The sequence below is a fragment of the Diabrotica virgifera genome, chromosome 3 (genome assembly GCF_917563875.1).
Source record: "Diabrotica virgifera virgifera chromosome 3, PGI_DIABVI_V3a".
Lineage (NCBI taxonomy): Eukaryota > Metazoa > Arthropoda > Insecta > Coleoptera > Chrysomelidae > Diabrotica > Diabrotica virgifera.
In genome coordinates this window covers 247,279,198-247,407,751 of record NC_065445.1, presented here as the reverse complement: position 1 = coordinate 247,407,751, position 128,554 = coordinate 247,279,198, and the positions used below count along the sequence as shown (strand labels likewise).

The 128,554-nt window shown below is 33.3% G+C and overlaps 3 protein-coding genes across 4 annotated transcripts; 1 reads left to right on the top strand and 2 right to left on the bottom strand.

Moving 5' to 3' along the window:
• Positions 1-16,526: 16,526 nt before the first annotated feature.
• LOC114335304 (uncharacterized) lies at positions 16,527-17,093 on the bottom strand. The gene is made up of 2 exons (XM_028285525.2): positions 16,810-17,093; positions 16,527-16,751 (listed from the first exon to the last, which is right to left on the bottom strand). Exons 1-2 carry the CDS (start codon positions 16,972-16,974, stop codon positions 16,584-16,586), a joined length of 333 nt encoding a protein of 110 aa, XP_028141326.2. The 5' UTR covers positions 16,975-17,093; the 3' UTR covers positions 16,527-16,583.
• Positions 17,094-27,413: 10,320 nt separating this feature from the next.
• Positions 27,414-89,368, top strand: LOC114335306 (GDP-L-fucose synthase). Its single transcript, XM_050646036.1, has 7 exons — positions 27,414-27,551; positions 27,638-27,777; positions 67,821-67,935; positions 70,225-70,353; positions 78,073-78,286; positions 86,975-87,103; positions 89,091-89,368. Exons 2-7 carry the CDS (start codon positions 27,644-27,646, stop codon positions 89,324-89,326), a joined length of 957 nt encoding a protein of 318 aa, XP_050501993.1. The 5' UTR covers positions 27,414-27,551; positions 27,638-27,643; the 3' UTR covers positions 89,327-89,368.
• On the bottom strand, positions 49,284-54,372 carry LOC126881657 (uncharacterized). Of its 2 annotated transcripts, none has more exons than XM_050646034.1 (2): positions 54,245-54,372; positions 49,284-53,347 (listed from the first exon to the last, which is right to left on the bottom strand). In XM_050646034.1, exon 2 carries the CDS (start codon positions 53,012-53,014, stop codon positions 49,295-49,297), a length of 3,720 nt encoding a protein of 1,239 aa, XP_050501991.1. In that variant the 5' UTR covers positions 53,015-53,347; positions 54,245-54,372; the 3' UTR covers positions 49,284-49,294. The 2 variants fall into 2 exon arrangements, with proteins under 2 accessions (XP_050501991.1, XP_050501992.1); XM_050646035.1 differs by having other exon boundaries at positions 49,284-53,310; positions 54,245-54,307.
• Positions 89,369-128,554: the final 39,186 nt, after the last annotated feature.

The following is a 128,554-nucleotide window of genomic DNA, read 5'->3' as shown; positions in this document are numbered from 1 at the left end:
GGGCTGGTACAGATATAGAAGAATTTCTACGGATGGAAATTCTGATATATCTATTCTGTCGATCACTGGTAACTCGGGGTCTACCAGATCGAGCTCTATTCCGTATCGAGTTTGTCTCCAGGAACCTATTCCATATCCGTGAGACATCACTCTGAGAAACACCCACTCTTTCCGCCACGAACCGCTGTGAATGGCCTTCTTCAACTAAATCGATAATTCTTATACGGTCCAACTCAGAAATTAAAGTACGATTCATTTTTAATCACGTTTTCAAAAATTTCACCAGAATAAATTTTTCAAATGTTTACACCTTGGCAAAACCAGGTCAATTAAATGGGTATTCAAATAAAATAAAAAACCAAAAAAGGTATATTTTTTATAAAAAAGGCCCATTAAATATGTGATAAAGATACGGATTTATAAAAGCGTAAATATCGTGAATACGAGGGGTGATGCATAACTTTTGAAACTATGTGTAATAGAAATTTGTTTTTCTAAGATTGGGTTTTATTGTAATTTAAAAATATTTCACATCACTTTATTTTCCATATTGTTATGATATATGATATATTATTAAGTTATAAAGTAGTTACAGTAGTTCAGAAATATATTAGAGAGACTCACGATCAAAAACGGAATCTGACACATTGAACTATTCAAGAAGTCCCCAATTCCAGCGACATCCTTATTTTATTTTTTATTTTTTTGATATTTCTGTAGTAGGTATTTTTGTCATTCAGTGCATTTCTTACTTACTTAATTTTGATGTTACCACCCCAAATACGGAAATCTTTTTCAAACAAATTTGTAAATTAATAATATGCATAAACTAATAAATACATGCATAAAAACTGTATGCGCCTATTTAAGCTGTAGTTATGTTTTTTTAAATGTATGTGCAGGGGATCAGCCCATTATATTATCAATTTATAAACTATACAGGGTGTCCAGAAACTCTACCGACAAACGAAGACAGGAGATTCCTCAGATAATTTTAAGACAAGTTAACCCAATTCACCTAGTCCGAAAATGCTTCCTAAGGGAGATGGCTCTTTGAAGATGGCGCCATGTAATTAGTTTTTCTTAAATACTCCAGAACGCTTCTATTTAGAAAAACGAAAATTTGTATACATGTTTACTTTTCAGTAATGAATTGATTCCATCCATTGCGAATTTCTAGTACCGGTCATAGGCGTCCGTTTTGGGTAGGGCAACGGTTATTTTATCGCATAACTTTTTTGTCTTCAACTTTTAAGCATTTTTGATACTGGATTATTCAATTGCGAGGTATTCTAGTACTAAAAGGTACTCTTACTTTAAGTCGGTAGGATACACCGTTTTCTAGAAAAATCTATTTGAAAGTTTTTAGTTTTGGGAATTTGAAAAAAAAAAATGAAAAAAAATTAAAAAAAAACAACGATGTATTTTACCAACTTAAAGCAAGAGTAACTTTTAGTACTCGAATATCTCATAATTGAATAATCTAGTGTCAAAAATACTTAAAAATTAAAGACAATAAATTTATGCTATAAAATAACTGTTGACCTACCCAAAACGGACGCCTATGACCGGTAGTAGAAATTCGCCACTAATGAAATCGATTAATCTCTGGAAAATAAATAAATGTACCAGTTTTCATCTTTCTAAATAGTTTTTTTTTAATCTTTTTTTTTTTGGCATTCAAAGAACGAAACATTTTGAAATCGATTTTTCTAGAAAACGGTGTATCCTATCGACTTAAAGTAAGAGTACCTTTTAGTACTAGAATACCTAACAATTTAATAATTCAGAGTCAAAAATGTTTAAAAATTAAAGACAAAAAAGTTAGGCGATAAAATAACCGTTGCCCTACCCAAAACAAACGCCTATGACCGGTACTAGAAATTCGCAATAGATGAAATCGATTCATTTCTGGAAAGTACATACGCATACCAATTTTCGTTCTTCTAAATAGAAGCGTTCTGGAGGTATTTAAGAAAAACTAATTACATGACGCCATCTTCAAAGAGCTCTAGCTCCCTTAGGAAGCATTTTCGGACTAGGTCAATTGGGTTAAATTGTCTTAAAATTATCTGAGCAATCTCCTGTCTTCGTTTGTCGGTAGAGTTTCTGGACACCCTGTATATTTCTAAAACTGTTTTAGATATATTACATGTATTATATTTACTGTAATTTATTTTTTTTTATGTTTTTATATTTACTATAATTGAAAAATAGTTGTACATATAAAAGTTAATGTATTTAACATTAAATAAGAATACAAAATTATAGCTGAATATTGTTGTTTTGTATATATTTATTCCAATTAAATGTACAGGGTTGCCAATAAAATTATTTCACAGTTATATCAAAGAATATAGACCTTATAGAAGGGTGCTGAAATTTTTATTTCAAACTGCCAGTTTATGTATTGCTCTAAGACCAGTTGAGCTATGAAAATAAAATTTGGTGAGTTTTAGAAGGTAGTTATTTCGAATTTTTTGACTACAATTAAAAATTTTGTATTAATCATTGGCGCGCCTACGGGTAATGGTCTGAATTTTTTTAAAGAAAAAAATAGTACGCCACTGAGATATTTCGAATTAAAAATTATTTTTAAATTCCACATCTAATTTGTGATAAAAAAACCTTTCTTGCCTTTTTCTCATATGGTGCACCGTTTTTATGCAGAAAATATATAACATTTTGACGCGTATTTTTTATTTTTTAATACATTATCAAGAAATATCCAATATATTAATACTAAACTGGAACATTAACAGAAAATATTACTAATAAGATAACTAGGTGCAGAGCTATATGACAGCCCTGGCATTAAGGCTATCTTCTCCCGGTGAGGGTGGTTATCCCTTATCCGAGGGGTGGAATAATTGATACGCTTTTACTTGTTGAGTTGTTTTATTTACACTCGCATGAGCATAAGCTGGTAGCACCGCACCCAAAGAACGTCTCGTGTAGAAAGAGACACTATCTTTAATGTGGAAATATTACGTCTGATCACCAAAATAGAATGACGAATGTCTCATATAATAATAAGAATTCCCTTGTTATAGTTTTGCTGTTTATATATTTAGAAATGCCTATTCAGCATCGACCATGAAAAGTGTTTATAATTTACTCTGCAATTATTAGTGAATCGTGATCTAGGATAACAATATTTATATAATCGAATGAAGGTTGTAATATTGTTATGATGACATAAATAACTGAAAGTAATTATCGTAGATAATTACAGGGTGTTTTTAAGATATATCTACTGAGTACAGATGAATTCTTGTACACCTTCCCTTTTTAGGAATTTTCCGACTACGGGGAGGGAAATTTGCAAGTCGTGCTACCAACCCATACTGTGTTGTAATCAATACAAAAAATTTATTTTATATACAAACTTCCTAAGCCTACGCAAATACATAAATTATATAAAATGTTCGTTTAACAACATTGTTTCGTAACACTTGTCACTCACTGTGTTTTCGGATTGTAAGCATATAATCTATTCTTATGTATTTCCTTGATTTTATTGTTTTCTATTCTGATTTTACAATTAACGTTATTTGCTTCTGTTATCGTGAAAGGACCTACATAAAGACTATCAAACTTACCATTCTCTTCCCTTTTTACAAGGACTAGGTCTCCTATTTTAAAGTGTTGTGGTGTTGCTTTGAGCTTATTCTTTTCTGGCCGCTCTTTTTTGTGTTTTAATAAGAAGGTTCTGGCTCTCTCGTGTGCGCTTTGTAGTTTGTATCGTAACTCATTGTAGTAGGCATCTATATTGTAACATGGTTGAATCTCATGTGTAAGGTCTTCCGGTAGGTTAACCTTCCTGCCGTATAACAGTTCGAACGGTGTGTATCCATGATACGCGTTAGGGGTTGTATTGTAGCAGTATGTGAACATTCTGCAACACACATCCCAATTTTCTCTGTCTTCGTCTATGAATGCTCTTACGTACTCGTTCAACGTTCTGTGTAGTTTTTCGCAACTTCCAATGGACTGTGGGTGGTATGCCGTTGAAAAGTTGTGTTATATTTTTAATAGCTTTGTTAATTACTGCATTACTTCGTTCTTATACTCTGTGCCTTGGTCTGTTCTTATTTGCTTCATGAGTCCGTATGTTGGTATGAAATGATCAAAGATTCCTCTTGCTATTGTCTCTGCTTCTTTATTGCACACTGGTATGCTGACCGCGTATTTTGTCAGTTCACACAACATTGTGATACAGTATTTATTACCTTCATTACTTCTCGTGAATGGACCTATTGTATCTATGTATACTATGTCCCATGGTTTGGAAGATGTGTCCGATATCACGAACTCTTCGACATGTGTTCTTTTCGGTTTGTTAATTTGACATTTGTGGCATTGTTTTACGTATTTTCTTACGTCTTTTTCCAAATTTTTCCATCGGAATCTTGCCTTTAGCTTCTTAATTAGTCTGTTATTCCCTACGTGTCCTCCGAACATCGGGTGATTATGGTATTCTCCTATTAATCTGTGTTTTTCTTTGTCATCTTTTATTGTTTCTGGTACTTCACATATGTATATTTCTATATTCTTCAATTTTTTATTTCCTTCTTTAATAAATTCATCAATTGTGCACATTTTAAAAATAATATCATTTACGTATATTTTTACTTTACGTACTGCATTCTCTACCGCCAGCTTATCAAGCTGTGCCAACGCTTGGTTTAAATCGAAACGATTCAATCCTGTGGCTATGCTTTTGCTGCATTTTATTTTGTTTTTGGCCCTAATGCTCAGTCTTTGTGAGATTAGTTCTGCTCCAAAGGACAAAATTGGTAGTCTATGCGCCTCTAAATTATTTAGTACCTTCCTTACTGTCTGTTTGGTGGCTTCTGGCTGTAGTGCGAGTTCACTTTCAGCCTTTGTTTGTCTTGCTTCTTTCTCCTTTTCTTTTGCTTGAGCTCTTGTTATAGCTAGTATATGGGCGTTGTCTATGTATAGGTTTTTTAGTTGATGCAATGTTATTCTTGAAAGGCTGTCTGCGTAGTTACTTTTCCCTGTTATATACTCTATTTCGAAGTCATATTCTTCTAGGTCTAATCTGATCCTCGTGAGTTTTGAGGTTGGTTCTTTCATTGCAAATAGGTGTGTCAAAGGTTTATGGTCGGTTTTTACTTTGAATGTTGGTGCTCCATATAGATAACATTTAAAATAATTAATTCCCCAATGAATCGCTAGTAATTCCTTAACGATTATAGGTTTATTACATTCTCCTTTACTAAAACTTCCTGATGTATATGCTATAGGTAGGTCAATTCCGTTATAATCTTGACTTAGGATTGCTGAACAACTCTCATTGGATGCGTCTGTTGTTAAGATAAACTGTTTGTTGAAATCAGGATATTTTAAAATTGGTGGTTTCGTCAGAGATGCTTTAAGCTTTTTGAATGCTTTTTCACACTCCTCGGTCCACGAAAATTCTACTCCTTTCCTCGATAATTTGTTGAGTGGTCTGCATATTTCCGCAAAATTTTTAATAAAACGTCTGTAATAGTTGCAAAATGCTACAAATCTCTTTGTTTCTTCCGCTGTCTTAAGTGTCGGATATTGTTCAATTGCTGCATACTTCGCTTTGTCTGGTGATACTCCCTCTTGAGAAAGATCATGTCCTAAATATGTTACTTCCCTTCTAAAGAATTGACATTTTCCTGGGTTAAGTTTCAAATTGAATTTTCGACATGTCTCGAATGTCTTTTTCAGGTTGTCTAAGTGATGTTTTTCGGATATTCCAATTACTACGATATCGTCAATGTAAAGAAATGCTTTGTCTGGTGTTAATCCATTTTCTGTGCTGAACGATGTGTATTTTCTCGATGATTTTTCTAATGGTATCTGGTGAAAGCCTGACATTAAGTCTATAACTGAAAACCATTTTGCTCTTCCTAGTTGATCTAATATCGAATCTATTCTTGGTAATGGAAATTTGTCTGTAACTATCTTCTTGTTCAGTTGTCTAAAATCTATGCATAATCTCCATGCTTTTCCTCCATCTATAGCTTTTTTCGGTACCAGTACTACTGGGCTGTTGTACTCGGATGTAGATGGTTCTATGATTCCTGCTTGGTCTCTTAGGTTTTGTACTTGTCGATTTAATTCCTCTGTTTGCGCATGAGGTGTCCTATAATTCTTGATATATACCGGAGTTTGGTCTTTAACTCTTAGTTTTTGTTCGTAGAAATTGTTACAGGTTAACATATCATGCCTTAGGGCGAATATGTCCGAATATTCCTCGCATAACGATACTAAGTTGTCTCGTATGTATTCTGGTATGTCTAATTTCAGTGATTCTCGTAATTCTTTTTTTCTGTCCTTGCTGTCGTTGACTAGCCTATATATATTGAATAGTTTAATATCCAACGTCCTGATTGTGCTTGCGTCTACATTTACTGTTTCGTACGTTGTGTTCAAAATTTTGATGTATGGATTATTACTTGAAATAATTGCTCTTGCTATGAATATTCCTGGTTGTATTTCTTGCTGTTCCACTATCCTGTCTTTCTTTAACGTTTGAAAAATTTTTACGATTCTGTAAATTTCACATCTAGGCGGTATTATTATGGTGTCATTGTCTATATTATCCAGAATTTTCGTACTAATGTAACAATCGTTGTCCTCTTTAATGTGCATTTTAAGGTTTGCGTAATCTAGTATACATTGAAAGTTAGAAATAAAGTCTCTCCCAATGATTCCGTCTGTTGGAATTGGAAAGTTAGGTTCTACCAATTGAAAGATGTGTTCGAATCGAGTTCCTTTTACTTCAAGTGTTGTCTCAACTTCTCCCATTGTTTGCAACTCTCCTTTAGTGACTCCTTTTATTTTCGCCTTTGTGTTTGGTTTCACCTGTTCCTTCATAAAATCTTGTGAACATTTTAGTATTGAAATGTCAGCTCCTGTGTCTATGATAAAAGTGCTTGTGTTTTCAAGAATTCCTGTTTTCATTCGTACAAAGTTCGTTAGGTTTAGGTCGAAGTTGTAAATGTTATATTTTATTTCTGCCTGTGTGCTTCCAACTTCTTGTTCATTCAAAACCCCAACTGCTGGTTTTCTTGCTCTTCTTGACTGTCCTCTATTTCTAGTAACCTTACGTTCCTGTTACGTCCGCCTCTCTGGTTTCCTCTGTATGTTTGATTGTTAAATTGTCTGTATCCTCTGTTCGAATAATTTCGTTGATTGTCCGTTGCTTCTCCTTCGTTCCGTTGTCCGAAGTTATTTCTTCTTCCTCTGTCATATTTGTTATGGTATCCTCTTCTGTATTGCTGCTGTCCTCTCCTATTCTCGTAGTTTGTCCTATAATTTAAGACTCTTCCTTGTGCATTTTCTTCAGTCGTATCGATCGACAAAAATTTAGATACTACTTCCTGCGGTGATGTAAAGTTACCTGCTTCCAGTATTAGCTTAGCTTTCTCTGCATTAGCGTTTCGTTTCATTGTTGTTACTACTGCTTCCGTCGTATATTTCTTTGCTAAGTCAAGTGGCATTCCTTCCGCTATGTATGCTACTTTTAATTGTTCTGCTAACTCTTCCACTTCAGATGCGTACACTGCTGCATCTCTATGCCCTTGCCTTTTTTTGGCTAATTTGGCTATTAAATTCTTCGGATTATCACCTTTTAATTCTTTCTTTAGTGCTTCAGCTATCCGTGGAATCGTATCTTCTGTGGTTATTAGGTTCCTAGCCTTATTGGTGAGTCGCGTTTTTATTAGCGTTACAGCTGTGTCTTCATGACCTTCTGCCAATTTTCCAAGTAGTTCTAATGCGTCTAAAAATGGTTGTAATTTCCCTGCGCTTCCATCGAACTCGTTGGGCAATATCTTGCTTGCGATATTCAAAAATTCATTGATTGTCAAAGCCATGTTTAATATTGTTATATCTTGTTTTATGTCACCTTTTTCCTCTTTTATTCCGTCGTTAATTATTTCTTCTTCTCCTTCCTCGTCGCTTTTTCCTTCTTCTATTTCCTCATCGCTTTGTTCCTCTTCAACTTCCTTGTCGATTGGTTGATGTATTGAACTTGGAACCACTGTTCTCACATTTACTGCTTGAAATGATCGTATAACTTTGTCTCTGATTTTTCCAAAATATTTGTTGCACGATTCCCTTTGTTTGTCCGAAAGTGCTTCCCAGTTTTTCCTAGTCAATTGCGTGAACTTGTTATAAGCTTTAATTAGCTGTGTCGTCACTTCTTCCTTTATGTCCTTAGATTTCGGAACTTTTTTCTTTAAGACTCTTCTGCTTTGCCTGTCTATTTCTTGTGCAATTTCCTCAACTATTTTGACAAAATCTTCCCAAGTAACTTTGTTGCTACTCATTTATACATAATTTTTTTTCTTTTTTTCCAGCTTCTGCACTTCTTAGCGAAAATATAAATTCGATAGTCTTACGGTGTATATAGATATGTAGTATATAGATATATAGTAAAAAAATATGGAGATAAAATAATACGTCAATATATGGTAAAAATATGTAAAAATTGCAGTGGTAATAAAAAATTCAAAAATAAATAACGTTATATTAACCCTTGTAAATAAGTAGTTAGAATAATAATTTAAATGTATTATATTAAATGTATTATATTAAATGTATTTAAATGTATTATGCATATAGCGTATATTTGTTATATATCGTATATTTATTTTGATAGGTATATTTACGATAGCAAATATTAAAATCATAAAAAATTGCAAAAATGTACTAAAAATCAGTAGTCAAATAATAAATGAATAAAAGTCAGCAAGGATAAAGTATACGTTGATAAATATGTAAAAAAAATCATATAAAATTGTATCATTGCGTCCTATAATAACTTAATATGAGGGTAAAAAAATCTTTGTATATTGATAAATATTGGTAATAGAATAGAATAATTAAGTAAAAATAGGTAAACTTGAAACATATATTAATGTAATTAAGGTAGCACATAATGTTTATACTTTATACTTTATATTAATCAGGAAATACCATAAAAATAGCTAATATGGACTTACCACTTTTACACGTCAATGTTCGCTGTTGATCTCGCCAGTCCACGATGAATGTTCCTTTTGAGGTTCCTCCTGTGGGCCTTCCATAACGACCACGCCAATCTAAGAATCAGAACAGCCGTAATTACGTAAAGCAGCACCTTCAGCTCCGTATCGGGTTTGACGTCCTTATTCTTGACGATAAAGTTGCTGTTCACCACTCCGTTCTCCTGGAGTTCATCCTTGGATGACTTTCCTCCCATCCTTGATCCATCAGGTCACGTCTGTTCTGGATCGCCATATGACAGCCCTGGCATTAAGGCTATCTTCTCCCGGTGAGGGTGGTTATCCCTTATCCGAGGGGTGGAATAATTGATACGCTTTTACTTGTTGAGTTGTTTTATTTACACTCGCATGAGCATAAGCTGGTAGCACCGCACCCAAAGAACGTCTCGTGTAGAAAGAGACACTATCTTTAATGTGGAAATATTACGTCTGATCACCAAAATAGAATGACGAATGTCTCATATAATAATAAGAATTCCCTTGTTATAGTTTTGCTGTTTATATATTTAGAAATGCCTATTCAGCATCGACCATGAAAAGTGTTTATAATTTACTCTGCAATTATTAGTGAATCGTGATCTAGGATAACAATATTTATATAATCGAATGAAGGTTGTAATATTGTTATGATGACATAAATAACTGAAAGTAATTATCGTAGATAATTACAGGGTGTTTTTAAGATATATCTACTGAGTACAGATGAATTCTTGTACAGCTACAACAAATGTTAAAAATGACCTCTTTTAGAGGTTACAAAAGAATTTTATATTCATCATTGGCGCGCATACCGGTAATGGTCTGAATTTTTTTAAGAGAGAAATAGTACGCCACTGGGATATGTCAAATTAAAAACCATTTTTGAATTGCTGATTCAATTTACGACAAAAAATATTTCTTGCCTTTTTTCATATACATCATCATTTTATGCAAAACAAGCTGAAAATGCGAGCATTATCATAACGAAAACTTTGTTTATTTGCGTATTTTAATTCATAATAAGGAAAATTGCTAATGGGCCATTCCACGAACATACGCCTGTTTTGGATTACTTCGACAACGAATATTTTACTGTGCAACATAACAAGTACGAAAGTAAATGGCGCTAATACTTATTCCAATAAACAACAATGTAATTTGCAATTTACTTTCGTTCTTCTTATTTTGCACAGTAAAATATTCGTTGTCGAAGTAATCCAAAACAGGCGTATGTTCGTGAAATAGGGATTATTATAAAAAGTTGTTTAGAATTAAAAATTATGTTTTAATGTGCAATTAAATCATTCTAATTTAAATATTTTGAACTATAAAGGTACTTTATTCTTGATCGAAATTAATATTTTTTATATACCTCGTATAAAATTAATAAAATTTGATATATTTATGATGGTTGCATCATAAATCTTAGACCATGAAGAGCTTTTTATGAAGAATACCTTTTCTTCGTCAAATTAAAAATAAAAGAGTTATAAATGAAAATGTTGTTGGTATCCATAATTTGAGAAACATTTTCAAATATTTTTTTCCATTAGAAGGATGACATATCAGACCATAATTTTTTATTCCAAACAACATTTCATATAGTCGGCTTGCTAACCTCGGACACAACTGGCTAGTGATTTTAGTCAGTAATTTTGCCAATTTGTCAAAAAAAATAATTACTAAAAAATAGTTAATTAGTAATTTTGCCAATTTTGGCAAAATTGACAAAAAACTAAAAAATTACCTACTAAAATCACTAGCCAGTTGTGTCTGAGTTTAGCGAACCGACTATAATAACAATTTTCATTTCAATATAACAAATGGAACAGTCCATTTATCATTAGGTACTCCCAAGGGGAGGCCGTATACTCGTATAAACCTTTTTAAAGTTTTTAATAAATTATTGCTTTTAAAATATACTCAAATTGTATTTTTGAACATCTTATTTATTTTATACAATAATTAAATTCACTATCAAATGTCGTTGATATTTTATTAATACTTCATTTAAAATTTAGTTTGACATTCACGAAGTGTCAAACTCAGATGTAAATAACCTATGCTTTGCTTGACAAATTCAGATTCAAAAACTAGCCTACTTACTAGCAATGATTTCAGCTGACGGTTAGTGTGTCGGCAGAAAATAAAATGATTACCTATGACGTCACATTTTAGACTTTGAGGTCGATTATCTCGAAGGCGGTTAGAGATATCGAAATGACGTTTTCAGATTTGAATTCAGAAGATAAAACTACATAAGAAACCATCGATAAATCTGCTCTATGTATTGCAGGAGCGGCAACGCAATAACACATAGACTATAGACTTTCCGAATTTATAAACGAAAAGTTTTCGTTGAAAATAAAACATCTTGACGTTTACAAAGTATTTGAACTAAGTTTCTATGCATATGGGAACTAATACTTTGTAAGCGTTAAGATGTTTTATTTTTTGTATAAAAACGGCGCCTCGTACGAAAAAAGGAGAAAAAGATATTTTGTCGTAAATTGAACGAGGAATTCAATAATGATTTTTAGTTTGACATATCTCAGTGGCGTACTATTTTTTTCTTAAAAAAATTCAGACCATTACCCGTACGCGTGCCAATGATGATTATAAAATTCTTCTGTTACCTGTAAAAGAGATCATTTTAAACATTTCTTGCAGCTTTGCACCTAGTTGAAATTTTATTAGTAATATTTTCTGTTATTGTTCTAGTTTAGTATTATTATATTGGATAGTTCTTGATAATGTATTAAGAGCACACAGTAGCGATCAACAGGTAGCAACAAACGCGGTCCAAGATTGCGAAAGTTCTGCGAACTTTCAAAAGTGAGGCAACAGTGGGTCGGTAATTCGACACTGGCAGTGACGTTTATACTATCAAAAACAATAATTTTTATACACATAGGCGCGAAATGTTGCCAAGTCAGTGACGTTCGATTTCTTGTTATAAAAAAATCTATTTTTAGTAGTTCCAATGTGACACAAAATCTAGGCACGGGATAAAAAAGTTTATTTGAAGAAAGTGTATTTTTTTGTCTTTCTTAATGGCGGTACAGGCCCCTTGTTTCAATATTTTATTTAGTTATAGAGTAATATCCACATACTAACATATTTCTGAAATTGGGCTCTGTACCGCCATTCTTTATTATATTACGAATGTGTGCCAAATATCTCGACAAAATATTCAAAATTAGTGCCGCAATCTTGGAACGCGTTTGTTGCTACCTGTTGATCGCTACTGTTTGCTCTTAAGAAATGAAAAATACGCGCCAAGATGTTTTATTTTTCTGCATAAAAATAGTGCACCATTTGAAAAAAGGCAAGAAAGGTTTTTAAGTAAAAATTAAACGTGGAATTTAAAAATAATTTTTATTTACCAGTATGATTACCCGTATGAGCGCCAATGATGAATACAAAATTCTTAATTGTATGTCAAAAAATGCGCAATAACTACCTCCTAAAACTCACCAAATTTCATTTTCATAGCTCAATTGGTCTTAGAGCAATAAATAAATTGGCAGTTTAAAATAAAAATTTCAACACCCCGTATCTCGGAAACAAAGCATTTGCGGACATATATTTATAGAGCAAACCGGCATTATTTTTTCATGTATAATTAGCCCTTAAAATGGTTCATACTTATTTACTAACACCCTGTATTTACCAATATAAAGCCGTCTAGGGGCCAGGACTGTTTCGTGGCTGATCAAAGTCCACAGAGTTTCAGTGTGTATGCCTATGTATTTTGACCACCAAATTCGAAATTTCAAACTAATTTGTTATAAAAATTAATAAAATAATAATGCATAAAATTACAAATATGTATTATCATTTTTACAACATGAAATTTGTTCCTGTAAAAAAATGAAATATTTGGTAAACCTTGATCCAATAAAATTAGAAGTGGAGATATTGCAAAATTAATTCAAAACATTGCAAGGGCCTAGCCGGGTAAGATGATAAAACTGCCCCCAACTCGATTCTAATTCCATACAGGGTGTCCCGGAAAATAGTGCGTTCCTTTAAGGTATGGATAGAATACACAATTTAGAACAAAAAAGTCCTATACCATTTTTTTCTAAAGTTAACCATTTCCAAAAAAAAGATTACATTGGTTTCCATATACCTGAATTTTAATCTTCAGAAAATTAAATAATCCGGCAACATGTTACGCACTGGTGAATAAGAACTCGTTTGTGTCTTACAGTATTTAAAATAATCCAACCTAATACTTACTATTTTTGTTTACTATAATTTTTTTAAAATGTAGTTGAAATATGGCATAATTTTAAACGAATGATACTTACATATTTTAAGATGAAAACACATGTTTTAACTGAACCACCACTTTTGCGAACACATGAATTCATAGAGTAACATGCACTCATACGACGAGAAATTCCAGCAAAACATTTTGAAAGAATTTTAGTAGGTATTATGCCTCTCCATTTATTGATCTACCATAAATAAACAACATAATATCATAATATTACTCATGAACACACGATTCAAAAACATTTTCGGCGTTGACACTAAACAGGATTCTTCCAAATTATCTGTTTACTAAACATGGGACTATTTACGTTTAGATTTTTGTACTTCACAGAGTTGCCAGATTTGAATTTGCGTTCCAAAATGTTTTATAGTTTTTTGGTCAAACGGTTGAATTTAGAAAAAAATGTTATAAGAGTTTTTTGTTCTACATGGTGCCTTCTACCTATACCTTTAAGGAACGCACTATTTTCCGGGACACCCTGTATAGGTCACCGTTTAGCATATGTAGTGAAATTCACTTTCTGAAATTTTTAGCCCCCTAGGTGGTCATGTGACCCACCTAGGGCCTAATTAGGGTTTTTATTTTTTATCTCAGCCGCATCGAGAACTAGCGAAAAACTTTAAATAAAAAAAGTTGTAATCTTTAAAAGTTCTGTCCGAATTTTTTTTTTTTAATTTTTGGCGGGAAATTTAAATAGAACGATTTTAAAATTTTAAATGAGTATTAAAAAATAACTAAGACATTCGTTTTCACGAAAAAAATATATAACCTGTATTTTTGCATAATGTTTCACCCTGAATTTTTTCATACTTTTAAAATTGGTGAAACGCACCTTTAAAAATAAAAAACCGCATTTTTTCGTTTTTTTTTTTGTTTTTTGATACAATTTTATACATATTTTTCAAAAAAGCTAACTCCGTCACTGGAATAGGTAAAAAACTGGAAAATAATTGGAGTTTGCCAAAATAATTGGAGTTTAAAAATTTTTTGTAACGGCATCCATTTTCAAGATACAGGGCGTTGAAGAAAACAAAATTTTACACATTTTTTACGATTTTGCGGAAACTACTGGCAACATTGTAATAAAACTTGGCGGGTTTTATCTAACTAAGAAGTAGTTATTGTGCATGTTTTGACATACAATTAAGGATTTGATATTCATTATTGGCGCGCATAGGGGTAATGGTCTGAACCTTTCAAAGAAAAAAAGATAGTACGCCACTGACATATTTCAAATTAACAATCATTTTTGAATTCCTCGTTCAATTTGCGATAAAAAAACTATCTTCTCATTTTTTTCATACGACGCGCCGTTTTGCTGCAAAAAATAAAATATCTTAACGCTTCCAAAGTATTCGAATTAGTTTTTTTATAATGGATGTACGAGTTTATGTAGATGTAGATGTAGAAACTACTAGTCCGTCCCACCTTGACTTTACAGTATAGGAAACATAGGCAATGCAGTTTATGATAGTTTTAGCGCTGTGATGCCGATTTTATCAACAAGAATTTGTAATCGAACATCAGAGAGATTAAATTAAAACTGTTTCAGAAAGGCAATCTACAATTTTAGGATTCATATGCGTAATAACTATAGTATATAAAATAAACTTAAACGCATACGAATCCTAAAACAGTTTTAATTTAATCTCTCTAATGTTCGATTACAAATTCTTTTTGATAAAATCGGCATCACCGGGCTAAAAACTCTCATAAGGACTGCATTGCCCATGTTTCCTATACTATAAAGTCAAGTTTTTTTATTTTTAAAGGTGCGTTTCACCAGTTTTAAAAATTTGAAAAAATTCAGGGTAAAATATTATGCAAAAATACACGTTATAAATTTTTTCGTGAAAACGAATGTCTTAGTTATTTTTTTATACTCATTTAAAATTTTAAAATCGTTCTAAAATTTAAATTTCCCGCCAAAAATAAAAAAAAAATTTCGGACAGAATTTTTTAAATCTTACAACTTTTTTATTTAAAGTTTATCGCTAGTTCTCGATACGGCTGAGATAAAAAATAAAAACCCTAATTAGGCTCTAGGTGGGTCACATATGACCCCCTAGGGGGCTAAAAATTTCAGAAAGTTAGTTTCACTCAGTGATCCCTCCCACATCACTGGTTTCACTATATATGCTAAACAGTGACCTCTATGGGATTCGAATCGAGTTGGGGGCAGTTTTCATCGTCTTATCTGGCTAGGCCCTTTACAGCATATAGGTTATTTTTCACTTGTAACTCGGCTGTATTTTGAGGAAAATATTTTTTTCATAGCTCAAATTAAAGGAAAAACTACTAGCTTTAAAACTACACAGAAGTTATAACAATAATAATTTTAAAGTGATATTTCTTATTAAAAAAAAGGCATATAATTTGTTTATAAGGTTTTTAAATACTTAAAATTATATTATAGCAAACCAAGTTACCTAGTCATATTGTATGATTCAACAAAGAATTTGATGTATTATAAGTATATCTATTTAAATATATATTTTTTAATACCAAATGGCAAAACGATGTACCACATATTATGAGATATTTGCTTGCAATTAAAGGTTTGGGGTACTGAAAAAGACAGATGATATTGTGGTAACGAAAACATTTTTTAAACTACATCCAAGAAGGCTTTATAAATGGAAAGCACCTATATACAAAATAATAGATACAAAACTACTGAAAGAAAACAACATCCAGGAATTAGTAAAAATGGCTTTGCAGATGATGGAAGAGCGGAAGAAATTAAAAGGTAAAAATGTCAATGAATACAAGTTGCATAGGAATATAAGTACTATGGAAAATAAAAAAGCTTGCCTGACGGAAAATAGTACGGAAATTGAAATATTACAATGAAACATGATGATTTTGAAATACTGATTAATAGTAGGTCTGCTCTAGTGAACTATTTATCACAGTTAATTCTATTAATCAAGTTCTTTTGAGTCTTTCATTATCTGAAAAAGGTTTATGAGTTTTTAATGGTAGGAGGATGGAGGTGATGAAAATCAGACAGAAATCAAAACCTTACGACAATCATAATAGTAATGATGAAAATTTTACCATGCTCCCCCTTAGCATCGACAGCATATGGTGATCTCCAAAATCTAGCATGGACACAGAAAAGTTTGATGTTAATACTGTGGGAAAAATCAATTCAACTTTGTGTTGTAATAAATAAAGATACCTATCATGTAGGTAGACAAAAGGATTGCTTCTCAATAAATTTGTTTATTTACTATTCTAAAACATAAACTTTAACTAAATTTAATCTATTTGGAGGTAGGATAGTATGGTACATGCACAGATGGTTGGGGGCAACGATGTTCTAGCATTTCTACTTCAGCTTCGAAGTAACTGTTTTTATCATAACAGAAGTATTCTGGATTCTTATACTCAGTATTTTTTGCAGCTCCAGGACCTACAGGTGAGCTGGGTACCTAAAAGAATAATAGTAGTGGTAAAAATTATCCGAAAATAATGAATTAACAGACTTACTTTTACACAATTGTCAGAAAGGCCAGGTACATTAGGAATAGAACCACCAGAAGATTGTGATTTATTGTAAATTATCTTGCCTGATGATAAAGCTCTGTTTATACTTGAAAAGTTACAAAACTTGCTATAATTATTTAAATTCCTTAAAAGCCCTTTACTTGCCATTTTCCCTTATTTGGAAGGTTAGAATTTTTACGTAATAATTTTTAATTTCTGTAACGCTACTCCTGTCAATTGATTATGATAATGTGGCTGGATTAAACAACAATACTGGCCAGCGGCCAGAGTGAATTAGATCATTTGACTTGTATCTCGGAACAACAATTTAGGGTCCTCATCACAAGTATGTATAGCAGATACCAGTTAGGAGCGATATCGTTTGTCCTGCTTATGCGGATAAAATATCTATACAGGGTGATTCATTAAGAATGTCCAATCTCGGAGTTGTAGATTCTAGACGTCAAAATATTAGGATTTAATCCAAATCGCTTAACTAAAATGTGGCTCGTTATTGAGTTACAGACTGTTTTATTTAAAATTTATTTGTACCCAGTACTTTAAAACTATTTGACATATCCTTGTCATACTTGTCAGAAAGTGTAAGTAGGGCTTTTCATTCACAGTCATTTGTTTCGAGCTTCTGTCATATGTCGTATAATTAGTGTATAGGGCTTTTCATCGATTGTCATTTGTTTCGAGCTTCTGTCATGTGTCACATAATATTAATATATCTATGCCATACGTCTTTGGTTTGTATCATTGGTATATAGCGATAACGTATGACGTAAATATATTAAAATTATGTGACACATGACAAGTTCGAAACAAATGACTGTGAATAAAAAGCCCTATTCGCGGTGTGCAAGTATTCGGAAGGGATACGCGAAACGATCGTGCGCGAATAGCGGAGAAATACTGCAACTTTCTTAAATAATTCATATTGTCAATTTAAATTATCAAATTGACGTACATTTCATACCTATTGTCATTTAAGAAGAAAAATTATACATTGCTTCACAATATTGATATGATATGCAATTATTATATAAAGGTAAATTTAATTAATTGTATTTTGCATGCAGTACTCCATTTTAATAACTAATCTTATTTACTACATACAATTGTTTACGTTTTAATAACATAACCTAAATCTTATTTTTTCTTCTTATTTTTTTTGGACTATGGCCTTGACAATTATCCAGTAACCAGGACCATATAATTGGCCAATATAATTAAAAGTGCGAATAAAAGTGCAGAGCGAAGAAACCAGGTGTCGCTTTTCTGAACTTGCACGGTCCCAATATTAATATTAGTTATATACAGATTATACAACGTATGACAGAAGCTCGAAACAAATGACAATCGATGAAAAGCCCTATTGTACACCCTACTAAATTATGTTAAATAAACGTTACTACTGGCAACTACCAGAAACGTACGACAGGGGAAAGTGGTTAACCCTTCCCACATTCTACGCCACTGGCAGAATTACTATTTTAGTGCAATTTTTCGATTCTCCAACAGTTTCTATCTATGAAAATAATATACCCTTATAAGCGGCTAATAAGCTAATATAAGCGGCACAATACATTAATCAAAATGACTGTGCCGTTTTCTTTTAACTCCGGTAAAGAGCCACATTTTATGTAAGTGATTTGGGTTAAATCTTAGTATTTTGAGGTCTAGAATCTACAACTCAGAGATTGGACATTCTTAATTAATCACCCTATATACAGGACGAGTTACCACTAACGGGACGAAAGATTACAGCTAAAGGGTAAGTAAAAGATTTAAAAAAATACATTAATAGTTTGTTTGATAAAGTATAGAAGCTACATACATTTTAAAATTATTTTGAAATGTACAGGGTGTCACAATAAATTGCGGCGAATCAAAGTTATGTTTTTTCTTATGGGACACTCTGTACGCACGCGTATTTTATTACATTTTCTAATTTACCCCAAAAAATATGGTATAGTTTCATAAGTACAGAGTGCTCTGACTTATATCGACTTTTCTTAAAATCTAATGTTTTAAAAGAAAATCCATTCTCAACTTATTCAAGCCCTTATTAGTCCAAGTAATGAAGCTTAAAATAGGACAAAACCTTGCAATTTTTACAGAATGGATCGATTTGCTTGAAAATTTGAGAATAAGCAGTGGATAGTCCAAGGATCAAAATCTATATCATGCAGAAAGGCGCTTTTACCATGGAGGTGGTTGCCACCCCATCTCGGGGTGGGAATTTTTTATTATATTTTAATCGTAAAAGTTGGTAAAAACGTTCATTCTAAGCAAAACACGTTCTATACATTTTTTTGATAAAATGGATAGTTTTCGATTTATTCTCTATCGAAAGTATTAGTTTTATATTGAAAAAATCAATGTTTTTAATAAGTTTTCTGCTAATAACTCAAAAAGTTTTCGTTTTATCAATACAACTGTACTTAACAAAAATGTACCTTTTGAAAAAATAAACAAAACCGTTTTTTAAATTTTCTTTACGGCTAATAGTAATCGAGCTATACTTTATTATATGTTGGCTCTTCTTCGTCAAATGCTAAATATTGTAGTTTCAAAGTTAAAAGACGGAAAGACTATGCATTTTTCGAGGAAAACTTGTTTAAACTAATTTAAAGTACTTAAAAATATCTATCTCCAGAGATAAAAAAGTCTCTAGCTCAAAAATTAAGTGACATAATGAAAAGAATGTCAGCTCCTATTTTTTCCAGCGAAAAAGTAAACGCATGCAACCCCCTAATCGCCACCCTAATTCAAATAAATCATTGATCTTATTTGGTCTTTTTTATTTATGTATTATTAATAGGTTCTATAAGTTTGACCCGCTTAGAATGATTAGTTAAAAAAATGGATTTAAAAGCGAATAACGAATTTTTGTAGTTTGAAAAAAAAATGGCCATTTCTTCAGAATAGCAAGATTAGCATCAGAAATACGAAAAAATGTTTAAACATGAAATTGTAGCTTATTTAATTCCCAAGAACCTGGTTTGCAAAAAATTTTTCTACAGCAAAAATTGAAGTGAGATATTGACAATTAAAACTTGTAATAACATGCAAAAACCACCTTTACCAACCCTTTCAAAGTCACCTCTTTTTGCGACTGAGGATTTTAAAAAGATTTAATATTAATAGACTTATAGATCTTGTAAAATCCTACAAAATTGTTCTTTACCAAGCTTTCTAAGATAAAAAATAAAAAAGTTACGGTTAAAAAATCAATATATTTTTTTGAAAAAAAAAAGGAGAAATCCAATTGGAAGCATAATAAAGTAAGTTAGCGGTGTTTTTAGTCATTGGCCTTATTCATTCTTATTTATTTATGTATAATTAATAGATTCTAGAAGTTTGACTGACTTAGAATGATTAGTTTTTAAAAAAAATGGAGTTGAAAGCGAATAACGAATTTTTGTAGTTTGGTAGAATATGCCATTTTCTTCGGAATAGAAAGATTAGCATCAGAGATACAAGAAAATATTTCAATATAAAATTGTAGGTTATTTAATTCCCAAGAACATGGTTTAAAAAATTTTTTCTACGGCAAAAAATGAGTGAATCGTAAATGAGTATATCGAAAAATATTGATTTATTCTATACAAAACTAACACTTTCAATAGCGAATAAATCGAAAACTATTAATTTTATCAAAAAAATGTATAAAACATTTTTTGCTTACAATTAATGTTTTTATCAACTTTTGCGGTCAAAATATAATAAAAAATTTCCACCCCCGAGATGGGGTGGCAACCACCCCCATAGTAAAAGCGCCTTTCGGAATCATATAGATTTTGATCCTTGGACTATTTACTAGTTATTCTCAAATTTTCAAGCAAATCGATCCATTCTGTAAAAATTGCGAGGTGAAAAGCTTCATTGGTTCCTGGCCTATATAACAAATTTACTCTTACATCAATACTGTTGGATATTGGTTGAATATATTCCATGATTGATTATTGAAGATTTATTTACGGGGTGTTCAAAATTTAAAAATTCATTATTGGATTATTCAATGTGTAATATGAGTCTTATTTTAAATAGAACACCATGTATACTAATTAATCGTAATATTAAACAAAGTTTCCTCTTTTGAATGGGTATCCTTTTATACAGGGTGTCCCGAAAAGATTGGTCATAAATTATACCACACATTCTGGGGTCAAAAATAGTTCGATTCAACCTAACTTACCTTTGTACAAATGTGTTCATAAAAAAAGTTACAACCCTTTGAAGTTACAAAATAAAAATCGATTTTTTCCAATATATCGAAAACTATTAGAGATTTTTTATTGAAAATGGACACGTATCATTCTTATGACAGGAACATCTTAAAACAAAATTATACTGAAATTTGTTCACCCCATAAAAATTTTAGGGGGGTTTTGTTCCCTTAAACCCCCCCAAACTTTTGTGTACGTGCCAAGTAATTCATTATTATAGTACCGTCAGTTAAACACAACGTTTTTAAAACTTTTTGCCTCTCAGTATTTTTTCGATAAGCCAGTTTTTATCGAGATGTGGCTAATTTTTTAATATATTTACATAAACATTTTATGGGGGTTTTGTTCCTTTAAACCCCCCCAATGTTTGTGTACGTTCCAATTAAACTATTATTGTGATACCAATAGTTAAACACAGTGTTTTTAAAGCTTTTTTGCCTCTTAGTCTTTTTTTGATAAGTCACCTTTTATCGAGATGTGGCTTCTTATTTAAAATAAACCTGAAAATGTAAATTACAAATAAATTTTCAGATTATTAACAGGTCTCTATAATCGTACATAACCATATTTATACAAATATGTGGTGGATTCGACAAATATTCAAAATATCTCGATAAAAACTGGCTTATCGAAAAAGTACTAGGAGGCAAAAAAGTTTTAAAACAATGTATTTAACTAATGGGGCCACAATAATAATTTAATTGGAACGTACACAAAAGTTTGGGGGGGTTTAAGTGAACAAAACCCCCATACAATTTTTATGGACAATTTTTGAAAGGTTTCATTGTACATTTAAACTATTGTTTAATTGTTTGTTATTAGTGTAGAGGTATTCAAACTATTGAATATAGACCCTAATATTAGTTTTAAAAATTATAAATGCAAATAAAAATAAATTCGTTTTAGATAGAGAAATAATTCTTGCAAAATGCATAGGGGAGTGCAATTAGAACGAAAAGATACAATGTTTCGGAAAAAATCAAACAAGGTTATATTTTTCTAAAACTTTTTTTGTTAGTTTATAAATATGTTAAAGTAAAAAGTTCTACTCACAAATTTCGCCGCTAATTGTTTATTAATTGTTTAAACAATAACAATTGTTTTGTATAAATAATGTTAAGAATTTGGGTGAATTCAACATTTTATTTTGATAAAAAATGTTTTTATTTTAGTTTTGATTATGCTGAACCCGAATCTGACATTACAATTTGCAAATTCAAAATGGCGGATTCAAAATGGCGGATTTTTTCCTAAAAATCCTTAAAAAGTAGTTGTAAAATCCGAATTTTTTTATAAAACGTGTTTGTTTGCATATATGTGGATATTTTTGAGAGGTTGCTGAACCTGAATCAAAGTTTGATAATTTAAATTATAAATGGCAGATCCAAAATGGCAAATAACTTAAAAAATAGTTGTAAAATCATAATTTCTTTACAAAATATATTTATTTCTACATATATTTATTTTTGAGTGCTTTGATAAACCTAACTTAAATGTTAACATTATAAACTATAAAATGGCGGATCCAAAATACGGATTTTCTAAAAAGAACATAAAAAAGAACATTTTTCTAAAACATTTATTGTCTTTATTTTTAACAGGTTGTTGAATTTGAATTAAAGATTAAAAATTTAAATTTCAAAATGCCGGATCGAAAATGGCGGATATTTAAATGAAAAACAAGTAGGATCCAATCAAACAAATATGGAATTTCATTCTTAAAAAAAAGATAAACAAAAATTTTCACAATAATATTAAAAATTAAAATGTATTAGAAAGAATATTAAAAAAAAAACAAATTTTCGATTAGAAGGATATAATTACATATTGGAACATAGTTTTTAATTTCAAACAACTTTTCTTTATAAAAATTTTCGATATTGTGAAATATAAAGGTACTTTACTCTTGAGTAAAATTCATATTTTTTGACATACCTCGTACAAATCTAACAAAATTTGATATTAGATGGTTGCATCTTATGTTATATACGATGCAGAGTATTTTATAAAGAATAACTTTTTTTCGTAAAACTGATATTAAAAAAGTTACCAATAGGTTCCAAGTTACGCAGACATACTGTATAAGAGCTAAAAAAATTTTTTTTGTTGAACATTTATTATTGCTAAAGCTTATTGTTAAATGTAGTTTGGGTAAGTTTTACAGAAAAAAGTTTTTATCACTCTGTATATACATTTTTTCAGCTGGTAATTTTCGATTTTTGTATTACATTTTTGTTATCTTTCTTAGTTTTCTCAAGAATAAATTGTTTATTTCATTTTTAAACTAAAATAATTCAGTGTTTTTTAAAGATTACATCGCAGGCTTTAAAAAAATAGCAAAAAAATTGTATTAGATTTATTCAAACTTGAGTAATACCGTCTTAGAATGGTGGGAATTCTGTAGAACTACGAAGTTTTTAAAAATTACATTTTTTGAGACATCGTATTATTTTAATTAAATTTTTGAGATTTTTTTTGAATAAAACATCGTTTAGTAAGATGATTCAGAGTTAAGTTGTGCAAATTTGAGAGTTTTATAAGTAAAATTGTATTAGTTACACACTTTTAAATCATTTTTAAACAAAATTCATGTAAGGCTCACTTTCCGCCCACACCGTACTTATGTCCATACATTTTATTTCTTTTTATTACAACCATAAGATAGCTTATTTCATGTCCAATTTGTAAAATTTCTTTTGAACCATTAGTTAAAAAATTACATTAAAAAAACTCAACCGTGCACTTCTTCCAACCATAGGCGTAGCGTGACCTAATAATTTGGGGGGGCACGGGGTCTACGGGGGGGGGGGAGTGGTGGTCCCGTGGAAACTTTTTTGAAAACTACCACTTAAGAACTAAATTAAAGTATATGTGTATTTTTGTTAAACATTGGTTTTAATCAATTTTTACTATATTGATGGATTGTAAAAAGACTCAATTTCAAAATATACAAGTTTATTCTATTCTAGATATAACTGCATGGACATTTATAACACAAAAACAAATTTGTGTACAAGACAAAGTTTTAAGGTGAACAGAACTACAGTAATGGTTTTCAACGAACCAATTTTCGTTAGTTCTAATGAAGCATTAGCCTCCTATCGGCTAGATTTGAAAATCTGTCAACTAACAGATCTAGTTTTTTATCTTTCATGTATTCAGACGTCAATTCTTGCTCAATAGACATCAGGGCAAGCCCACTTAAGCGGTCTTCTGTCATGGTGCTTCGAAGAAATGTCTTTAGCCTTCGTAGTGTAGAAAACGATCTTTCTGCGCTTGCTGTTGTGATAGGCCACGAAAGTGATATTTCTAGTAGCTGCCAAACATCTGGTGCACTGGCTTGAAGATCATTCTCAATAAAAAAATCAGCCAACTCTTGGAACGTTACTCTTGTGGTTGCTTTGTCTGTTTTGACAAAATTGTTCTTTGCATAACAGTGAAAAAACTTAAGATGTGCAGAGAAACTTAAAGACAAGTTATAAAACTTTTGGATTGCCATAACAGCGTTGTTGTCAATTTCGGTCCAATTAAATAGTAACTGGGCAATGCAGTTGATTTTATCATAATCGTTCTTGGAAAAACGAGATTGCAAGTTTACAATTACTGTGTCTAAAGCAGCAAAGTAAATGTCAGTCTTGAACATCTGTTCAGGTGATTGATGAAATGCAGCATCTGAAGAGCTACTACTAGCTTCAAGTTTTTTCGGAATCTTCCGTTTGCGTGGTAGTGAAGGCCTTTCAACTGACAAACCTTTCATACCATATTTGTTACACTGTTCTTCTGACTCATTCCACATCTGAATAAAGCCATCATCATTTCTGTCCAGTTTTAAACAGTCAATGACTGATTCAACTTTTGCAAAAACCTTAGAAATGTCAAGAGATTCACTCTGCAGTTCTTTGGAGAGTATATCAGTCTGACTCAAAACGCTGTGCAATAGTTTTAAACTGAATACAAATTCAAATGTGCTGATTTGTTTGGCTAGACCATCAGCTTCGGCTGCAATTTTACGATTTGATACATCGTTTGCAATAACTTCCAAAGTTTCGTACACTTCAGGGAGCTGCTCTAGAATTACATGGATTGCTTTGTGTCGAACTGTCCATCTAGTTCGAGACAAGCTCACTAGTCTTTTCATTTTTGTTTCTCCGCTTTGCTTACATATTGATTCAAATATTGAAAACCTGTTAGCTGATGCATTAATTAAGTTATACAGGTTATTTACTATGGATAAGCAATTCCGAAGCTGTCTTATTTCTTCACAAAATCTCTGAACAGCTAGATCAAGCAAGTGGGCATGGCAGTGTGTGTACAAAGCTTTAGGCTCTTCTTCTTGGAACCTTGAGGCAACACCTTTGAATTTGCCGCTCATGTTACTAGCTCCATCATATGCCTGGCCGTGCATTTTATTTAAGCTTATACCCAACTGCTGCAGATACTGTTTAATAGTGTGATGTAAATTTTCACCAGTAGTGTCTGACACATCAACGAAGCCCAAAAACCTTTCATTGATTTTAATGTGTCCATCTATTTTAGTAATGTATCGAATGCAAATGCTAAGCTGTTCACGGGTTGAAATATCCGTAGTTTCATCACAAATAATTGAGTAGGCCAAAGCCTCACTCACCTCTTGGACAATTTGTTGAAGCATTTCACTTTTTATGCAATCTATTATCTCATTTTGTACCTGGGCACTTTTGTATGAATGGACTGGGGATTTCATTAATGTTTGGATTCCTTCCTTCATTTCAGTAGATCTCAGTTCTAGCAGTTCTATAAAGTTCCCAATGTTAAATGAAGCAGTACTCTCATCATGTCCTCTTAAGGCAAGATTCTGTTTTCCAAGGAATAGGATGTTTTCAATTATGAATTTTAAATACCTCCTATTCATCTCAACCATTTTAGTATGTGCCGAGGACAACGAATCTGCTACCGTGCTTCCTGCTTTTCTATACTCATTGAGAAACTGTTTAGATTTTTGATGCATTTCACTCTTCTCATGTTTCCTGAATTTTTCCAAAGCTTTCTTCCAATTGTTCATGCCCAGTTTAGTGAATGACTCCTCCCCGCGACCAGACTTATGTTGACAAAATAGTCGGCATGGGTAACAAAATGCAGCGTCTGTAATGGGGCTATATTCGACCCAATTAAATTCACTGTACCAGGATTCTTTGAACTGCCTCGATTTGGATTGAATCTTGCTTACCTTAAAACAATCAACAGGCTGAAATGCTCCTTTTGCAATATCTGCACTTTGTACTCCCAATGAAGGATCTCTACTTTCGCCCTGGAATGTAGCATCACGATCTGGGCGTAAACAAGATGGCGATTCATCACCAACGCTACCTCCAGTGCTACTTCCCGCTAAATGTCTATCTTCATTTACACTTTCACTTGAATTTCCAAGTTTTTTAAAGAATGTTAGTACAGAGGACTGTTTCTTAGACATGATAACAAACGAACATCCGCAAAAATTACACAAACAATAGCAGCTCAGCTAGTAACAATAAGCTTATTGAACGAATAAAACGTGGCGACCACCTACACAACACAACACACGCGCACTGAGCCTGGTATGATATCCCTCCGCCAGGCGTCGGCTGGGCTCGGGTGCATTCGATCGGCTGCTCCAGCTCGGGCGCAACCGGCCAGAGTCGGCTCACCGGCACTTGTAAATTTAGTTGTAACACGCGCATACTTTACACACACAGAATCAAATTAGATGCATACAGAAAAATAGACTAACGGGGGATCTATATTAGTTATTCATTCGTAACTTTTAGTGTATACATATACGTAATTTAAAGATAATTTATATTATTTTTTTCTTTTTTTGCATAATGTTGGGGGGCACGTGCCCCCCCGTGCCCCCCCGGCCCGACGCCACTGCTTCCAACGCTAGTTTACAGTGCGCCAATGTGTGTGAGAAGGGTGAGTTTAGCGTTATAAATAAAAAATTACAGAAGCTAGAGATTTAATTTTACAAAAATCTTTATATAAGGTTTTTTTTGTAAAATTTTCTGAATTTTTCAATGGTCAAATCAGTTTTTTTCTAAAAATTATATTTTCGGAGTTATTTAAAAAAACATCTAACTTCGCTGTTCATTTGTTTAATAAAAAATGAAGCACCCACTTCTCGAGTAGAACTTTTTGATATGTTGTTTATTAAACATTTCTTAATGAAATTACAAAAAGTTTTATCTTGTTTGATTTTTCCGAAGTGAAAATCTAAATGCACTCCCCTAGCACTTAAAATTTCATATTCCAAACTAGCGTGTAATAATTGATTTCGGCTGGTATTCGCTATAAACTATAAACGCCTGTGATGAGGACCCTAAATTGCTGTCCCGAGATGGACGTGATCATTTGAACTACTTTATTTCCACATCCACAATCTAAAACACTATAAAAGAGGTTAACAGCTGATTTTTAAATTGTGTTGTTGGAAGTTTTTAGTGGTTTTCAAGAATTTGTAATTAGTTTATCAAATATAAAAATTGTAACAGGGTAAGATCATTAAATAAATATTTTTCAGACATATTTAATATGCTGATTTCGTTACGGTTACTTGAGTTTAATGCTTTACTTTCCAGGTAAATATGGCAAAAAATAAAGTGATTTTAGTAACAGGAGGGACGGGATTAGTTGGCAGTGCTATAAAAGAAATAATTCAATTAGAAAAACGGACAGATGAAACCTGGGTATTTTTAAGCAGTAAAGATGGAGATTTATGGTAAATATTTGAAATATTGATATCTATAGGTACTAAATACCAATTGAAAAAGGTTGGAAAGGAATTTGCAAAACTGTGTCAAATCAAGATCTTTATTTTTTTCAAACATATCATCATCTTGGTGATGACTTTTCATTCCGGATGGAATGTTTGCCGCTCTTACTTTCTTTTGCCCTTTAATTCGTCCAATTTTGAACATAGGCTTCCCCCAGTTTCCTCCATTCGCTTCTGTTTAGTGTTTTCTGTTTCCAGTGCGTTCCTCCTATCTTTTTAATGTCGTTTCCCCATCTCATCTGGGGTCGTCCTCTTGCTCTCTTTCCTGTCCATGGTCTCTATTGTTGTATCGTGCTATTCCACCTATTGTCCGTTTGTCTAGCGTTATGACCTGCGAAGCTCCATTTTAGTCTGGCTATATGTTGTCCTGCGTCTTTGACTTTTGTTTTATTTCTTACCCAGTTGTTTTGCTTTTTGTCTGTCAATTTTACTCCTAACATTGCTCTCTCGATGGCTCTTTGTGTCTTCATTATTTTATCCATGTTTGCCTTGGTCAAGGTCCATGTTTGGCATGCGTATGTAAGAATAGGGAACTTAAGAGAACTTAGAGAATATTAAAATGATATTAAAAAACATAAGGTAACAAGATCTTAAAACGCTTGCATGAGAAAAAATCAAATATTTTTAACCCGTACGCTAATTATGACGCTTTGAAAATGCTATAAAATTCAAATATCTTAAAAGGCTCTTGAACGGCTATTGGTCCGATGTCACGGGCCACAGGCTAGCAGTCGGAAACAACACGATTAGGGTAGGTATCACGGGTATATTACATTTTAATCGTCTTTAACCCTTAACTACAGACATCCCAATATTATCACGTAACTACAGACTCCCGGTATTTTTTACCGGTCATTATAAAATAGAGTCAAAATATAAAGTTAATAATAAAAAACAAAAACGTTTTACATTATGTGTTTTTATGGAGTCTCTAGATATGGGAAAAATGGTAAAATGGGTGATTTTAATAATATAATACAAGATTTTTGAAGAATAATCTAATAAACCAGAATTTTGGTAACATTTTTGGTCTATTGAAACAAACGGCCATAAATGCTATGGACAAAAATTTAAACTTTTTTTTAACAAATAAACGTAACATAGAATCACAAAGGAAATATAAAATAGCATCCACGAAAATTTTTACATCCATGAAAAAAAATCTGCAAGGGGTAAAATTGTAATAAAATTAAATGGCAATTCCATTTTTGCAAAGTGGCCTCAAAATTGTTATCTTCAAATTTAACCTTCATTGAAGGTCCAGGATGTCTTCCACAGTCCATTTCTTTACTTTTTCCCCAAAAACACAAAAAAATAATGTAAACATTTCAGATTTACAAATATAGTACTCATATAAAAATACTCCCTTAACACAGACATCCGGTAATTTTTACCGGTTAAGATTTTTGATGTGTACCAGAAAAGAAAATATTGACCATACACAATACACGCTTTGACTAGCATTGTTATACAAACTGCCCGAGAGGTACAGAGACACATGAACTTGTAAGTTGTGAGGTTACCACGAAATCCACATTTTGGGAATGCCCGCCGGTAAAAAATACCGGATGTCTGTAGTTAAGGGTTAATGGAAAATTCCTAGGTATTATTTATGTTCATCTTATATATTGTAATAAGTAGTTCCCCAATCAGCTTAGTTTTAAACTGAAATTGATAAAGTTGAGTGCTACTTTGTAAAGAGTTTAAAACACATAATATGACGGACGAGGGTAAGTCTGACAACTTACCTACCGTTGATGTCTTCATGGTGGCAACTTTTATAAAAAGTAGTGAAAGCTATTCTATTGGAGAAATGCGAGGTGTCAAGGCAAATAAGTAAGAGTTATTAATAAGCATGTTTAAACCTTATAGCAATAGTTTGGTACCATTATATTATAATATACGGTTTACCCCGTCGGTTTGATCTACCTACCTCTAATCGAAGGATTTCGTATATCCTGGAAAAGATTATGGTGTAATTTGCATTATAATAAAGATTATATTTTATTGTAATGTTTATTAGTACCTACTGGAGCCTTTCATTATTGTGTTCAAAGCCTTCTGAGAAAAGATTATGGTGATTAGCAGATGTACCGATAAAAAGTGTACATAGCCAACAAAATCCTTCTTTACAAAGTTAATAATACGCATAAATAAGAAGAATCATTATTGTAATTTTACAAGTTAATATCTTTATCGTCTCAGCTTATACTTACACCGCATCCCTCGGTAGACCGCAAGCTATAGTAGAAACCCGACTGTAGACCGCATACTATAGTAGCACCAATACTTTTTAGTTACTCTTACTTACTTTTATTACTAAAAGTTTTGTTTATTTTTAAGTTACTTGTTTCTTCTTTGTTCTTCAACACAAGAAACGACAAAAGTAATTTCATAAAAAAAACTTTTTGATACATGTCAACAGAGATAAAATGTTAATATTTTGCCTGTCACAGAAAAAATCATTTTTTCCACAGAGTAAAACAAGATATTTCAACTATATTATTTATCTATGGGCAAACTGCATTAAATGCAATAGCCCACCGAATGAGCAAACGATACGAGTGGCCTATGACGTCAGACCCCAGCTCTCGCTTTTGAAGTTGTTTGAAACGGAAATTTTAGGCGCGGAACTTTGATCAGATGTTGTACGGACACTATTCATTGTTAAGACGTAATATTTTGGATATAACATTTTAAAACATAAATTAACAATTTTATGCAAAAAAATTTTTTAGTGCAAGTTCCCTATTGGGAGTATGCACTGGTCAAACACTCTTGCTTTTAAGTATTGTTGTATTTTTTTTATTTTTTAGGACCCATTTTGATTCTCCAAATCCTGCCCAGGCTAATCTGACCCTTCTTTTTACCTCCGCTGTTTGGTTTTGCTTATTTATTTTTATCATCTGTCCCAAATATATATATAATCATTAACCGCTTCTATTGTGGTGTCGTTTAGTATTACGTTTCTATTATCTTGTGTGTTTGTCTTTGTTTTTGTTTTGGCAAAATTAATTTTTAGACCTATTTGTTTGGATTCATTTGCTAGTTCGGTTAGCATGGTTTGTAGTTCTTCAAAACTTGATGCTATGACTACTACATCGTCTGCATATCTTAGGTGGTTTAGTTTCTTTCCATTTATGTTTATTCCCATGTTTGTCCATTCCATTGTTTTGAAAACATCTTCCAGTGCTAATGTAAATAGTTTAGGAGAAATAACATCTCCCTGTCGCACTCCTCTGTTAATTGGTATGGGTTTTGTGGTTTCTTCCAATTGTACTGTCATTGTTGCTTTCTTATATATATTATGTATGAGCATTCTGTATCTGGAATCTATTCTACAGTTGTTTATAGCTTTTTCTATTGCCCACATTTCCACGGTCAAATGCTTTTTCGTAGTCAACGAACGCTAAGTGCAGATCTATATGGTATTCGTTAGCTTTTTCTATTAGTGTCCTAATTGTTAGAAGATGGTCAGTGGTGCTATATCCCTTTCGGAATCCTGCCTGCTCTACTGGTTGATATGAGTCCAATTTGTGTGTTAGCCTGTTGTTGATAATCCTCATGAATAGTTTATACGTTTGCGACAGCAGTGAGATGGGTCTGTAATTTTTTATATCCTTTCTGTCGCCTTTCTTAAATAGCAGGATTGTAAGACTTTTGTTCCATTCGCCGGGTATTTCTCCTTTATGTAGGCACTGATTAAATAGATTTCCTAATGTTTGTAAGATTTCTTCTTTCCCTTCTTTCAACATTTCAGCAAGGATTCCATCTGGTCCTGGTGCTTTGTTGTTCTTTAATTGTGATAGTGCTGCTTCTATTTCATAATTTTCTATTTTTGGTAATGTTTCTGAGTTTACATTCGTGATTGTTTTCTTGATATATTCCTGAGTGTTGAAGTTTGCGTCTTTCTTTGAGGTGTATAGTTCTTTATAAAACCTTTCTACTTCTTCTGATATCTTATCTTTTCTCCTCTCTTCCCGTCCCGTTTCATCCTTTATTGAAATGAGTAGTGGTTTCCCTAAATTTGGTCGTAAGCATTTTAGGCCCTTATTTCTCTCAATTACTTTCAATTACTCTCTTTCAATTACATTAATACCCCGCACTTACGCGATGGGTGGGACCGAGCGATAACCACGTAAGTCAAATTCGCGTAAGTCGGGGTGTAATTTCACATATGTATGTATCTTAATTATTTTTAATTGGGACCGGAAGCTAAGAAAAATAGCATATACAAATATAAAATTGTCAATTTAATTTATTTTGATGTAAAAAGCTGAATAAAATCTAACAAAGTGACAACTCAAAGATTTGTTTTCTCCCGCAAAATATCTTCATAGCAGGCTAATAATTTTTTTATCCCCTGTTTGGTAGAAGAAATGCGATCTTTGTTATAGTTTATATTTTCTAAAATTTGTAAGCCCTTTTCAATTAAACTGAGACCTTCAGTCAATTTTCTAACCGTTATTTGATCTTCAGTTTAAACTGGATCCAAACAATCAAGCTCTTCAGTGTCTTGTTCTTCCTCATGCATTTCTATGAGGTCATCAATAGTTAGCTCCCGATTGTGGGAATTCAACAGTTCTTCAACGTCATCACTATCAACGACTTCTTTAATCGCATTACTAATTTCATAAAAATAACAAACACCCACTCGCAGACAAAACTGTAGATAAGAAATACCTAATATCTTCAAAATAAATTCTAGTGGTGTGCTGATTTCATGCGAAACGTCCAAATATCTACATTGTATGAGCAATAATATGTGGGCGGTACTTCTATTTCATCGATAATCGAGCGATTGTATGGCGCTGAAATGACTAATTGACAAGATTTGAAAATCGCGTAACTCTGGGTTCGCGTAAGTCGGGGTAGCGTAAGTCGAGGTATTACTGTACTCAATTACTCTCTCTTACTTAGATCTCTCTAATTCACTTATTGCAGTGAATCACTGCATTCTTCTTGTGTGTTGTTAAAGTTTATTGTATGGCTTGGCTTTCGTTACAATTTTCTTCCACTCATTTCGATGTGTGCATAGTTCCCTCCAGTTTCTCACTTTCAGGATTTTGATGACCCTAATGACCTAGTTCTCCAATCTCTCTCCGACTTCCATCCAGTGACTTTCTTAATCAGTAAGTTGTTTTTCCTTCTCTCTGTGTCCTAGCCATCTCAGTCTCTGTACTTTAATAAATCTAACTACACACACCAGCAAAATTAGCTGAACACCTTAAAAATGGGACATGTTTGATGTCTCGAATTTCCTAAACCAGTAATCTGATTTGAGTGATTCTTTTAGTACAGACAACCTGCCATATCCGGACCTGTCATATCCGGACCTCCCCATATCCGGATGGTTCTGTGCCGTCCGGATCTACCGAAATCTTCCGAGAAAGGCAGTCCTGCTGTTGGACAACGCACTAAAAGAAGAACTAAAAGATGGCGAAATAATGTATTATAGAATCTATAAAACGTGTCTATCGACGAAAGTTATTGACGGCGTTGATTACTGGAATGTATGAAGGAGAAAACGTTTCAGAGACTGTAAAAGAAGTAGTGGTCTTGATATCCGGATATGGCAGGTTTGACTGTATGTTATAGCCTTATTATTTAAAAATACCGTTGTAATAATATTGTTGCGAGACAGGTAAATATCATTCTATACCGGGTGTACCAATCATACTGTGGTTTTTTCTTAAAGTTTGGAACAGACTGTGGAATATTCTAGCATATATGTAAAATATTTGCGCTGTCCCGGCCAGACAGCAATCTTACACTGTTGGCCAAGAAACGCATAAGCGCCCAATACTCCACAAGGAGGGATGGAACGAGAGAGATATGTAAAATATTAAAATTATAACTCTATTGTAAACTTAGGCTTTCTTAACATTTTCCTTTTTGATTCATTTAAGTAATGTGGGATAATAAAAAAGTTATGTGCGTTAACAACTATCCATGTTTTTCATCAATAAATCCTCATAGTAGGGGAGGAAAGTATGCTAAATTTGCAGTCACTCGAGCGTTATGGGAACCTATTGGATAGTGAAGAGTATGTGCTAAAACCAGTAACATGTTAAGTTAAGTTTTCCATAAAGTGGGGGACTTTTAATTTTTTAATTTAATTTTCCATTTGAAATAATCGTTTTTTTCCAATTATAGCGCTACCTATCCATAATTCGAAAAAATGTGTCGAATTAAAGTTGCTTATTTTTACGTAAAGAATCCAAATATGCAATAAAAATTGGGGGCTCCCTATTTAAGATTTTAAATTAAATCTCCCACCCCACCTCCGTGGGGGCTCGTGTTTGGTGCCATTCGATAGACTTTTCCAAAAATATTGAATACATGTATTTTGGAGTTCTTCGATCTGATGTTCATTTCGCGAAATATCGCGGGGTTTGTATTTAAAATTTTTAATTTACCCCTCACCCCTTTCCGTGGGGGTTCGTTTTTGGTATAATTCGATAGACTTTTGAAAAATATTGAACACATATTATTGAGTTTTTCGATCTGACTTTCATTTCGCGAAATATTCGCTTTTTTTTTTGTGAAACTTTGTGACTCACCCATTTTCTTAGGCCCCGTATAAATTGTTAGATTTTTCAAATATACACTATTTTGCATCTAGTTAACTTACCTTATCTTAATCTGACGATTTCGAATTTTTCTAAGGTTAGATTTTTTTCGGATCCCCTTAACGAACTCCCCTGTATAAAGAACCAATACTATGGTAGAGGTACATTTACAGGGTACAAGGTTTCTCACTATTTGCTTATGTTGGATAATAAAAAAGTTATGTGCGTTAACAACTTTAGCCATCTTTTCCATCAATAACTCCTCATTTTCTGCTTAGTTTAATAAGCAATCCTAAACTAGGCTATGAGAAAGTTTCATAAAAAAAGCGAATATTTCGCGAAATGAACATCGGATCGTAAAACTGAAAAATACACGTATTCAATATTTTTCAAAAATCTATCGAATGGCACCAAACACGACCCCCCACAAAGGTGGGGTGGGGGCTACTTTAAAATCTTAAATAGGAGCCTTCAATTTTTATTGCAGATTTGGATACTTGACATAAAAATAAGCAACTTTTATTCACAACATTTTTCCAATTATGGATAGATAGAGTTATAATATATAAAATATAATATAAAAAACAATTGTTGGAAATGGAAAATTAAATTAAAAAATGGAGAGTCCCACACTTTATGGAAAACTTAACTTAACTGTTTTAGGTGTTAGCACCCACTCTTCATAATCCAATAGGTAAACGCTCGAGTAACTGCAAATTTAGCAAACTTTCCTCCCCTACTATGAGGATTTATTGATGAAAAACATGACTAGTTGTTAAAGCACATAACTTTTTTATTTTCCAACATAGGCAAATGAATCAAAAAAATAAAATGTTAAGAAAGCCTAGGCTATAATTGAGTTTTAATTTCAATATTTTATATATGCTAGAATATTCCACAGGGTGTTCCGAACTTTAAGAAAAAAACACAATATGATTGTTACACCCGGTATAAAATGAAATTTACCTGTCTAGCAACAATATTATTACACCGATATTCTTAAATAATAAGGCTATAACATACTAAAAGAATCACTCAAATCGGACAACAGGTTTAGGAAATTCGAGACATCAAACATGTCCCATTTTTAAGGTGTTCGGTAATTTTGCTGGTGTGTGTATATCTTCTCATTTCTGGGCCTGTCATTTTTGTTGGTAACAAAATATTAATTTGTCTCAACTAAAGTATGGTTCTGTTGATATCCTAAAGTAGAAGCCACAGTTAGAATGCAGTGTTGGTCTTGATCACGCAGCGATGCCGCTCATGTCGGCACAGTGGTAGGTGCGTTGTAGTTTGGCTATAGACTGAAAAATCACCGGTCCTGATGCACCGGTCGGGGCAAACCGGCAACGTGGTCGGCCGTTCTCCTGTAAAAAATACATTGCTCTATGCTACCTGCACTGCATTCTAACTGTGGCTTTTAGTATAGAAGACTTGGATTTCACACAATGTTGCCAAACTGAATTTTGTTATATTCTATTTACATTTTGTTACATTCACTTTATATTTTCTAGCAGATTTCTGAGCGTACTATACCACTTACTGGACAAACTGCCCTTTTTTTCGAGCAGGGAAATTATGTTCGCTTAATGTGAATCCTTTAACATCGAACTAGTGTCATATTAATTTTACAATCTATTATTATCAACATGTATCTTAAAGGTTTTATTGACTGATATTTTCTGATTGTAGTCTGATTGAACCAAAAATATCTGAAGGAATTATAATCCAATTGGATGAATCTAAATTTTTTTAAATATATTATACCCTCATACATTCAAAGTTTTTTACCTCTTTGTAAGTTTAAATTTAATTTTGATTATTCACATCAAGTCTATATGTACACTGTGTCCGTAAAGTATGGAACCAGGGCCGGACTGGGTCATCAAAAAGGCGCCAACCTAATCTCAGAAAAGAGGCGCCAGACACCCCACCCCCCACCCTTCAATTTTACCCTTTTACATCACCCTTTTACATCAACCTTTTTTGAGATCCTAATGCATGTACAGTAAATCAATATTGCTTGTGAATTTTTTAAGTTATATTAACTTTACTTTGGAATAAACTTATTATGTTGCCACAAAAATAAAATATAGCTTCAGTTTCCCAGTAGGTACCTATCCCTTTTAATCCGTTACATTCTTTGGTACTATCTGGACGCTCCAAACAAATTTTTGAAAACTTTGAGTAATTTTCAACTACTGCTACAGAACAATATAAGTACTACTAATTGTACTAATATCAGTTTACAGAGTTCTCCGACGCCTTTCGACTCTTAACCGCCATTCTTCTCTATTTAACCATAGACTTGGGGGGATTTCTCTTTCCTCTAGTTCTTTTTCATTTCCCTTCCTCCAGCTTCTTCTCGGCCTTCCTCTTTTCCTTCTCCCTTAATCTATCCACGCCAAAATCTGTTTAGGGATCCTATCATCTGGCATTATCTATACATGGCCGTACCAAATTAGTTATGTTTTTATGTATCAACTATTGTATGTCTGACTTCCATCATTTCTCGTATTCTCTCATTTGGTATCCGATCTCTTCTTGATTTTCCTGCTGCTCTTCTCCAGAAGTCCACTTCTGTTACTAGTAACATTTTCTTTGTTCTTTGTTTCAGTGACTTCACTGCCATATGTGATTACAATTTTAAGTATTGTATTGTATATGAGCTGTTTGTTCGCTTTAGATATTGTTTGGTCCCACAGAATGCCGTTCATCATGGTTAATATGGCTTTTCTATCCTGTATGTTTCTGTCTTTTATAGCAGCATTGAGCGTTCCGTCTTGAGTGATCTTCATCACAGTGTTTAATTTCTACCCCATCGTCTAATGTAATAAACTGCTTTACCCCTCCAATAAACATGGCTTCAGTTTTCTTAATGTTGACTGCGAGGTCCCATTTGTTATATTCTTCCAAGTCATGTAACTCAAGTCGTCATGATCCTGATCCATCAGAATTTGGCCATCAGTGAGACATAAAGTGTATAATGTTGTCTCGTCATTGAGAGCGATTCCCATGCCATTACAATTTCTTTTCCACAGCTTGGGTGCTTGTTCCAGATAAATTTTGAAAAGGGTAGGCCAAATACAGCAACCCTGCTTCAATCCCTTCAATTAAAAATATAATATTAAACATAGCAAAAATCATTATATATGTTACAGTTCAAGTTGATTCTCAGTTAGAGTCGACTCCAACTAGTTGGAGTCAACTCCAACTGAAACGAGCAGTAAAAGTTGATTTTAAAAATTTAAATCAACTTGTACTAGTTGGAGTTGACTCCTCCTGGATCGATTCAGTAAATGTTGATTATACGAGAATCTCAAGTGCATTTTTGATGAGTGTGCGTTTCTTTGTCTTGACCGTTTTAACTACTTATTAGTAGAGTCTGTAACGTCGTCCCCGTTAGGTTAATTATTCTGATTCGATTTTTTGCACAAACTTACTCAAAGAAATACATCCTTATAACAAATACACAGGGTGTCACGCGGTACCGCGGTCGAAAAATTGTTTAACCAATTTTTGTTAAATTCACAAAAATAATTTTTATCTACTTTATCTCATATTATGTAAGTAAAGGTTTTATTGTGTGAAAATTGTAAATATAGATAGCAGTACATGAAGGGCTTAAAGTGTGTCTGAAGTAACAATGTATTTTAAATGGCTTTTAATTTTTCGCACTGTTTTTTAGCACACTTTCATATAATTAAACATCCTTAACTTTCGCCTTCGGGAGGAAATCAGACTCGCCCTTGCAACGGCAACTGAAATGCTCACAAAACAGCGACCACGAAAGCAAAAATGGATGACAGAGGAAATATTGGATTTAATGGATAAAAGAAGAAAATTCAAACAGCACAAAGCAATGTACAAAGCATTAAATAGAACCATTAAACAAAAAATAAAAATTGCAAAAGAAAAATGGATAACAGAACAATGTGAAGTAGATGATCTAAACGGGTGTCACTACAGATATAGGGAATTCTGTGTGTTAGAGAGAGAGGTATGTGATGTCACAGCTGATATAGGAAAGTATGTGTGTTAGAGAGAGAAACATGGTATCTCTGCTGCTATTGGTCCGATTTAAACGTACGACGGCTCGTTGGAATGGGCGGGAGATAACGAATACAAAAAAACATGGCAGCATAGTGTCAAAAGGGCGCTTTCCGATGTGACGACGTCCGATGGGGCGCGTTCCGATGTGACGGCGTTCTAGCGCTGATCGATCGGTGCGCGATACCAGATGTGCGATCGGTACCTTAATTTTTCGCGGAACGCGAAGCAGATGCGCGGTCGGTACCTTGAGGTTTTCGCGGATCTCGTAGATACGAAGCGCGCGGTAATTTTGGAATTTAAATAAAACAACAACATAATGCAATTTTTTTATTAAAAGAACTTAAAAGGAACACAGCGGCGCAGCGGTGCGCGATACCAGATGTGCGATCGGTACCTTAATTTTTCGCGGAACGCGAAGCAGATGCGCGGTCGGTACCTTAAGTTTTTCGCGGATCTCGTAGATACGAAGCGCGCGGCTGGTAATTTTGGAATTTAAATAAAACAACAACATAATGCAATTTTTTTATTAAAAGAACTAAAAAGGAACACAGCACGTCAACGCGTCACGTAAAAACGTCACATCAAAACGTCACGTAGGCTTGTGAAATGTCACGTGAAAACGTCACGTCAAAGCACGTCACGTAAAACGTCACGTCAAAGCACGTGAAAACGTCACGTCAAAGCACGTCACGTAAAACGTCACGTCAAAGCACGTCACGTAAAACGTCACGTCAAAGCACGTAAAAACGTCACGTCAAAACGTCACGTGGGCTCGTGAAATGTCGCGTAGGCCTTATTGTCATGGTTGAATCATCATGTAATATAAGACTTGATCAATAAATAAGGCGTTTAAATAAAAAACCCATAACTTTAAAAAATATTTATTTTGTACACAGAAAAATTACATTGGCATTATTTTATTGACAAACCAGTCACGCAGGCGATTCACATTTGTTTCTGCACATGAAAATAATCCAGCGGCATGACATGGGGGGTTTGCAGTAAAACCAAGATTTCCAGCAGCACGAGGCGTACCATCGAACTTGCAAACATCAATAATATGAGGAAAAATTCCAAAAACGTGGCGTTTCTTATCCAAATATTCTGCTTTTTGTTTCCCTCGAACGTAGATACAGTCAGCTGTATATAACAACTCGGTTTGCAGTATCTTATTTATTTCAGATAGTTCAACTTCTCCATCAGAGTACCGGATGCCTAGCAGATTCTTCTCCACGTATGATGCGGTCTTCTTATCCACATTACTTAGCGCATTGAATGGTTTCGGAGGCAAAAAGATGTAATGACTTCGTTTATAACCTATTTCAATGGAAAGTTCTTTAGGAACAAACCACCCATCCACAACGAATCCCTGAATATCTACGAATGCTATTCTCATGATGATTGCTCGTGTACTACTGACACCTCATGCATCTAATTTAGACTTTTTACAATTTCGGTGAGAGGGAAGTACTCCATTACACAGTCGTGAATAATAATACAATAGGCCTTGGTATTGTCGGGAAAACCGTTATTCGCTTCAATATCGAGTTTTACGTCAACGGTGGATGCTTTCATGCTTTCTTCTTGTTTCGAACAATCGATAACGAACAATGCACGATTCTTAAAAGCTGAGAAATCGAGTAGAGGTCGTTTTTGTTGGGAATGTATGTAGCTAGGATAAAATTCGGTATAGTTAAAATAGGCTTCATTGTAATCGGTTTTGCTAAAATCCAATTGCATTCTCTCGTTTGGCCAGTATTCTCCATTTAACGATAATCTAATACTTTGGATGTTGACATTGTCAAATAAAGTAGGATCAGCTGTAATCTTGTCGCGTTTGTTGGTTTGAAAGAAAACAATAACATAACGAGGTCTTTCAACTGATGTGCTAGTTTTAACAGCCCAAACTTCACGCCTGGCACCTCTCGTAATAGCAGGTAATTCATGTAATTCCCACTTTCTAAACGGAATAACTATAGGTTGATCTTGTTGAATAGATTTCATGAGTTCCAATTTAATATCATCATTGGGGAATATGTGCTTCACTCTAAGCTCAATATTGGTAATGTTAATCTTAGCGGTTGTAACAGTTGTAGTTTTGTCAGCGTTTTGTTTTTCTGTAATAACTATGCAATCGTTATCATTTCGAGCTCGAACTAGTCTTATTGTTTGACGACCACACGTAATCAATGGATAATCATTAAAAATGTTGAAAACATGCTTAAGAGGCATCTGTATGCTGAATGAATGATCTGCAGCGTTTAGAATTGGATCCTTAGGGTAATTCCATCCAGCCATAACCATATAATTAGAATCTTCTTGCGTATAACATGTCATGGCACGTACAGCACTTACGATGCCAGGATCCCGCACTGTTTCCATCTCCCTTGCGCTTTCGCTGTACGTACACGAATCGAAAAGGAAGGCACCCACATTATTTGCTAGTTTGACGCCACCATTTCCAGTTATTTCGAGTGATCCTTTAATGCATAACAAGGTTTCGCTCATTGCAAAAAACGAGTCAACTTGATTAATGCTAAATTCGACAATATCATTGCAGTTGAATGATTTGATGAATGGTGCATAAGTTCGGTATTCAGCCTTTCGAATCGATTCATCAAATATTGGCTTACGATAAATATCAAATATTGGAGGCATTGTGATGTTGTTTGAACGCGCTCTCTTTCCATACATTGTAGTCATTTTTTCAGTTTAAAACCCAACGTTTGTAAAAACAATTTGTTTGCGGACGTAAGATGTTGCTGCTTAGATGGTTGCACAACTAATGGTGTTCTGTAGGTAGATTGTTTAAGATATTGCTGCTGAGATGGTTGCACAACTAATGGCGTTCTCTGGGTAGATTGTTCTATTACTAATCCCATCTGCTTTTTGATCTAAGTTCCAGCACCAATGTGCTCTCTTCTCCTCTAAAGTTCACAGGTCGTCCTTCTTGATCGACAGCCAACACAGTGATATTGGTAATTTCACGCTGTGGCACAACAGGTAAATACAACAAATTGTGAGGGGTTTCGTCAATTGCGTACCCAGGATTTGATTGTATGACAAATTCGTAGAGCGTGTGAGCAGGTCTGTTACCGTCAAAGGCTCCGGTACTAATGTTGCATTCAAAGCGTATGCTAGATACTTTAATAATCCTAACAGGTAGATCTGAAGAATGTGTCTGTCTAGGATTTAGTATTACGGGAGAAAACCCTAATATTGTACCAAGACTGTCATTTGGTTGAAATGAAATTTTAAATTGACTGAAGATTTCGCATTGCAACGTATTGTGGTTAGGTTTTAGACTAAATATCATGTCAGGTTTAGATGTATTGGCAGCCCCCAATTTCTTTTGTATGTATTCCTCAATATCGATAATTTCATAACATCCATCGGGGAAATCAAAATGTTGCACTCGGTTATTGACATCGTAGTAATAAAACTTGCAATTTTCGATGTTTGGTATACTGTTGTAAGAATGGAAAAATCGAAGAGCTATTTCGTAATCTTTTTTCGGATCTAATACGATCGGTGTGGGAGGTTGAAACGAGAATATGTTATTCGTGCTGTTTACTCTCAACAACTGCGACATGATGACTGATTCAGGTCAAGAGATTAATAGGTTTATATACAGTAAAAAAACAAATTTATTCACATTTTTTTTATTTGTTCTAAAGCAAGTTTACATAAATGACAAGATGCTTGAGAACCGGGTGGGCCATCACAATGAGTCCTCCAATCAGGTCTGTTGTAATGCACGAAGCAGGGAAGTAGTATCTGCAGGTTAAATTCTTGTCGATATTCCCCAGGCAATTTATGCCATATATATAACAATTCTATAGGTTCTACAGTTCGTATAATATAATCTAGCGGTATTAATTTTAGTTCTTCTTCACTGAATCCTTCAAAACGTTTTTTGTGAAACATATGGTCCAGAAGCAGTTCCATACCTTTAATATGCTCCATTATATAAAAACTTTAGGCATAAATGTCCACAAATGATTTGATTGTAGGTTTGATACTGATGGTTATTATAGAAAATTTTTGTATGTGTACCTAGATATTTAACAAGTTCTTTGGTCGGCTTCAAATTACCAAATGAATCGAAATACTCTACGTCGTTGTTTATCTTTCTATATGCTACCCAATGTGTTCCGCTGTGTGATGATGCATCTAGATTAACTATTGCGCATTCACGTTTTCGAGGACCGTGTCTAGGCAGAGTGTCATTCATGAAAACACCTCGAAAATGTGGGATTTTAAGTGTTTTCGCGTAATGCGCAATCTCTATGTCGTACAGCGGACGATTGGGTAGCTTTATTGGAAGTTTTTTTTCAGATACAAACCGAATCCGCCTCTTGGTTTCTTACGCAAGTACAGACCTGAGCCGATGTGTTCCATCGCCTTATTATGGCGCATATCCTCTTCCAATTTCTTTTGGGCGTTCTTTGCGTCAACCACAGTCTTCGCCACCCCTGCTGCACCACCGGCTAAAGCCCCCAATGCAGAAAGACCTGCAAATAGGGGTATGAGGGGTAGGAAACCTCCAGATTTTAGTGGCAACACTCGTGGAAGATCAACTGTTTTTCGTCCACCAAGTTTTTTAATTACCGATTTTGCTATTCGTACAGCTGTCAAAGCAGTATCTCTTAACGATGCTCCTCTCTTCATGGACTTTGCAATTTTAGGTACCACATCCCGATTGAAAGAATAACGTCCCTTTCTTCCACGACGACGAGGACATCCCATTCCCAACTTTCTTTTCGTTTTCATTCCACCGGTTACAAGTAAAGCAGCACTTTTTTCGCCAAAGCTAGCGTCCTTAGACTTGAATCGCTCCCAAGCCCTATCTTCCAATTCTTTATCGGCCTTGTGACGTTCTTCGAGAGATGTATGATGCGAATAAGCGATATCGTGTTGTTTACAAGCTGCGTCTAAAGGATTAATTCCTGGATCTCCGCGTGCAAGACGTTTTTTTAGTTTTGTTCCAGGTCCACAATACTGATAACCAGGAATATGAAGCTCAACTGGAAGTTTATTAATTAGAGAGTTCAAAAGACCTTCCCCTTTGAACACCAACATTGGACTGATGGTCATGCATTTGGTGACATTGGTAATATATTGTTCATATTTTTACTATGTTTAACACACGATGAGAGTCATTCAACAAGAGCAGACGTTACCAATTGATAATCTAGATATTGTACAGAAAGCAACCAACAGTAAACATGGAAAATTATTACCAAACTCATTCAGAGCCATTATTTGTGGTCCAAGTGGATGTGGAAAAACTAACGCCATGCTATCACTTTTATTTAGTCTAAATGGCGTCAAGTTTAAAAATGTCTATGTTTATTCAAAATCCCTCTTTCAACCGAAATACCAACTATTGCGAGATGCATTAGCGCAAGTCAAAGGTGTAGGGTATTTTCCATTTAAAGACAATGAAGAAATTATTGATCCCAACAAAGCTCAACCAAACTCTGTGTTTTTATTTGACGATGTCGCATGTGATGGCCAACACAAGATTCGTGAGTATTATTCCATGTGCAGACATAAAGATATCGATGCGGCTTACTTATGCCAAACATATTCAAAAATACCTAAGCAGCTAATAAGAGACAATTGTAACATGATTGTGCTGTTCAAGCAAGACGAGATAAATTTGAAACATATATTTGATGAACACGTATCGCCAGACATGTCATTTGATGAATTTAAAAAAATGTGTTCAGAATGTTGGAGAGATAGGTATGGTACTGTGGTAATTATGAAAGATTTTGCTCTCAACAATGGACGATATCGCAAAGGATTTGATAAATATATAAAATTGTAAGGTGTTTGTTTAGTCGCCAGCAAAATGCCAGATGATACGGTCGCCATTGCCCTTCGCAAGAAGAAAGTTACCGAATTGGCTAGATCAATTCGCAAAAAATATTTGGCATTGAAGTTAGGTAGAACAGAGCAAGATGAGTCACTAAATAAACTTTTTAAACCAATCTCGAAGCCTCTCAAGGATATTGCTCAATCATCAAAAACGTTACATCATACTATCACTAACAAGTTTGGACATGTTAAAAAAGAAGAGGTGAAAAAGGAGGAGGATGAGGATGTATTTCTTGATGCACCCGAGGCACCTGATGAAAACATTCAAGAGCCAATCTCCGGTTCTAACGAGATTCCGATGGACGCCACAGACGAATATATCGACCACTATCCTCCAATAAGTCACAAGTACATAAAAGAATATTTGATAAAAGACGATAAAATCGATAAAAACTATGGTCCATTTTACGATAGTATTAGTGGCTGGATATTGGGAAAACGTCGAATAAACTTTGACAAAGACAATGGAGACATAGTAATAATTCGAGAACGGGATTTTGAAGAACGTAGGTTAAGTGGTACGCCAGGCCTATATCACCTTTTATTTTATGCCAACCCAAACCCAGAACAGTATAATGATGAGGATTTACAAAAGTATAAAACACTGCTGATTAACACAGAGATTCATCTGGATACCTTAGGACGCCTTAAAGGTTCCAGCGGAGAAAAATATCATTCTATTATTAAACCTCTATTCAAACCATCTGATGCAACAATGAAAAAGCATGCAACTCGATCACAAAAAGAACTCGACCACAGAACGAAAACAGCTCGGTCAGCATCTTCATCTACGGTCAAAGGAACGGGGTTGGATGACTCTCGTTTAACATACAACGCTGCACCCTTAGAGTATATTTATTGGGATGACGTCAATGAGTTAGTTGATCGTCTTAAACTCTTGGTGGCTTCGAAAGACGCCGGCAACACATCTCACGACAACGAAATCGTGGCTATCATCAATGAACTAAAAGAAGCCAATATAATAGAGTAACTGAGAATGATGGCATCATTTCCATTATGAGTGTCGACAAATTCGGTCATCACTCTCGTAACAGTATCACCCAAAAGGCAGTACGAGTTACATTTCCACATACTCCTGCCGGAAACATTAATGCCGAAAATGTGAAAATTTGTAATGTTAAGGACCCATCAGAATATAGTGATGCTGCAACGAAAAAATACGTTGATAATCTAATAAATGAGATGCGTAGCGTATACTTTCCAATAATTAAAGCCCATGATGCGATATTAGATCAAAAATCTATTAATATAAAAGATTTAACAATCGGACTAAACGAAGTAAGAAAAGAAGTTCCACTGCTCGAGCAAAAGCTACAAAAAATAATCGCAGATGCTATGAATACACTAAAAAAGGATACGGAGAACAATATAAATAAGTTGTTGCAACAAAAAACTAATGATATACAGGATTTAGCCGTCGGACTAAACGAAGTACAAAAAGAAATTCATAAAACCACAGTTCCACATTTAGCGATCGAACTAAATCAAGTAAGAGAAGAGCTTCATAAAACCACAGTTCCACTTCTCGAGCAAAAATTGAAAAAAATAATCAAAGATGATGTGAATACACTAAAAAAGGATACGGATAAAAGCATAAAAGAAGCTGCAGAAACACTTGCAAACCATACGATGCACGATATGAAGATGGAACAGAGGTTAAAACAAGTGGAGCAAACATTACAGGATATAGTACGTAATATTGATCTATTGCGCACACATGTTGTAGATGTAGATGCTGGTCGTTAATAAGAAAATGTCTACAGAAAAGGAACAGGTGGTGAACGAATTGCATAAACCAGCACGAAAAATCTATCCTCGTCGACGAACAATAATCAAAGGAATCGATGACTTGTGGCAAATGGATTTGGCCGAAATGCGTCCTTACGCACACCAAAATAAAAATTTTAAACTAATACTAGTCGTAATTGATTGTTTTTCAAAATATGTGTGGACACGCCCTCTAAAGACCAAGACTGGCGAGGAAATTACTCAAGCATTTTCGGATATTCTCGCCCATACTCGACGACTTCCGAAGAACCTCCAATCCGATCAGGGAACAGAATTTTATAACAGAAAATTTCAAAATTTAATGAAAAAACACGAAATTAATCATTACAGCACCTACACGATTAAAAAAGCCGCCATTTGTGAAAGAGTCATTAGAACGTTAAAAGCAAAGTTGTACAAGTATTTCAGTTTACATGGATCATACAAATGGTTAGAAGCTCTACCTGTAATTACCGAGGAATACAACAATACAAGGCACAGTAAAACGGGATACACACCATCTCAGGTCAACAAATCCAACGAAAAAGCTATTTTAAACAAGAGTTATAGTCATTTAAAAATTGCTGGTCCAAGAAAATATAAAATTGGTGACATTGTACGTGTCTCAAAGACAAAACATTTATTTGAAAAGGCCTACACGCCCAATTGGACGACGGAATTATTTAAAATTGTAAAAGTTAAGATAACAAATCCTATAACGTATTTGCTTGAAGACATGCACGGTATACCGATTAGCGGGGGGTTTTACGAAGAAGAATTACAGAAAACATTAAACCCTGACATTTACTTGGTTGAAAAAGTACTTAGACGAAAAGGCAATAAGATGTATGTGAAATGGCTCGGTATGGACAGCAAACATAACAGCTGGATTAACGTTAATGACGTAGTTTAGGAGGATCTATCTTTTAATCCGCCGCGTAGCAATACATTTTTTGCAAAGAGGTTGTTTTTACCACAAGGAGTAGGGGAATATAAAAGAACTCATGCTTCAGTATCAATGTCAGTACAAGTGAACATGAGCTCTCAAGATAGTGGGTATTCTTCAGGTGGCTCTCAAGATAGTGGGTATTCCTCAGGTGGTTGTGAATTTAGCATCGATATGCCTAGCAACGAAGACTATAATCAAGAATTAGATAGAGCTTTGGAAAATTATGAGGCTGCCGCCAAATCAGAAGTTTTCTACCTGCTTGCAACAAAATACACGTTATCGGGCTATGAAGTACAATGTGGTATAAGCCCTGCAAGATCATTTTCGCCTGCAGTGATTTTATCTCAGCAATATAAACCAACCAGAATATCACTCAGCGCATACGAATGGTATTCCTTTATTTCAATCATTACACAACAACTAATTGATTTTTTCCAATCAACTGATGACCTCATGCACCCAACTTTTCCATGCGAAGAATACTGCACTGTTACCCCGATAGTTTACGATGATTGTAAATTCATTATTGTTAAGAAGCATGGTGTGGAGTACTATATGGATGAAGAAGAAGTGAAGCAAATTGTTGAACTTAACACTAGTGTGCTATCGCCTCGTATGCAGTTGTTAGAAAATTTGAACTTTTGTGAATATTATTATAATGTTTTAGATTTTTGTAAAAATGCTGCAGATAGTTTAAACCCCTTGCAAATATTGTATGCTTTTTGTTCTATAATGTCAGATGATATGACAAACAATGCTCTTAGGGAGTTCATTTATTTTTATAAAATTAGGGTAATTAATGATTTGAATAAATAAAAAAAAATACCAATTTAGAGTTTTTATTTTACCATAATATATATTACACACTATTTTACAATATATATACAAGAAAGAGAGAGATAGCAAGTGGATATTGTTATGCGTTTAGTACAAAAGAGAGATAGTAGCTTATGAACATAATTCGTCTCAAAAATCAATTTTTAAATATTTGCAATTTGTAGTTTTAATTCTCTTAGACAATTTACTTAGGATTGTATTCGCTATTTTTTGTAAATTGGGGGGAATCCATAGGGAGCCCCGCATCTTCGACACCCGCATGACATCACTTTTTCACAGTTCTTCACAATTTGTAGTTTTAATTCTCTTATACAATTTACGTTTAAACTGAATCGTATTTGCTTGGGAATCTTAAAATTCGCGGTACATCCTTGCTTGCTGTACCATCGTTCAATACCAATCACATCTTGAGGGAGAGGATGTTGCTCTCCACTTGGAAGCGTAAATGTCTTTGTATTAGCATCAACTACATCCCAATAAATTTTATTGGCTGCTATTTGTTGCAGATTAGCGGGAGTCCATAGGTCTGGTGTAACACATCTGTGAGACATTTCAACGTTCTTCTGCAATAAAAATCTATTCTAAAATACTGTAATGTCCCAATGGTAGGGTTCTAAAACTATTTGGAATTAAATATCTTTTATCGTCATAAGGACTTAGCGCAATTTTTGTTTGTTCTATACTATAGACGTTATGGCTATATGACCGAATGGAGTGTTGAGTAGCAGTTTGTTCCTTAAAAAAGAATCAATATTACTGCCTACTTCAGACTTCTGGTTCAGAATCATCAAACCTGTTATTTCTAGGCATTTCATGTAATGCATTAACGCAAGACTCGTAATCTTTTAAATCGAATAAAACTTGAGTAAAGCAACTATTGCACCAATAATATGGTTGCTGATATACGCATTCAACGATATCATCAGCATCATAAACTTCGTGAGTATGGTCGTAACGCACCAGTAAAAATTTATTTAAGGTCTCATGAGCATTTTTGAATGCAAAAAAACATGATTTACATACGTTTAGGCGATGCTGCTTAAGATAATATCCATTAGCCCATACACAATAACTGGAGTGTTCATCTTCAAATATACTCCCCCAATCTGACTTTCCTAATACGACATTTCTTAAATGTGACGGTATGTGTTTAGAGCAAGCAATAAATTCTATTCCTTTATATGAAGGAATAGGATCATTTTTAGCACTGCTTATCATCGTTTCCCATTTATATAAAGGAAATTTTTTTAATATTATTTTTGTTAATGTCCACGGCAAGGGGGACTGCTCGATGAAATATGATGCTGATACTGTTGTTTCACAGATTTTTTTGATAGACAGGTCGGTCAATGATGGAACATTCATCTACAAAAAAAATCTATTCTAAAATACTGTAATGTCCCAATGGTAGGGTTCTAAAACTATTTGGAATTAAATATCTTTTATCGTCATAAGGACTTAGCGCAATTTTTGTTTGTTCTATACTATAGACGTTATGGCTATATGACCGAATGGAGTGTTGAGTAGCAGTTTGTTCCTTAAAATCATTTAAACAGTTTACATAATCATCGAATTTTATAACATTTTTTACTATATTATATTTAGTCCCTTTTGCTTTTTTAGTGATTCGACCAGATTGAACTTTAAAAGTATACATTTTTGATCGTAATCCCACAAATTTTGTCATAATTTCTCCTTTATTTTCATCTTTCATTACTCCTAAAACTTTTTTATTTACGCGAGGAATATTATAGATATTATCTACAGCGTAATCGGATGTATCAAATTTTGATAGATCTTGTTTTATTACTTCCTCATATGCATCATGACAGTACAGTTCATAAATAAAGCTATCGGTATCCATATACATTAAATTACATTTATCTGCGCCCAATTTTGGAAGCATATAGTCGTAATGAAATTGGTACATACATAATTTTGATATATCTAAAACAGTCATGCCAATGTATAAGGGTTTATTAAAAACTAGATCTGATTTAATCAGTTCTATAGCTACTAAATTTTCATTAAATATCTTTCTGCTATGAAACCTGGCACTAGAAATTAAATTTTTAGCACCATATCGCCCATTCCATGATCTGACTAGTTTTACTATTCTATGTTTCCTTATATTCTCCATAGTCTTTCCAAATACACTATTATTGGCCAATTTGTATAAATTTCTTCCAAAATCGTTCGTAGCTGCAGCTCTAAGTCGAGTATTTAATTCTATGTAGGGTCGCAGCCACGCAGACTGCTTAAATTTCAAAATTTTATGAATCTTTTTTAAAACTAACCCATTAGCCAGCATTTGTTTTAAATTTCTATAATGAACGATATATTCTTTTTTATTATAAAGTGTTGTCATTAGTTTAGTATGATTTGAACCCAAAGCTTTGCGGTGTTCGGCAGCGAATGGAAAATCTGAGTGCAGATCATGTAATTGGCGAGGATAGTCCAAGTCAACTTGTAACATGTACCCTACGGGAGAGTCATCAGGTACAGACATAACATCAATGTCTTTGGCATCCATCCATTCGAACCCTCCGTAGGGTAAGGGTTCTCCCATAGCCCACCCATATAAATTATTGACATCAAAATACATTAAGTATTTTGAGGGCTGTGCGGGGTCATAATTAGACATGTACTTATTATTGGCCTCCGACATTCTACCGCTACATACTGAAATTCCTCCACGAATTGCTTTCTCCATAAATAGTATCATGTCAACGTCACGCAATAACTCGAGGTTACACCCCACGTATTTCAACATACAATCCCAAGAATAACCGGGCATTGTGTAGTACCAGGCTGGATCTAACCCATAAGTTATAAAACATTTTTTGCGGAAAGTTTCAAAAACATCTGCTAAAAGCACAATATCGGTTTTTAAGTACAAATCTGAATATTGACCTAAATTTTCAATGTTAAAGGTATCCCAAACTATTTTAGCATGAGCATACTTCTCATCTGTAAGATTCGTATCGTTTAGCTTATTATAAAATGCCTCTATTGGAGGTAAATCGGTAATGTCTAATTTTTCCCAAGAATCAATAAAATCATAGCAAAATACCCCTTTTTTAGTTATTAATTTAAATTCATCGTCACTTAACCTGCTAAATTCTCGCTTGCAAATTTTAAAGTCATTTTTATTTAATGTTGAGACCAATTCATCTAAAGAGGCTCCTAAAAATCTTAATGAATCAATAAATCGAAATTTTATATTAGTAACAGCATCGTTAAGTGTAAATGAAATGTATTTTTCTTTATTGACTGGAAGTAGACTAATATCTCCTTTTTTGCTTAACTCTGAAATTATAAAATGGCTGTCGTAGCCACTCATATTGTGAAAAATAACTGGGACGACAAACAATTTTTTGAAATTTAAATTACAGGCTTGGTGGGCGAAATTTCTGAACTCCCCCGTAAAATGGTCGTGGTCTTTAACAATGATATCTGTAGGAGAAAAACATTTTTCGCATATGTGACACCTTGTGGCTTTACTGGTACTCGGGTTTTCCTGCATTGGTATAATTTTCTTAATTTTCGAATGAATACTTTGAGCTAAATTTGGTAATTCATTAGCAAACCACTCCATGCAGTCAATGCCTCTATAACTCTTAAAAAAAGACAACTTTTCATCATAGCTACATTTTACATAGTATCCAGCACTATACGGAATATGTTTTTGATATTTTTTAGTACAACAGGATGTTTGGAGGTCTGTAACTTTTTCTAACATGCACTCAAAATCTGCATATATGACAAATGGCGTTGTTTGTTTATAAGTATAATTTTTAAAACTAACAGCATCATATTTAGGAAAAGACATTTTACAATTATTCATATCTGCACACATTTTTTCATGTTCCGACAATTTCCCTTCAGTTGAAAAATAATTTAAGCATCTATTGCAAAGAAATAATTTGGCCTTTCTTTTATTTAATTGACCAGCAACTAATTTAGACATATCCGTAATGTGGCAGTAGTGGTACTTAATTTCTGAATTATCATTATCCACTGGAGGTGCTTCATAATCGTTTAATTTAGGAAAATAGTGATTCTGAATTAAAAGAAGATTTACATGTTTGGCAACGACTGTTTTAGTTAATCTAGCTGGATATACTGTGAAAAATGACTTTTCATTATTTTCTATTAATTCTAAAGCAAATACATTGACTGATATATTATTTAATTTTTCAAATTTTGAAATTTGATGTAACGGCATTGGTGCCTCTAGGTCTTCTGTTTTTAGTACTGTACTGTACCATGGGTATGAGGATGGGAGTTCTTTATGTGCTTTAGCTGGATAGAGGGCACTAACTATTGCCCAATAAAAACATGCTTGATCAGAATTTTTTACATTAATACAAGCACGCTTTTTTTGAATACTCTCAGGAAGTTTAATATACGAGGAACCATTTCCAATTTCATATCGATTAATATTTACTTCTAAAGATACAATTCTATTTAATGCAAAACCGGAGTCCCTTTCCTGAAACTCGGATAATTTAAGATTTATTTTATCTTTAACATTCTCAAAAAACCACCGCTCTGTATCGGTAGATACGTCTAGTACAGCATTTTTTGTATTAAAATATTTAAAATTTACAATTTCCTCCTCCCCCGATTTTTTAATAAATTCTCCACAAAAACAAACATTAACTTTAACAACTTTATCTGCTTTTAAAATTTTTCTGATTTTATTTTTAAAAATAATATAACAATCATTTAGGAAATGTGCTAAGTCCTTATGCCATAAATTAACTATAACTCCAGTTTTAATTCGACTTTTAAACGCGGAAACTACATTTTCCCATTTAACTCTATGTTTTAGTTTGTTGTCTAGCCCCATACCGACATGTCTATTGAAAATAATCTGTTTAAAATGTTTAAAATGTCCTACATGCGTTTGCAGTTTTCTAATTGTACCTATAGGCAAAGTGCGTTTTTTTATTACTTTATTACAAGTTTTGATTTGTTTCGTTAAGCGTTTCACCCAAATTTCTTTGTCTTTAGCTGTGAATTTATCAAAAACTATCTTTCTGATTCTTTTGATGAATAACAGTAAATTTTTACATTGTTTAACAATATCCATATTGCTTACCTCTCTTTCTCTCAGTATTTTCGCTTAGATAATTTTAAATGATGTCATGGGCTGGTACTGTTGGCCGCAGTCCACCAGGCCGTGATAAACTATCGAATACTTCCCGCTCGAAAACTCCTCAATGACGGGGCTGTAGGTATCTGTGACTCTAGGCGGTAGAAACACCACCTCTTCCCCCAAATCTAACAGAACAGCTTGCCCAAACTTTGTCTTCACAATTTTGGCTCCCGTAATGGGTACTGGAATGTCGATCGGTAATTCTTTGAGTTTCTTCACGGGTTTCCTCGCTACGACAGATGAGGCATTAATTTTTGATAAATCCATCTGAAATGAAGGAGTGATATAAATAACCAAGCAAAAAACATTGAGTTGTATTCAAAATCAAAACCCGAAAAGATTTAACAAAGAATAATTACGAAGAATGACGAATAATTGACATTCAGCATGCTAACAGTAAGTCTTTTTTGTTTGTAGACAATCAGATGTCGAAATAATAACTCTCATCTGGAATAAAGGGATAAATAGCAGAGCAGAAAACATTAATTAAAAAAATCAAAGAAAAACAGAACAGATTTAACAAAGAATAATTACGAGAAAATAAAAAAGAATAATTGTCATGCTGGCATGAGGTCTTGTAGACAATCAGGTGCTAAAATAATAAATCTCATCTGGAATAAAGGAATTTTATAAATAGCTGACCAAAAAACCGAACAGATTTAACAACGAATAATTACGAGAAAATAAAAAAATAATTGTTATGCTAGCATGTCTTTTTTGTAAACAATCAGGTGCTAAAATAATAAATCTCATCTGAAATGAAGGAATTTTATAAATAGCTGACCAAAAACTTGAAAAAACCGAACAGATTTAACAAATAATAATTACGAGAAAATAAAAAATAATTGTCATGCTGACATGAGGTCTTGTAGACAATCAGGTGCTAAAATAATAAATCTCATCTGGAATGAAGGAATTTTATAAATAGCTAACCAAAAACTTGAAAAACCGAAAAGATTTTAACAACGAATAATTACGAGAAAATAAAAAATAAATGTCATTCAAAATGTCGACAATTAGATAATTATTTAATGTCGAAATAATAAATCTCAGCTGGAATGAAGAGATTTTATAAATAGCAGAGCAGAAAACATTAAGTTTTATTCAAAATCAAACAAGAAAAATAAAAAATATTTAACAAAAAATAATTAAGAGAACACTTACCTTGCAAAACTAGGTGAACCACAACAGTACACTAACAGTAAGGAATAGACTATGGAATAGACCGTCCTGAGGTGGATTTTGAAATTTATACGGTTGCGTGCCCCACCCTATGACGTGTTGTAGAAAGTGTGCGTGTGCAAAATTATATTCAGTTTTATCATTGTCATTGGTTTTAAAAATTCCAACATTTTCTATGCACATGATAAGAAATATAACTCAATAACAAAATGTGGGTATGATAACGAAAATTGCATAGTAATGCGATTAGACCCTCAACCGCTATTTCCTATGCGATATGTAAATTATCTGCTAACATTTATTTTCATTATTTTCAACTAAATATTTTTTAGAGTTATGGGTTTTTTATTTAAACGCCTTATTTATTGTTCAAGTCTTATATTACATGATGATTCAAATTTTCTCTTAACAATTTTAAATATAATCTTTATAATTAAAATAAACACTGAAGCTAATATTACACAAGTCATTGCAAAAACATTATCTATTTCACTTTTCATGCTTTCTTTGTTCATCGTTGTTGGCGCCGGCGTCGATAACATCATTAATAGTAATTGGATGAATTCGCCTTGTTGGAGTTTCCCTAAATAAGTAATCCGCAGCACTTGAATATTCTTGTCGCAGCTGCTGGCTAAATTCCTTAGGTGTCCAGTCTATGCTGCTTCCCAGTGTTAGGTTCTCTATTTGTTTTATAACCTTATTTTTATCCTCATAAAATAAAACCTGACTTCTTAACTGTGTCAGTTTTTCTCTAAATTCTGCTAATTTACGTCTATACTCATTCAAAGACATGATGTTACTACCTCACGTCGCGCTGTGACAATAAGTTCTTGCGACTGAGCTCCCCATGACAATAAGGCCTACGCGACATTTCACGAGCCCACGTGACGGTTTGATGTAACGTTTTACCTGACGCTTTCACGTGACAATAAGACCTACGCGACATTTCACAAGCCCACGTGACGTTTTGATGTGACGTTTTACGTGACGCGTTGACGTGTTTTGACGTGATGATTTTACGTGACAATAAGGCCTACGCGACATTTCACAAGCCTACGTGACGTTTTGATGTGACGTTTTTACGTGACGCGTTGACGTGCTGTGTTCCTTTTTAGTTCTTTTAATAAAAAAATTGCATTATGTTGTTGTTTTATTTAAATTCCAAAATTACCAGCCGCGCGCTTCGTATCTACGAGATCCGCGAAAAACTTAAGGTACCGACCGCGCATCTGCTTCGCGTTCCGCGAAAAATTAAGGTACCGATCGCACATCTGGTATCGCGCACCGCTGCGCCGCTGTGTTCCTTTTAAGTTCTTTTAATAAAAAAATTGCATTATGTTGTTGTTTTATTTAAATTCCAAAATTACCGCGCGCTTCGTATCTACGAGATCCGCGAAAACCTCAAGGTACCGACCGCGCATCTGCTTCGCGTTCCGCGAAAAATTAAGGTACCGATCGCACATCTGGTATCGCGCACCGATCGATCAGCGCTAGAACGCCGTCACATCGGAACGCGCCCCATCGGACGTCGTCACATCGGAAAGCGCCCTTTTGACACTATGCTGCCATGTTTTTTTGTATTCGTTATCTCCCGCCCATTCCAACGAGCCGTCGTACGTTTAAATCGGACCAATAGCAGCAGAGATACCATGTTTCTCTCTCTAACACACATACTTTCCTATATCAGCTGTGACATCACATACCTCTCTCTCTAACACACAGAATTCCCTATATCTGTAGTGACACCCGTTTAGATCATCTACTATGTGAAGAAATCGAAAACTTATATAAAAAAACATGATGACTTCCATCTGTATAAGAAACTCAGGAATTCACAAGCACGACATATTCACAAGGACTAAATAATCTAATCAACGCAGAAGGCAAACTGATTTCAAGCCCTGAAGAACAAATAAACATGTGGGAAGACTAACGACGAAGGTCTTCCAATACTGAAGTCCGAACTGGAATATGCTCTACGTCAACTAAAAAACAACAAATCTGTAGGAAAAGATGAAAAACCAGCTGAGCTGTTGAAGTTAATTAACGAGAAAACTTAGACCTTCTTCTTGGACTATTTAATAATGTTTACAATACAGGGACTATCCCTAAAATATGGCTTGAATCAGTCTTCATACCACTACCTAAAAAGAAGAATGCCAGATTATGCCAGGACTTCCGCCTTACAAGTCTATTAAATAACATTGTAAAGCTTTTTTTGCGTATCATACAGAACAGAATATACAGTAGAGTCTCGGTTATCCGCCCTTCATTTATCCGCCGTTCCGTTTTATCCGCCGCTCCATTTAAGTAATATAAAAACGAGATACATCAGCAAGGCAGATGAAAATCGCTAGTTTTTTTCGTTCATCCTAAATCATTCTATCTATTGTCCAATGTCAGTCAAAATTAAACTGATTCTCTTCTTCTTATTCTTGTGCCACTCCTATCGGAGACTGGAAATCATCAAGGGCTCAACTTGTGTTTCATTTAACGCTCCCTATTATCCGCCATTTTTGCTTATTCGCCCTTCTATCGGCCTGTTTATGGCGGATAACCGAGATTCTACTGTATTATAAAAAATATGATGAGGTCACCGGTCAAGAACAATTTGGCTTCAGGAAAGGTATGGGGACACGAGAAGCAATATTCTGTCTTCAAACTCTGGCACAAAGATAAGCAAGCAGACCTTTTTATCTGTTTCATAGATTTTGAAAAAGCGTTCGATAGGGTGACGCACAAGACCTTGATAGAAAGATTGAACAACATCGGAGTCGACAAAAGAGATTCTAAAATTATAGAGGCTATTTATTGGAATCAGGCAGCAATCGTAAAGACCAATGGTAATACTTCAAGGCCAATTGAAATACAACGAGGTGTTAGACAGGGTTGTGTGCTATCACCCATACTTTTAACGTCTACTCTTAGGTAATATTTGCGAACTCTTTATCGCACTCTTCAGAAGGAATCAGGATAAACGGTCAGAGAGTAAATAACATCCGCTATGCAGATGACACAGTATTAATGGCTGATTCGAACTATAGTCTGCAGATACTGTTGGATAGGGATACTGAGAGTTGTGAAAAAATGGGGATGAAGATCAGTTCTGCGAAAACCAAAGTTATAAAAATATCAAGGAACAAAAATTTACCTCTTTCAATAAATATGTGAAACACCAACAGCTTGAATACGTAAGCCAGTACAAATATCTTGGTTGCTGGTTCAACAATAAACTTGATTATAAACAAGAAGTCAAGAGCGAAAATACAGGTAGCCCGACAGGGGTTTATCAAAATGAAAAGCTTATTTTTGTAACAGTAGCATTAATATCAGCCTTAGATGTCGTTTTCTGCATTACTATGTGTGGTCAATACTTTTGTATGGAACGGAGGCCTGGACACAACACAATACTGATGAACAAGTTGGACGCCTTTGAACCCTGGCTTTATAGAAGTGACTTGAAAATACCTTGGACAACCAACACCACCAACGAATATGTTCTGAGGAGAATAGGTACAGGTAGGGAACTGCTAAAAATCATTAAAGTCAGAAAAGTTAGCTACCTGGGACACATAATGAGAAACGAAAAGTACCGCCTCACGCAACTGATCATCCAGGGTAAGATTGTAAGAAAACGGGGTCCCGGTAGGCGCCAGATTTCATGGCTTAGAAATATCAGAGACTGGACCGGCCTTGATTCAACACCTTTGTTTAGAGCCGCATTGGACAGAGACAGATTTGCCAGTGTAGTCGCTAACCTCCACTAAAGGAGAAAGCACCACAAGAAGAAGAACTTTCGCCTTGTCATTGACATGTGAGCAATAAATTACAAAAAAAGTGTTTTTGTGGTTTGACAGAAGTTTGAATTTTCAAATGTCAAAATGGTGCAATGGTGCATTTCACTCGCACTCACATTGATAGCTGCGTCAATACGTTCCTAGCGCTCATTGTTAATAATTAAAAATAACCGCTTAGTAATAAAATAATAACAAAAATTTCTTCAGTATCTTGTAGGGGGGTCGTTAAAATTTTATTTGGTGACTTTCGGACTTTCTCGTGACTTTCGGTGACTTTCTCGTCACTTTCGGTGACTAATATAATTTTTAACTGAGTTATTAAGCCTTGAAAATGGTCATTTTCGTATTTTGAAATAAATATAACAATAAACAAGTATGAACAATAAATTTTACAGAAAAATCACAATAGACCTCTTTTGACCTTGCTCCGAATGACCCAAATGATGTAAAGAAAATTGTTCTAAATGAATTTTTTTTGTGAGTTTGTTTAAAAAAGTTGTTTAAACAATTTTTCGACCACAGTACCATCTGACACCCTGTGGATTCGTTATAAGGACCTCTTTTTGAGTAAGTTTGTGCAAAAAAATCGAACTGGAATAATTTACCTATCGGAGGCGACGATACAGCCTAGAATATAAGTATCACAATTTGAACATAATTATTTCCAGTAACATCTAGGGCCGGTTGTTCGAACGCTAATCAACAATGATCATTATCAAATAATTAATTACTGTCAATGTCAATTGTTAAAACATAATTAATTACAATTCTGAGACTATAATCAATTAATATAACAATAATTATTAACATAATTAATAATAAATCTCATAATTGTAATTAATTATGTTTTCAGCAACCCAAACAAAGTTGACATTGACAGTTTTGGTGACAGTAATTAAATATTTAATAATGATCATTGTTGATTAGCGTTCGAACAACCGGCCCTTAATTTCTAGAATGATGACGTCATCTACGTTTTTTTAAATGAGAATAGGGGTCATGTGATAGCTCATTTGAAAGGTAATTCAATTTTCTATTCAGTAATATAAACATTAACATTATTATTTATACAGGGTGTCCAAAAAAATTTTTTTTTGAATTAAATTTTTTGACAAAAAGAAGAATGTGTGTAATTTATTTAACTCATAATACATTTTACTCCTATCAGAAAACAGGAAATAATGTGTATTTGACAAATAAAAATATTGTTTTTTGCTTCAATTCAGTATTAAAGCAGCCACCCACCTTCCTCTTGACAGTTTGAACATTTAATTTAAGCGAAAAGCAATGATTATTTTTCAAATAAACATTTTATTCTGTTTTATGAGAGCAGTAAAATGTATTTTGAATTAAATAAATTACTTGCATTCGTCTTTTTGTCAGTAAATTTAATCAAAAAAATTTGGGCACCCTGTATAAAAAATTATGTTATTAGTTATATTATTGAATATAGAATTGAATTACCTTTCAAATGAGCTATCACAAGACCCCTATTCCCATTTAAAAAAATCATCGATGACGTCATCACGCCCAGATGGGTGACGTCACTACTATGGTATATATGCCAAGAAGTCGTAATTTAAAAATAAAAATTGACCTGTTTCGGGATTTCTTTCTAAAATCGTCCATTCTCGAGAAAATGAATTTATTCCAACCTTTACGTGCTCACTGTATATTATGAAAGTCAGAAACTAAAAAAAATCAAAGATTAAAGCTACCTCTATAAGATCCTGAAGACATTTTTGTCATTATTTCATTAATAAGATATTATTTCTAATTATCAACAATGAGCGCTAAGCGCGTATTGAGGCGGCCGTCAATGTGAGTGCGAGTGAGATTCACCATTGGACGGCCCAAATGGTGCATCTCTTGAGCACTCACCATTGACGGCCGCCTAATACGCACTTAGCCCTCATTGTTAATAATTAAAGATAAAGCTTAGTAATAAAATAGTGACAAAAATTTCTGCTGGATCTTGTACAGGGGGCTATAAACTTTGATTTGGTCACTTTCTGACTTTCATAATAATGGATTTTAACCGAGTTATTAAGCCTTGAAAATGGCTATTTTGCATTTTTCAAATTTTAAATCGCGTATAACTCGACAACAATCAATTTTAGAGAAAAATCACAAAATACCTTTTTTTGCTCAGAATAACTCAAATGATCTAAAAAAAATTGTTCGAAGTGAAAAAATTATTTTTGTGAATTTGTCTAAAAAAAATTGTTTAAACAATTTATTGATCAAGGTACTGCCTGGCACCCAGTAGATTTGTTATAAGGACCTCTTTTTGAGTAAGTTTGTGCAAAAAATTCGAATCGGAGTAATTTCACTAACGGGGACGACGATACAGCCTAGACTAATTTGAACATATTCAGTAACATTAATTTAATTTTTAGAATCGGCTGTTTGTGTGAATCAGAATCAACTTTTACTAAATGGCATTGGGAAGAGTATACTTTTCCTAGTTGGAGTCTACTTTTACTAGTAAATGTTGAATATAAATCTTCATTTTATATTTATAATCAACTTTTACTGAAACCAGCCGTTAGAGTCGACTCCAACTAGTTGGAGTCAACTCCAACTGGATAATCAACTTGAACTGTAACATATATATACACAAGGTCTTAAACTAGCAAATTTAATTAAAATAAAGGATTGCAAATTTAATTAAAATTTAGTTAAAATGTTTAGTTAATCCATTATGATTTAAACATGTTGAAAATAGAGACCGCACAAAAATATTAATTCACATCAATTAATAATAAAAATGAAAGGTGTACGATTTATAAAATGAGTTTAAAGATTATATTCTGTAATACAATTAAATTTAATCTCTTATATTGTTAAATAAACTTGCTTAAGGAGTAGGCGCAAAAACTTGGTCTAATGATATTCGAATGCATTCATTTTTTTCGAATCCTGAGAAAATTAGTAAGTACATATTTTTTAAAAATTTAAACGCAGAATGAAAAATTACATTATTGCCGAGGGCCGAAAGTCCCTGAAAACTTTTATAATGTTTATTTTAATAAATTACAGAGGTGAAAAACAAGAGAAAATTTAGTGTGATATTTAATTTTAAATATTTCATTCAAAAGAAAGTTTTTGTTTATTACTTTCATTTTTTTGGAATTTAAAAATCATAAGTGGCCAAAATAATATTCGATAATATATTTCTGCTAAATTTAGGGGTCCAAAAATAATAAGTATTAAATTATATTCATATATCCAATTGCGGCAAAAAAATCGAGAATAGTAACTTAAAACCATATACACAACGGCTTTGAATTTAGTGGCCCAAAACTATACCTTTTAAATTAAACTCAAGTGTTAAACTAGAAAACTGGAATATTTGGGTCACATTACCAGAGGAGAAAAATATGAGTTGCTGAGAATTATTATGCAAGGAAAGATCCAAGGAAGAAGAAGCATAGGAAGAAGACGCATCCCCTGGCTTAGGAACCTTAGAGAATGGTTTAACTGTAGTTCATTACAACTGTTCAGACCAGCAGCCAACAAAGTGACCATAGCCATTATGATATCCAACCTCCGATAGGAGAGGGAACTTTAAGAAGAGAAGTTAAACTGTAAAATTCGCAGCTATTGGGTATATTTTATTGGGCGCAAAAAACAGCATGCAAGAAAGACATTGTTAGGATTTAGGTGCCATTTACTGAGACTACAGTTTTGGTTATATAGTAATTGGCGGTTACTATTTTATCGCAAAACCCTAAGTGTAAGGGCGCTGTTTGTTGTATCCACTGACTTCGGTATGTAGGACTCTGGAGTGCGAAAAGTTTAATGCAGTTAAGGAGCGCAGAAAACTACATCTGTATATGTTAGGCCAACTGTAGGGTGTACAATTCTTATATTATAACATAAACAGCGGATATTGATACCTACAAAAGGTTCCCGAAGATCGAGTACGTCGCGCGTCGTATCTAAGCTATTAACATAAAACTCTGGGTGCCATTTTCGAGCTATGTATGGTGGTCTTTGATTATCTGATATCTGATACCTGATACGAGTTGTATTTTATTGCATCCACTGGCTTCGTTTTGTATGATTCTGGGGCGCAACAATCCTGTATATATAATGTAGTTAGGGAGCACAGAAAACTACACCTGTATATTTTAAGCCAATTATGGGATAGAACACTCTTATATTATAACAGAAATGGCGGATATTGATACCTATGAAAGGCGCCTAGACCGTAAAAATGGTCTTCTAGGGCGCCAAGCGTCACATCTAAGCTCTGTGATTACCTGATACCTGATAAAAGTAGTATTTTGTTGTACTCACTGGCTTCGATATGTATGATTCCGGGGCGCAGCAATCCTGTATGTATAATGTAGTCAGGCAAAAGGCGCCCGAAGATCTTCGAGGGCGCCGCGTGTCGCATCTAAGCTATTAACACAAAACCCTGGATGCCATTTTCGAGCTATGTATGCAGAAAACTGTACCTGTATATTTTAAGCCAATTGTGGGATGTAACACTCTTATATTGTAATGATATGATGCTCACAGCTGGCGATCGGCGGATATCGGTACCTACAAAAGGCGCCCGAAGGTCTTCGAGGGCGCCCCGCGTCGCATCTAAGCTAATAACTTAATCAACTATTTTCAATGGAAAATAAGCCACAATTTTAACAAAAAAAATATTTTATTAACGTTTATTAATTGTGGCTTATTTCCCATTAAAAATAGTTGATTATAAAAATGTCCCAAGGAAATATAGCTTCAGAAAAACATTAATAACTTAATACACAGGGTGCCATTTTCGAGCTATGTGTGCTGGCCTTTGATTGTCTGATACTTGATACGATCAGTTGTATTTTATGGTATCCACTGGCTTTGTTATTATATGATTCTGGAGCGCAATATCCTGTATGTATAATGTAGTCAGGCAAAAGGCGCCCGAAGGTTTTCGAGGGCGCTGCGCGTTGCATCTAAGCTATTAACACAAAACCCTGGATGCCATTTTCGAGCTATGTGTGCTAGACTTTGATTATAATTATCTGATACCTCATAAGAGTTCTCTTTTGCAACCACATTATGATCAATTGATCTTTGCTTCAACGAATCTTTGTGCAAAGTTTTAAAAAAAAATTTAGCTTTTAATTTTTTAATGGCATATGAACGAAAGCTAAAGGCGCACCGGCCCGCGGGCCGGTATGGAACAAATTCTTTTTGAGCTAAACAGAGGATTTTAAGAAATAATCCTGAAACACGTCGATTTTTGATTTTAATTTACTGTATTTTAAAATAATTCTCTAATATACAGGGTGAATTACTTTCGAGTAATGACGTCACCGTCATTTTTTTTAATGGAACACCCCCATTTTGTCTCAATTTTCGGATTACTCTAGCTGAGCTGATTCCAAAAATGTATCACATGTTAATTCAAATTGGTACAGGGTGGACAAAAATACAATAGTTTTGTGTGTGCTCATAATATTAAATTTTAAATAATTTTTGACATTAAATTAAAATATTAAATTAAACAATATCAAAAATTAATTAAAATAAAAAATTAATTAAAATATCAAAAATACAATAAGTATTTTTGATAATATTGTTAATTTAACTAACGCGTTACTTTATGAACACACACAAAGCTATTGTATTTTTGTCCACCCTGTACCAATTTGAATCAACATGTGATACATTTTTGGAATCAGCTCAGCTAGAGTAATCCGAAAATTGAGACAAAATGGGGGTATAATGGGATTTATCGCATTAGTTAGATATTTTAGAAATCCTTAAATTACCTTAAAGTATTCGTTAGATATTTATTTATAAAACAATAAACATCACTTACATCACGCATATTTGTTATAATAATTGCAAAGTAGAACACCTTAGTTAAAGTCCACGTTTTGCTTACTCAACAAGGTTGTGACTATTCATTTGACACACTAACGAGAATCTATACAAACATATTTACATAACGAAGTATTTGATAAATATGGGAACACGATCAGATTTGAGTCATTAGGGGGTCAGTAGAGTTAGTTAGTTAGGTTTGGGAGGTTGCTGCCGTTAGAGCAGAATAATGTAATCACCTATCAACTGAATACATTTATATGGTATTACTTCAATCAAATAAAGTAGTTATGAGAATATAGGGTATTCCTGATAGTCAACCCCAGTCCAGTATAGTAAATATCCGCTTACCACCATAGGGGTGTTCCATTAAAAAAAATGACGGTGACGTCATTACTCGAAAGTAATTCACCCTGTATAGTAGAATCTTCTTCTTTATGTGCCGTCTTCTACCGAAGGTTGGCGACCATCAAACGATAGGTTTCTCTGTTTTGTGCCGCATGTATTATGTTCGCAGCTTCTGGTATTTGAAACCATTCTCTCAAGTTTCTCAGCCAGGATTTCTTCTTCCTGCCCAAACCTCTTCTACCTTCAATCTTGCCTTCGACGATAAGCTGTAGCAGACTGTACTTATCATTACGGAACACATGGCCCAGGTATGACGCTTTCCTCCTTTTAACAGTTGTTAACAATTCCAACTCTTTACCCATTCGTCTCAATACCTCTGTGTTGGTCACTCTGTCTGTCCAAGGAATTCTCAGTATGCGTCGATACAGCCACATTTCTAGAGCCGCTAACTTCTTTATAGTTGCTGCTGTTAACGTCCACCCTTCTACTCCGTAAAGTAGCGTAGAGAGTACATAGCATTTTGTGGCGCGCCATCGGAGGTTAACGCTTAGGTTGCGGTTGCTTAAGAGCTTTCTCATTTTTATGAATTTGGATCTTGCTATTTCAATTCGGATCCTAATCTCTACGTCTGGGTCCCACTTATCATTTACTGTATATCCCAGATATTTAAATCGGTGTACTCTTTCAATACGTTCGGCTTCAATATTCAGGTCGATATGTTGAATGTTCTTTTTACTGATCACCATAAATTTAGTTTTCTTTCTATTGATCTTCAGTCCAAATTGGTTGCCAGTTGTATTTACTCTATTTAGCATCATCTGTAAATCTTCGATGTTATCGGCTAGTATAACAGTATCATCTGCATATCGAAAATTACTTATTGGTACGCCATTAATCTTGATGCCCTCATTGTACTCTTCTAGTGCCTCTAGAAATATTTGTTCCGTGTACACGTTGAAAAGCAGTGGCGAAAGAATACAGCCTTGTCTAACCCCTCTAGAAATGGTTATGTTTTCACTCACCATATGTCCATTCTTTATGTGGGCTGTTTGATTCCAATATAGATTTTTTATAATCTGGATGTCCTTAGTGTCAAGTCCTGAAAGATGTAATAGTTCTATGAGTTTGTCATGTTTGATAGTATCAAATGCTTTCTCATAGTCGATAAAACAGGCGTAAACATCTTTCTGTTGATCCAGGCATTTTTGAATCAAGACTTGTATTGCAAATAGGGGCTCTCGAGTTCCAAAACCGCATCTAAAACCGAACTGTGTTTTACTTATGCTGTGTTCTAATTTTGCTCGTATTCTGGAATGGATAATACGCAAGAATACTTTAAGGGTATGACTCATTAAACTTATAAGGCGATATTCGCTACACGTCTTAGAATTGGATTTCTTGGGAAGGGGCACAAATGTAGATTTCAGCCAGTCCGATGGAATTTGACCAGTATCGTATATCTTATTGAACAGTTTCAATACTACATTCATGTTGTTCTCGTTAAAAACTTTTAAAAATTCGACTGGTATTTCATCGCATCCTGTTGCTTTCCCATCTTTCGTTTGATCTATAGCTTTTATCACCTCACTTTTCAATATTTTTGGTCCATTCAGATCAAGAGAGTTCGTAGAAATATGACGATAATCCGTAAACAAATCTTTTATGTAAATTGCCCAAGTCTGTAACTGTTCTTCTTTATCTACAATAAGTTTGTTGTTCTCGTCTATTAACTTACCAAACTGTTTTTTCTTGTAAGTATAAGAAAACTCCTTAATTTTTTTATGCATGTTAAAACTATCGTGTCTTCGTTCTAGCTCTTCTATCTCTTGACATTTTTCTTGTAACCATTTCTCTTTGGATTCTTTTATCTTTCTGCTGACAGTTCTATCCAGTTCTTTATATTGTTCGGGATTATTCTTATTTTCCCTCCTTCTGTCCATGAGGTGTAATATTTCATCTGTCATCCATTCGTTCTTCTTCTTTCGCTCGTAGTCACCAATTACTTCTTTCGCACCGTTGCATATAGCGTCCCTTAAGTTGATCCTTAAGTATAGTAGAATATTATTTTAAAATACGGTAAATTAAAATCAAAAATCGACGTGTTTCAGGACTATTTCTTAAAATGCTCTGTTTAGATAAAAAAGAATTTGTTCCATACTTTACGGACACAGTGTACAATGTTCATTTGACTGTTTCTTCCAGCAAACATTGCTTTATGTTGACAACATGTTTCTCGTGTCTTCACTTCCTACTTCTTCCAGCAAACATTTATTTATGTTGACAACGTATGTTTCTCGCATCTTCACTTCCTGTTTGTGTTTTTGTCATATATTTAGATATTTTCTACATGTTTGTTATTTTGTCAGAAATGATTTGTTATGCCACTTGGTGTCCAATCAGTTATGATTAATTAAAATTGATAGTCAATTAATGAACACAATAATTTTCTAATTTGCATGCAAAAACTTTTTACAATTTTTAGTTTGTAAAGTATTAAGTATTTGATGAGCTAATAAGGCGCAAGGAAATATTTTGCTAATATCTAATCTTATTCATGTTTCAGTCCCCTTTTTTCTAGATTCTGCCTTTTGTTTATTAATTTAAGTACTTTGGCACCATATTAAATTATTAAAACAACTTGATTTTTTCTTTTCTACAATCTAACAAGGTTTACTTTTTATAGAAAACCCCCTCTGTGGCGCAGTGGTAAGAGCGCCTACCTTTGGATTGAAAAGTCCGAATGGTCGCGAGTTCGAATCTCACCAGGGTCAGGAATTTTTGTTTATTATAAATTAATAAATGATGATAGTTTCTGTCCTTGTGGGATCGGTACTCACCGGAGGGACCGCAGACGTTCGTATACAATTAGCGTCTCTTTGCAAAGACAATAGAGAGATTTTGCACCTCTTATTTTGCAATTCCGTTATGGTTATCGTTATACTACGTCTGCGCAGTAGCGAATATATGATCCGTTATCGTTATTAAACATAAGGGATTCCGTAATTTACGGAGGTTTAAAGTAGTGCTTATCGTTATCGTTATAGTAATGGTTAAATTGCTTTGTTGCCAGAATGTAAAAAAATCAGTAAAATTACATTTACATAGATTCTAATTTTGATGACCTATAAATTAAAATATCAAAAACTGTTCAAGTATATGCTTAAAATTACAATAACGTTGTGAAGTGAGGTTATGTTTAAATAACGATAACGATGACACGAAAAACCTACTTGACAGGCTGCAAAAACTCTGCTTTTTAACGTTGCCGTAATCGTTATACTTAATAAAGTTAACCATAACCATAGCGGAGCCAAAATCAGCGGTTATTTTAAGAGGTGCAAAATCTCTCTAATGACGTCGACTTCGCAAAGTAACAAGACACTTACTCAACACACACACACTACACATGACACTAAGTATCTCATGTTGTGACTGGCTGAATGACATAAAGTCTATGCCATTAAAAAAAAATCTTTTTATAGAACTCTAGTTTATAACAAAACTTTTTCAACTTTTTTCATTGTTTGATTTTGGTGGACATCTGTCTTATTTCAGTGCAATACTTATCTGGTTATTAATTTTAGTGATTATAATGAGACTAAAAAAATATTTGAAAAACACCAGCCAACACATGTCATTCACTTAGCTGCTATGGTTGGAGGACTCTTTCATAATATGTCACATAATTTGGATTTTTTAGTAAGTGCTGAAACTTATTTTATCTATAAATGATAGTAACTAGAAAAAAAGTAGTAAATTTAATTTTAAAACAGACAATTAATAAAAATGGACCCTACAACAAATGGAAAGAAGATTGACTCTCAGAAGAAAAGGAAAAATCGAGTGACGAGTATGTTCTTTGTACAAGTTTTTACTAATTTTTACAAAGTATCCAAAAATATAGTTTTGCCACCTCGTTACATGATATTGATTATTTGAAAATAACAATTAAGGACACTTCCAGGCTGCCCACACGAAACTTGAATTTTTTGAAAAAGTCTGCATTATCATAAATTCGTAGTATCATTTCTGCATTGAGGAAGATGATTTACAGTTTATGTACAAAATGTAATGACCATTTGTCAAATAAAATGTTATATGGCTATTCACTTATTTTTATATTTCTTGCAGGCTTTAATTTCTTATTTGTTCAGATGTTTGCGATTTAAAGCAACTTATCTTATTTATATAAAACACAAATATTTAATTTTTGGATGTGTTAGTCAAATATTATTTGTTATTATCATTTCATTATTTACAAAAAATATTAATCATAGTTACATTATGTTATTTCCATTGAGGATATTACAAAGTAAAAGAAAAGGTGCAATCAGGCTATTTATTTTTATGTGTGTTCACTGTAACAGTGACCACAAAAATTAAATGGAAAAATAAGTATCAGAGAATACATGTTTATCTATTAGATCTTGGGCCCATACTTAAAAAAATGATACGTTCCTCATGGGTCTTAGTCCATTTTTGTAATAGAAGGGTGTTGAGAAATCGTTTTGGATTTTTACCATGCTCTCTATGTTATTCCGTTATTTAAAAACAAACTAAATAAAAATGAATAAACATTTTCAATTTCGTTGCAAGGAAAAGAAAAAATATCAGAAAATTACACGATGTATTACTCCGGGGTAGACAAAGAACTTAGAGCGAAAGAAGGAGTAGGCATAGTAGTCACAGAGACAATAGAAAAAAGAGTATCGGATTTCAAACCTATATCGTCCCATCGTCGAGAATAATGTATATAAAAATAGAAATGGAAGAGGAATCACTTAAAAACAATAATAGGCTACACGCACCTAACACCAGTTATGATAGAAGGATTATTGTATGCGGACGACGTCGTTTTCTTAGCAGACAACCCGAGAAAAATGCAGCGACTAACTGATATATGGACTGAGGAAATAGAGAAAATGAAATTAGAAATAAACATCAGCAAATGCAAGACGATGAAAATAGGTCAGCAGGAGCAGGAGATTGAAGGCGAAACACGAGTGTTCTGTAAAGGACAAGAATTGGAGAGGGTGACGGCCTACGAGTACCTGGGCACGATAATATCGAATGACGGAAAGCTAGACCTAGAAATTGCAAATAGGACAAAGAAAGCTACGAAAATATATTATGCGATTAATAATACGATACTGGGAAAACGGGAAATCAGCCAGGAAACAAAAATGCATATATATAATACAATCACAGTACCAACTCTTCTATATGCAAGCGAGACATGGGTCACAAATAAAAGACATAGAAAGTGCCATAAATGCAGCAGAAATGAAGCAGCTGAGAAAAATAGGTGGAAAGACGAAGATGGACAGGGAAAGGAACGAAAACATCAGAAACGTGCTAAGTCAGGAACCAATAGAGAAAAAAATTGAAAAAAGAAAACTGAATTGGTTTGGACATATAACTAGGATGGACGAAAACCGACTAGTAAAGAAGGTGACAGATGCCAAAAGACAGGGGAAAAGAAGAAGGGGCAGACCTAGAAAGGGGTGGATGGAGCAGATCGAGGAAATCGGGACAAAGAGAGGGAAAACAGTGCAACAGATGAAGGAAATGGCAGGAGACCGGAAGACGTGGAAGAAATGGGTAAAAGATGGATAGGTGATACCAAAGTCCGACGCTCTTATAGGGCATAAGGACAACGAGAAGAAGAATTTCGTTGCAACGCGAAACTGCAGGCGTATTATATTCTAGTGCAATAAGAGAGTACAGCAAGTATCTCTACCGGATTCGGGCCTTCTTGGCCCTTCATCAGGAGATACATATGCTCTTCTCTCTGATGGAACCAGGATAATAGTCCGCGTGCAGTCACGGATGGCAACGAACGAAATGGCAGGGATACCCTAGCGACATCTCCTAGAAAAAAGTTTAAGTTTCTAATCTAATAACACATAAAATGATATTTAAAGTACCATTTTATAACCTAATTGTTTTCTAATTTAATGGTTCCTTTATTCTTTGTTACTGTTTTAGAGAAAGAATTTAAAAATGAATGACAACGTACTGCAAATTAGTTTTGAAAGTGGCGTTCAAAAGGTGGTGTCATGCCTTTCTACCTGTATATTTCCGGATAAAACAGAGTATCCTATTGATGAAACTATGGTAAGTATATTTTACGTAATACTACTATGACGGTCACTATAAGTACTTAGCCTTCAAAAGGAGCAGGGCGCAACAGAGACCCCCGCAGCATTAAGCTTGCGGGGGGGCCAATATGTCAGGGGCACCATCTTGTCATCTAATATATGTAAAAATGTGTTATATGTATATTATTTTAAGCATACATACGCAACGTTTTTTAAGCAATGCTGTATTGAAAATAAAGTTGCCAATCAGATAGACATGTATCATATTAATAAAATTGTACAGCTGGTTCCAAAAAAAACTGATACGACTCTTAGTAAGATTTGATTATTTTGAGCAGTGTATGATTGGTTTGACATTATATTATATTTATTATGACAGACAAATAATAAAATAAACAAACAAACATCCATTTTTTGAGGTTGAACAGAATAGGCCGTTTCAAGACTTTGACGTTTATGACACTAATATGAAAGCTGGGAGGCAAACTTTGAAATTATTTATATTTGTACCGCATTGAGTTTCTTGAGTTTTTTACGTTTAATAGTTTTTTTTTTATAAAATAGTTATTGTTGTTATAAAATAGTGGTTTATATAATAGTTTTTATATAATAGTTTAATCGTTGTATAATAGTTTTTTATAGTTGTATTTTACGAACATTTTGCTGTTGACTTCGTGTAGCTTTTAGCTGTAGAAGTACTTTAACGACTGGATTTAATTTTAAGCAGTGAATAAATAAACATAAGTGAATATTTTCAAAAGCTGTTGGTATATAGATCCATTTTCCCTCAAGGGGTATGAGTTAACCTACAGTAGAAAAAGTTTTTCAAGGGTAACTAACAACATGGACATAGTTACTTACATGGACATAGTTTTTTTTATTTAGAGCTTAGTTATAGTTTTTACACAGGTCAACAAATGAAGGCATTCAAGAGTTTAAATCCTTACAAATATTTTCAGGCAGGATTTGTATATAATTTTGGAGCTATAAAAATAAATAATTTCATCATAGTGGTTGGTAATGTAGGTTTAAATTTTATTAGCTCTAATAATGCATGGTTCACCTCAGATATCTTCAAAAATTGCCTTTTTAAAGAATTTGTACTTGCAGTGAAAAAATTTCAAGAGAAGAAACTGGGAATACTGCCGGAAGAGGTGAAATAATTTTTGATTTTAGACAACGCTCCTGCTCATCCCTCTGAAAATATTCTATGATCAAAACATGGCAACTTTAGTTGTATGTTTTTGCCAAAAAATACAACATTGCTTATTTAACGCATGGATCAGGAAATAATTTTAGCAACAAAACAAATATATCACAGAAAGTTTTTAGATGAAGTAATTGTACGATAAAGATAACGCAGAAGATACAAGAGGGCAGCATACTTTGCAAAAGTTAACTGTTACAATTTGAAATCAACAATTTGTTAAGTTTGCTACAGCATGGAAAGGCAAACATTAAGGGGTTACATAGGTCTTGCGGGTAAAAAAGTGACTTTTTTAAAAAAATTATATCTTGGAAACTAAAAATTATTTTTATTTATAGTTGGAACATGTAAAAGTATAGTACTTAAGGTACTCTCAAAAAAATTTCAGCCAAAAATATTCATTTTTGTAGAGTTGACTGCAATTTTTCGACAACAGCCCTTTTTTTGCGGTGGGCAGCATAACAAGTCCAGTCTCATCTGTAATCAAAAAGTTTCTTGTAGTTTATACTTCTGGCTAGTGAATTAACGAAGGATTTTTATTAGGTGAGGTCGTTTTTGTTTTATAAAAAAAAAACTACTTTAAAAACGGTCATTTTTGAAAAAATGAGAAAAATTGGGGTCGAAAATGTGTTTAAACTTATGTAAAATCTTCAAATTTATTTTTTTTTAATTCCTTCGTTCATTCACTAGCCAGAGGTATAAACTACAAGACACTTTTTGATTTCAGATGAGAATGGACTTAGTTATGCTGCCCACCGCAAAAAAAGGGCTGTTGTCGAAAAATTACAGTCAACTCTACAAAAATGAATATTTTGGCTGAAACTTTTTTTGAGAGTACCTTAAGTACTATACTTTTACATGTTCCAATTATAAATAAAAATAGATTTTAGTTTTCGAGATAGAATTTTTTTAAAAAGTCACTTTTTTACCCGCAAGACCTATGTAACTCCTTAAAAAAATGTTTGGGAGAATTCGTTTGATGGCCAAGAGGCATATATATATTTAGAAGGAAAGTTCCTGATTTCTGTATAGTGGAGTCACTGAAGGCAAATATGAGCTATTACCTCCGATTTCGTTGAACCTCCATCGATTTGCATGAAAATTCGTGAGCGGTTAGAGGATATCTCAAGGAACAAAGGTGACATGGTGCCAACTTGCGCTTTTACCCTGGGGGTGGATGCCACCCCTTCTCGGGGGTGAAAACTATTTTATTAAAAATAACCCCATAATTCGATAGAGGGACAAATTTCAAGCAAAATTTGTTGTATTAAGTTATTAAAATAAATCAAAACTTTTTGAGTTATTAAAGATCAAAAATTTTAATTTTTCTTGAGAAAAATGCATGTTTTTAACCAATTTTTCATCAATAACTCAAAAAGTGTAAGTTTTTACAAAAAAGTTATTATTATCAAAATTGAAGCTAATAAAAAATGAAATAAACCCCTTACTACAAAAACCTTTTAATGTTAACTAAAAGCGACTTATTCGCGGTGTGCAAGTACTTGGAAGGGAAACGAGAAACGACCGTGCGCGAGTCGCGGAGAAATATTGCAACTATCTTAAATAATTCATATTGTCAATTGAAATTGTCAAATTGACGTATATTTCATACCTTCTGTCATTGAAGCAGAAAAATTATATATTGCTCCACAATATTGATATGATATGCAATTATTATATAAAGGTAAATTTAATTAATTGTATTTTGCTTGCAGTACTGCATTTTAATAACTAATTTTATTTACTACATACAATTCTTTACGTTTGCAAAACATAACCTGCATCTTATTTTTTCTTCTTATTATTTTTTTGGACTATGGCCTTGACAATTATCCAGCAACCAGGACTAATATAATTGGCCAATATAATTAAAAGTGCGAATAAAAGTACAGAGCGTAGAAATAGAGGTCGCTTTGCCGAACTTGCACGGTCCCAATAGGTAATTGAATGTATATTTTTTTCGGCGAGTAAAAAACTCTAAGTATTCAAGCTAAAATAACGGAATCTGGTGCATTTTATAACATAAACTTATTAAACATTTGTCAAAGTACTTAAAAATATCTATTAAATGAGCCCCCGAACATGTTGATAGCGTTAAAACTTATGCTCCAAAATTTTTTCAAAATTTATCTTTTAAAAATTTTTCCAAAAAATGTTATTGTTTTTTTAATAACTCTGTTCGTGTTTACGATATCAGGTTCATCTAAAAACTGTTTGAAAGTTGATTTCAAGTGATATTTAAGCACGTTGAACCTAATCTTTTAAACCCCTTACTTTTTTAAAAATAAAAGGTTAAATGACCCCGGTTGCATGGTTCCCACAGCAAAATTTAAGATTTAAACGTTTCTATCTCGGTTATTTTTTATCCTATAGAAAGAGTAAAACAGGTAAAATATTTGGCACAGAGAAAACTAAAATTGAGTTATATATAATTTTTTACGTATATTGAGTATTTTTGGAGTTATTATCAAAAGAATATGAGAATTACAATAATTTTAAAAATTATGATTTTTTTAAATCATACCTTTTTTTCAATAATATGCATTTAAAACCAGTCAAAATTATCGAAAACATTACTTATGCTAATATAAAGAAGTTTTTGTGGATTACTATAAATTTTAATTTTTGTGGAAATTGCGTATGTTTTATTTTCCACGTTATCCTAAAAAATTCGAAACGGTTCTTTTATTTTCATTATAACTTGACTAATTTTGACGCTATTACCTTGTTCTGAAGCTCATTTGAGAGGTATTCCGAAGTACTTTGGCAAATGTTTAGCAGGAATATTTTATACATTGCATCGTTTTCCCGTTATTTAAGCTAGAATACTTAGATTTGAGTACTGGTCGAAAAAATACACATTCAATTGCCGATAACTCACTTTGAACTAACATTAGTTTAGTTCTTTATATGAGGAATATATTCAATTTTTTATTATCTTCAATTTTAGTAATAATAACTTTTTTGTAAAAGCTTATAGTTTTTGATTAAAACGTGAAAAACCGATTTAAAACATGCATTTTTTTAAGAAAAAATAAAATCTTTGGTCTTTAATAACTCAAAAAGTGTTGATTTATTTTAATAACTTTATATAACAAATTTTGCTTATAATTGGTCCCTCTATGGACTTGGGACCAGACCTCTGGTATTATTTTTAATAAAATAATTTTCACCCCCGAGAAGGGGTGGCATTCACCCCCAGGGTAAAAGCGCAAGTTGGCATCATGTCACCTTTGTTCCTTGAGGTATCCTCTAATTACTCACCAATTTTCATGAAAATCGATGGACGTTCAACGAAATCGGAGGTGAAAACCTTCAGTGACTGCACTAGTAGTATAATACATAATAATACCGAAGAGGAAGTAACCCTAAGCGCCGGACTCCACTTGTGATTTGTAGTCGCGAAGATTGAACACATTCTTTCAAATATAAGTCAATCCATGATCATTTAGTCGAAAATGGATTGACTTGTATTTGAAACAATGTATTCAATCTTCGTGACTACAAATCGCAAGTGGAGTCCGGCGCTAATAATACCAAAATATTCCATGTATGTTCCTAGAAGGTACACACAGGACATTGAAAAAATTCCTGGAATTTGCCCAAAAACACACGTTCTCTGAACATCCCAGGAAAATCCTGTGTCAGCATTTTAAACATTCCCTGGATATACCAGAAATATATCCTTGCTGATGTGACAATACCTCCTATCTGCTTTTTCATGAGTTTTGTGGGAGAGATGGAAAAACATGTTTTAAGGTCACCTCCTGTTTTCATATGTAAGTTTTGACTTGTTTTGTAGTACATAGATAGTTTAATTTACTACAAAACAAGCCAAAAAATATCATGAAAACAGGAGGTGACCCTAAGACTAGTTTTTAGTCTCTCTTTAAAAAACTCATGAAAAAACAGATGTATTGTTACATCACTAACGATATGTGGCCATACCAAATAATACATCCTTGATAAATATAAACATTTTTATTGCACAAAATCTTTTCATACATTTTTTTAATGTAATTTACTGATATTCCTAAATATTTTTAAAAAAATGTGTGACATTTGCTTTATAAACTTTAAATTAAATTAAATTTTGATAATAATAACTTTTTTGTAAAAACTTATAGTTTTTGAGTTATTTATGAAAAATCGGTTAAAAACATGCATTTTTCTCACGAAAAATTAAAATCTTTGATCTTTAATAACTCAAAAAGTTTTGATTTATTTTAATAACTTTATATAACAAATTTTGCTTATAATTTATACCTCTATCGAATTGTGAGGTTATTTTTAATAAAATAATTTTCACCCCCGAGGAGGGGTGGCATCCACCCCCAGGGTAAAAGCGCAAGTTGGCACCATGTCACCTTTGTTCCTTAAGATATCCTCTAACCACTCACCAATTTTCATGCAAATCGATAAAGGTTCAACGAAATCGGAGGTAATAGCTCATATCCACCTTCAGTGACTGCACTAATTGGCCTTGGTGAGTGTCCACGTCTGTGAACCATATGTGAGTATAGGAAGGATACGATCGTACACTCTGGTTTTCAAATATTGTTCTATTTTTGTGTTTTTAAAGATCCAACTCAGTTTTCCAAATCCTGCCCACGCTAACTTTATTCTTCTAGTATTTTCGGCAGTTTAATTTTCTTTGTTAATTTTCTTTGTTAATTTTCATTGTCTCTCCCAGGTAGATGTATTCGCTTACTGTTTCTAAATTTATGTCGTTCAACGTTATTTATCTAATGTTCGGTGTATTCGTCATTTTTTTTTCAAGTTCATCTTAAGACCTACTTTTTCCGAAGCATGATATAGTTGCGTCATCATGGTCTGTAATTCTTCGAAACTTGTAGCGAATATTACAATGTCGTCAGTAGTGATGTAAGAAGTGAATATTCTCGAGAATATACTCGGCCAGAAAATTCTCGGGGAGAATTTTCTATATTTACAAAAACCGAAATAAAAATAAAAACTAGATATGGGTAAAATTATTATACTTTAAAAAATATGTATATTGTTTTTACCAATTCAGCTTATATTTTTACATCCTAAACATTATTATTCTTGAAGCCCAAATACCTACTTGCCACTCCGCTCATGAAATGCTTTTTCGCTTTGACTGGCCAAGAAATCACGAGATTTTAGATAAAATTCCCAAAAATCGAAGTAGTCGGTGCTGGAGAATCCCTTGAACCACTAGATAGGGTGTTTATGTTTACAGTATCAGTATTTATTGTTTTGGTGCTATATTGTACAAGTATTTAGAATGGTGTTCATTTAAGTACAGAAGAACAAGTTGAGGGAACTGAGTTTATAGATGATTTAGCATCTTATTGAAAAATTGACCCAATCATATGGTGGACAGGTACATGTTTCGGAACAAAATTAACTAAAACAGCAGTTGATATATTAAGCATGCCTTCATCCACTGCAGCGACTGAAAGAAGTTTCAGTTGAAACTCTGTATGACTCTGTAGTGAACTCTGTATGACTGAGCTGGCGACTCGTGAAAAACAAAATCCCACAACTTATCATCAATACATTAAAATGCAGAATGTAGATGACAAGGATGAGCTAGTGATAGAAATATATGCTGAATCTAATGCCTCATCTTTTTCAGATTAGATCACCACATCCATTATTTCTGTTAAGAAGAAAATTTCATTTTTTCATCAAATAAATTTCGTGCCTTCTGTTGTTTTTGTATTTTTTTATACATATATAAAGAACACTGTTGTTTCATCTCATAATTTTTTATATAATTTCATGATTTTTAATGCCCTATTTCATCTTTAACAACATCCCTAAGCGCATCATAGGGTTCATTCTCAGAAAATTCTCCATATCGAGAATATTCTCCGATTTTTCATTCTCGAGAGTATTCCAACACTAGTCGTCAGCATATCTCAAATGCCTCAGTTTTCTTCCATTAACATTTATTCCTTTATCTACCCAGTTAATGCCTTTGAACACGTCTTCCAGACCCAGTGTGAATAGCTTTGGTGAAATAACGTCTCCCTGGCGAACTCCTCTGTTGATTGGTATAGCTTTGGTTTTCTCATGTATTTGTAGTTTCATTGTAGCTTTCTTGTAAATATTATGTATGAGCATTCTGTATCGGGAATCTATCCTGCGGTTGTTCACAGCTCTCTCTGTTGCCCAAAGTCTATGAAGTCGAATGCCTTTTTATAATCAACGAAGCCAATGCATAAGTTCAAGTGATATTCATTGGCTTTCTCTATTAGCGTTCTGACTGTAAGAAGATAATCCTCTGTACTGTAACCTTTTCGGAATCCTGCCTGCTCTACCGGTTGACAGCTGTCCAGTTTTGACGTTAACCTATTAGTTATTACTCATAAACAGTTTGTACATTTGGGACAGCAGGGATATTGGCTAATGAAATAGCATTCAAAAATATCTGAGGAAAATACAACTGCGTTTGCACTTTGATTTGAAAGTTAACTTTTGTTTAACCATAAATTTCATTTTATTCTTCATTTATTTTCTGACATAACATTGTTTTAGGTGCACAATGGACCACCACACCCCTCCAATTTCGGATACAGTTATGCCAAACGCTTAATCGATATTCAAAATAAAGCTTACCACCAACAACATGGCTGTATGTTCACGTCTGTCATTCCTTGCAATGTGTTTGGACCTCATGATAATTATAATTTAGAATCTAGCCATGTTATACCTGGATTAATAAGAAAATTGAATGACATCATTCAGCAAGGTATATGTATGAGCTGGTATACTCCTTCTCAGAGGCATCTTTCAGTACGTCACAGGTTTTCGGTTTCTTTTTAACGCATTAAGTTGGAAGTGACAGAAAACAGGTACGTCCGTGATTAAAGTCATTTATATAATTTATTCTAGTTGTTGATAGATGGCGCTATAATCAACAAAAAATGATTTATGTATTATCTATACGACTATAATCTGTACAATTTATAAGACTATACAAATCAAAGAACATACCTTTTTTATAAATTAAATAAATACATTTGATTTGTTTTTATACCAAATTGCGATTCTGACAACTAGGGGAGTGCATATAGATTTTCACTTCGGAAAAAATCAAACAAGATAGAACTTTTTGTAATTTCATTAAGAAATGTTTAATAAACAACATATCAAAAAGTTCTTCTCGAGAAGTGGGTGCTTCATTTTTTATTAAACAAATGAACTGCGAAATTAGATGTTTTTTTTAAATAACTCTGAAAATATAAACTTTAGACAAAAACTGACTTAACCATTGAAAAATTCAGAAAATTTTACAAAAAAAAACCTTAATAAAGATTTTTCTAAAATTAAATCTGTTGCTTCTATAATTTTTTATTTATATCGCTAAAGTCACCCTTCTCACAAACATTGGCGCACTGTAAACTAGTTTTCGGAGAAGTGCACAATTGAGTTATTTTAATGTAATTCTTCAACTAATGGATCAAATGAAATTTTACAAATTAGACATGAAAAAAGAATAATTAAGCTATCTTATGGTTATAATAAAAAGAAATACAATTTATGGGCATAAGTACGATGTGGATGGAAAGTAAGACTTATATGAATTTTGTTTAAAAATGATTTAAAAATGTGTAACTAATACAATTTTTCTTACAAAACTCTCAATTTTGCACAACTTACATTTCAAACATGTTACTAAACGATGTTTCATTCAAAAAAAATCTCAAACATTTAATTCAAATGATACGACGCGACGTCTCAAAAAATGTAATTTTTGAAAACTTCGTAGTTTTACAGAATTACCACCACTTTAAGATGGTATTACTCAAGTTTGAACAGATTTATTACAGTTTTATAGATGCTTTTTTAAAGCTTAGGCTGTAATCTTTAAAATGCACTAAATTATTTTACTTTAGAAATGAAATAAACTATTTCTTTTTGAGAAAATTAAGAACGATAACAAAAATGCAATACAAAAACCGAAAATTACCAGCTAAAAAAATGTTTATACAAAGGTATCAAAGCTTTTTTCTGTAAAACTTACCTAAAATACATTTAATAATAAACTTCAACAATAATAAATGTTTAACAAAAAATTTTTTTTAGCTCTTATACAGTATGTCTGCGTAACTTGGAACCTATTGATAACTTTTTTTATTTTCAGTTTTACGAAAAAAAGTATTCTTTATAAAATACTCTGCATCGTATATAATCCGAGATGCAACCATCAAATATCAAATTTTATTAATTTTATACGAGGTATGTCAAAAAATATGAATTTCACTCAAGAGTAATGTACCTTTATATTTCACAATATCGAAAATTGTTATTAAGAAAAGTTATTTCTAATTAAAAATATGTTTCAGTGTTCAATTACCTACTTCTATTTAAAATATTGTGAATAATAAAGGGACTTAACTCTTAAGAAAAATTCATATTTTTTATACCTCGTATAAAATTGAAAAAGTTTGATATCTCATGGTTGCATCGTAGATTTTAGACCAGGTAGAGCATTTTATGAAGAATAACTTTTTTTTATAAAATTGATAATACAATAGTTATCATACCTAATTGTAGTAAAATGATGGTGGGTATCCGTAATTTGAGAAAAAATTGATTTTTTTTTATTAGAATGATGTAATTGTATATTAAAACATCGTTTTTAATTTCAAACAACTTTTTCTAATAGCATTTTTTGATATTCTGGAATATAAAGGTACTTTACTCTTTAACGGAATTCATATTTTTGACATAATAACTCGTATAAAATTGATAAAATTTAATGTATGATGGTTGAGTTTTAAATTTTTGTCTATCCAGAGCATTTTATGAAGAATAACTTTTTTTTGTAAAATTGATAATAAAAAAGTTTTCCATGTGGTTCCTAGCTACGCAGACATACTGTATAAGAGCTTCTGTATAAGAATTTTCAAATTGTAATGCCATATTTGGATTCAGCATAAGCTAAAACAAAATAGGAACATATTTGATCAAAGTAAAATGATGAATTCAACTATATTTTTAAAATTATTTATACAAAACAATTGTTATTGTTTAAACAATTAATAAACAATTAGCGGCCAAATCTGCGAGTAGAACTTTTTACTCTAACATGTATATAAACTAATAAAAAAAGTTTTAGAAAAATATAAGCTTGTTTGAATTTTTCCGAAACAATGCATGTTTTCGTTCTAATTGAAATTAACTAACAACTGGAATAAATGTTATAAATGTGTATGTATCACGGACGTACCTTTTTTTCTGTCACTTGTGTCACACTGAAAAAAGCCTCTGAGAAGCACCATATAAAGTTTTTTTGTGTTAGTGATTAATGATAAGTGTGTATCTGCAGCAATGTGTTTTGAAAATTGTTGTTTCTGGAACAGTTGTTCTCCATCTGTCTAAACTAAAGTAACTATTGATATTTTCGTTTATTTATTTTGCTGAATTTAAATAATACACTACTCCAAGAAATTAACGCACCACCTTAAAAATGGGTAATTTTTGATGTCTCTAATTTCCTACACCTGTAATATCGATGTGATAAAATTGTTGCTAGACAGGTAAATTGTCACTATACCGGGTGTTCCAATCAAACCGTGTTTTTTTCTTAAAGTTCACTACACCCTGTGGAATATTCTAGCATTTATAAAATAATGAAATTAAAACCCAACTATAGCCTCAGGTTTTCTTAACATTCTGTTTTTTGAGTCATTCGTGTTCGAACCATTTAAATATTGTATTAATTTTAGTTGTCAAACCGGCAAACAGGTGTATGTTCTCAAAGAAATTGAAAGTGTAAAATTTTTTTTTAATAATAAGCTAAGTACTTTCAACACATAACGTGCCATCATCAGAGCTTCCTAAAAGGACATTTAAGATAAGAGATTTTTTATAAACAAAATATTTAAAAAACTTACGTCCTTTTATAAATCCTTCATAGAAGAGTAATTGTTAAAATTCACATGATAAATCATGAATACTGGGCAAAAGCCACAGATATCGGGTATAAAACCCTCAAAATTAAAAGTTTATCACATCTAAATTCTATTTTAGTTTAAAATTACAACATGGCTGCGTCAAACCATTGTGAGTTCACGTGAACAGCTGAGCACTGTCATTCATTAAAATGATAAAGAAGGAACCACTAATTTATGCGCCCTCTATATTGGTATGTAAATAATAATTAAAAATTAATTAAATTGAAAATGGCTAAAAAGCCATGTGTTGCCGTTCTCATACTAAAGACAGAATTAAAAAAACTTCTAAAAGTGGCATATATAAATTGTCATGTGGTGACTGCCCTGTGACCTACGTGGGTAGAACGATGCGACCGTTGGATACACGTATTAAAGAACATCTTTAAAAGAACGATAAATCTAGCTTTGGTCATCATTTGCATGCATCGAAACACAGCTTTAGCCCCCAAAGAGATAGTAGGATCCTACATAGCATACCTAATAATAACTATACTAAAATGAATCTACTAGAAGATCTAGAAATAAGTAGAGAAATGAAAAGAAATCCTCAAAACTGTGTTAATACTTAGATTCAATTAAATTGTAAATTTGATCCTATCTTTAAGAAATTTCTTTAATAATTTTGGTTTAGTATACAGTATACCCAACAATTGCTGTAGGTTTTTTGAACATTACTTTTTCGGTATTCTTGAGTTTTCTTTCATTGATTACATATAAGTAGAATATTTAAGATTTGACTTAATCTATTGGTAAAATTGTTAATTTTATAAAATAACAGCTTTCGAACTCTGAACTTGACAAATGAGACTTCTCCTTGGTTTGTTTTCATCTAACTTCTTCCACACTTGGTCCAACCATAACGGTTTGTTTTTTAAAAAAATTTTGATAACTTACATACACGTTAACATTTCACTTCAATATTAATAATTGTAATTTTGAAAATTTAACTTTAAAATTTAGTATCTTCACTTAGAATTCATTTAACCAACACATGGCATTTTAGCCATTTTCAATTTAATTAATTTTTAATTATTATTTACATACCAATATAGAGGGCTCATAAATTAGTGGTTCCTTCTTTATCATTTTAATGAATGACAGTGCTCAGCTGTTCACGTGAACTCACAATGGTTTGACGCAGCCATGTTGTAATTTTAAACTAAAATAGAATTTAGATGTGATAAACTTTTAATTTTAAGGGTTTTATACCCGATATCTGTGGCTTTTGCCCAGTATTCATGATTTATCATGTGAATTTGAACAATTACTCTTCTATGAAGGATTTATAAGAGGACGTAAGTTTTTTCAATCTTTTGTTTATAAAAATATCTTATCTTAAATGTCCTTTTAGGAAGCTCTGATGATGGCACGTTATGTGTTGAAAGTACTTAGCTGATTATTAAAAATTTTTTTACACACTTTCAATTTCTTTGAGAACATACACCTGTTTGCCGGTTTGACCTATTTAGAAGTTTGTACAAGTCATACAGTCTGTTTCAATTAATTTTAGTTGTTTGAGGCTCCACCCTGTATTCAAAACCGTTAATTTGTTGGGGGATTCATAAGCATTGAGTAACGAATATTTTTCATAACATAAGGTTTGTTCCAACACAACGAGAACCGTCATGTAACGATCACGTTACTATAAAATAATACGTTCCATGCGTTCTGTGTCTGTATATCGTGCGTTCCATGGGTTATTTTGTTTACTGCGCAGAACGGTGATCGTTACAGGGACGGTTTCTCGTTGTGTTGGAACAAACCTAATAATACACAAATTCTTCCCACTTATAGACGATAACGATTTAATTACTTCAGAGAATTATGTCATGCGATTAAGAGTTTTGCCGAATGGACTAAAACCTTTTGCGATTCGTCTTGGATGGAAATTAACAGTGTGGCGATGTAAGACGGTGAATTAAGAAGTATATCAGATATCGGTCGATGAGCGTCGAAATTCCGCGTCACCGGAAGTAAAAATATTTCCCGCGAACCGGTCATGTTTTTTTCGTAACGTGAAAAAAAACAATTTTAATTATTCTTTGTTGTTTTGAACATGATTCGGAACTGAAATTAGATAAATAAAAGTTTAAAATAGAGAGACTTTTATTTAATTTTCGAACCGCGGGGGTATATGTTGAACACGGGTAGTTTTCAAACAGTTCCCCACAATTCGCTTATGTTGGATAATAAAAAAGTTAGGTACTTTAACAACTAGCTATGTTCTTCATCAATACAGGGTATTTCTAAATAATTGAGGCTAATTTAAGGGGTAGTTCTGCATGGAAAAATAATTAGTTTGCTTTATAAACATATATCCGCAAATGCTTCGTTTCCGGGATACGGAATGCTGAATTTTTTCTTACAAACTGACGATTTATTATTATGACAATTATTTATCTTCGGACCAGAAAAATCAACCGTCGAGAAGAGGTTTGTTAAGTTTAAACGAGGCGAAATGAGCACCGAGGACGATGCACGCAGTGGACGCCCCAAAGAGGCTGTTACCGACGAAAACATCAGAAAGGTCCAGAAAACAATTTTGGACGACCGTAAAGTGAAGTTGTTCGATATAGCTGAGACTCTAACTAAAGAATATGTGGGTATGCGAAAGCTCTGTGATAAGTGGGTGCCGCGATAGCTAACAATCGATCAAAAACAACAACTAATTGATGATTCTCAGAAGTGTTTGAAGCAGTTCAATGGTAATAAAACCGAATTTTTGCGTCGATGTTACAATGAATCAACCATGGCTCTATCATTTCACACCGGAGTCCAATCGACAGTCAGCCGAGTGGACAAGACACAACAATCGGCTAGCTAGTACATTCTTTCACGGTTTTTGCTCTATATTTTAAAGAACCGCTTGGATTGACATGAAATTTGATATACGTATAGCTTACATGTCAAAGAAAAAAAGTGATATTGTGCCGATGTGTGCTTTTGCCCTGGGGGTGACTTTCACCCCCTCCTGGAGGTGAAAAAATATATGTCCAAAATAAATCCGGAAATGGGTAAACTGACTTATTTTTAAGTAACTTTTGTTCTATAGAACATCTATAGATATAGGCTTTTTCGCCAAGTCAACACTTTTCGAGTTATTTGCGAGTGAATGAATATGTTAATTTTTCAACAAAATAACCACATTTTTAGACGGTTATTCGCAAATAACTCAAAAAGTAAGTAATTTGTCGAAAAAAACGTTCTTAGCAAAAATATAGCCTATAAAAAAGTAAAAAAAAATGGTGTACGCGTGAGGTCTCTCTATCTCGTAGAACCAGAGTTATAACCAATGAAAAATATATTCATATTCACCAAATTTCAAAAAGAATATTTCGACGTGAAATATCCAAAAAATTAAGCACTTTTTGGGGGAAACCCATTATAACTTTTTTAAAGTGTTTAAAAAAAGCTTTATTTTTGTTTTTACAAAAAGTTTCTAGCATTAAATTTAAGTTACGCTCAAAATAAAGTTGGTCCCTTTTTTTTGGCAAAAAAAAATTGGGAAGACCACCCCCTAATTAGCAACTTAAATGAAATTAATCGTTACCGCTCCACAAATTATTTTACTTATGTGTTTATAATATGATCTGTAAGTTTCATCCATTCAAAGTGCTTATTTTTGAAAAAATTTGGTTTCAAAGTAAAATTTTTAAAAATATTTTTTTTTTACAAAATAACTTAAAAATTGTTAGATATACCAAAAATCTCGAAAAACAAAAAAAGTCAGCATTGCTTTTCTGAATATCATGTATTTTTTTGTTTTTCTGTTAGACAAAAATTGATTCAGATTTGGTGTTTTTAAATTTGCATGCATTCGTGATCAGTGACTCGTTTAACCCCTTTTAACTACAGCCCTTTCAATAATACGGACTTTGAACCGATGAAACTTACAGATCATATAAACAATACATACACGAGTCAAGAAACTTGTGAAGTCGTAACGATTAAGTTCATTTAAGATATTAATTAGGGGGTGATTTTCTCGATTTTTTTACCAAAACAAAAAGGGACTAACTTTATTTTGAGCGTAACTTGTTTACTTTTGATGCTAGAAATTTTTTTTATAAAACAAAAATGAACCTTTTTTAAACACTTTAAATAAGTTGTAATGAGTTTTCCCCGAAATGTGCTTCATTTTTGGTTATTTCACGTTAAAGTATTCCATTTGGAATTTGACGAATATGAACCTATTTTTCATTAGCTATAACTCTGCTTCTACTAGGTATAGAGACGTGATATATACACCATTTTTTTTTATTTTTACAGGTTATATTTTTGCTAAGAATGTTTTTGCGACAAAATACTTACTATTTGAGTTATTTGCGAAAAACCGTCTAAAAGCATGGTTATTTTGTTTAAAAAATGAACATGTTCACTGGCAAATAACTCGAAAAGTGTTGACTTAGTGAAAAAACTCCATAGAACAAAAGTTACTTAAAATTACTCAGTTTATCCATTTCCTGACTTACTTTGGACGAATATTTTTTCACCCCCAAAAGGGGGTGAAAACCACCCCCAGGGCAAAAGCACATATCGACACAATATCACTTTTTTCTTTGACTTGTTAGCTATGTGTATGCCAAATTTCATGTCAATCCAAGCGGTTCTTTAAAATTTAGAGGTTTTGCAATATTTTACCGTTAAAGAACGGACTAAGCAAGGTTATGGCATCAGTATTTTGGGATACGCATGGTATAATATTCATCGACTATCTTGAAAAGGGAAAAACCATTAACAGTGATTATTACATTGCGTTATTTGGAGCGTTTGAAGGACGAAATCGCGAAAAAACGACCCCATTTGAAGAAGAGTGCTATTCCATCAAGACTACCATCCGTTCGCTGATCTCAAAATATTGCTCGCTGTAATGAAATTTAGTACCAATGAAAAGGTAATCGCCGAAACTAAGGCTTGTTTTGAGGCTAAAGACAAATTGTATTATAAAATGGTATTGAAAAGTTGTATGACCGCTATAATCGTTGTATCGCCCTCGAAGGTTACAATATTGAATAATAAAATCAAATCAAAAAAATGTTTTTCTATGTTAGCCTACGAACTTTTTAGTTCAACCATTAACTAAACCTACAGTTTATTCGCAAAAGCTATGATGTAAACAATAGTTGACAGCGAGATGTCGTCATCAGCAACGAACGAGATGGCTATTCTGTTCAGTTTTTAAATATTTTGGATAACAGTTACTTGTATAATCGCGTAAATTATTCATTAATTTAATTAATGGGATTATTTTTTCACTCTATGTATTCAGTGATTACAATACTTTATATAATAAGACAATAAAAACAAATATTGGAGAAAAGAGAAAAAGAGATAAAGTTATTTTAATAATAATGATCGTTACTATGGAGCGAGTAGATAAATTTGAAATACTTTTAACAACTAAAATCGTTGTATACATGCACTACATGTCTTATTAAAATTTAATTTAATATTTATTTAAAATTTAACATTTTTAGGTGGCAATACTTTTACTGTAATGGGAACCGGAACGCCTTTAAGACAATTTATTTATTCTTTAGATTTAGCTAAACTATTTTTATGGGTTTTAAGAGAGTATCAAGAAGTTGAACCTATTATATTGTCTGGTAAGATGTTTTTATTTTACTTTAATTACACCCCAATAAGCGACAAATTATTTATAGTCCAGTAAATGACCGTTTTGGAGTGTAATTTTCAGGGGCATGACGGATTTGCTTGAAAATTTGGATTTAGGTTCTACTTACTCTCCACTTCAAATTTGAACTTGTGCCGTTGCTTGCTTTTACTTGGGGGCTCCCCTTCTCGGGAGTGAAAAACATGCTTTTAAAATAAGTTCGGAAATGGATAAATTGACTAATTCTAAATAATCTAATAAAAAGTATTCTAGTAAAAAGTATCTAATAAAATAATTCTAATCACTTTTTTCTATAGAGTTTTTTCATTAAGTCAATAATTTGCGAGTGAAAATGTTTATTTTTCAACAAAAAAAAAACAAAAAAAGTAAGTATTTTTTCGAAAAAAAATCTTAGCAAAAATGTAGCTTATAAAAAACGAAATAATGGTGTATTCGTGTGCATTCTATAGACTATAGACCCAGTAGAAGCAAGTTGTAGCTGTAGCTCATGAAAAATACGGTCTTCTTCGTCAAATTCCAAGTCGAATATTTCAACGTGAAATAACCAAAAAATTAAGCATTTTTCCGAGAAAGCTCTTTTCTTTTTATTATTTATAATAGTTTCTAGCACCAAAACTCAACGAGTTACGCTCAAAATAAAGTTGGCCCCTTTTGTTTTGGTAAAAAAAATCGTGAAAATCTCCCTCTATATAGCACCCCACATGAAATTAATCGTTACCGCTTTATTATTTACTTTACATATATGTATATTGTTTATACGATCTGTAAGTTTGACCGGTTCAAAGTGCTTCTTTTTGAAAAAAATTGGTTTTATAGTAAAAATTTTTTAATTAAAAAAAAATGACTTTTTTTGTAAAAACAACTTTATTGTGATACGAAAAATCTCAAAGATTTCTTTACTCAAAGAGTAAAGAAATGTAGGTTTTGCTTTTATAAATATTTTGGTTTTATTTTGTTTTTCTGTAAGACAAAAATTGGTTAAGATATGGTTGTTCAAAGTTTGCATACACTCGTTCAAGCCCTTTTAACTACAACTCTTTTAAAAATAAGCACTTTAAACCGGTGAAGCTTATAGATCATATAAAAAATACATTAGTAAAATAAATTCGTCGACTAAAGCGTTTTAAGCCTACAAACAGATTTAAATAAAATTATTTAACAGTTACCACTACATTATTAACTTTGTTTGTTAATTATATGTTAAAGTAAGCCTCTCACTGGAGAGAATTCCTACAAGTAATTTTTTCTTCTAATTATTGTCATAAAATTTACTTATTGTTACGAGTAATAACAGATTGTAAATTAAGTGGAGCTAAATAAAAAAAAAGTAAAATAAATTGTAAAGCAGTAATGATTAATTTCAATCGGGGTGCTAAATAGGGGGAAAGTTTCATGATTTTTTTTGTCAAAAAAAGCGACAAACTTTATTTTTAGCATAACTTGCTTAGTTTGATGCTAGAAAATTTTATGAAAAATAAAAATAAAGCTTTTTTTAAACACTTTTAAAAAATTTTAATCAGTTTTTCCTGAAAAGTGATTCATTTTTTGGTTATTTCACGTTTAAATATTCGATTTAGAATTTGACGAATAAAAACGTATTTTTCATAAGTTTTCATGAACTTTACTTTTATTGGGTCTGTAGACCTAGTGCATACACCGAAGTATTGACTAATTAAAAAAACTTTGTAGTACAAAATTTACTCAGAATTAGTCAATTTATTTTAAACATATGTTCTTTTCACCCCCAACGCCCCCCAAGTAAAAGCAGCCAACGAACGGCACAATAACTTTGAAATGGAGGGTATGTAGAACCTAAATCCAAATGTTCATGCAATTCGGTGCTGACACTGGAAATTACACGTTATCGCCGTATTTCACGTTCATTTACTGGGCTATTATTATGCTTTGATTTTTATATTTGTGTTTTTGTCATTAACCATGTATGCTATTAATTTTAGTCGACGAAAAGTCTGAGGTATCGATTAAAGAATTGGCAGAAGAAATAGCCAAAGCTTTTGATTTCAAAGGAGAAATTTCGTTTGATACCACCAAAGCTGATGGCCAATACAAGAAGACAGCCAGCAACAAAAAACTAAGGAAGTATTTACCTGATTTTGAATTTACTCCATTTTCTGTTGCTGTAAAAAACAGTGTGGATTGGTACAGAGAGAATTACAAAACTGCAAGAAATTAATTTATTTTGTTGAATTTTACTAATACATTTTTTTAACTGAAATGATTTTATTTTTTAAATCCAAGTCGAAATATATGCGGGAGGGGGCAAACTTTTTAAATGTGGGGCAAATGTTAAATAAAAAAAACATCTGATAGCAAAATAAATCAACAAGTTTCCTAAAATGAAGCCACAGTTCTCCATAAATATGATTATTATACCTCGTTTTTAAACTAGGAGGAGTAATTCCTTCGAGAGTCAAAAGTTAACACCAGAGGAACAAATAATAACAAAAAGTGTACAAATATTGGCATTTGCAGATGATGTTGATATCATAGCTAGAAGCGAAAGAGAAATGATAGAAGCATTTAATGCGATTGGAAGAGCGGCACAAAACAGTAGCCTAAATATTATTGAAATAAAAAGCAAATACATGAAGGCCGGCAGTGCTGCGCCAGCACGTGGTAGCGCCTGTGTGCCAAACATTTATTGGCGCCCAAAAAATACTCTTTTAAAAAATAACTAAAAATTCTCTAAAATAATTCTAGTGGCGCCCCCTAGTGCTGGCGCCTGTGTGCGTCGCATACATTGCACACGTAGATGGCGCGGCCCTGAGGCCAGCAAATCTACAGGCCAAAGAAACCTACAGAATCTGACAATAGGAGACTATAACATTAGTTTGAAAAAGTTAAGACACCTAGCGTTTTACCTGTAAACCTAAATTAATCAGTTACCCTAAAAATAACACATTTATAACAAATATAATAAATCAAATATAATATTTTGTAGTTTTGTGATCGGAATATGAGGCTTTAACTAGTTAATAGCACTGTTTTTAAGGGATTAGTCGATAATTATAACATTTAACTGGTTTTCCCTGAACATTTTATTCAGTGCTGTTTGTAGTTGTATATGGATATTATTTACATAAATGATAGGCAGTTTTATAGAAAAAAGAAATTTATTTTGAACGTGTTATAGATACAAGAAAATAGTATCGCTATGCGTATTACTCGTCAGATTAGTCACTGAAAGCAGGATCTGACACGATGCCATTGGCATCGTAAAATACGGTACCACCTCTTATATTCCTACGGTATCACTCCCGTATCAAATAGCAGTAACAAATCTCTGTTTTTTGCTATGCTAGTTAACGAAGTTCTGTCATAAAGTTGCTAAGTTTCTGTCTACTAACATAAGCATGCTTATGTTAGTTGATAACTCAGCTTGCTTTTTTCTTGTTGACTGCCGTGTAGTATCAATAAGGAAATGAAGCTTGGTGATGCGTCATAATTGAAATGGATTCTGTTAATACTTTTTTATGACTGACCTTGACATTTTTAGTTTCCCTTGCATTTTGAAAAAACAGAAAAGTGATCTGGCATACTATAGAGAGATCTGATTTCTAGCGGTTTAGATGCTGCTATGTATAGAGTCAACTTCCATACAACAATGTCCCGACTCTAAAAATTTAATGTTACGATATTGTCCTCCGCAGGTATAAGAAAATACACTTCTTATTTCACTTTCTTACATATTCTGGGACACATTTTGATAAGTAGTTAAGTATTATGCTTTCTATTTCAGAACTTCCTCGTCTACCGTTAATTTCTGACCAGGCAAAACGGTAAGCTACATTTGGTAATGCGGCTTTATTTACACACAAATTGTAGACACATAATTTTCGGGAAGAATATATGAATTGTCCAGTTAATCTGGAATCTGTAGTATAGCCTGTAGATCGACAGTGATTGAAACAAAATTCCGTTGTTGATTAGAGCTTTTCTTATCATTTCGTTTTTCGAGATTTCATACTTCTATTTTTTTTTCTGATGTTGTCTGTAACTGTTTTTTTAAATCCGGTTTCTTAGTTGGATTAGCCATAATAGGATAGGCTAATAAATATTATTTATTACAAACTAAACATTGATCTTATTTAGGACAAAAAAGCTTAAATTATAGTCGTTAGAAAATATTCTTCGGTATGTAATTTCGCTAATATCTTCCGGTTTTTTCAGCTGACAATCATTTATATAAAGTTGATATATATTTTCCTTATACTCAAAGTTTTGTCCAAATATCTACGCTTCGAACTTTGGCGAATATAATGTGGGGCCATGGTTGGAAAAGACTCAATATCAGAATTCACAATTTTTCGGTTTTCATTGCTTGTTTTATTTGGCAGTATATGCTTGCCTCTTTTGCCCGTATCTGCATAACAACATAGAATATCAATTTTTCTTACATCTTGCATTAACGACGCTGATGTACAAAGTGGTCTATTGAATAAAAAGAAGTATTTGCTTTTACTTATAAGTATTTACTTAATAGTAATTGAATAAAGTCATTTCTTTAATGCTTTATTTAATTACTATTAAGTAAATACTTAAATACGAGGAAGTAAAAGCAGATACTTCTTTTTATTCAATAGACCCAGTGTCTTACAAAAAAACTTCTCACATACCTGTACCTCTTGACCATTCAAAGAAACATAGTCGATACTATCGATTTTACCAGTCGATATGAACGAGAAATTTTAATAAAATATACATGTAAAATGTATTAAAGACATTTATTACCTTTTTACTGAAAATGGTGTACAGCAGTAGAAATATATTGTTGTCTGGCAAAATAATATATGTGCGCTTACTTGGTTTTACATGCAACAGAACTTTAATTTTGTGGAAGTAAGTAGCGATATATTGTTTTACTTGAAAATGAAAAGTTGGTTATGTGTAACTTATTTATTTATCACACAAATTATCTGCTGAATGGTAAGTCGTATCATTTACTGGGTTTTACCTGTATGTAGAGAGTAAAAAGCTGAGAATTTTGGTATACTTAACTCAATATTTTAAAATTTGTCATTTACCTGGTTTTCGCTGTATACCGACGATATTGCTAATAAATCATATAATGGACTAATTAAACATCTAAGATCTAACAACATCACGAGAAAAACCAAATGCAAAATATACAAAACCCTGATAAAACCGGTCCTTATATATGGATCAGAGGCATGGAGACTGTCGAAAATCGATGAGAACTTATTAGGTACGTTTGAACGAAAAATCTTTAGACACATATATAAGGGGGTGAAAGAAAATGACGTATGGCGCAGAAGATATAATTTTGAACTATACGCAGCATACAACGAACCCGACGTCATAACATCCATAAAGATCGGACGTCTGGATAAACACTAGTAGGGAGAAGATCAAAGGAAAGACCCAAACTTATGGAACAAGATCTAAAAACACTTGATATTACCCACTAGAAGAAGAAAGCAAGGAACAGAACAGAATGGCAGAAAATCATAGAACAATCCAGGACCCAAAAAGGGGTGGTCGAGGTACGGATGATGATGAGAAGTAAATGCTTGTCTCCGAGGCAAGTAAGTTAAAGGAATTACCTGCTACATTTACTTGGATTGTTTACATTTACTTGTTTGCCTCCGCAGGCAAGTTTACTCCAGTAAATTATAAAATATTATTGACATTTATGAAATTTTGACACTATTGACATTTAAAATTCATAGTTTAATTAAGTTATATCGGCGAATTTTTTATTATTTTCGGCTTTATTCTTTTAATTTTTAGTCTGCATTTATGTATATAAAAACAATTGTTTTTAGTGCTCTTTAGCGACCTATTCAGTGGCGTAACTAACGCCAATTCAACCAATGCGGCGCATTGGGGCGTAGGGGGGAGCAAAAAACTGATATTCTGGAAAAATTTTAGCAAAAAAATATGTTGAAGCAAAACTCCCTGTAGTTTCCCGAAAATAAAAAATGTAAAAAAAATATTCATGGTATTTTATTCCGTTCACTCACTTCCGTTCAGTCACAACAGAATGTTGGTGACTCTTTTGTTTACTATTATCGTTATCTTATCTCCTCGGCGCGACGATGCACATCTCATCACAACTGCTTTTGTTTATTTATCGTTGTTAGCTACAAAGATATTCAGGTAAAATATTTTAGTATTATTTTAGTAACTAGGACAACGTGTCCCTATCATGTGTCAGTCCTTGTTGTAAGATCGTACGGTTCAGTAGCTTTATTTGTTACATAAAAATACAAAACAAATTTTGTCGGTGTATTTGCTATACCATTGAAATAAGTGGACCGTTTATTTGTGCATTTTAGTGGATTTAGTGTGAACAAAATGAACGGAAATAAAAGAAAAAGACCTAGTGGTGCTGAGTTCCGAAAAAGGAAAAAACAAGAAGATGAAAAAGTGAAAAAACTACCAAAGATTGACATGTTTAAAAAAAAACAGAATTTTGCTGATACTTCTAAAAGTCAATCAGGTGACGATGGTGTTGGTGAGAGTGAATGTGAGCGTGGGGACAAAATATCCACGATAGAGGAGATCCTCGCATTGCATTTTCTTGCCGATAACCAAAATTCAGAAGTCCACCAAAACGTGAGTAAGGCTGCTGATTTAAATATTACATATATATCTCCTTCTACATCAGCAACTGGCATAAGTAGTACAGTACAAGAAAATACTGATGACATAGGTATAATCTGCAATGTAGGGAATACAGACATAGCTTTTTTCTCAGAAGATATGAATAAAGATGAACTGAAATCTCGTATTTTGAACTCCGAACCATGTAGACCTCAAGGGCCATTCCCTAAAGACATTCAAACAAATAGATCTTTTTCAAAAGAATAGTATTTTTTCGGAACAAAAACTGGTCAAAAAATTGAGCGTTTTTGGCTTTGCTACTCTCCGTCTTTAAATGGATTGTATTGTGAACCATGTTGGTTGTTCGCTAACAGACTTGATAAAAACTTTAACAATGCATGGACTACGAGGAAAATCAATGATTGGAGAAATCTGTCAACAAAAATTAAAGATCTTGAGTAAGTGCCATATTAATGCATGTATCGCTTATGGAATGAGAAAAAATAACAGAGATATCAAAATGCTTTTTTATGACAAAAAAGAAAAACTGGTTAAAGTAATAAAGAGAATTTTTGCTGTTATCATAACAATATCAACCTGTAATCTAGCTTTCAGAGGGCATCGGTCTGAAAGCATAAAAAATGTTCAAAGTGAGTCAGGAAATTTTCTGAATATTATTGATCTCCTTTCTAGATACGACCCTATTTTAAAGAATCACCTGGAAAACGAAGATAGTAGGGTAAAATACTTAAGCCCTTCAATTCAAAATGAACTTATTCAATTGACATCTCATCAGATTTTGAGTGAAACATTGACTGATGTTCAACAGTCTCCATTTTTTTCTCTCATTTTAGATAAGTACTACACAAGACATTTCAAAAATTGATCAGTTATCAATACTTTTAAGATATGTTTTATACAAACCAGACCTAAATCGGCTTCAGATAACGGAATCCTTTTTAGGCTTTGTGCAAGTACTAGACCAGTCAGCCGCAGGCCTAGAGGAGCTTGTAGTTAAATTTATAGAAGAAAAGAAAATACCTTTTGATAAGTGCCGAGGTCAGGGATATGATGGCGATTCTGTCATGAGTGGAATTTACACAGGACTGCAGATCAGAATAAAATCAAAGTCTCCTAACGCTGAGTATATTCATTGTGCTAGTCACAATTTAAATTTAGTTTTAAACGACAGTGTGAAGTCGATTTCAGAGATTTCATCATTCTATGATACAATAAACACTGGTGGAAAATAAGTTTGGGAATAGGGGCGCACGAGGAATACTTGCATTGGGGCGCAGGTCAGACTAGTTACGCCACTGGACCTATTATGCTTTATTTTTAAACCAGGAGGAGTAAACTAAAAAGACAGATTCACACCCAAATAAGTCACTAGAAAAGTCATTAAATTCGTGTTCTTTTTGGTTGATCATGTCGGCCTTCACGGTAATCCATAAATATTATATTACACTAATACGTCGCTAAAGAGTTCTGAAAACAACTGTTTTTTATATAAATGCAGAATAAAAATCTAAAAATTAAAGGAATAACGCAGAAAATACAAAAAATCGCCGATATAACTTAATTAAACTATGTAATGTCAATAGTGTCAAAGTTTGGTAACAGTGGAGTAAACTTGCCTGCTGTTGGACCAATTACAAACAAGCATTACGGACTACGGTGCGGCAAATTTGAATTACTCCTCCTGGTTACTACGGCATCAGTATGGTGTACTTGCGGATTGTGATGTATATGAACGGTGCAAGTGAGCAAAATAGATAATTTAGAACGTACTATTACGATTGTAGCTCTCCAAAGATGCAAATACTTAAAAGTGTACTGTAACAGAACCTGAGATTAATTTGCGTAAGGTTAAGTGCCCAAAATCTTTCCCCTGTCCTAAATTCGTCCCCCTCTGTAACTTCTACTGAGAGTACTGCAACCTTGCGAGAGAGTAAGGAAACTCTTCAAAACGATTGCGTTTACTAGTAACAGTGACGTAGATTATTTGTTCTGTTCATTTACTCTTTAATTTTTCGTAAATAGTTTTTGTAGTAGCTTGCTACAGTGTGTAATAAATTTTAAATACTTACATATATTGACTCTTCAAGGTAAGTTTGGACTTATTTAGCGATTGATAATAGTAGAATGCTCTTTGACTATTATGTTTATGTTATTACAGCCATGTAGTTCTACTCGTTTCGTCACGAGCAGCAGCCATGTTTTATATTACGAAATTCCTAAATCCGTCCCCTTTGACGTCCACTGGTGTCAACCGATGATGAGGATAGTCCTAGTGTTGAAGATGCACCATGTGCTGTGGAAAACATTTTTGACAAGAAAAGTGAAGAGAAAAATGGATCAGGTATTCGTGGTGTCCTGAGATGAGTTCGTCTTCTACCACAGTCAAAAATTTTGTTTATATGATATATGTCTGGATGCGTAAATATATATAACTTAGGTCTCTCTCTCTTGTCGTTTCCCATTACTGAGGATCGTGATTTCCTCCAATATTCCTAACAATGTTTCTCCATTGGTCTCTATCTTCAGCTGCTCTAAGAACTTCGCAGAATGAGTTTCCAGCTGAATGCTTTATTTGGTCAGACCATCTAGTTGGTGATTGTTCTCTTGATCTTCTCCCCGAAACGTTTCCAGAAACAATTAATCTCTCCAAACTGTCGTCACCTCTGCGAACCACGTGACCAAAGAATTGCAGAATTCGTTGGAGACATATTGTGGACATTTTTTTTTAATATTGAGTTGGTTTAGAATGCAAACGTTTGTCCTATGAGCTGTCCAAGGTATCCGCAGCATTCTTCTCCAGCACCACATCTCAAAGGCATCAATTTGGCGTTTGCATGCGCGAAGAGTCCAAATCTCTTCTCCGTATAGAAATATTGAGAATACAAGGGCATTCACCAGTCAAGATCAAACATTTCTTGCTCATTTGCTGCTATAAGTGTAGTGTCATCAGCAAATCTCAAATTGGAGATTTTCCTACCGGCTACTGTTACTCCACCGGCCCATCCTTCTAAAACCATCCTCATGACATGTTCACCATAAATGTTAAATAAGTCAGGTGACAACACGCATCCTTGTCTAACAACTCTCTCGGTATTGAATTGGTTTGAGAACTTCTGATCTAGTCGTACTGTCACTATATTAGACTGGTACAGATTTTTAATAAGTGTCACCAGGTGCATTGGTGCGCCCATTTGTATTAAAAGTGACAACAGATTTATCTAGCTTACACAATCAAATGCCTTTTGGTAGTCAACGAAGCATATAATCATAGGTACTTGAAATTCTCTAGACTTTTCAATAAGTTGTCTCAGGTTCAGGATTTGTTCCCTTGTACCTTTACCCTTTACAAATCCCGTTTGTTCCTGAGGTATTTGGTAATGTAGATAGGTTTTTAATCTGTTTTTGATGATATGCAACAAGATTTTACTAGCATGTGTTATTAGTGACAGTGTGCGGTAGTTTTCACATCTGGTAGTAGTTCCTTTTTTGTGTAGCGGGATATAAATTGAGGTGCACCAATCAGATGGCCATTTTCCTGAATTCCAAACAGCGACACAGATAGAATGGATGATGATATGTAATCCTTTGTCACCTAGTAACTGTAGTATTACACACATGGTATTGAATCAATGCCTGGGGATTTATTTCTCTTTAGTGATTTAATTGCATCTTTGACTTCAGCGAGTAAGACAGTAGGTTCTCTAGGGTAATCAGAAGGCCACTGATTTTCTGCTGATACCTCGTTATTTTTATATAGCTCGCCACAGTAGTTTCGCCATAGTTCCAATATTTCATCAGTATCGGTCTTTAAATTACCTTCCTTATCTATTACAGACCACGTTTAAGGTTTAAATTCTCCGGTAAGGAGTTTGATCTTCTAGAATAAGTCCCTCGGTTCATTTCGACAGCCATGCTCCTCTATCTCTCTGCATATTTGAGAGATGTAATCAGCTTTACCTTTGCAGCACTGTTTTATGTTGATATAACGTGTTTGTAATGGTAAGATGTTGTTCTACACAGAACTCCACTAGACGGTCGCCATTGTCATTTCTCTGTCCCAGTCCATTTTTGCCCAGTACTCCTTCAATATTTTCATTAGATGACCCCACTTTGGCGTTAAAATCTCCTAAAACTATGACGAGTTCACGATTCGCAATAGCACGAATAGTTTCTTCTAGACGACCATAGAACCTGTTGATGTCTTCTTTTTGTGTAGCTGTTGTAGGAGCGTATACCTGGACAAGGTTTAGGGTATTTGTGGATATTCTCATTTTAAGGGATATTATCCTGTCATCAATAGTATTATATCCAATTACGCAGTCGTTAAATTTAGAGGGTACAATTATTGCGACTCCATTTGTACTTTTGTTATCTGGGCCTGAAAAATAGACGAGATTGCCAGCAGTTGTTTTAAAATGCCCTTTTCCTCTACAGTGAATATCTGAGAGGCCCAGTACCGAAAGATTGTGGTCTGCCATTTCTTTTTCAATTATGTGTAACTTTCCAGGGTTTTGGATCAGTCCCTGGACGTTCCATGTACCAATTCGCTGACATTTTCTTAAATTAAATGAAAATTTGGATTCATATATATTATATATTATATTATAATATATAATTCATATATAATAATATAATATAATTCATAAACATGTATAAAAATGTTCCTATCTCAATCAATGTAATAAAATAAGTATTAATACTGTTTAAATCATGTTTTACAAAAAATCATAGATTTTATCTGGGAATGGGTAGGGGACGGAATTGGGATACCATTTTTAAATAATCTAAATTTGCCTTGTTTTGATTATTTATTTATTTTTGGTTAAAGAAAATTTATTTGGTAAAATCGTACTAGCAAAACTCTTAGGTACAGAGTTAAGTTGTTTCTATTATTTTAACTCTAAATCAAATTTCAGAATTTAAGATTTTGCTTATAGTCGAGGAAATGAAGCATTTTGGTTCGCAATTTTTTCTTCCAGCATGGATTTACTTGAAATTTTCACAGAAGGTAGGGAATAGTCCAAGGATCATTTTCTATATCATGCCGCTGTACGCTAAAACCTTGGGGGAGGTTGCCACCCCATTTCGGGGGCGGGAATTTTTTATTACATTTTAACCATGTAAATCGATGTAAAAAGTAATTCTAAGAAAAAAATGTTTTTTACATTTTCTTCGTAAACTAATATTTTTCGAGTTACTCGCGCTTGAAAGTAACAGTTTTTCCATGAAAAAATCGACTTTTTAGATAGTTTTTTGAGAATACCTCGAAAAATGTGCATTTAATCAAAAAAACTGTAGATATCAAAATTATATCTTTTAGTAACACAAACCAAATTATTTTTCTGTAATATCTTCAAGACCAATACAAACCGAGATACGGCATGTTAAAAGTTAGCTTTATTCGTCAAGTGCATAATTTGAAATATTCAAAGTAAAATAACGGAAAAACTTTTCATTTTTCGAGGAAATCTTAAATAATATTTTTTCAAGTATACGGTTAGCCCTTTCAAAAAATAATAATAAAAAGTTTCTAGCCTGAAAATTAAGCGACTTATAATCAAAAATAGTCTGTCCTGCTTTTCTCTATGAAAAAATCAGTGAAAATAACCCCCTAACTACCCTCCTAATTAAAAATTGGTCTTTGCCTTTCTGTAATTCCTTTTATATTTGTATTATCAATACACCAAAGAAGTTTGACCTATTTGAAAGGCCTAATTTTAGAAAAATTGGAGTTTAAAGAAAAATTAATTTTTTGGAATTTCCCATTTTTGACCTTTTACTTGAAAATATCTCCGAAAATACTGGAGACACGAACAATTATGGACTATTAAATTGTAGTTTTTTTTCATAACTAAAATTCCTTGTGCATAGATATTCATTACAGTGAACAGTTAGCGAGATATAGCTGTTTAAAACCTCTATTTACGAGCAAATACCCCCTTATTCGCGCCTTTTAAACCCACCCTAATTAAAAACTAACGGATCTTACGGAATTTAGCTTACACAGTCTTATAACTCTTAAAAAATCCTACAAAGTCATTTTTGAAAAAAACTTTTTATCGCAAAAATGAAGGAGCTATGTTTATAAAACGATTTGTTTTTCGAAAAATTCGGATAGTCCGCTTATGGATAATTTTCAATGTATGTATAATACCACAGAACCCGTTCGTATACTGGAGGACGAGGATGACTAAAAAACTACTTGTATTTGTACATATTTGTAAATTCGTATTTTTGTGTAAATAAATGTTTTTGTAATTCTTTAATTCTACTTTTTTTCGGTATAGATCTATTAAAATATCTACTTATAAAAACTGTAATGTTATTAAGGGTGGTTTTTAAGGGTTGAAATATTATGATATATCCTAAAGTACAAAACAATCATTATTTAACCAATCAAAACCAAATTTTACCCATATTAAAGTTTACAATGTTTTTATATAATTTTTCACAATAAGGTGTAGTGTACACCCCTAAAAATAATCAACGCCCTTAAGCATGATATAGAATATGAAGTAGAGGGCGAGATGATCCTAATCTCAAATTTTTATGTAAATGGATGCAAGCCGAAATTATTCAACAAGGGTGGTTTTAAGGGTTGAAATATTATGATAGTATATCTTAAAGCATAAAACAATCATTATGTAACTAATAAAAACCAAATTTTAACAATATTAAAGTTTAAAATGGTATTTTATAATTTTTTACAATTAGGGGTAGTTTTCACCCTTAAAAAACCAAAAGCGTACAACGGCTCAATATAGAAAATGAACTAGAGGGTGTAATGAGCCTAATCTCAAATTTTTGAATAAATCGATGATGGATGAAAAAATTGCGAGGTTTTGCCATTTTTTCAGCTTCATTTCCTCGACTATTAGGGGGACGGTATTTGGGCACCTTACCTTAATAATAGTACGGCGCTCACTTATAAAAGCTGCAAATGAAAAATCGTACTTGTACGGCAACAGTATCGAAAGTGTTAATGTATATCGTAAACTCTGAAATCACTGTTATTATTCCGTGCATAAATAAAACGCTTTGGCATTATATAACTATATTATATTACATATGTGTTACACAAATACTTCCACCTGATTTAAAACATCTGTCAGATATAGAATCCGCTTCTGCGATTGAAAGTCTATCCGTCATAAACACTCAGAAAAGTAAAATCGGATTTATATATATAATACTTAGTGTGACCAATTCCAATTCATTCTAATTCGGGACAAGGCTAAAAAAATACCTAAAATCCGGGACTTTCCAATGAAAATCCATTTTCTGACCATTTTTATGTCGCCAATGATAGAATTTTCAGACTCATCACAATATGCGAACAGAACCAGCTCCGTATTACAAATGGATTCTATCAACATCGAGAAGTACATAAATACACCTGGGGACAGAGAACAAGGAATCTAAAATCTATAATAGATTACTTGATTGTACGCCAAAGATCAAATCTTAAAATCTACGACGTAAGAGCTTATAGAGGTGCAGTTTGTGGAAGCGATCACCATTTCTTAAAAGCAAAAATAATGTTTTCAAGAAGATGCCAGAAGGAACAACCAGTAGTTCGCTCAGAGATGGCAGATGACGTAAGATATAATCTTATAAGCCTAGAACAAGATAGTGTAAAAATATTGTATCAAAACAGACTAAACGAGAAACTTAAAAACATAACTTTCAATAACATCGAGGACCACTACAATTACATTAAAGAAAGTATTCACTCTGCAGCAAAAGAAGCCCTTATATATTACGAAAAGAAAAACAAAAATACTCCATACTGGTGGGATGAAGAAATAGACACAGCGATAAAACAAAAGAAACAAAAGTATGAACAATATTTAAGTGCAAAAACAGATACCAATTGGTCTAATTACAAAAACCAACAAGCTAAGGTGAGACAAATGATAAGACAGAAAAAAAATGAATCCTGGGATCAAAACTGTCAAAAAATAAATACGTACATAGGAGGAACCAGAAGTACACAAAGCTGGAAACTTATTAAATCTCTTAGGACCAACGACAAGAAAAAATATTTAATCTCACCAATTTCGTTAGAAGCATGGGACATGTACTTCAGTAAACTGTTACAAGAAGATCGAGTAGAATTCAAAATAAAAGATAATAACCAAAACATACGCGTTGAAGCATCTCCTATAAGAATCACGAAAAAGGAAGTAAAGGATATTTGTACTTCACTCAAAAACAAAAAAGCACCCGGACCTGGCAATATACCCTCAGAACTAATAAAAAATGGAACTGAAAAACTATATGAGCACCTGACAATACTCTTTCAAAACTGCATAAACAAAGTAGAGGTTCCAGCCGAATTTAAAACCTCTACCATTTCAACTTTACATAAAAAAGGAAAGAAACAAAATTGCGATAATTACCGTGGAATAGCAGTTACTAGTACCATTAGTAAAATCTATGGGAAAATGATCAAAAATAGAATAGAAAGAGAATACACTGATATGGAGGCAGAAGAACAGGCAGGTTTTAGAGCTGGTAGATCGACCATAGACCACCTTTTTTGTATCACTCAACTTATAGAAAAAAAGGTTGCCGTAAATCAAGAAGTCCACTTTTTGTTTGTTGATCTAAAAAAGGCCTACGATAGCATCCCCCAAAATAAGTTATGGAACACTCATATGGAACACTCAAAATAAGTTATGGAAGACAAACGAACATCAACTCAAATCTCATAACAGCAGTGGAAAAACTATATGATAACGCCAACGCCAAAGTTAAAATAGGAACGAATGTTTCCAAAGGTTTCGTAGTAGACAAAGGACTGAAGCAGGGATGCTGCCTATCGCCGACACTTTTCAAAATATATCTGGAACAAGCATTGAAACTTTGGAAGCGGAAATGCAGCGGCATGGGTATACAATTAAATAATAACAACCTGTACACTCTATGTTTTGCTGATGATCAAATTGTGATTGCTAACGAATATGACGATCTGGAATACATGACTCGAAAATTAATCGAAGAATACAAAAAATGGGGATTAGAAGTTAACATAGATAAAACAATGTACATGAACATCGGTGGCAACGAGCAGAGTCTAATTTTAAATGACGGACAACACATTAAGTACAACAATAAATATTCTTATTTAGGAGTAGAAATCACGGACGACGGCAAATCAGATCAGGCTATAAAAAAAACGAAACATTCAAGGTAGAAGGGCCATATCGCAACTAAATAGTATTATTTGGGATCGACATATATCCAAAAAAAAATAAACATCGAATATACAACACTATTATAAAGAGCATAGTAATGTATGGAAGTGACGTGTGGCAATTAAAGACAACTACTGAAAGAACACTACAAGCCACGGAGATGGATTACTGGAGACGTGCCGCAGGAAAATCAAAACTCGAAAGAGTTAATAACCAACGTATACGAGAGATTATGGGAGTCACACATACGATTGTCGAAGATATAAAAGTACAACAATTAAAGTGGTATGGACATGTGCAGAGAATGCCAGAACACCGTCTGCCCAAACAGATTCTAGATTGGTCACCAAATGGAAAAAGAAAAAGAGGCCGACCCAGAAAGAGCTGGAGAGAAGGAATAGACAGAGAGATCCGAGAGAGAGGTTTAGACGAAGACCTTTGGGAAGATAGAGATGCATGGAGATTGGGCATCGGAAGACGTCGGAGGACGTTTTAAACCGATTATATATATATATATATATATATATATATATATATATATATATATATATATATATGATAGAATTTTTAGATAAGGGATTAAGCCACAATTGGTTATATGGTAATTATATTTTTGTTAGTTTTTGACGTTTCGGCTTCTAATTCGGAAATCGTTCTCAAAAAAGGAAAAATTAGAAAATCAATTGATGTTGAATTTCAATGTACCTAAATATAATCTTCGGTTAATATAAAAATATAATTATCATACAATTGTGGTTTAATCCCATAAAAAATATAATTGTCAAACATGGCATACGAAACCAGCTTCAGAACATTTTTATGTTCATCACTTCTTACTATCATATTTGTCAAACGACTGAATTTGCTTAAAAATGAGAAAAAAACCTTGAATTCTTAGGAGAATAACGTATTTAAATAGAATTGTACCAAAACGTTGAAAATTTGAATGGCCCGGAAACCTTGTACGGAACGCCACTGGGGCACGACTTCGTAATTCGGACAATGTCCCGGATTTTTCGGGCTAGTTGGTCACACTAATAATACTGCGCCAACATACATATTTCTTGTTCTTTAGGTGTAGTTTTCATTTTAGCCCAGTGCTGCATTCTTGTGTTGTTTCAAAGCACATGCTGCATCAAATTATTTAAAAGAATTTTTTTCATGTGTGCACTCTCAAATGTCTTTTCAATTTACTTGCTTCACTAAATTGCTTAAAACAAATTTCACACTTGTCGAGGTTTTTCTCTAATGTGCACTCTCAAATGTGTTTTGAACTTACTTGCATGATTAAATTGCTTAAAACAAATGTCACACTTGTAAAATTTTTCTCCAGTGTGCACTCTCAAATGTATTTTCAAACTACTTGCTACACTAAACTTCATAAAACAAACACTCCTTATGGAAAAGTGGTTCCGGTCAAATTTAACGAAAGTTTGGTCAATGATACTTCTCGATGTGTATATTAAAAAGTCCATGGGACCTGGGTCTGAATAACTACTATTCTCGACCTACAGCCTTCTGAAATAATTATTGGATTTGAGTGCTCGGTTTACGTCAAGTGCGCTAATTCACGGTCAAATGAACGAAAATATTTATTATTGGTAGAAGAAAGGCTCATTTTCTTCATGCATACTTGCGTATTGTATATGAATTCGTGGTCAAAATAGATGCGTCGTATTTTACTCTTCAGAAAACCTTCGAAAACAAAAGAAGTGCGATATAAAATGTGCTACTACAACGATATAAGAATTATCATGTTTTTATGAATGCTTCACAGTTGTGCAATACCAGCAAAGCTGCAGTTCCTCCCAATCTTTAGAATACTACTGAACAGCGGCTTATTTAGGGGGGGATGGGGTAATTCCACCCGTAACATGCTCCAGAATTAAAGAAAAAATTGTTTTTCATTTTAACGAGAATGAAGGAGATGAAGCCGTCAAAACACATTTATAACCAAAGACCGGATGGTGTGAGGAAAAGAAGAAGGCCCAGAGTACGATTTAAGGACCAGGTGGAAGACGAGTTACTTCTGTTAAGAGTACGACATGGGAAAACCAAGACGAAAGATAGGAAAGAATGAAAGCTGATTCTTGAACAGGCCGAGGTCCACCAGTAGTCTAAGAGCTAGTGAACCCTCTGACTAACGGTCGTCCTGTAAGGCTAGAAATTTTTCTGGTGGTAATTCATAGCACACCAAGGCTAAAAACCATGACCTGGCAGGCCTCAGCGGTGCACGTGTATCTACCAGGTGAATCGAAAAGTGCAAATTTTGGGGGAAAAATAAACTTTCTCCTGTAAGGTTTAAATTTAAGTATGTGTTTGAGTAAGTCATTTAGAAGAAATGTGTACAATAACAGGCGATTCTGAAGAGCATAAGACCTTGCCAGGCGAGGGGAAAGATTAGGGGTTTTTCCTAAAATTATTATTTTTGCATTGAACAAATTTTTTTACGTTTTTTGAATCATTTGAAACAGAAAACGTCTTTAGTCATTTTTCTCTTAAGTTAATAGTTTTTGTTATGTAAGCGATTGAAAATTTTTAAAATTGCGAAATCGGCCATTTTTAACCTTAAATCGGAAATTTATCTAAAAATTTCAATGTTGATAAGGTACGTAGATATTCTTTAAACATTGATTGATGAAATCCCGAAGAGTTTTTTGCAATAAAATATCGAAAACTCCTTTGTTTTTTTAATTGCTAATCAAGCGGGTGCGACACTGTAGTATAAGTGAGGACGTTCGAGTTTTCATAAATTCATTATCTCGAGAATGGGCAAATTTCAAGAGAAATCCTCAGACAGGTCGATTTTTATTTTTGAATTAGGACTTTTTGGCATATATATAATACTAGTGACGTCATCCATCTGGGCGTGATGACGTAATCGATGATTTTTTTAAATAAGAGTAGGGGTTGTGTGATAGCTCATTTGAAAGGTTATTTAATTCTCTATTCAATAATATAAACATTAACATAATTATTTATACAGAGTGTACAAAAAAAATGTTTCTTCTATTTGTCAAATTTAATCAAAGTTAATTTAATTAAAAAACATTTTTTGTACACCCTGTGTAAATAATTATGTTAATGTTTATATTAGTGAATAGAAAATTCAATAACCTTTTAAATGAGCTATCACACAACCCCTACTCTCATTTAAAAAAATCATCGATTACGTCATCATGCTCAGATGGATGACGTCACTAGTATTATATATATATGCCAAAAAGTCCTAATTTAAAAATAAAAATCGACCTGTCTGAGGATTTCTCTTGAAATTTGTCCATTCTCGAGATAATGAATTTATGCAAACTCAAACGTCCTCACTTATACTACAGTTTCGCACCCACTTGATTAGCAATGAAAAAAACAAAGGGGTTTTCGATATTTTATTGCAAAAAACTCTTCGGAATTTCATCAATCAATGTTTAAAGAATATCTACGTATCTTGGCAACATTGAAATTTTTAGATAAATGTCCGATTTAGGGTTAAAAATGGCCGATTTCGCAATTTTTAAAATTTTCAATCGCTTATATAACAAAAGCTGTTAACTTAAGAGAAAAATGACTAAGGACGTTTTCTGTTTGGAATGATTCAAAAAACCTAAAAAAAATTGTTCGATGCAAAAAGAATAATTTTAGGAAAAACCCCTAATCTTTCCCCTCGCCTGGCAAGGTCTTATGCTCTTCAGAATCGCCTGTCATTGTACACATTTCTTCTAAATGACTTACTCAAACACATACTTAAATTTAAACCTTACAGGAGGAAGTTTATTTTACCACCTAAATTTGCACTTTTCGATTCACCTGGTAGATACACGTGCACCGCTGATGCCTGCCAGGTCATGGTTTTTAGCCTTGGTGTGCTATGAATTATCACTAGAAAAATTTCTAGCCTTACATGACGACTGTTAGTCGGAGGGTTCACTAGCTCTTAGACTACAGGCGTTCTAGAGCCAGTGATGATTAAATTTTTAATACAAAATATTGTACAATGGAAGGTGCAACAGCTGAAGATGCTCAATAAATATTACAGAGGTTATTAATTCCCAATGTTGTACAAGCTAGAATTAGACTGATAATCTGATTAGAAGAAATGGTCAATGGAGAAGGCTTCATAATAATGATTTTGCACAACTTTCCTGTTTTCGATTTAGAATACCTAAAAGACCTTACGATTGAGATATCGCTCATTTACCAGAACAACGTGGTATCACAAAAAGTACAATTTTACAGGAGAGCATTTTTTAAGTTTCAAAAAATCATAAACTGGTAATGACTAAATTAATTTGCTTGAAATTGTAATTGGTATATATTTGAACTATTAAGTTTGAATAAAACCAGTCATTTTATCTAGATTTTATCATTATACTTATAGAATTAAGACATACAAAAGAAACACATATATCACATTCTTTCTGAAAATATAGAAAGAAAGTAATGCAATAAATTAACTTGTAACATTGTAGATGATAAAATTTTCTGGTTTTTGGTAACTTAAATAAATAAAACAGGTGGTTTTTATTCAAATCTTTATCGGAAGTTATAAAATATCTTAAAATAAATTGTGATTAACGATCATTCATGAAAATCTTTAAACACCAGTAGTAAAAAAATGCTGTAAATGAACATTAAGTAAAAATATTACTAATGTATTAGTATTAGTAATGAAACAAATACCTAATCACTATAAAATAGTTTTGAGTGATAAGTTTAGTGTTAACGCATTATAAAATCTAATAGGCTACTTATCATAAGAAAGTATAGCCAGCATTATTCAATTAACATCTATGGCACTTATGCAGACTGAAGTGTGTCGGAATTTATTGCTGACACACAAAACACACATTCTTAAAAATTATAAAGCTTCGTAAAAAGGTCTGTGATATCTTGGGATGAGATTCTTCTTAATCAAATCCATTAGATCTGCTTTTTACCTGTCAGCTAAACCAGGTTTCTGTGAATATGCGTTAGTCAATTCTATATTAATGTTTTTCTTTTTTCGTACTTAATAACCTTAATTTCTGACAGTTTGACAGGGTTGTTATCCATATCTTTTGTTTTAAATTCATTTACGTTTTTCCAATCTTAAAAATCTTCGTAACACATTTCGTTGACATTTTTTTCCTCGCTGCCTTTATGGCACCTATAAAAGCATCAGGGGTATACATTGGTCCTGATCTTAACTGTCTCTTTATCTCCTTTTCAATTTGAGAATGTGTCGAGTCTCCTTCATTTTGTGTATGTCCTTTAATTAAATATTTGTGTGTTATGGACCTAAGATTTTGTAAATGTTGTACAGCGTACAAGTAAAGGGCAAACATAAATTTGTTTTTTTGTTGACCTGCGCAGTTGTCTGAATAAGAAACAACATCGAGATCTTTAACGGTTTTTGAAATATTCATAGATATTTGAATACGCATGTCCCAATTTCATTAACACCCCTATTAGCATTCGTTTCGTCCCAGACATAACATTCAACTACATTATTTTGAATATTGTATATTGTGAGGTTAAGTACATTCAGTTTGATTTGTAATAAAATACTGAAACGTCGCCTTTAGGACACTGAAAGACGGCTTAAAGGTCATACACAGCAACAATAATATTCTCGTCGTTTTTCCTTCAAGTGTTTCTCATAATTTACTTTTCTTGTTTCTTTTTCTTCGGTTGTAGTATTTTTATATGCTTCGCACTCCTCACATAAGTCTTTTTTCGGTACAAAAAAGGAAATATTAAAATCTTGTGTGAATATACGATAGAAAGTGACATAGGTTGCAAAAGAAAGGTTTGTCTTCTTACATTCTTCTACGTAATCTCTGTGTAGATCTGTTACCGTTATCTCTATCAATGAAGCACCTATTCGAATGCGCTCCAATATAATGGGATTCTACTTTCAGTATTGCTTTTATGAACTCTCTAACTCCATTCTTTATGTTTTCATCTAACTTGCTATGATTTTCATGGCACCCACGTTGATCCTTCATGGAAGAAATATTATATTAGTATATTTATTCTTTTTTTCTAAAGCTGTTTCGATTGGACGGTTGTTAATACTAAATGTGTTTTTAAAAAAGATTTTGTATACTCTGGTTTTCACCCCAGACACAGTTAAAAAATATGCAGTATTACTTTCACGCTTTGGAGCAACACATCCCTGAGCATCAACTTTGACATAACGATGTTTTGGGACAACTGTTTCGACGTTGTTCGCTAAGAATGTCTATTGTTTTTCAATGTCCCCCAGAGCCCAGTATTTTGCTAAAAGTTGTTGAGTATTTTGTCAGTCCGCGACCCCATCTGCAAAAATAACACTCTTTATGAATTTGTATTAGTATGTATAACGAGATAAAATGACAGTAAACTGTGAAATAATATAATTTTTCTGGAAAAAGTGCACAACAACAAATTAATATTCAAAACAAAAAATCAAGTTTATCATCAATACTGGTTCTTCTTTTGATATTACCTTTGAAAAATTATATTTTTACAACAACAACGTAATATCAATGACAAGACTATTTCACATGTCACTGTATTTTTTCTGGAAGAACCAGTTAAATACCTCTGTTACATTTTAGAAATAAAATTAAACATTTGATTGTAGCTTACCTTTGCAATAATAGTGTGGTATAGTTGTGATGTCACGTTGTTTGTGAAAACAGAGAGCACTTCACCCTACATCATACAGATCACAACTAATATGTCACGCTATCGAAAATAACGAGGTGTCAGAAAGAGACAACGCTACAAGATGATTTGTCACATCATTTCTGTCTTTCCCTCCAAAGTACATTTTACTTCTATGTTAAAGATACCACGTTATTACAGTATATAGAATGAAATAGGGCGGATTTATTTAACGGATAATAAAAAAATCAGATTTTTCGAGATATCACGTTGTTCTGGTAAATGAGCGGATATATAAAAAAACTGGCACCGTCCTACATACAAGATAAAATAATTAGAGACAATGACGAAGAGTTTCAAATTGATAAAGAATATGGATGAACATACCTAGAAAATATTCGAAGAGTTCGAATATTTTCTAGGTTTTGGCAAGCTACAAAACACCAAGCATTCATTTCCTACACGGTTGATGAAGATGAGCCTGCAGAAGAACCGATTAGCGGGTACTACTGTACCTGTCAATCTGGTGCGAAAACTGTGGGTACTTGTGCTCATATAACCAGTGTGTTATAGTTTTTAGGCTTTGCAAGACATCAACCCAATGTTAAGTATCCTTAGGTCGTTAGTTAACTCGACATGTGATGCATCTAACCGAAATGAAATCAGCAAAATCTTAACGTACAGATAGTGGAAGATGACTTAAACCCGATTTTCCATCGACTGATAGATAAATTAATATTGTTTGTGTATTCTTAAATGATTTTTCAAATTATCTGTTCTACTAAATTGCTTAAAACAAATTTCACACTTGTGAGGTTTTTCCCTAGTGTGCACTCTCAAATGTTTTTTCAAATTATTTGCTTCACTAAATTGCTTAAAACAAATTTCACACTTGTGAGGTTTTTCCCCAGTGTGCACTTTCAAATGTCCTTTCAAATTAATTAATTGACTAAATTTCTTAAAACAAATTTCACACTTGTAAGGTTTTTCCTCATTGTGCACTCTCAAATGATTTCTCAAAGCACTTGCCTGACTAAATTGTTTAAAACAAATTTCACACTTGTATGGTTTTTCCCCAGTGTGCACTCTCAAATGCCTTTTCAAACTACCAGCTTCACCAAATTGCTTAAAACAAATTTCACACTTGTGAGGTTTTTCCCCAGTGTGCACTTTCAAATGTCCTTTCAAATTAATTAATTGACTAAATTTCTTAAAACAAATTTCACACTTGTAAGGTTTTTCTCCAGTGTGCGCTTTCAAATGTGTTTTCAAAGTACCTACTTGACTAAATTTCTTAAAACAAATTTCACACTTGTGAGGTTTTTCTCCAGTGTGTACTTTTAAATGTGCTTTCAAATTACCTGCTTGATTAAATTGCTTAAAACAAATTTCACACTTGTAAGATTTTTCTCCAGTGTGCACACTCAAATGCCTTTTCAATTCACCTGCCTGACTAAATTGTTTAAAACAAATTTCACACTTGTATGGTTTTTCCCCAGTGTGCACTCTCAAATGCCTTTTCAAACTACCTGCTTCACTAAATTGCTTAAAACAAATTTCACACTTGTGAGGTTTTTCCCCAGTGTGCACTTTCAAATGTCCTTTCAAATTAATTAATTGACTAAATTTCTTAAAACAAATTTCACACTTGTGAGGTTTTTCTCCAGTGTGTACTTTCAAATGTGCTTTCAAATTACCTGCTTGATTAAATTGCTTAAAACAAATTTCACACTTGTAAGATTTTTCTCCAGTGTGCACACTCAAATGCCTTTTCAATTCACCTGCCTGACTAAATTGTTTAAAACAAATTTCACACTTGTATGGTTTTTCCCCAGTGTGCACTCTCAAATGCCTTTTCAAACTACCTGCTTTACTAAATTGCTTAAAACAAATTTCACACTTGTGAGGTTTTTCCCCAGTGTGCACTTTCAAATGTCCTTTCAAATTAATTAATTGACTAAATTTCTTAAAACAAATTTCACACTTGTGAGGTTTTTCTCCAGTGTGCACTTTCAAATGTGCTTTCAAATGACCTGCTTGATTAAATTGCTTAAAACAAATTTCACGCTTGTTACGTTTTTCCCCAGTGTGTAATCTCAAATGCCTTTTCAAACTACCAGCTTCACCAAATTGCTTAAAACAAATTTCACACTTGTATGGTTTTTCCCCAGTGTGCACTCTCAAATGCCTTTTCAAATCACCTGCCTGGCTAAATTGTTTAAAACAAATCTCACACTTGTATGGTTTTTCACCAGTGTGCACACTCAAATGCCTTTTCAAATCTGCTGCTTCAGCACATTGCTTAAAACAAATTCCACACTTGTGTGGTTTTTCCCCACAATGTACTTTCATATGTCTTTTCAATACAAATTCTCGAGAAAACTGCTTAAAACAAATGTCACATTTATACGATCGTTTTCCACTCACAACTTTCATGTTTCTATTTGATGTAATTTCTTCTGCTTGTCCAGTCATATCGTTTCCTTTGTAAGATGAATCTTCGATGAGTTTTTCCACAACTTCCAGTTTATTTTCATTTTGGAGATAACCTAAAATACAAACAACTATACTTAATACAATTATTTAAGTAAAAGGGAAAATAAATGCAATAATTAACTTAAAGCATAACAAAATTTAAGTCAGCAGAAGTAATAAACGATAGGTATAAATAAATATAATAAATGATGGTTTTGCTTGTTTTCGATTCAGAGGGATGCACAACCGCTGTATCGCGTCCCAATGGGGATTTTGAATGATCTTTCAAATTCCCTTTAAATTGATGGTCCGGCTGTTTTTCGATTCAGAGGAGTGCACGCTAGCGCTGTTGATGACGTCTGCAATGGTAGAAACAGCTGTCCAGCGGTTGTGCATCCCTCTGAATCGAAAACAAGCAAAACCATCATTTATTATTTTTCTATCTTTACTCAGATTTGAGTACTAGAAAGTTCCTCTTCTGCCCTTTTTCCTAGACGAATGAAAACGGAATGTGATTGCAAGGAGTCCTTTTCGTTTTCTATATTCGTCGTCTGCGGTCTTATAAAGTGTAAAAGTCGCAGATTAAGGATGTACCAGAAAGAACTTTCAACACGAATAGTCTCAGATTTAAATAACTATTTACAATTTTTTTGGTGAATTCTGCATCCGATACTCTTCAATTTGTTAAGAGATGTCGCTGTATCGCGTCCCAATGGGGATTTTGAATGATCTTTCAAATTCCCTTTAAATTGATGGTCCGGCTGTTTTTCGATTCAGAGGAGTGCACGCTAGCGCTGTTGATGACGCCTGCAATGGTAGAAACAGCTGTCCAGCGGTTGTGCATCCCTCTGAATCGAAAACAAGCAAAACCATAATTTATTATTTTTCTATCTTTACTCAGATTTGAGTACTAGAAAGTTCCTCTTCTGCCCTTTTTCCTAGACGAATGAAAACGGAATATGATTGCAAGGAGTCCTTTTCGTTTTCTATATTTGTCGTCTGCGGTCTTATAAAGTGTAAAAGTCGCAGATTAAGGATGTACCAGAAAGAACTTTCAACACGAGTAGTCTCAGATTTAAATAACTATTTACCATTTTTTGGCGAATTCTGAATCTGAGACTCTTCAATTTATAAATAAATATGTTTTAGAAGCTTTAGTACTGTCGGCAGGGGGGTACAACGGCATCCTTTATTTAGATGGACGTAAGTTTTTTTTATGTATTTTGACCCACCCATAGAACACGAATTTTTTTATAAAAAACGAAAAACGAAGCAAGTTTTCAATCCTAATAGCAAATTAATAATATTTAACAATATTAAAAATTACTAAAAGATTTTTAAATTGAAAACTTATTGGTACATATTCATGGTAACACCTCCAAGACTTCTATAATTTGCAAGTCATATGGATGCTGCAGTGAAGACGAGAGGGAAGGAATTCTACACTTTGCAATTCACATCCCCCGTCTGCAGCCGGCAAAGCTCCAACTGAAAGATGCACCTGGTTACTCTACGGAGTAATACGAAATAAAATAAAAATGTTTACCATTTTTATTCGGTTGCAATGCGAAGGCAAACCAATCTTACTTTTTAATTAGAATACGGAGTGCAGTCCAGTTTCTTTAACCGCGATTTTCTGCTCTTATTGGAGCGTCATCAGAAGAATTCCTTCCCTCTCGTCTTCACTGCAGCATCCATATGACTTGCAAATTATAGAAGTCTTGGAGGTGTTACCATGAATATGTACCAATAAGTTTTCAATTTAAAAATCTTTTAGTAATTTTTAATATTTTTAAATATTATTAATTTGCTATTAGGATTGAAAACTTGCTTCGTTTTTCAATTGCCAGATGGCGCTAGCCACCTATTATCATCACTTTGGTTGCAATGGGTGGGAAAACCTCTCGATGCAGTTTGATTGGGGTATGGAGAACAGTGCCTACGTTTCTTCTGATGACGCTCCAATAAGAGCAGAAAATCGCGGTTAAAGAAACTGGACTGCACTCCGTATTCTAATTAAAAAGTAAGATTGGTTTGCCTTCGCATTGCAACCGAATAAAAATGGTAAACATTTTTATTTTATTTCGTATTACTCCGTAGAGTAACCAGGTGCATCTTTCAGTTGGAGCTTTGCCGGCTGCAGACGGGGGATGTGAATTGCAAAGTGTAGAATTCCTTCCCTCTCGTCTTCACTACAGCATCCATATGACTTGCAAATTATAGAAGTCTTGGAGGTGTTACCATGAATATGTACCAATAAGTTTTCAATTTAAAAATCTTTTAGCAATTTTTAATATTTTTAAATATTATTAATTTGCTATTAGGATTGAAAACTTGCTTCGTTTTTCAATTGCCAGATGGCGCTAGCCACCTATTATCATCACTTTGGTTGCAATGGGTGGGAAAACCTCTCGATGCAGTTTGATTGGGGTATGGAGAACAGTGCCTACGTTTCTTCTGATGACGCTCCAATAAGAGCAGAAAATCGCGGTTAAAGAAACTGGACTGCACTCCGTATTCTAATTAAAAAGTAAGATTGGTTTGCCTTCGCATTGCAACCGAATAAAAATGGTAAACATTTTTATTTTATTTCGTATTACTCCGTAGAGTAACCAGGTGCATCTTTCAGTTGGAGCTTTGCCGGCTGCAGACGGGGGATGTGAATTGCAAAGTGTAGAATTCCTTCCCTCTCGTCTTCACTACAGCATCCATATGACTTGCAAATTATAGAAGTCTTGGAGGTGTTACCATGAATATGTACCAATAAGTTTTCAATTTAAAAATCTTTTAGCAATTTTTAATATTTTTAAATATTATTAATTTGCTATTAGGATTGAAAACTTGCTTCGTTTTTCAATTGCCAGATGGCGCTAGCCACCTATTATCATCACTTTGGTTGCAATGGGTGGGAAAACCTCTCGATGCAGTTTGATTGGGGTATGGAGAACAGTGCCTACGTTTCTTCTGATGACGCTCCAATAAGAGCAGAAAATCGCGGTTAAAGAAACTGGACTGCACTCCGTATTCTAATTAAAAAGTAAGATTGGTTTGCCTTCGCATTGCAACCGAATAAAAATGGTAAACATTTTTATTTTATTTCGTATTACTCCGTAGAGTAACCAGGTGCATCTTTCAGTTGGAGCTTTGCCGGCTGCAGACGGGGGATGTGAATTGCAAAGTGTAGAATTCCTTCCCTCTCGTCTTCACTGCAGCATCCATATGACTTGCAAATTATAGAAGTCTTGGAGGTGTTACCATGAATATGTACCAATAAGTTTTCAATTTAAAAATCTTTTAGTAATTTTTAATATTTTTAAATATTATTAATTTGCTATTAGGATTGAAAACTTGCTTCGTTTTTCAATTGCCAGATGGCGCTAGCCACCTATTATCATCACTTTGGTTGCAATGGGTGGGAAAACCTCTAGATGCAGTTTGATTGGGGTATGGAGAACAGTGCCTACGTTTCTTCTGATGACGCTCCAATAAGAGCAGAAAATTGCGGTTAAAGAAACTGGACTGCACTCCGTATTCTAATTAAAAAGTAAGATTGGTTTGCCTTCGCATTGCAACCGAATAAAAATGGTAAACATTTTTATTGAATTTTTTTATGTAACAGTTGACCCGGATGTCGATAAGATTGTTATAGGCCAGGGCAATAAGACCAAAAAAATTACCCTGTTCGTAACACTTCAACAGCCAGGGTACTGAAGCGTTATTTCAACAGGTAATACCTATGAGAACAAATTGTAACTATTTCCTGCGTAGGATCTGGCGGCCGTTTTTATTTATAAACGGTTTATAACAAACAAAAACAAACTGGTGTCAAAAAACAGCTGTTTTCTTTTTTTTCCAATCAATGGAAAACAGTGAAGCTTATGGCATTTTTAGTACAAACATCTTCGAGACAATGGAAAAAACTGTAAAATGGCGTATTACAAATTTTGATATACTCATTTATTGTTAATATAATTGCGAGAAAATGTTGAAATTGCAAAAAAAATCGCAATAACTATTGTAAAAATTAGTGTAGAGCTTTGAATTTTTTGTCAAATAAGGGTTCTTTGGTGCTTAATATGTGATAAAACTTTCAAATCGATTCATTCAATTGTTTAAATTGTATTCAAATTGTTTTTTTTTAACATCTTGTCAGGGGTGCCTCAGGGTTCAATTTTAGGTCCAATCTTATTTACTTTATACACCACCAATATTGGGACTTCTCTGAATACCTGTAATTTTCATCTATATGCAGATGATACACAAATTTACCATTCATTCTACCCGGTTGACAGCGCAAGTGCTATTGAGACTGTTAATCAGGATATTAAATCATTAGTTGATTGGGCAAGAAATCATGCATTAAATATAAATTCTAAAAAAACTAATCTGGTGGTTTGTGGTCCTAGCCGGTTATGTCTGGAGATGAGTAACACCATTGAAATAGTTGTTGATAATGAAATCATTAAACCTGTAACTAGTGCTAAAAATCTGGGTTTAACTTTAGATAATCACCTAAAATTTACAAAACATATTAACACCTGTGTGAGTAAAGCATTTCTCAGTTTAAGAACAATTTATCATAATCGCCGCTATCTATCTTACAAGATAAAAAGAATACTGTGTGAAAGTTTGGTTTTGTCTAAATTTAACTATGGTGATGTTGTGTACGGGCCTTGTATTAGTTCAGATGACAGGAGAAGAATTCAGGTGGTTCAAAATTCGTGTCTTCGTCTTATCTGTGGTGTAAGAAGACACCAGCCTATTTCTCACAAACTAAAACACGTAAAATGGTTGAGCATGGAAAGGAGAAGATATCTACATGCTGCTTGTCTATTCCATAAAATCATCAAAAACTCATTACCAGCATATCTTTTTAAAAAAGTTATATATAGAACTGACATACATAATGTTAATACAAGATATAAAAATACAATTACAGCTCCACCACATCGTACAGAACAATTCAAAAACTCATTTACATATCAAATATCAAAAATATATAATGGATTAGCAAAAGAATTAAAATTAAAGTCGATTGTATCTTTTAAGAAATCTCTTAAAACTAAATTGCTAACTGAGTAACACATGTGCCATAGTTAATGACCTGTTATGTAGCATGTATAGACTATGTGATAGTTTTTTTACAATATTTAATTACAAAATGTTCCTATTAGTCACGGTTTTTAAAATGTTACAGAACATGAAAAAAATATATATATATATATATTTTTTTTCTCTTGCTTAAGATGAAAAGCAGAGGTGCTGATTTCTTGAACTCAGTACCAACTGATCTTCGGCATTTTTTCTTTCTTGTTGTTATATTATGCATTTATATTTTGTATGTTTTTGTGTACTGTATGTACTTGAAGGAAAAATAAAGACCTTTATTATTATTATTATTATTATGTTTATCCCAGAGAGCTTTTTTTTGCAATAGCATAAGTCAGAAAAAAATGATTTTAGAACCATTCTACATGATGTGTCAAATGTAAGAGCATGGGTCAAACTTACAAATTGCTTTAAAAAAAGTGAATAAAAAATCCATTTATTAGTAATAAATAATTATGCAAAAGTATCGTCAATTTTTCCTTATAAACTTTTTGTATGTTTTTTTTTTCAAAAAGATCTATTTTTTATCTGTTTTAGGTGCACAACTACCAATTAATGTTTTTGATATAATAACTGATAAAAATTGTAATAAATATATATAATTTATTATATAAAAAAATAAAAAGTTTATAAGGAAAGATTGACGATACTTTTTCATAATTATTTATTACTAATAAATGCATTTTTTATTCAATTTTTTTAAACCAAGTTGAAAATATAGTTAATGTCTTTCATTTGAAACATATGGAATGGTTCCAACATTATTTTTTTCTGACTTATGTTCTTGCAAAAAAATGCTCTCTGGGATAAACAATTTGAATAAAATTTAAACAATTGAATAAATCGCTTTGAAATTTTTATCACATATTTAATCACTAAATAAACCTCATTCGATAAAAATTTCAAAGCTAAAAATTTTTACAAAAGTTATTGCGAAATTTTTTTTGCAATTTCAACCTTTTTTCGCAATTTCCACCTTTTTTCGCAATTATATTAACAATAAATAGGTACCTATATCAAAATAATAGGATTATTAATATTATATAGTGATTTATGATTATATTTGTAATAAATAAATTTTGTGGATTTCCAGACACACTTTTAAAGGGTTGAGAACAAATGTTATGTATATCGTGGTTATGTGCTGTCACTAATTTCCGAAACTAAATCGAAGATACCCGAAATCATGTTGCCATGTAGATGACAAAAGATAATTTTACATGAAAATGTGGATTTTTGTCCATTTAAGTCTACCATTGATTTGGAATATTTATGCCAACCTCTAAATTTAGCAACTGTTTTTGAAAAATTGGTAGGTCCACGCATTTTTAAACAGTTTCTTGTTAGTTTGTTTGTTAGTTGGGGTTTGGGCGTTGTCTGCTGCATCGTATACAAATTTGTAATAAAGTGCAGTGGGTGTGACCGATTTTATGAAAAGACACGCTTTGTCGTTAAATAAAAGTGAAGTGAGACTAAATGGTGTTTAGGTGTTACGAAAGTAAGTTTAAGTGCAATAAAGGTGTGGCTTTAATACCTATATTCACAAAGAAAGGGCCTTTTTGGTAGGGTGGCCATAAATACCGGGGGGGGGGTCCCCCGGTGAAGTTAATCCATGGAAATGGGTTGGTTTGTGAAACAAAACTAACATTATGTTTCTTCTTATTTATTACCTACAAGGTTAACAACTTATAAATCATAGCAAATTCGTGTTTCTTCTTACACTAACAAAAAATGGCCCAAATGAGGGTCCTGCCTGTTCATCAGATTCTTTTTCATACCAAAAGTATTTTTGGGAACTACTTATTTTTCTCAATGCGTCTTTGTTTTTCAAGAGCATCTCGTAAAATTGGTCGCAGGTGTATTTAAAGTTCACTCGAACCATCAACATTGAACTCATTGTTGTTATATGAAGTCGTGATTTCTCATTTGACCACAAGTTGTTCATGATGGAAAATACTCTTTCTACGGGACCACTAGTTCCTGGCAAACACATAGCAAATTCGACCACTTTCAAAATAGTATCGTATGCAATATCCTTACTATAAAGCCTTGCGAATATTTGCCTCCATCGCTCTTCAACAGGAGTTTTTACTTTAGTTTTGTCCACTCTGTTCCATTCCGTTAAGTTTTCAGACACAATCTCCTTTACACACTGCCACTGGTCAAAGAGTTTGGTTTCTTCTTCTTCATCCTCAGATATTTTCTTGATCTGTGTGACATTAAAATTAGGTAGGCTGGTCTGGATATCACTCCATGACGGAACTGTTTGTAGCAAAATCCACTGCAAGTTATGTACGCCTCCGAAGCTCAGTTCCCATTTTTCTAAATAGTCAACACAAGTTTTGTAAAACTTTTTCACTGTTTCTGTAAAGTCCTGGACATTTAGTTCTCCTTCTTCCTGTAAGTTTAATATAAGTGTTTTTACATTAGTAGGAATAAATCCCTCTTCCGCTCTAGATTTCAACACACTTTTGAGCGAGTTTATGCGCCAAGCAACTTCAGTAGCGGAGATATTGTCTTTCTCTATCTTCAAAACTGTGTCTTCAAAAGTTGAAATCTGGGATGTCGCAAACATCAGCCATGGCTTAAAACATGGATTTTCAAAAAGTTGGCTTAGAAAGTAAGGGCATTTATCCTGAGAAAGAAAGTAGGACTTCAGGCCTTCAAATATCTTCAGAATCCGTGTAATAGCTGGGCCAAGAGACAGAAAACGAGTGTTTCCGTGCTCTAATAACTTTGAATATTCCACCCCGGCGAAATCACAAAATTCTTTCAGTTGTTCAGTTCTGACAGTATAAATGTGGAAGTATTTATATACTTTAACTGCGAAACATTCAATATCAAACGGCAGACAATCTACGGATGTTTGAATGCAGTTGTGGACTATGTGGGCACCACATCCTACTCCGATTATTTCTTTCCCTAAACTATGTTGAAGATGTCGCCACAAATTATTTTTCCCTTTTCTAGCGGCCCCACCAAAATTTGTATTAGTGTTGTCAGCACACATAGCTACTAATTTGTCCTTAAGGTTTTTGTTTTTTATTAGTTCCTCAAGCATTTTGCTCTGGGTATCAGATTGTTCGTTTGGAAGCGAAGAAAATGAAATCATTTTAACGTGGACTCCGGATAACGGCAAAAAATAACGAACAAGTACAGGAAAACATTTTTCTGCCTTTTTGTTTGATGCGTCTATGCTGAGAGAAATAGACCCTTCTTCTTCTTTAAGTTCCATCTTCTATCGAAGGTTGGAAATCATCATAGCAATGCGGACCCTGTTGACTGCCGCTCTAAATAGCTCTGCACTACTGCATTCGAACCATTCCCGTAAGTTCTTAAGCCAGGATGTTCTTCGTCTTCCCACATTTCACTTTCCTCGGATTTTGCCTTGCATAACAAGTTGTAATAATGAGTATTTTTGCCCTCTCATCACATGTCTCAAGTACTCAAGTTTTCGTCCACACGTACCACCACAATAGACCCACACGTACTCAATTCTTCGTCCACTTCGTTAATGGATAATGGAGCCAAGACATTACATACGATTGCCTCACTTTTTGTCTTTCCAGATGAATATTTTGGCTCATAAACCTTTTTAATGAGTTTGGAAAGACAGTCATTTGTCCTAAAGCTGTGTCCATGAACAAATGCATGGTAGGCGAACATGCCTTCTTGTGCAGAGATTTTATCATCGGTGTCCTTTTTTAAGATGAAATTCTGTAAATTAGAAGAAGAGCTGACAGCTTTCTCAGCATCTTTATGTTTTTTCGTTTTTGTATGTTGGGTAATATCATTTCTTCCTCCATGAGCGACAGAAAAATGGACACCACAGGTTTTGCATAGTACTTTTGATCTGTCAGCGGTAGAAATGTCAGTTTTAATAAACTTAAATTCTCTCTCCAAATCTTCATTGAAAACACATAACCGTTTTTGTTTTTTTGAGAGTGACATTATTCGCAACACAAACACCAATTAATATTAATGATGACACTTTCACAAGTACGCTAAAACTGAGCAGCCATGCGACCGTATTCACCGAAAGAGAGACACAATACAACTGGCCCTAAACTCATGCACGCACTGGCGACTAGACCTTTAGGGAGAGAATTTTGCACTTCTGTCGAATGTGCATGTCGGTAGGCGCACCTGACGGTACAGTGTACAGTCAACAAGAAAAGCTTCTCGTTCATCGCGAAGTACAGCCGATGCAACAAAACACGCATTAAGTAGCACATACACGATACATTTTCATGCACTTTTTAAAACTGTACTAGTTTTTTTTAAGCTTTTATGAATTGCGATGAAACTATTAATAAATTATTATCTTTGTTAGTAAAAATATACATTTTTTTATTTTTGCGTGAAACCGGGACATTTTAGGGAATTTTCTGAAACCGACGGGACGCCCTCAAAAGCGGTCAAAACCGGGACTGTCCCGGCCAAACCGGGACGTATGGCCACCCTACTTTTTGGAAGCGAGTAAACTGCCGGCAGAGGAAATAATTATGTTGGTGGCAACTTTATTACATTTAAAGCAAAACGAGTCATGAAAGAAACACAACAAAAGATGCAAGAAAATCAGGAGGAAACAAAACAAGCAATAGAAGAAAACAACCAGAAAATGGAGGAACGCATGGGAAAATATGAAAAGGAAATAAAAGGATGTTTGACAACAATGATTACGAGATAAAAGAAACAGAAAAGAGAATTAAAGATCACATGAAAGAACAAGAAATGAAAATTCAAAATAAAATGAAGGAGTTAACAAATTGACAGAAAAAGGAACTAGAAAATTTGGAAAACAAGCTGGAAAACGCTATTCAAGAAGACAGAGAAGAAGTGGAAAAAAGAATCAAAGAAATAGAAAAACAAGTCACCGAAAACAATACTCAACAGAATTTCGAAGAGAGAAAACAAATACTTATCCATAGTACAGAGGATGTGAAAATAATATTTGGCGGGGATGTAAAAAAATTACACCCAGTAATTTTCATAAATAATTTAAAAAAGAAAGTACGATACATCGGTAACTTCGAAACAGCCAAAGAAACGATAAGGAATCATCTTAAAGATGAGGCGAGTTTATGGTTTGATAGAAAAAAAGAAGAATTGGACAATTGGCATAAATTCGAACAAAAGTTCCTGAGTTATTTCTGGGGAAAAGTACAACAGATGGAAATAAACAAGGAGTTGCAAAATGGGAGGTACCATGATAGAATGAGTATCTCAGAAAAAACATACGCACTACAATTATACATCAATGCAAAACACCTACATTACAATTATTCGTCCGAACAGCTAGTAGAACTGATAGCCAGACATTTTGAAGATACCTTAGAAGATCACATAACTTTACAAAACTACAAAGATATCGACAGTTTGTTCCAATTCTTACAAATACGAGAAGCAAAAATGAGAGAAAGAGAAATAAGAAGATCGCAAGAAAATTATAGACAACGCGAAAATCAAGACTATAGAGATAGGAGACAAAACTTTAGGAGAGATTATACAAGAAGAGAATTTATTCCGAGGAGGGAAAACGAAAAGAGACACAACGGAAGAGGAAACTATGAACAAAAGAAATCGGCAATGGAACGAAGACAGATATCGAGAAAACCAGAATAGAAATAACACCCGCACATATCAAGAAGACAGAAATGATAATAGAAGGAATGAACAGGAAAATCGTGGAAACCGATACGGGTCCAACAGACCGAGAGAAAATAGAAGAGCGGTAAACAATACGCAAATAGGTGAATATGAGGATGAGAGACAAAGCGACGGAAGAAGAAGCGAAGAAGAATAGCAAGCGTTCTTTTCACGAAGGCGCTCACTAGACACTAAAGAACAAACAGGAATTTTTTGTCACCCGAAGGAATTTATTAAATTAACAGGAAATAATGATAAAAGAAGTGGAGTAAATTTAAAATTTATACATGGTTTTATCAATGAGAAACCGTTTAAAATTATGATTGATACTGGTTCAAAAATTACATTGATTAACAGGAAATTAATAGAAGAGGTTGATTTAACGAATTTAATTTACAAAATTCCCAGGGTAAATTTAGTGGGCGCAAAGAAACGGACTTTGGCAACTATAAATGAAGGAATACGAATAAGGGTACGATTGGGTAAGAAATTTTATGCAGTACAATATGTTATAATGCCGAACATGATGCATGATATGATCGTAGGAGTGGATGAATTGTCAAAACATGTGGTGATAGATTTCAAAAATAACACGATGAAAATCACAGAAAAAAAAGAAGAACAGGACATTCTGGAAATGGACACGGAACATGAGAAACGGAAAAAGGATAATTTAGACAAAAAACAAACGGTGGAAATGAATTTGGCAATGAAGCAAGGACAGAAAAGAAAGACGAGAAAGCAGCAGAAGATAATTAAAGAAAATGAAGCCTGGGATTCCTCGAAAGAAGAGATGAGCCCAGAAGAAGAAAAAGAAGAAAACAGATTGACAAAAGAAAATGAAGCTTGGGATTCCTCAAAAGAAGAGATGAGCCCAGAAGAAGAAATCAGAATAGAAAAAGAAGGCGAAAGAGATACAATTGAAACTGTGGTATTTGAAGAAGAAGTATGCGAAATGGAGGAGGCAGAATACACAATAAACATGTGTAAAGAATCGGAGGAAAAAGAAAGAAAATTGATATGTGGAGAAGAAAAGGAGAAGGAACTGCGTATAATATTGAGGGAGTATGAAAATTTAATAAATGAAGAAAACAGAGTAGCCAAAAAGTATGAACATTCATTTGAGGTTAAAGACTTAGGAAATTTTCGATCGAAAACTTACCCTATCCCATATAAGTACAGACATTGGAAAAAGGGAAGCAATTGTTTTTCAGGTGGGACTAAAAATATTGACACAAGAGAAAAGTGTTGTTGTCGAGAGAAAATAATTTTTTTGTTGCACTTATTAAAAACGATTTTATCTCAAAACAAGGCGGGGATGTTATTGTGTATCCATTTTGTCAATCAAAGATATAATAAAAATTTTATTTTTTTTAATATAACGCGGGCACATAAATTTGATACACCCTGTATATTGATTTGTAACTATTTATTATAAGTTAGTTTTTAAGCAGTGGGTTTATCCTTAATGAGTTTTTCACTAAAGAAATAAAGACATTAGTAAATAAAGTGATGTGAATAGACAATTTATCTCGGGATTATAATTTTAAAACGGTTGCTTTGTTACGGGGAGGCCAAAAGCCACAGGTAATTATTATATTTAGAAAAGTAAGGTAGAGAAAGTTGGAATTTTAAGTCTCTTTGTTCAAGCCCCAAGTAAATTTGTAGAATTTCCGAAAAGTAATTATCATGAGTAGAAGTAATTGTTTGGAAGGATGCATGGGTTTTTCGAATGAAAAAAGTGGAATGGGGATGAGAGAAGGTTGAATGTTGAGATATTTTGGAAAAGGAGATTATGTGACCGGCATCGGAGAAGAGCAGTCAAAGTTTTCGTGAATATTTCAGAAGCAAGTACCAGTAGTTGTTTGATAATGAAGAGTGTAGCTGAAAAGTGGAACGAGAGACAGATCAAATTGAGAAGAAATACCTCTTTGATTCTGTAAAGTCCATGAGAGAGAATATTATTGTGGTATGTCACAAAACGAGGTATGTCAAAAAATATGAATTTCGCTCAAGAGTAAAGTAGCTTTATTTTTCACAATATTGAAAATTGTTATTATGAAAAGTTGTTTTTAATTAAGAACTATATTTTAATATGCAATTTCATCCTTCTAATTGAAATTTTCTTTTGAAATTTTCCTTAAATTATGGATAACCAACATAATTTTCAGTTATTTCAATTATGATAGGTAACTGTTTTATTATTAATTTTACGAAAAAAATGGCCTGTGAGTTTCGACGGTAGCGCTATCTCGCGGTTTGAAACTTATACTTTTCTGATAAAATTTGTGTATGGGAAATATACAAAACGAGCAAAATATATTCTTATCTAGAAAGACACAAATTATGAACTGAAATCTTATTGTAACCTGATTACTGAAAGAATACACAGAATTAATAGTAAAATTAATGTTTTTTTTATTTTATTCATTATAATTTTAATATTTAATATATAAGTTCGTGCGACTGGATGACTGCTTACGCAAGAGACCATTGAGAAAAAGAAGAAGTTTATATGAATTACATATTAAATTATTTAAATTAAAAGTTACCTCTGTACCTCTGTTTGTATATTATTTTTGTGTGCTTACTGCTTTTTACAATTTGTATGTAATTTGTATGAATTGTAATTTATTTGAATTTTTTGTAATTTGTTTGAATTCCATCAAAATGGATATTAAACATTATACTGGATTCAAGTGTATTTCCCATGATATCCAATTTCAACCAGCAACACCAAAAAAAAAGGAAAATATTTAGTTGATGCAGGACACTTTTCAATCACTGTTATATCCAGTATTTTTACATGAATCAATACAACAGCTGCAATATCTTTTCTTTTTTGAAAAATCATATTATCCGCCATTTCAGTTTATCAGATAAATGCACAAAACACAAAACCACTATTACATCTTCTATGTAATGTGTAATGTTAAATTAATAATTAATTAGTAATACTTAGGGCCGGTACTTTATGTCCCGGTTAAACCTCGGTTAGCTAACCGGGGTTTAATCGGGACAGAAAAGTACCTCATAGGGCCTCTTGCGTTGTAATAAAAGCAATTGTAATTATTATTATAATTATTTATGAACATAATAATAAGTATAATTGCGTGTATGTCTATTTTATGCATATATTTCTGTCCCGATTAAACCCCGGTTAACTAACCGGCTGTTAACGGAGACATAAAGTACCGGCCCTTAATATTCCTTTATTACTTTATATTACAACTGACAACGTGACAACTGACTACCAATGCTAGCGACGGTCAACCGGGAGAGGAGTGTCTACTGTCCGCCCTAGACGTGTACACTACACCACACTCCTCCCCACTAATCTTACAGCTTACCTATCTTTACAAATCTAACATTTGTCTAGGTTTTGGTACCCTAGAACTACGTCTTATGACAAGTGGTTTTATCGAACTATCACTCTCCGTTGCCGGTTCGAAATTGTCATTTTCTGAATTAGGATTATTGTTAATAAACTGAGTATCAGCATTTTCTGTTGCCATTTCCTTGTTATCTAATGCATCCGTTTTTCGAATCGGTAACATCTGAGTAACATTTCTTACAAGGTCGCCTTTCTGTGTTTTTACTTTATACATTACATTACCAATCGGCTCTACCACCTTCCCTTCCAACCAATTTTGCTTACCGTCAAACATTGAAACTTGCACATGATCATCAGGCAAAAACTGCTTAACAGTCTTTGAATTAATATTCTGTTTTGGAATTAAAACAGAATCTTTAATTACAGATAAACGAGTTCTCAATACTCTTCCAAACATAAGTTCACAAGGAGCCTTGCCTGTTGATATGTGTGGGGCTGTTCTATAACTTAACAACCACGATAACAATCTCTGCTCAGTTTCATCAGAATCAAACTTACTCGATAACAAAGCTTTCTTAAAAGATTGAACTGCCCGCTCAGCTTGACCATTACTGGCTGGGTGGTATGGAGCAGTACAAATATGCCTTATATTATTATTTTTACAAAAACTACTGAATTCCTCTGAAATCCACTGAGGACCATTGTCAGTGACCATCTGCTCGGGCAGTCCAAATCTAGCAAACATACTACGTAAACATTTAATTGTTAACCCTGCTGTAGTTTTAGACATTCGAGCTACTTCTGGCCATTTTGAATGTGCATCAACTACAATTAACCACATGAAGCCTAAAAATGGGCCAGCAAAATCAAGATGAAGCCTTTGCCAAGGCTTTCCTGGCCATTCCCAACTATGTAATGGTTTTATTTCAGGTTTATTTCTTATTTGTAAACACCCCCTACAGTTTTGAGTAATAGACTCAATATCTAAGTAAATATTTGGCCACCAGAAGTAACTCTTAGCTAAAGCCTTCATTTTAAAAGAACCAAGATGTCCTACATGTAATTCAGACAAAAGTTTTTCTCTCAATTTAAAAGGAATAACAGTCCTACCTCTCCAAACAATAACGCCTCTAACAATATATAATTCATGTTCTTTACCTTTATAGGACTGTAAATCTAGTTCTACTTTCTTGTCCCAACCCTGCTGAATGTAATGAAAAACCTTACTAAGAATAGGATCGTTTTGAGTAGCTTTTGCCACTTCATCATGTGTAACAGTTGGAACTTCCATAAAAATACTGTTTACCGTAGGTATATTTTCATCTGACTCAATAGGTTCATTTAGACTTAACGGAATTGGAAACCTAGATGGAAAATCAGCACTAGCATTATGCTGTGAGGTTCTATACTGAATAGTATAACTGTAATTACATAAAATCAATGCCCATCTAGCCATTCTATCAGCGTATATGTTACCTATAGCCTTATTAGGGTGAAATAGAGAAACCAATGGCTTATGATCAGTCACTAATGTAAATGTGTTTCCCTTTAAATACAAATCAAATTTCTTGACTGCCCAGATAATAGATAATGCCTCTTTATCTATCTGAGAGTATTTCTGTTCGGTCTCTGTCAAAGTTCTACTAGCAAAAGCTATTGGTTTCTCCACAAATTTATTTTTATTACTGTTGCTAGGAAATTTATGAGCTAAACACGCCCCTAGACCAATTTTAGAAGCATCGCAACTTAAAACCAATGACAATTTAGGGTTATAATGTACTAATACATCATCTGAAGCTATACACTTTTTAGCCCATTCAAAAGCTTTGGTACGTGAATCATTCCATACCCAAGAAACATTCTTTTTTAACAACTGGTACAATACATGTAATTTATCTGCTGCATTAGGCATAAATTTGTTATAGAAGTTAATTGTACCAAGAAAACTTCTAAGTTGTTTTAAGTCTTTTGGCGGGCGTGCTTCCAAAACTGCCCTAATATGTTCAGGTGTTTTACTTACCCCCACCTTATCTATGATATACCCACAATATTCTAGCTTACTGGACATAAATATGGATTTTTCTTTATTTATTTTAATGTTAAGTTTGCTTAACTTATTTAAAACAACTTCTAACGTTTTTAGATGACTGTTTTTATCCTCATTTGCGATCAGTATGTCGTCAAGATAACAATAGACATTTGATATATCTTGAAAATGAATATCCATAAACCTTTGCCAATCTAAAGGTGCTGGGGAAGTACCAAACATCATAAATGTTGGACGGTAAAAACCCCAAGGTGTGGTTAACATCATAATTTTCTGAGCCTCCTCATCCATTCTTTGATTCATATATGCCTTTCTAATGTCAATTTTAGAAAATACAGACATGGGCTTACCCTCACTATTTATTTTGGCAAA

Excerpts from the sequence above, each read along its gene's own strand:
- LOC114335304 (XM_028285525.2), bottom strand. The coding sequence starts at position 16,974 with ATGGCAAGTAAAGGGCTTTTAAGGAATTTAAATAATTATAGCAAGTTT. Across the intron at positions 16,752-16,809 it reads TTTCTGACAATTGTGTAAAA|GTACCCAGCTCACCTGTAGG; the intron begins GTAAGTCTGTTA and ends TTATTCTTTTAG.
- LOC114335306 (XM_050646036.1), top strand. The coding sequence starts at position 27,644 with ATGGCAAAAAATAAAGTGATTTTAGTAACAGGAGGGACGGGATTAGTT. Across the intron at positions 67,936-70,224 it reads CACATAATTTGGATTTTTTA|AGAAAGAATTTAAAAATGAA; the intron begins GTAAGTGCTGAA and ends TTACTGTTTTAG. Across the intron at positions 87,104-89,090 it reads TGAACCTATTATATTGTCTG|TCGACGAAAAGTCTGAGGTA; the intron begins GTAAGATGTTTT and ends TATTAATTTTAG.
- LOC126881657 (XM_050646034.1), bottom strand. The coding sequence starts at position 53,014 with ATGGATATTGTTAAACAATGTAAAAATTTACTGTTATTCATCAAAAGA.